The sequence below is a fragment of the Lepidochelys kempii genome, chromosome 26, assembly GCF_965140265.1.
Source record: "Lepidochelys kempii isolate rLepKem1 chromosome 26, rLepKem1.hap2, whole genome shotgun sequence".
Taxonomy (NCBI): Eukaryota; Metazoa; Chordata; order Testudines; family Cheloniidae; genus Lepidochelys; species Lepidochelys kempii.
The window spans coordinates 6,654,668-6,780,602 of record NC_133281.1 but is presented as its reverse complement, the minus strand read 5'-3'; the positions used below and the strand labels follow the sequence as shown (position 1 = coordinate 6,780,602).

The 125,935-nt window shown below is 45.5% G+C and overlaps 2 protein-coding genes across 6 annotated transcripts; one reads left to right on the top strand and one right to left on the bottom strand.

Moving 5' to 3' along the window:
• The first annotated feature begins 10,458 nt into the window (after positions 1-10,458).
• On the top strand, positions 10,459-107,737 carry LOXL2 (lysyl oxidase like 2). Of its 5 annotated transcripts, none has more exons than XM_073324952.1 (15): positions 10,459-10,550; positions 12,336-12,403; positions 32,050-32,491; positions 37,600-37,775; positions 63,919-64,130; positions 72,765-72,987; positions 78,446-78,629; positions 86,134-86,285; positions 90,080-90,247; positions 96,148-96,313; positions 96,999-97,242; positions 101,677-101,792; positions 102,652-102,788; positions 104,335-104,419; positions 104,984-105,055. In XM_073324952.1, the coding sequence occupies exons 3-14, from the start codon at positions 32,131-32,133 to the stop codon at positions 104,386-104,388; spliced, it is 2,193 nt and encodes a 730-aa protein (XP_073181053.1). In that variant the 5' UTR covers positions 10,459-10,550; positions 12,336-12,403; positions 32,050-32,130; the 3' UTR covers positions 104,389-104,419; positions 104,984-105,055. The 5 variants fall into 5 exon arrangements, with proteins under 5 accessions (XP_073181053.1, XP_073181048.1, XP_073181052.1 ...); XM_073324947.1 differs by lacking the exon at positions 104,335-104,419 and adding an exon at positions 105,643-107,737 and having other exon boundaries at positions 10,461-10,550; positions 104,984-105,095; XM_073324951.1 differs by lacking the exons at positions 10,459-10,550; positions 12,336-12,403; positions 104,335-104,419 and adding exons at positions 20,005-20,427; positions 21,399-21,481; positions 105,643-107,737 and having other exon boundaries at positions 104,984-105,095.
• Positions 107,652-122,700, bottom strand: R3HCC1 (R3H domain and coiled-coil containing 1). Its single transcript, XM_073324751.1, has 9 exons — positions 122,693-122,700; positions 122,496-122,641; positions 121,392-121,521; positions 119,332-119,469; positions 115,346-116,573; positions 114,227-114,399; positions 112,300-112,370; positions 111,032-111,127; positions 107,652-108,391 (listed from the first exon to the last, which is right to left on the bottom strand). Exons 1-9 carry the CDS (start codon positions 122,698-122,700, stop codon positions 108,249-108,251), a joined length of 2,133 nt encoding a protein of 710 aa, XP_073180852.1. The 3' UTR covers positions 107,652-108,248.
• Between the last annotated feature and the right edge of the window lie 3,235 nt (positions 122,701-125,935).

Genomic DNA, 125,935 nt, shown 5'->3' with positions numbered 1-125,935 from the left:
TGAAGAGATTCCCCAATCAGTGAGCAGGAAAAGATATTGGGGATGGATCTGTCTTGTGCCTGAATCAGGGCCATTGTTCAATCTTGTAAACACGGCTTGCTGTATGATAGAAATTTTCCAAGTATATCAAATATCTTTCCTCAGAGGCCTGTTATGTGGCATAATTAATGTCAGTAGAGCTCTTAAAGCTCCCCATAACTTAGAGCTGAAGAGATGCAAAGTATTTTACAGTGCAGGTCTGACTAGGACATCACTATGTAGCTGACTGCTACAGCGTGTGCCGCATTTAAAACACTGGTTACTCCAGAAAAGCAGCAGCTTGGCAGGCATACTAAGCATAATGTTTCAATCAGTTTTTAGAACATAGATCAGAACTACAGCAAAGGGCTTACCAAAGACCATGCTGACCTGATGCTATCTGAATATTCTTCTAAATTTTCAGAGCTACTTAGTGTGTGCTGACCTAAAGCACGCTGCTACTTTGGAAAAGGAAAATGGTTGCAATGAGTGGGAGGACTGGCTGTTTCTGTATGTTATGGGCCCGAGCCTGTAAACTTTTACAAGTGTAGTTATGCTTTCTCCAGTGGGAGAACACTTCCAGAATTGGGACTCAAGTTTTAGAACCAATCACTGTAAGTGTTGAGGAGATCTTACCTTCTAAAGTGAATACAATTTCAAGAACAGGTTTGCTTTAAATGTAAAAAACGCAGCTTGCCAGTAGCATTTTAACCTTTTGTTTCCAGGTTTAAAAACAGTCTTTTAGCTGTACATCTTCCAAGGAGTTGAAAGGAGATGGGGGAGTGATTTAAGGAGAAGTTAGGCTAAATCCTCCTGCAAAAATCCTTCAGGCACTTACATTCACAAAAACAAACTTTCTCGTATCTCCAGCTCAAGGAATTGTGCCTTTTTGTATATTGTAGATAATCTACGTAGCACTGACACGGTATCTGACTGAGCACTTCATATTTATTAATTTTATTATCACAACTCCCATGAGGCAGGGAGGAATTATCCCCATTTCACAAATGGAAATCTGAAACACCGAGACGAATGATTTACCTGTGGTCTGGAGCAGAGACTGGAACCCATATTTCCTGAGTCCTAGCCCAGATCTTAGCTTGATGACCATCCTGTATATTCCCCTCGGGCCAAATTAAGCCTCCTGCTGTATAGCATCAGGGTGTAGGAGGGTTCCAGGTAATTCAAGTGCCCACACAGAGGCAGAAGTTGCCTGTCTTTCTAAAAGATGTACTCTTGTTCAACCACAAGATATGGGCTTGATGGGCTTGTGTTTGGAGGTGGTCAGACTAGATTGTAATGGTCTCTTCTGTCCTCAATCTATTAATTTGACTCATGGTTTGCAATTCCTCACAAATTCCTGCCAGAGACAAGCTCAAGCACAGATTAAGAAAGCTTGGACCATTCTGTTCCTGGGGTTTTGTGCTCGACTTGTCAGTGTGACCCTGATTTTACTTTAAAATCCATGCTTGAACATGCAAGTCTGGTTTTACCAATATTGGTTGCAGAGGGTTATGCTGTAGCCATGCCTATGATTGTACAGATCTAGCTTTATTTTGATTGCTGGAAAAGTTAGTTTGGATGATTGCCACTTCGAAATGGAATTGTAATGAAGGTTTAAACTGAACCTTTGGTGAGTAAGAACAAATAGCTTTTAAAAAATGGAGTAGCACATCACATAAAACTGAAGGAAAACACACCACCTGAAGGAGAAATGTGCTTGGTATTGTGGTAATTTTCTGATGGCTAGCTAAATGAATACGTAAGATGATATACTTCCACAGCAGCAAGTGGCTTAATCACTTGTTTTTGATGTCTGGAATGCTGGTACAAACTTGTTGCACTCATTGACCTGATAATTGTTATCAGGACGATTACCCAAATGATTGTCAGAGCTTGTACTTCCTGCCGAGAACCGAGTGAGCACAAAAGCATGCTTAGGTAAAGGGCTCCCTCCGGATGTGGGTTGAGGTTAGTGGTGAAGTGGGGAGGAAGTTTGCACAGTGGCCATGCAGAGTCTGACTGGCACGGGGAATGCCAAGGATCATTTACTGAAAGATATGGAGTGTCTCAAACTCAGCATGCAAAAATATGAAACTGAAGGGGTGACTTTCACTTCTAAAAACAACAAAAAGTTGGAAGGGAGAGTTTCAGGGTCTAAGTATGTTTCCCTTTAAACGGTGCTTTTAGTGAGGATTTAACAATCAGGTTTTTATCCCCAGCGCTTATTTTCACAAATAATTCTCCAGTGGGATTGAGGTCCTGTTCCGCTAGATGCTTTTTACACTCTCTCTCTCTCTCTCTCTCTCCCCTTCAAAGACAGGTGGTGCCCTAAAGCTCCATAAGCTTTGAAAATAAGCGATAAACAGCTTTCCCAAGGTCCCACAATTCATCAGGGGAGCAGGGAATGGAACATGACTTTATGGACTCTGCAGTAGAACTGGTTCTCAGCCAGGGGTCCAGGGTCCCCGGGGGGGCCACAAGTGGGTTTCAGGGGTTTTACCAAGCAGGGCTGACATTCAACTTGCTGGAGCCCCAGGTAGAAAGCTGAAGCCCCATTGCCTGGAGTTCCAAGCTCTGCCAGCCGGGGCTGAAGCCAAAGTTTGAGTAACTTAGCTTCACAGGACCCTTTGTGGCGTGGGACTTGGAGCAACTGCCCTGCTTGCTGCCCCCTAACCTTGGCCCTGGCTTTTATAGGCAGAAAAACCGTTGTGGCGCAGAGGGGCTGTGGAGTTTGCATAGCATGCGGGGGGCTCAAAAAAGAAAAAGGTTAAGAACTCCTGCACTAGAATGCGTTGTGTGTCAGCTTCAAAAGAGTGATTCAGTAGTTCAAGCTGTGACAAGAATTGGTTGCGCTATTTTAGCGCCTTGACTGGTGTCATGGTAATGCCCACAGGCCCCAATGGGGGATCAGGCCTGTATTGTTCTGGGTGCTGTCCCAACAAGTTACACCAGTTGTGGATAATGAACCCTAGAGGGATGGATGGGGGTAGGATAAAGGAAATGGTGAATAGCTCATAAGGCTCCCGAGGAAAGCAGTGTGTTGAATTTGACCATTCCAGATGGTTTTCAAAAACTGCTGGGGGGCAGGGGTCTTGTGTGGAACTGATGGGATGAATAGGGAAGGTGGGAGGAACGGGGAGATGAAAATGAGTGAAGGGTAGGGATTGGGTATAGCAAATTAAAGGAGGGGGAAAGGCAAAGGCTTAAACCCGAGATCAGAAAGATGAAAGCCAGTGGCAGTAATTTAAAAAAAAAAATTTTAAAAATCAAGGGAATTTCAGCTGGTGAGGGTGAGTCTCTGGCACCCAGAATGGGTGGACCTGCCTTTCTCCCCTTGAGTCTTGTCCCCAAAGGTGCCAGCGGTGTAGTGACTCTGAGATGCCAGTGGTTCGGGTCTCCTGCATCTTGTGGGAAAGGAAAGTAAGGACGACATAGCAAATGATTGTTCCTTACCCCCACAGTGGAAGCACAGCCCCTAAAAGGATTGGTTTCAATGAAAGCTGCCGAGCTGGGGTTAATTGAAAATTTAAAGAGCACATGGCGAAACACTGAAGATCGATCAGGCCTCTGGGCTAAAATCTTAGACAAACTTCCTCATTAATGTAAATTGTATTGTGCTTAAGAGCTTATTTCGCATCTAAAAGCTCCCTGGATTCAGCTGTTGAGGCTTGATTAAGATGAGCAAGCACTGAGCTGCTACAAATTGTGTTGAACTCCAGGGGAAATGGACGTGCTTGGCACCTTTGAAAATCAGACTGACATCCTACCTGATTCAGGAATCCTGGAGGGCTAAAAGGAATCTTGTTAGGTACTCACCTGTCCCTCTGTGTGCTGTCAGTACACAAGAGGGATCGGTTTGCAATGTAGCACCAGTCTTTGACAGTCACTAACATATCCATAAATGGGGATAGGAAGGTGTATTTCAAGGATCAATAAACTATAGATTCCTCAAATTTGCTCCTAGATTCCTGCTCTCTTGGGCAGGCTTCTGTTATGTTATGGTTTAAATATCCTTAGTGCTTCATTAATAAAGTCTAGTTATACTTAAAAGAACTTGCGGGGGAGGGGGTCTAGTGCTTTAAATCAGAAAGCTTAGCAATACATCGAGACATTCACAGTGATACATTTAGGAGCAGGAGACTCGAAGCGAACCAGGAGTAGATTGAACTCCATGCAATGGTGGTTTTGTGGGCAACAAAAGGCCTACTTCTTTTCAGCAAGCAGGGAGTTAACCCCTTTGCACAGACCTCACACAGCTGCACAAGATACAGTGAAGAAGCAGGGCTGGGGCTGATGGTCCAATCAGAGGACTGCAGTTTTAGTAAGGAGAAGGACTGCTTGAGAAGGGAGCCCCATATTGAGGGCCACACCAGGCTGTATCCCAAGCTCAGGATCTTTGTGCTATGTGGTTGGTCTGAAATACTCCAGGTCTCAAGAATAAGCCCTTTAGGAAGGAGTCCTGCTGAGGGAGACTTCAGTTGCTGCTTTTTCTGTTTGTTTGTTTTTTGCTGTGGAGCGATCGGATCTGCCCTGTGTGCTGACACTGCCTACTGGAGTTCCACGAGGAGTGGAATACCAGTGTAATTCCGTGTACAGGGTAGCTAATGGTGTTGTGGGGTTTTTTTTGTTTAGTTTCGTTTTTTTTGCAGTGAGGTGCACAGTACAGAAGAAAATCTAGAGCCCAACATCTAGAGCTGATTTCCCAGCAGCCTAGAAATGGAAGTTGTGCGTGAGCTTTTCCATAAAGAATAATGAGCGAGCAGGGGCAGAGGGAAGGGAATCCTGCAGTTTCCTGGGCTCTGCAGTAAAAATGTTAAGTATCTCTTTCAGCCTGTTTATTTGGAAAGAGAATTATACCCAGATTTGAGGCCTCTGACTTATGTCGCTCTTGAGAGGCGTGGAGCTGGGATGCTTACACAAGCAAGCTTAGTTCTTAGGGGACTTTTTAAAGATAAACAGTGTAGAGTCCATGCCTAGTTCTGTGGGGAAATGTGAGGATATTTCTTTAATTTGTGTGCAGGGTGGGTGCTATCCATACGGTCTCTACCTCCAAAGACCAGACAATCTAAGGGCCTATCTGCGAGGGGAAATTACTCCAGAATAAGGCAGGGTGTGAATCTAAAGCGCAAGAGCTATTCTGGAATAACTCCACGTGTCGAGTTCCAAAAGAAGCACATCCAGGTGGGGAGCTGTTGCAGAATAACAATTCCAGTCAATTTCCCCATGTACACAATTCCTAAGGACCCAATCCCAAAGTGAGTTCTCCACTTGTGGCCCCTAGAAACCAAGGGTCTCTCTGCAGCACAGTGGGATGTCTGTATGGAGCTCACTGCAGGATTGGCTTAAACAGCCAAAACCCAGGCAAAGGCCTCAGTCCTTCAACGGGATCTGTGCTGGTGCGTTTTTGTACCTGTGCCGAGTCTCCTGCAGTTCTGACTGTGCAAGGATGGAGAAATGGGTGCAGAGTAAAAAGCCAGGTGACTAAAAGGTAATGGTCAGTGAGGATCTTGCTAGGGCCATGGTTTTTCTTTGCAATTTTTAGCATTTACTGTGCAAAATCCCTGAAGTGCATTAATTCCCCTTTTTATATTAATATTGTAAGTGTGAGTGTGACATTGGTGAGACCATTCTTTTTGTATCTTTTCTATAATTTAGCAGCATTCAGTTTAGCACAAGCCAGTCCCGCAAGTCCCTCTTTCTAATCGCTTCATATGAACTCATTGCATGTTCTTTGTACAGCGTAGGCGGCAGATGGGTGGCTTTCGTCAACTGTTATAAATGACCTCCCCAAAAAGATTTTGGGGCGTGGGTCCAGATTGCCGAAACTGCTCATCATCGCTCCCAGTGGGGGCCGGAACTGCGGAACGGCTCAGCTAAGCCCCAAAATATGTGGGCAGGTTTACAAAAGAGCTTGGGGTTCTTGAAAATCTGGCTGTAAATCTCAATGGGAGCAGCTAAGTCCTGAGCACTCTGGCTCTTATTCAAGTGCCTAAATGGGGAGCTGAGCACTGGCAAATCCAGTCCTGAGTGACTTTGAAAATCTGGCCATGTGATCCTGATCTAATACTTTTATCCGTATAAACTGGATCATCATCCTTTACTAGTTCTCTTTTTTTCAGCTATAAGTAATTGTTGTGACCCAACTCAAGAGAGAAGGAGAAAAGCAACTTGTTTTTGCAGATTGTGTAGATTCAAAAGGTCAGGCAATCAAAAGAAAAAGGAAAACATGCTAATCTCTCCCTTCCCCCAGTGCCCTGAAAAATCTGTATTGCTACTTCGAGACTAGCCCTGAGCAACAATACCTGAGTGAAATGCAACACCTTTAAGAAACTTAGCTATGTCAGTTTTCACTTTAGTCCTAACCCTGTGATCAGACCGTGTGGGGACAAAGGCAGTGTTGATCTATTTGTGTGTGTTTATACGGTAACAAGGTTTGCTTTCTTTTTCCTACCTCCCCCATTCACCCTTTCCTTTCCCCAGGCCCATTAAGGTTGGTAAGGCATGTGGGAAGAACGTAAAGAAGAGGCTAGGGCATTGCTCTTTGACCTTTGCCGGTGACCTGGCTGGGCAGGTGAGTGACACCTAAGCCTTTAGCTTCACGGCCACTTAAATGTATCGCTCATCTCTTCCTTTTGGTCCTGTGTTGGAGAAACATGTGCAAAACAAACAAAAGGTGCAGCCGTTTTCTTAAATATGTCTCCTTAATGGGCGAAGTGGTTGGAAGACAAAGGTGGATCCCATTTGAAACATACCTGTGGAGCAGGGAAACGTTCAGCTTTTAAAACAACACCATTCATTTTACCCAGATTGAAGGGTTGGGGCCTTCAGAACGTGGAAACAAAAGAGCCTTCCTAATTATGCAGGTTTCCCCAGCACTTAGTGAAGGGGACGGACAATAGCTTTAACCAGCTTGAAGATAAACTTGATCTGGGGCACCCTGTTCTTTCTTGCTTCATTGTTCCTACCATTGTTGCTAGTAAATAATGCATGAAGCTCAGTAAAGGCTGGCGTGTACCCAGCAGTGACTTGCTATATTCCTCCCACCAGGGAACAGTCTTGGGTGCACAGCGGTATTCTGCCCCTGTTCTTCAGAGCTTTGTTTTTCTGATCCCCTCCCTCAATTTGGAGAGCAACAGATGCTTTCCCCCATAGTTGTCCCAGTCAGTGCAACATTCCCCACCCCAGCCCCTGGTGGCATCTGTAAGTTGCTGAGGGCACGGACATTGGCTTAAATTTTCAAAAGTGACTCATGATGTGGGGTGTTCTGAGTTTTAGGTGACCAGGGTAAGACACCTTGAAAGTCCTGATTTTCAGGGCACTTCTCTACAAACCAGGCCCCTTTCGGGCATTCCACATTTAGCCACCCAAACCCCCCCCCCCCCATTTTCTTTCCATTACAAATAAGTCAACCAATAAGTGAAACACAAAGTTCCATTGTTAATACTCTTGGAGTGGAGGGAGAAATTGGCAATTACTGACATGTTAAAAGTGAATCATCTTTCACCTAATTTCAATACTGTCTTACTGTGGATGTGGTGAAACCAGGACAGTTCAGTGTCATTCTATCTCCCTGTTCTTTGGCTGTTGCGAAGAGAGATGGAATATTTAGCCATCGGCTGCAGTAGTGTTAACACAATTTCCATTACCTGAAAGAGTAAGGATCGATTACACCCAGCTCGGCCGCTCCCACTCTGATGCGTATGACCAGATTTTCAGAAGAGCCATGCACTCGAGGTGCTGAGCCCTTTTGAAAATATGTCCGTTTATTTAAGTGCTTAAATGTGAGCTAAAACCTTCTGAATATCTGGACCCAAGTGTGGGTGCTGAGCATTTTGGAAAGTCTTGTGAACAGAGTGACAGCCTTCAGGGGAAGGATGGTCCAGTTGTTAGGGCAATAGCCTAGGACTTTGGAGACCCAAGTTCACTTCTCTCTCACACCATAGATTTCTTGTGTAACCTTGGGCAAGTCACTTTGCCTCAATTCCCCATCTGTAAAATGGGGATAGTAACGCTGCTCTACCCCACTGGGGTCTTGTCAGTATAAATACATTACAGCTTGTGAAATCCTCAGGTACTAGAGTGATAGAGGCCAGATAAGTATCATACATAGAACTTTTTAAAAACAATTTGCATCCTATAAAGTGGTTTGGCTCCCGTTTTTGATTGTTCCCCCTGCCCCGAACCCCAAATGCACACATGGTCTTCTCAAAACAAGGAGTGCGTCTGTGGACAGGTGATCCTCACAGAGGCTGTCATTCAGCTTTGAAGAACCATCCCAAGGTTTGGGATCCCCAGAGGGTTTGCACATGTTGAGAAGATGCTTTATCCAGATTTGGACACGTCCATGCTTGTTGCTGCTTTTCCGATGTAGCGTCTTGGTCAGCCCCTAGCTGACCAAGATAAATGCTGAGTGAAAAAGACAAACTGGCGATGGGGAGAAAACGCAGGAGTTGATCAGTGTTGAGGGATCAAATAGATGTCAGTCTTGGGTATCTCTGGAAGTTATCTGCTCTTGTTCTTCACTTGCTTACTGTTTAGATTTTACCTTTCGTGTTTGTTGTTTTGTATTGCTGTAGCATCTTGCTGTGGGCCATGACCCCATTGTACTAAGTGCCATAGAAAAACAGACTATTCCCTCCTAACTACCAAGTATCTTAATATCACAGGCAGTCCAGATGGATGTTTGTTAGGGATCTCGAAAGCTCTGAGTGCTCTGTGGGGTGGACTGCACCTGTTGGCCCCCAATTCCCTGCTAGAATTAGCCTGCAAGGTGGAGTATGATCTGAGCCTACAGAAAATAAATTCCATCTTTCTAGGGGCCTGACCCTATGAGGGGCTGAACACCCTCCATTCACTGGCCTTGTCTACAGGAGCTGTTTCTTCTCCAGAGTTCTCTGCAGTTGCTAACACTGATACAGCTCTGCCGGAGAGAATATTAATGTAAACATGGTGTCAAGGCATTTTTTACCATCGTGTCCTCTAAGTTTGCTCAGAGCAAGTCTTGGTGACGTGGTAATAAACTCTCACAGCCATTGATACTTTGCCTACATTAGCGCTCCCACCAGTGGAGCTGAGCTGGTGTGACCCCAGTAGGAAATTTGAGGGGCAGAGGAGGCAGGTGTAGGCAGCCCTGGTGAGCTCAATGCAAATTAAGGCTGCTCAGCTCCCCCCCCCCCCGACTTCAATAGGATTTGAGGATGCTCAGCATCTGGCAGGACTGGTCCAAAAGCCCGTCTCCCCGCAATGCTCCCCTACACCTTTGTTTCCCACCGTTATCCCTCAGCCCATTTTCACAGCAGCACGAGCTCCCTACAATCTGCTGATGCCATTTGCGAGGAGCATCTTTCAATCCTTTACCAGGCCTTGAACTAGTTGTTACAAGTTCAGCCTCTTGCATAAGAGCACAATTAGCAGAGACTCTCCTAGTTTAGGTGCGATCTGTGCTTGTCACAATGAATCCACACCAAATTCCTCAGCACGCAGGTTTCCATAACTTTTTTTTGGGGTGAGGGGAGAATTTGTGTGTCCCAGAACTCCTACATTTATGCTCATCCCATGGTGATGGCATTACCCATGCAGTCTGGAATAGAGCCTCTTGTTGTTTCTGAGCCAAATTCAGCAGAGACATAAGGAGTACTGTAAGTTACACATTGGGTGTAAGTAGCAAGGCAATGTAACTTACACCAGTTTGGCCTCCTGTAGATGTCACCCTAATTGAGCAACGTACACACTGAGGGGAGCAAAGAAAGGTTGTGGCAGAACAAGAAACGGACAGGAAGTGTAAGAAAAATCTGCCACCATCACTTTAGTTCATGCTGCATTATCCCCAATGCTCCTGCATTCAAATTTAACCTTGATGTAACTGTCTACAGCTGTAAATTGCACCCATAAAACACTGAGTTTGCAAACTGAGGTGCAGGTTGCACAAGTTTGCCCCTTGCATCTATTTTTGACCAATTTACACCCAAAGGGCCTGATTCTCCTCCCTCATCAATTCTCATGCTGGTGTAATCGCATTGCCTACAGTGGAATGACCTCTGATTCTCACTGGGGTAGGACAATCAACCCCCAAAAGCAGCTTTAGTCAGTGTTTAAGTCCCTACTGAATTTGGCCCAGTGGGTGGAAGAAAACGTTTAATTTTTGCTGTGTTGTGTTGAAATGTAAAGCTCCACATACCAAAGGATATTATTTATATAAGGAGAACTGTTTCCACCTAGTGGTAATTTGTCTCTTTGCACCACTATAAGGTCTCCATGGAAGGGGTGCTAAATTCCCAGTAGCACTCCCAGGGCCTGTTTGCTAACAAATGACTTTCCAGTCTTCTATCATATTTTCCTAATTGCCGAAGTGATCATTCGGTATGGATCAAAGCTTAATTTCCAGAAGCCAGTTTCTAATTGTTTTTTGTTTTTTTTGTATTCTAATAGTACCTAGAGGGCCCGGTCCAGAATATTTTACAATCCAGGAGCCTGATTCTGTGGGTGCAGATGGTCTTAAGTGCCTTATAGCATTGTGCCCTAAATAGATGGTACATTTCCCATATATAAGGAGTATTAACAGTGTCATACCTATTGTGGTCCTATCAATTGACAACTACCAGTGTTGCTAGTCCTGGTGAGCCTTGCAAGATTAGGTGTTCTTCCTAAAGGCCCAGCTCCTGGAGTCACATGATTCTCAGCTTTCATTTAAAAAAAGTAAACTTCTAGCCTCTGTGGCTGCAGAGAAAATCTTGAAAACATGACCCTAAAGACTCAAAAACCAGACAGGAAACAAAAAACCTTCAAAATGTATTATATTTTAAATCTTATTTTAAAAGCCAATCTCATTATTTTTTGGAACTTAACTTGTGATTTTTTTTTTTTAAACATTAAAGGTTGACAGTACTATATGGCATTGTTGGTTTTCATTTCCTCTACAGCCACATTATACTCTCAATATCATGTTGTTTTTTAAAAATACATCTGCTGAATCTGTATCCAGCATGTAGGCCCCTCTCTGACATCAGTGATAAGAAAATTTCTCTTCCACGAGCGTTGCCTTGTCTCTGGAAGGCGCGAGAATAAAAAGTCTCCTTTAATGCCTACACTGAGCTCATTTCCTTGATTAAAGGCCATGATACTCCAGAGGCTGTGCCTTTCAAAGGAGTTCCTGTTTTCATCAGTGTACAGTGGGTTTTCATAATGCCCATGGGAGAGTTCTTTCTCTGAGCATACCAAGGGAATTTGGAGGGCGGGGGCAGGCTGGGCTCAGACACATACCAAGGTACTCCAGGAGTGATAAGAGGTTAGGAGCCTTGCAGCTGTTGCCTTCAAATCTGTTTCGGAATATCAACAGTTTTATTGTGTTTTGCTTTTATTAGTGGTGCTTGTGCGCCCTCTGCATTATGTTTATTGCCATATTTCCCATGGCATGTGGTTTTAGTTTATAGCGGATTGCTTTCTGCAATTGATTCATTTCCCTGTCTGGAGGAATATTACAAATATTGCCATTGGAAGACCCAGTGGCACTCGGAGTTGTGTGCAACTCTTAAACTTTTTTTTATTTAATTTTTTTAAACTAAAGTTCATGGTTTGGCAGAACTTTTGTGGTCTTCAGAAATGTTTATTTCCCTGAAATCTAGCCTTTTGTTTTCCAGTGGAAATTTAATTTTAAAACAAATTTCTCTCTAACCACTAGAGGCCTGTGCTATGCAAGCAATAAAGGGTATTGTTTGGAGGTAATTCTTCCAGGCTCTTAGGATCACAAAAAGAACATGGCTTTAAAAAACAAAATTATTATTAAGGGTAGCAGCAAGGGGACTCAACTGAGATGAGAGCCGCCGTTGCATAAGGTGCTGTACAAAACATAGTAGGAGGGTCCCTGCTTTGAAGAGCTTATGATCTAAACAGACAAGACAGGCAGACAGTGCAAAAGGAAATATTTTCCCCATTTTACAGATGGGAAATGAAGGTACACAGACAGTCTGTGGCAGAGCTGGGAATTGAATCTAAATTTCCTGAATGCAGTACCATAACCATAAGATATTCCTTGCTCTCCAGCACAGCACCAGTCTAGGACATGTATTTTGCTAACGCCACTTTGAAGAAGAACCTGAAAAATGATGAGTGTTTTCTTCCCTAAATCTAGAAATCATCACTTTTTTGGAGCAGGTTCAAGGTTTTGTAAACGGAATTCTTCCATTCCTAAAAGAAATGCTTCCAACTAAACTAGGAGCTCCTGGGGAGCTTTACACCATATTAGATGAGACACCAGTTTTGCACTAAACCTCATGTTACATTTAATAACCTTAATTTGTCAAATTATTGTTTTACAGATGAATGATGTTGGTTGAGAAATGACAATCCTACGTCAGAAACAGTTTCAAGTTCTCCATGTTGCAAGGTGAGATGGACTCTCTCTTTTTGCTTGCTGTTCCCCTTTTCGAAGAGGTCTGGGTACAGTCCTGCAATCGGGGAATGGGTGGGATTTTCTGGATGCACAACACATGCAGGACTGGGCCTTGGTTGCAGCCAAAAGGCCAAATCCTGCCACCTGTCCTTGGTCCTCAGTAGGAGATGAGGATGCTCCGCGCCTTGAATGGCTGAGCCTGAATTTCCAGCAAACTCCTCCCGCATACAAAATCTCACCGTTCTTCCATTTTTGGGAGCAGACTTTGGTTTACATAACTCATCCCTACCCCTTATTTATCTTCTGAAAGATGGTTCAGACAAAAGCAACCAGGTGTCAGTGGTTTGCAGGAAAGATGTTGCATTAAGCCTTTTCATTGGGAGATTCCTTGGGAAGATTGGCTTTCAACAGCTGACTATCTGAGTCAGTCCTCCAAAGATGGCACGGGTCTATGAATTGCTCTTAGGGGCTGAGTATATAAAAAAAGGTCCTGGCCTTTTGGTCTCTGATGCTTCAGTCCTTCCTGACCTGGAGAAACAGGAAGTTCAGACTCCAGTTGGGAAAGATCAGTGTTATCTGATCTCTTATTTCCTTTAACATCTGTGGCATGGAAGATGTATAAACCCACTTTGTCCTAAACTGGCTTCTCCCTTATTCGAGTGAAGCACTGTCTGTGACTGACCAGGAGCAGCTGTCTCATGTAAGATTAGTAATCTGGGGTCCGAACTGGTTCTTTCTGAGATGTCCCCAATACAGAAATATATCAGTGGCCAGGATTAGGCAAGTTCCCAGAATTCTGCCTTTCGATGTGATGTATATTCAGGTTTTGTTCTTGCTGTAGTGTTAATCAAGTATATTGCCTTTTTCAATGTCAGAGACGATTTAAGCTAAGGGGGTGGGTAGGAGGCAACATTGTCCGGTGGATAGGACACTAGACTGTGAGTCAGGAACTCTGGGTTCTACTCCTGGCTTTGCTCCTGGGCTGCTGGGTGACGTTGGGCAAGTCACTTTGCCTCTTTGTGCCTCAGTTTCCCCTCCCGCTCTTTGTCTTGCCTGTCTAGAGAGACTTTGCATAGATTCTGTTCTTCAGAGTGGGAAGTTTCACTTATGATGTATTTGTACGGAGCCGAGCACAATGGAGCTTGCCCCTCAGCTGCATTTTCTAAGAGCTGCTGTAATACAAACGAAGTGTTTGGCCATTGAGGCCCTAAAATTAACTGTGGTGACATTTATAATATATATATATATATATATTAAATAAAACCAACCCTATCTAGTTAGATTGGGGGTTGGTTTTACTCTTTCTGTTGCTCAGCTGGAGAATCAGAGTTGTGCTTTAATTAAAAACTCTGCACAGCAGCTACAACTTCTAATCCTCTGGGATCTTTCTACGCTAGGTGAAAGAGTTGTATCTGAACGCTCTAGCATTGTCAGTGTTGTTTGTTGTGAAAGAACAAACAGTCCACTAGAAAACCATTCCCCTTGCTGTGTAGAAAAGATCCATCCTACTCTGTAGTGTTTTTAATTCTAAAGTGCCTCACTGTCTGTTTGCAGACAGCACTGTTGAAATGCAGCCACTTCTGGGGTGGAGGGTAATGTTGCACAATATTGGGTGGAAGGGAAGATTTGGTCAGGGAGATCGGCTCAAAGCCACCACTACCTTCTTCTGTTAAAGTCCTATTGAATTTTATTGGCATTGGGGTGAAATAAATCACCATGTCTTAAATAGGATTTGCTTTGTGCATAGACCTTTTAGTGGCTCGCTTCACAGAGGTGAATTGCTCCTTCTAACAATAAGGACCAATAAAAATGTAAGAGGATTCTATATTAAAAAAAAAAAAAAAAGCTTAATCAATTTTATTAGAGAATGACATCCTGTCTCTAGTTTTCTTAAAGCAGGCTATGAATTCTAAAGCAGGGATATAGTTCTCAAATTTAAATTGTACTGGCATTCTCTGTAAGGGCCAACTCTCATGAAAAGCGCCACGGCATCTTTAATGCTCCTACAGAGCGGGTAGCTCCTTCTGTTCTTAAGGTATTATCCAAGCAATCTGTGCACAAAGTAACCTTCACAGAGCTCAGCTTATCTGCTTTGTGAATATGAGGGGCCGAGGCGACCTAGGTGAGATTTGAACCTGTGGCTCCAGGGAGTCTAGATAATGAAAACACAAGGTTTAGACTACTAAATCATCCCTCCTGGTGTTGAGAATGAATTGAAGTTTGGAGAGGAATGATCAAGGGACCGGCTATCCAAGATAAGAGAACCAATGGTGTGTAGCTAATTTCTGCAAGCAGAGACCATGACTGCTGATGCAAATCTGGTATTTGCTTGTCCACATGGTAAGTTTTGTGTAACAGTTTTGTGTAACAGGGTGCAGTTGTGTTTTGTGTTTGCAGTTGCTTTGTCCCATCTTTAAAAAACTGAGCTTCAAGTGTGTATGCTCTACTATTGCATGGATTGGTTCTTGGCCCTACGCTATTTGACATTTTTATCAATGACCTGGAAGAAAACAAAAAAACGTTACTGCCAAGGTTTGCAGATGACACATAGATTGACAGAGTGGTAAATAATGAAGAGGACGGGTCACTGATACAGAGCGATTTGGATTGCTGGTAAAATGGGTGCAAGCAAACAAGATGTGTTTGAATATCTCCAAATGTCAAGTCATGCATCCAGGAATAAAGAATGCAGGCCATACTTACAAGAAGGGGGACTCTCTCCTCGGAAGCAGTGACTCTGAAAAAACCTTGGGGGTCAAGGTGGACTATCAGTTGAACACGAGCTCCCAGTGTCATGCTATTGCCAAAAGGCAAAAGCAATCCTTGGGAATAACGAGTAGAAATAGGGGGGTTATTTTACCTTTTGTATTTGGCACTGGTGCAATCACTGCTGGAATAATGTGTCCAGTTCTGGTGTCCTCTCCAATTTAGCAACATCTTCCTTGAATTGTGGAGTCAGAGAAGAGCTATGAGAATGATTAAAGGATTAGAAAACCTGCCCTGCAGTGATAGATGCAAGGAGCCCAATCTATTTAGTTTAACAAAGAGAAGATTAAGGGGCGACTTGATCACATTGTGTAAGTACCTGCATGGGGAACAAAACTTGGTTAATAAGCTCTTTGATTTAGCAGACAAAGGTATAACAAGATCCAATGGCTGGAAGTTGAAGTGAGACAAATTCAGGAAATAGGGCACAAATTTTTAACAGTGAGGGTAATTAACAATTGGAACAATTTTCCAGGGGTTGTGGTGAACCAACCTTCCCGGTGGTGGTAGGTTAGAATAAAAGACCGCTACATCTGCTTTAGAGCAACCCCAAAGTTTCAGTCTCATTTTGTTTGACCTTCACTTACCTAACCACTTCTTTAGGCAACAGTTGGCCGAGATGGGATACAAGCGCATAAGGGATGTTAATCCTTGTGCTTCAGGACACAGGCCAACCACTAAGTGATAGGGCTAAGGGAGAAACTTCCCCTATGGACAGTTTACTCTGTAAACATCCGTTAGGTGGCAACTTACCCCTTTCTCTGAAGCAGCAGGTAGGGATCACTTTGGAGAAAGGATATAGGTTTCGATGGCCCATAGGACTGGCAAAGCCAGTGTTCCAAAGAGTTTTGCGGGACCTTGGTTTAGTCACTATAAACAGCCTTCTCTCTGTGATGACTGTTTATGTTGAAAACAAATTCTGAACAGCATTTCTTTCCTGCAATTGATTGCATTTTGTGAGAGAGTACTTGTGGCACCTCAGAGACTAACCAATTTATATTGGTTAGTCTCTGAGGTGCCACAAGTACTCCTTTTCTTTTTGCGAATACAGACTAACACAGCTGCTACTCTGAAACTTGTGAGAGAGTGACTTTCATGTTTGTGAGTTGTCTCAGTCTTGGGCCTTAACCAGAGACAAAAATTAAAGGGGGAACGCCCAACAAGTTAGCACACGTTCAGCATTTTGCCGGTAGGTGTGGTACTGAGCTCTAGCTGAGCAACTCCTTTTAGATAAAAGACAAGAACTTTCCTCAGCAGGATGCTTATATGGCATTTGTCTCCTATATCCTCCCCTGACCTCTTTTGCACTTGGGCATGCTGCAAACATTCCTACTGTGGACAGTCAGATTTCTGTGTGCCTAAACTGGCAGACGCTCACACATTCCATTCTCTGACCAATTTAGCTTCAGTTTCCTGACAGCATGAAGTAGATTTGCCATTTGGAGCTTATGTTGAGACACATTTTTGCTTCGCTGGTCCCATCTTAGTGAGCTGAGCCCCCACTTTGAGCTTTAGACCACGAGGTGGCACTCTAATCACTGGTGACTCTGAAATGCTGGTTTATATTATCACTGTTTTTTCATTTCTTGACTACCAGTTCCCAGTGCTGAAGGGAAGAAAATGATCAAGGTGGAAATTGGTAGTATCAAGGGTCCACGGGAGCATAGCTATTCAGCTGTCTTGCTGACATGCCCCTGATTCATGCTGTTTTACTTTCCTCCTTAAACTCTTCTTAACTCTATCCTGTCAGGCCAGAGGTTTAACTCTAACTCGGTTATGTTGTTGGTGTGGGTTTAACTCGCTGCATGCTCACCTTCTGCATTGCACCAAGAAGGGAGAGGCTTTTCTTTTAAAGTGTTACAGGTTTTTTTAATAAAGCGCAAATTACATATGAAAGATGTTCCCTCATGCAGCACATAACCCCGTATGATGCTGCCGGGTGATCAGTTCAGTGATCTGTGATTATTCAAAAAGAAAGCACTTCCTGCATCATCAACCTTGGGTTTCATCAGAGGTCTCCCATCCAAATGCTAACCAGGCCCACCCCTACTTAGCTGAAATCTAATGTGATAACAGCATAAGGCGTCCATAACAACATTTGCTGCTTGATTGCAGGTGAAGCGGTAAAGTTTTGGTATAATGGTAATAGAATTTAGAATGAGTGGTGGACAGAGCAGCAACTAGCTGGGAAGAGAAATAAGAGAATGGGAGACGAGTGGTTGAGATCAAAGTACTGATCAAGGTGAAGACAAATGTCCATTGCACTGAGAAGAACAAGGTCAGCTTGGAGAAGTCTCCATCCACGAGTGGCTGGTGCAGTTTATTAGGAATCTGGTTGTATTCTTCCTAATTATGTAGTAGTTTGGTACTAACTGCTGGCTCGTACTGCTCATTCCTTAAAGCTCTGTTCTTTCTCACCGCAGCTGAGCCAATTTTGCACTTAGCCCATGGAGTTCCTTAAACATCAACATTAAGTGTGAGCAAGAAACCCCCACCGGGTGTGGGGGGGGGGTGGGGAAAGCATTATGAAACACTTTTTTTTTTTAATAGAATATGTGCAGCTGTATGAGAATACAGGGCTTCCTGGCCCAAGCTATAACCAAGTTACCACCATCTGAGGGCTGCTCTGGTATCCGGGGTGTGAAATGAATTGGTGCTGACACTCCAGTCGGGTCCATGTCATAAAACTACCAACTAGGTGACTGGCACTGTTGTTGTTCGTTGCGTTGGGTATTGCATTAGCACCCAGAACCCAAAGTCATAAACCAGGGCTCCATTGTGCTAGACCTGTACCAACACAGAGCAAAATGATGGTCCCCAATTTAAATAATTGCCTCCCTTGTTGCTTACTTAATAGAGAGGCCAAGGATTGAATGGGTCGCAGAGACCGAATCCAGCTATTACCCCTACTGGTGTGAGTGTGAGGCACATTGCCCCCTTGGTATGGGGAAAACTTCCTTATTGTTATCCATGCTGTATCTCTTTGGTGGATAAGGAATCTGCCTGTAGTGATGGGCATTATATCAAGATCTAAGCTGACACAGTTTTGCTTTTAAGGAGGCAGCAGTTAATATTAAAATCACTCCAACAGAGAGATTCGTGGTGGAAATGAGCAATATGTTGTCTCTGCTTTATGATTGCGCTAAACAACATTCAGATGCTTGCTCCAGGGTAAGAGACCTAATGAGAGACTGATGGTGCTTCACAGGTTGACCTGAGTCCCAGATAGCTGGAATGGATAGTTTAGTAATACTTCTCCCGAAGATGAATCGGGAACAGACAACTGATGGTTGCAATCACAAGGCCACTGTGAAAGGAATAATGGCCATATCTGGTGTAAATAAATGATGTTTTAGAAATGAATGGGGCTCTGCTAATTGACAAGAAGCAGAGAAATAGCAGAAATCCTATGCAAGAGTGTGTTCTCTCACACTGATAGGCTGACTGCTGGAAATGTAATCAGAGGTTTGGGTTAAGCGTTTTAACTTTTCAGAATAAGTGAATGAATTTGGAAATGAATATAGAACGGGGGGGGGGGATCAAACCCTGAAGAATGTGCTGAAGGAGCAATCCTGGGCTGGCGGGGGCTGTGCATGTGGAGTGGGGGTGGAATGGATCGCCAGCAGGTCTTTTAATACTTTAGGGTCTGATCCAAAACTACTGAAGTATCTGGAAAGTCTCCCACAGACTTAATGGGTCGTTTGCTCAGGCTCTTAGTTCTCGACTTCTAGTTCTTTTCTGAAGGTCACCCTTTGCAAGTCCTACCTATACCCATTTAGACTGAGGAGTCGGTAATCCAGCGCCTATTGACTTTCAGTGGGATTTGGGTTCTTAAACACCCCTAGTTTCCTTTGAAAATCCCTGTATCAGAAAACAGGTTTTCTGTTCCATGGGATATACTGCAATATCAAAATTTTTGTTCCAGCTGAAGACATAATGGTGAAATTTCCCATGGAATGCAAATTCCAGAAGTGTTTGTTTGAGATGAGGTTGAAAGGGTACCATATAAAATATTAAAATGTTCTATTATACAAGTCAAAATGAAATCAATTGAAACAAAGTTGAAATGAAACATTTTAACATTATCGACAGAAAATGTTTTAACTTCCTTCCATCAGAAACTTAGATTAAATCAACGCATTCCCACAAAATGTTTTGATTTCAATGAAACTGCATTGATGGAAAACTGTTCCATTGCAATTTTTTGACCAGCTCTACCCAATATTATTCTTCAAAGGCTCCAACTGAGAACTGTTCAGATGAGAACTGAATTTAAACCTCTCCAGGGCTCAGGGATCTTGGTTTAGCCTGGCCTATTAGAGAGAGAGAGCGCGAATGGTGAAATGTACATTTTTAACACCCCCTGCCCCAACTCTCAGGTGTATTTGGGTTCAGTGGCTGAGGATCTCTCTGAATTCCATCTTTTTAGTGCTCCTGTACCTTCAGGGGTCAGTTTTTTGATGGAGGGGAAATACAGCTTTAACGAGAGCTGGCTAATCCCCCAGGCTTCAGACTTTCTGGAGTAACTGATGATGCAGATCCAGAGGAGAGAGATACATAGTCCGTGAGTAATGCCTCAGGTTTGACTATCCTTGCTGTGAAAAACAGCACAGAGCTGGAGGTGCTAGAGAGGGATGAACATAATGCCAAACGGGTTAAAGTGAGATGAGACCTACACAAAAAAACAGCCTTGGAGGAGGAATGCTGCAAGACTAAAGCCCTAGAAAGGGAGGTAATTATAACGGATGCTTTGCTGTGTCTTACTATGTGTTTGTACAGCACCCAGCACAACGGGACCCTGAACCCCATTGGAGTCTCTGGGCACTACAGCCATATAGATATTAAATAATAATACACAGTAAAGTGATCCTGAATGGTCTGTTCTTTAGTGGCCTCCTGGAAAGCAGCTCACATTCCCTGTTCACCTCCTTAGCTGCAAATCATTTCAGTGCAGCGCTCAAGGAATGCCACAGCTCTCAGATTACAGCAAAAGCCCATGATATCACCCATCAGCCTAGCTGGTGTGTCTGAGCTTGGAGGGGGTGGGCCCTGGGAGGGGTTTGCTTGGATAACTCCAGTGAAATTTGCCAGGAAGAAGCAGGACCAGGATTTCTGCAGCACATTTCCCTGGCTGCAGAGTATTTCCTAAAGGAAAGGGGACCCTCAAACTGAGCTCTCTCTGCTCAGAAGAGGCACTTCAGTGCAAAGAGAGCAGAAGGAACTGAGCTCATCCCCCACCAAAGCATCTCCAGGTAAGTGCAGTCCTGCTGCATTGCAATCCAAAGAGTGGCCTTACTATTACAGAAGTAATGCCAGAGTGATTTGTGTGGGTAACTCTTTTTGATGTTGTTTGACAGCCAACTTAAACCAACCACCTAGCCTGTGTCGGGGCTGAAAGTCAACCTCACTACTCTTTGAACTTCTTTTATTTCTCCAACTTCAGTTGGTTATTTAGCATCTACATCTCAAAAGGAGGGTGAGGGTGGGGAGAGAACCAGTAAAACAGATCGTCTTGTATTCCTTTGGAAACTTGTTCTTAAAAAAAAAAAAAAATTCTGCAGATTTTCTCTGTCACTTGGTAAAGATGTTTGTGGTCAGGTAAAACTTTCTCCCCTGTTCGCTTACAGGAATGAGTTGGGACTGAACTAATGAAGTGGAAAAGCCGTGTTACTAAATGCCTGCAAGTTGAGACAGCGTAGATTCTGTAACACTTAGCCTGTACCTGAGTGAGTCTAGGAAGCTACAGTCCATGCAATAACCTCTGCGTAAATGTCACCCATTTAAGACTTCAGAAGCAGTTTAATGCCTCTCCAAAGGAAATGTTGAAAAACAAATGTTCCCCATCCAGGAATGGTGTGAAACAGAGATCTATTTTCATAAGAGGACGTTTCTTTCTGTTGTGCTAAGATTCAGTTGAATCTGAGCTGACACTCTGTTCTTTGAAGCGTGGTCCTTGCACTGAACAATTCTTTCTTTAGAGTGACCATATTATCCCGAGCTCACACAGCTGTCCCAGTAGGATTTAGGATGACTTTCAATTTGTGAGTATCATGAGAGAGAATTGTGGAGTGTTGCCTAGAGGTGACACCAGATGCGCAGTTAAATACAAGCGAACAAAGCTTCAGCATTGAAACTTGTGAAACCTCTTTCTGGAATGAATGCTGCTCTTATTTGGAGCCTGTGCTGAGGATGTTAGAGAAGCAAACTACTCTTCTTTTTTCAGACTAGCGGCTACTACTTAGCTGAAAACAACAGGTGTTACTGTCTGCAGCGCCGGAGGAGAACCTGAGATCAAATAGTTTAGAGGTGAGCTTAAAGCAATACTTGCCTCAGTTATCTGGGAGTATAGGGAGAAAACCAATTCGCATCCCAGAGGAATCGGTTCATAAAGGTAACGTTGTGCTGTTTTCAGACAGCTGCTTGATGGAGACTGGAAATAATTTGCTTTTGGCTTTCCACTCATCGGTTTAATTGCACCCACGTTATACCACCCACATAGTGTCTCCTTAGGTGGAGGTTACAGTGCTGTTACAAATCAGACAACGCAAATATTGGCATGAGCTATTGTAACAGTAGAAAATCTAACCAGAAACCACATCTTTCTGGATAGTATGCTTGCTGGTTGTTGCTGCATGATAACAGATCTCATCTGGGCTCGCTCAGTGTTACGTGAGCTTAGACAACACGTGAGAAAAGGGCGTTCTTTTTTAACATTCGCTGTAATGTTTGAGACAGTCAAGTGGAGATAAGCGAGTAACAGGATGACCCTTTAAGATCACATATGATACGGAGAGATCTAACATAGAGTCTTTCCATCTCTGGCACTTCTTGACTACTGGCAAATAAAGAGTACATCTGAAGGAGGTCTGCAGCCCCGTGCTATGGTCTTGGTCAAATCTGACAAGCTAAGCAGAGGCTATCCAGGTTAGTGCTACCGAGGAAATCCAGCTGCTGCCAAAAGTTGCCCTATGTGGCATTCCATCCCTGAGACAATCACCCTCCCGCCCACCACTCATGTTGTTAAATGATCTGTGCTTGCTGCTGTAGGTGCTGTCTTTTGCATGATGAAATAAAACTGATCTCTAGGGCTCGTGTGGCCTGGAATTCTCCTAAATTCTCCTTCCAGTTTCATGTGTAATCCAATTATTAATTCTTATCCTAAACTTTTTTGCATGGTGTTGCCATACACTGTTAAACAGCTGCCATGTTCCACCCTAGAAATGGCTTCTCTTCAGTAGTAGGTGGCATGATTGCACAGCTCATCCGTCAGTTTGTTTGTAAAGCACTTCAGGATGAAAGGTGTGACTGTATAGAAGTGTGAAATGCTCTAGGAATGGGGTGTGTGCCTAGATACGGTGTATACTGTGAGTGTGTCTAAATATACGTCGTGGGTGAAATTGATGCATAGTATAAGCCTCTTGAAGTCAATAAAGTTCCACCAATAATTCATTTGATCCAGTGTTTGAGGATGTACATAGATATTTATAAATATACAGTCTGCAAATAGTCAATGGCAAAATAAATATGGAAAGTAGATATATAAAAAATTAAGAATCAGACCAAGTCCCAGACAGAAAACTCTAGTGAATTTTGGAGAGACCGTATACATCATCCCTGTGCATGTGATATCCAGAATATTTTATATCTTTGTTCAGTGCTATAAGGTATTAGCTGGCTGTTGTGTTTCTTCCCTGTGGTTATGCTTATTAAGTGGTGAAACCTCCAGACTCGGATCTTCAGAAGAGAGTTAGGTCCAACTCCCATTGACTTTCAGTGGGACTTTGCCTCCCAACTCCCTTGGACTTGATGGAAAACCCCAGCCCTCATGCCCATTACTATTAAGGGATGTTCCATCAAGGGGTGGACTAAGTCCAAAAGTGACACGGGCTAGATATCCACATAATGGAAAACCAGAAAGATCATAGAATCATAGAATATCAGGGTTGGAAGGGACCCCAGAAGGTCATCTAGTCCAACCCCCTGCTCGAAGCAGGACCAATTCCCAGTTAAATCATCCCAGCCAGGGCTTTGTCAAGCCTGACCTTAAAAACCTCTAAGGAAGGAGATTCTACCACCTCCCTAGGTAACGCGTTCCAGTGTTTCACCACCCTCTTAGTGAAAAAGTTTTTCCTAATATCCAATCTAAACCTCCCCCACTGCAACTTGAGACCATTACTCCTCGTTCTGTCATCTGCTACCATTGAGAACAGTCTAGAGCCATCCTCTTTGGAACCCCCTTTCAGGTAGTTGAAAGCAGCTATCAAATCCCCCCTCATTCTTCTCTTCTGCAGGCTAAACAATCCCAGCTCCCTCAGCCTCTCCTCATAACTCATGTGTTCCAGTCCCCTAATCATTTTTGTTGCCCTTCGCTGGACTCTCTCCAATTTATCCACATCCTTCTTGAAGTGTGGGGCCCAAAACTGGACACAGTACTCCAGATGAGGCCTCACCAATGTCGAATAGAGGGGAACGATCACGTCCCTCGATCTGCTCGCTATGCCCCTACTTATACATCCCAAAATGCCATTGGCCTTCTTGGCAACAAGGGCACACTGCTGACTCATATCCAGCTTCTCGTCCACTGTCACCCCTAGGTCCTTTTCCGCAGAACTGCTGCCTAGCCATTCGGTCCCTAGTCTGTAGCTGTGCATTGGGTTCTTCCGTCCTAAGTGCAGGACCCTGCACTTATCCTTATTGAACCTCATCAGATTTCTTTTGGCCCAATCCTCCAATTTGTCTAGGTCCTTCTGTATCCTATCCCTCCCCTCCAGCGTATCTACCACTCCTCCCAGTTTAGTATCATCCGCAAATTTGCTGAGAGTGCAATCCACACCATCCTCCAGATCATTTATGAAGATATTGAACAAAAACCGGCCCCAGGACCGACCCTTGGGATACTCCACTTGATACCGTGGAGATATGTGCATCTCTAAATACCAGGGTCACCATTCCAGTTCTGCAACTGCATGTGGTGTTGATGGTTCAGGTATTTTAGACTGAATCAGCATTATGCGGGGATTTTCCTTTTTTTTTAAATGGCATTTAATATTTGCTAGCATTCCACAAAATCATTGTGTATCCAGAGCGTGTGTGCATGCATGCATGCACACGTTCTATTGCGATGAATCCAAGCATGTCAGCTGTAGATTTCGTTGCACTACCCAGTTGAAGCCTCTTAATCATAAGGAGCAAATCGCATGCCATTAAAGAATGGAGTGCTGGACTGGGACTCGGGAGACCTGGGCTTTATTCCCAGCTGGCCTGCTGGGTGACTACGGACAAGTCGCTTTCCCATGCTGTGCCTCGGTTTTCCTATCTGTAAAATGGAGACAATGATACTGAACTCCTTTTTAATGCACTTTGAGATCGACTGATGAAAACAGCGATGCCAGGCAGTATTATTCATAAACTAAAAACATATGTTTTGTGGTTCAAGTTGCTGCTGCTTCTGTTAAAATGAATAAGGGGTCTGAGCAGATTAATTGTCCTAAAGTTTAAGAAACCATAGGATATTTCTGGAACTTACAATAAATAACTAGAATTACATTGAGTTCAAAAGTTTAGTTCTGCTTAATCATTTCTGATGTGAATTAGAAGGGTAGGGTGTAAGTGTCCTATCTGTCGCTGGACTTTTTCATACTGATACATTACAGTCCATTGAGTCACCAAGACCTATAGGATAGCCAAGAATCAGTATTGGCCAGGAGTCTGAGAAAGTCAGTCATGCTGGAACACGGAGGCTGTCGCTCTCCATTCGCCTCTGTCCTTCGTTGCCAAACAGATTTGGAGAGGGGAGAAAAGTGAAGCTCTGTTGCCAAAATAAAACACACATTAGAAAGTGCAGCTGTTGGGGTGGGGAGGGGGCTTGACATGTGTCCCTCTGTCCCCAGAACAAAAATTCTTTCTACTTAGCCGTAAAGGGGAATTAAAACAAACAAACAAAAAATGTAAGGGCTAAAACTGAGAGTGAACGTAAGTGATTTCAGTGCAGTGAGAGAGAGAGAAAGGAGAGAGCTTTAATGCTAACTGATGCCATGGTGCTAAGACTCACATTCTTGTTATCTTTCCACACTTCCATCCCACCCTTCACGCCAGATACATGACAGGAAACAGAAAATCTTCAGGGATGATTAGGGAATTGAAAATTAATTCGTGAAGCTAATAGCTACAGTGGTATTGTCAAAACCAGCCTGAGCAACTACAGTTCCCAGCAATGCTTCTGTTCCCATACAATTTCTGAGTGAGTTTGAGATCCTGTGCTTCTCACCCCTCCTAGCCCCTTCTTTGGGCTTTTCAGTTACGTGAGATTGGTAACACAAACACTGTGATAGCCATGGATATTTGAAGGGCATGCTGGAACAGTGTGGATTCATGGACCTGTAGAATTTCCCTGGGTGGTACAAAGGGATTCGGTCACTTGACTTCCTTCAATGCTGAGTTGTGTGGCTGGACCTATGGCTCGTTAAAAATGTAGTCCACGTTTTTTGTCACCAGAGTTTCTCTTTGCAGATCTTGTGTAAAGCAAATGAGGGAAAATCCCAGGCTTCTTTGTTGTGAAAAGTTCTGTGTTGTAAATACATTTATCCCTCCAGCTTCTCTCTTCTGGCAGAGTACTGTGCTCTCTGTCTTGTTTCTGTGGGTTCCCCCTCACCACCCCGTTGTACATATTTCATTAAGTCAGTGGGTTTTTTTCGTTACCTAACATATGAATGTGCAGCTGACGCCAGAAAGCTTTTCGTAATTATCTGCCTATCCTATGTTCTTTGCCGAGCTAGATCCTGAGACAAGTCAGATGATGCTTGTGCTGTAGAATAGCACGATGTCTGTTTGTTACCTCGTCCCTGAGAAACCTTAATGAAGTACAAGTGTCCCTCTATGCCCAAGACTCATCCGTTCTTCAAAGTGAAATGGGTGGTGGTAGAATTAAATCCTCTTTGCTTTCGCGGATGTTACCAGTTGGGCCTATTCAGTTTGCAGCAGTCTGCTGAGATCCTGGGTTTGCTAAAGCAGCTATCCGCTTGCTACTGGCGGTCCACTGTGTTCTGTTTTTAATGATCGTTCAGGCAGAACTGAAGCAAATGGGGAAAACCCCAATGCTGCTTGCTAACATCTGTTGGCTTTTTTTCATATGACCGGTTGCATTCATTTTAGGTGATGACTAGCTGAATATATTATATCACTATGGACTGAAAGGTTTGCAGACTAGACTGGGCTTGCGGCATCCGACAAACAGGGCCCGTAATGACCTTACACTTTTACTGTCACAGGCCCGGTCTTGCATTTTTTGAATCTTGTGGGAGCTTTTACGTTGATTTCAGTGGGCCCTGGATTGGATGCCATATGAGAGCACTTTGATCTCAACCATGATCTTTTTTTTTTTTAAACCAAGCTGTAACTATCGATCAAAACGGAGTCCAATCTAAGAGGATCCAGTGTCGGGTAAATTGCAGGCACGTTGCATTGTGAGTCTGCATGTGAAATAGTTGCATGCTTCAAGCAGGAGTTGCCTATGGAAAAATTCCAAACTACAGCACTTGGCTCTTCACCTGCAGTATGTGAAGAGCTAGGAAACTTTCTCCCATTTAAAGAGCTTGCTTTATCTGAAGCTATATGTACAGCCTATCAGGGTGGCATGCAATCTCTTCGGAAATGCTGCTTTTGAAAGCCCCTATACATTGTTCACCCTATGTGATATCGCGAATTAACATTGCTATAAGGGTGATCTCTGCCAGAGTACTTACTCCTGCATTAAGTATCGGGGGTAGCCGTGTTCGTCTGTATCCACAAAAACAACAAGGAGTCGGGTGGCACCTTAAAGACGAACAGATTTATTTGGGCATAAGCTTTCGTGGGTAAAAAACCCACTTCTTCAGATGCATGGAGTGAAAATTACAGATGCAGACATTACTGTACTGACACATGAAGAGAAGGGCGTTACCTCACAAGTGGAGAGCCAGTGTTGACAGGGCCAATTTGAACAGGTCGATGTAGTCCACTCCCAATAATGGTTGAGGAGGTGTCAATTCCAGGAGATGCAAAGCTGCTTTTGTCGTGAGCCAGCCACTCCCAGTCCCAGTTTCTCTTTGAAGTGTGTTTCTGAAGGTTTTTTCATTGAAGGATGGCGACTTTTAAATCTGTTATAGAATGTCCAGGAAGATTGAAGTGTTCTCCTACTGGCTTTTGTATGTTACCGTTCCTGATGTCTGATTTGCGTTCATTTATTCTTTTACGTAGAGACTGTCTGGTTTGGCCAATGTACGTGCCAGAGGGGCATTGCTGGCACATGATGGCATATAGCACATTGGTAGATGTGCAGGTGAATAAGTTCCTGATGGTGTGGCTGATGTGGTTGGGTCCTCTGGTGGTGTCGCGAGAGTAGATAAGGGGACAAAGTAGGCAACAAGGTTTGTTCGACGGCTTGGTTCCTGGGTTAGTGTTTCTGTGGTGTGGTGTATAGTTGCTGGTGAGTATCTATCTGTCATAAGCAAGCTATACCTCTAAGCAATTGACTCTTCTTGAAAAGCTGATGATGCTCCATGGTATGTGCTCTGTGTTGCCTCAGGTAGGGCAAGGATTGTGGGTCATTAAACTTCCATCTACTGTACACATTTCCATTTGCCCATTGCACAGTAGTTTTTATAAGGAGAGAGAGAGAGAGGGTAGGGATGCTGAGATCTCAGAAGGGAGTATTAAAGAGCTCTGTTGAAGTCACCAATCTTTTTATCGGCAGCTGCTTGAAGGTACAATTGCACAATGTTGCACATTCTGGAACCCTTGGGCTGTTCATCAGTGTAGTACTTTCTTCTCCTTTCAGCACACTGAATTTGCAAATCAGGTTCTCCAGACCAGCAAGATGCTGCTTTTCTTCTTGTGGCTTTCCCATAGTCGCACCAGCACCTACGAAATTATTAAAATAGGTCTAAAGTGAGGCCTTAAAGTAATCACACAGGTCTCTGATGTGTAATGGACTTTATTTCAGGTCACATTGATAACTGACGTGAGCATTGAGCTCGGCCAAGTTACTCCTCTAGCTGAAGTGGTAGGGGCCTGTGCTGAGGGTCTCTGGTTCAATCCCTGCTGGTGACCTTGATGGCTGTCTGTCTCTCTGCATGTTGTGGCACCTTAAAAGGGTTCTTGGGGCCTGATCTTGAAAGTCTAGACGTAGTGTTTCCTCTCATGAGTTGTCCCATTGACTTCAGTGGGATTTCTCAAGTGCATAATGGTTTCAATGAGTGGTCCCAGTGCAGGCTGGGAATGATTTGAGGGTCAACACAGGCTTATGTGCTGCTGGACCCCCTCCTGCTCCCATTCAAGTGATGTTGATTTCCATAAACAGCAGGGTTGAGCCCTCCATATCTCTGACTTAAACCCCCCACTAGCTTTAGCGGATCAGGTCCTGTGTGTGGAAGTGTCCTTACTGAGATGATAAACCGCACCATTTATAGATAAAATTATCTTTCGACTGTTGTATTCTATTCTGGTAACATTCCTCTCTTTACTATAGGATGTATTAATGTGCTTGAGGAATGTGTTCTGTAGGGAGTTGGGGCATTGAATATAGAACACACAGTGTACAGTTTAATGTGGTACCTTCTCGGGCCGGTGAATGGCAGCTATTTCCTAATCCCTATTGTGAAATAGCCCAGTCAGTAGCAATCAGAATGTCTATTATTCCTTCTCTTTGAATGTACACACTATTGCATGCAAGCCAAATGGAGCATTCCTGGCACCCTTAGTACAAAGGGACTCAAATTTGCTTTAAGGTGGCTATTGAAATCCATTGATGGTTTGTTTGTGTTTTTTTTAAACTCCAGATGGAAATGTGGTGTTTGTACAGCGAGGAGAATCTGATATTTCTGGTCATGTTTGAGTTGCTCCATTGTCTGTGGGATGCCACAACTTTGAAAAAGGGATTCTTGATGAGCTCTGTAGGGTTTATATTCGGACTTTGTGGAGGCAAATAGTATATTTGCTTCACCCGCTGAATTCTCTGAAGAAATTACAGCCCGACATGATTGTGAAGAAAAGGAGCTGCATGTTTCCTCAGAGCCCTGTGCATCCATCTGTCCCTTTCTATGACGGATAAAACCCCAGTCCTGATTCAGCCCTTACCAGTATCTTGCAGAATCAAAGCTTAAGTAATGAGTTAATGTAGAGACAGAGGATAGTCTTCTGGTTTAAAGCTCAGGACAGGAAGTCCAGAGATCTGGATTCTTTTCCAGGCTCTTCAACTGACTTGTTGGGCACATTAATGTTCTGTGCTTCAGTTTCCCCTGAATGGGGAGACCTACCGACCTCACGTGGGGGTAAGGCTTAAATCATGAATGTGTTTTGAGCTCTTCAGAGGGAGATCAGAGTGCTTGAGAGAGTGATTTGCCAAAGTACAAAGGTATTGAACAGTGCTGGCACAAATGGAGCATCTTACGAACACAGATGCTTAAAATGCTCAGTTCCCACTGAGATTCAGGGGAGTCCCAATCCCTGTGATGACTTTGCAAATCTCAGCCACAGCCTTGGCTGCAAGTGAGCCTTTTGCTGTAAATATTTACCTCACTAGGGTTTTTTGGGGTTATTTTTTTTTATGGCTTCGGAAGATGCAGCCATATGTCTGTGCACTGTGCTCTTAACCTACCTAATTCGGGTGGTTGCCATTTGTTCCTTTAAATGTTCTTGTCCTGGACCCATCCCTGAACTAGCCGACTGCCTATGTCAACTTTAGGCATTAAGATTTGCCTTATTGGATCACGTCAGCATGTGGGCTCTGATAGCTTTTTATACCAGATGTTTTGACACGAGCCAAGAACAAAAACCAAACTCATAACTCACATGGCCATCCAGTGCTGTCCCAACGTAACTCTGCTGGAATCACTGGATATGCGCCGGGAGTGTTTTATGCAGCATCTGGTCCCCATGAGCCTTTTGCATATGCAAAAAAGGCACATTAAGTTCAGTCATAATGCATATTTCACTCTACTTCCATTGGCAAACCCCCTTAATGAATTGTCAGAAGAAAAGAGAAGTCATGTGATTGAGGTGTTGTCCTGGGACTCAGGAATCTGGGTTCTACTCCCAGCTCTGCCATAGACACCACATGTGACTGTGGGCAAGTCACTTTTCTTTCTGTGGCTCAGTTCCTGATCTGTGAAATGGGGATAATGCTTCCTGACCTCATGGGGTGTTGTGAGGTGTATAGTTACCACAATGATGAGTCCCATACAAGAGCCTAGAAATCAATCTTAGTCCAGTGAAGTTCATGGGAATCCATGATGTTAACAAGCTCAAGATTTGGCCCAAACCCAGAACTTTGTAGCACTCTGTCCCCCTAGTTTCCCCAAACCAGTTTTGTTTGAACCATGGTTAACAACCTCACTGTGCCAGTCAAGGATAGGGATGTTTCAAATGCACCCACCTTTGTTACTTGCACTTGGTTCAGAGAGAGATACTTTTCATCCAGAGGTCTCAGAGCACTTTACGAAAGGAGAGTCTGTATCATCATCCCTGGAAGTGACTTGCCTGAGATCACTTTGCAGTGTGGTGGCAGAACTGGGAATTAGGATCCAAGTTTCCTGGCTTCCAGTCCAATAGACCACACAGCCTCCATCAGCAGCTTGGAAGGCTACTTTATCCAGGTTTCCCTGTGCCCATGTCTCTTTGTCACCTTTTGGGGTAGCACAGACCTAGCACATACTGACCAATCTTCCATTCTAGACATCTGTATTGATGACTCTCCTTCCCTGTGTTTTGGCTGCTGCCGGGGAACGATACTGCTTTGGGGAGTTGGGGATCTTTTTCCCACTGCTCTCTGGCATTGCTTCATTTGGAAACTATTCAGCCTCTAACCTCCACGTGTACTCCCGGACTGCTCCACGTGCTGGTTGCATGAATGACAATGTGGAATATCTGAGGGCTGGGGCAGGAAATGAGCTGACATTCAGTTCAGCACTACTTCTGGCTCAAGTTTCTTAACCAGAAAATAACTCCTCCTTCCGACCCGTCTCTCACTATAAACATGAAGAAGTAGTTTAACCACTGCACTTCTATCTAGTTGACTTATGGCTGGAGTTCAGCTATAACATTACCAAGAGGCCAGAGAATGTCAGACAAATCTACATGAAAAATTATTCCTGTGCATGACCACAAACAATAATTCCATATAGATGAAGCCAGACGTGCAGTAATGGAAATATGCCGTATGTCATAATATTGGGAATCACAAAAACTCAAACTGCAGTGTAAATCTCTCCATTCTTGACCACATTACTTTATTTAGTTTCCTCTCTGTTTTTCCACCATTTAAAGGATGGATTTGGCTTTTTTTTTTAAAATTTATTTATTTAAGTGGGGGAGGGATAGCTCAGTGGTTTGAGCATTGCCCTGCTAAACCCAGGGTTATGAGTTCAATCCTTGAGGGGGCCATTTGGGATCTGGGGCAAAAATTGGGGATTGGCCCTGCTTTGAGCAGGGGGTTGGACTAGATGATCTCCTGAGGTCCCTTCCAACCCTGGTATTCTATGAATTGTACATTTGCTGAGATGGCCACAGAATTAAAATGGCAAAACCCTTGTTCAATCAGACTGTTGAATAGGTTAGTCTGCTTTGGTCATTTTAAATGCAATTCCATAAAAAATTGTTTTCAGATTAGAGCTGGCTGGAGAATAACAGTACTTTGTCACACACCATGTTGCGGTTTTAACGTTTGTCTCCGTTGCCCTGTGGAACAAACCCAAGACCTTTGATTTCAAAAACTTTCGCTAAAACACCAGGAGGGGCAACTTGGACGTATCCTTCCATTGGTCAGGTCTCTTCTGTAGAGAAAAATAAGTCCCCATTGTTATCATGTTTTACCTCTGACACAGACTTTTCTTTCATTTCAGCCAACCCACGCAGCATCCTACCCGCACTGAACAGCAGTTGCTGAAGAGAGGCACTGGCTCTGAGAACCGCAGGGGCTGAAAATGGGAAGATGCCTGAGTTTCAACTGTAACCACTGTTTCATCGTGCTGTTCTTTGTCAGCTCTCTGAGCCATTTGGGCCTTGCCCAGTATGAGCACTGGCCCTATTTAGGCTACCCTGAGCAACCCCCTCCGCAATACCACGCCCCCCAGCAGCCGGCCAACGTCCCCAAGATTCAGCTGCGGCTCAGCGGGCAGAAGCGGAAGCACAATGAGGGGCGGGTGGAAGTGTTCTACAATGGGGAGTGGGGCACGGTGTGTGACGACGACTTCTCCATGCACGCCGCTCACGTGGTGTGCAGGGAGCTGGGCTACGTGGAGGCTGTGTCCTGGGTGTCGAGCTCCAAGTATGGAAAGGGAGAAGGTAAAGTCGCCCGGTCTCTGCGGCCCACCTTGTGTTTATGTTCACCCTACTTTCCTTGGCCTTCTGTGCGTGCCCACGCTGTGGTGGGGTTTCCGGTGGCAAATGATTGAAACAAAATGAAAGGGCTTGTCTACGTGAACGCTTTGTTCATGGCAAACTGGGGTGTACATCTGCCCCGCGCGAGCCTGTTGCGCACTCCAGTACTAGGGTGGATCCTGCTGCTGTGAACTAACAGTTCTCTAGCATGCTTTAATCCGCTCCTGTTTCAAAGCAGAATATATCCAAGCACACTACAGCGTTTTTAGTGCGTGGTAGCAGGGTCCACCTGGATGCTTGGAGCATGGCAGGCTACCATGGGGTTGATTTACATCCCAGCTAGCCACGAGTTAAGTGTCAGTGGAGACAGGCCTGAGTTGAGTTTAGAGCTATTGAGAGGGGCCAGATTGAGCAACGTGGAGATGTAAAGCCCTTGATGTGTCAATGCAACAGACTGAGGATGTGGCTCAGCCCTGGCCTAAAGGAGGCCACCTCTCGGAGAAGAGGAAATGACTCAGACCCCGTTCCCAGGCTACCACCGCTGGTGTTAATGGAACTGAGATTTAGGGTACCCAGACATTTCAGATTGGGAGAGGCTGGGTGGGAGTCTTGTGGTTAAAGCATGAGACTGGAATGCAAGAGATGTGGGTTTGATTTCGGGTGCTGTCACAGACCCCCTTCTGGGACCTTTCAAGGTAGCTTCTGATGGTAGGGGGCAGGGCTTAGCAGGCCTGGAGCTAACTTCTGGTTTATAGCTTATGTTCCCAAAAGCTCATGCTTCAGGGTTTTAGCCAGCCACCTACAGGGGTCAGGAAGGGATATTTCCCCCCGAGTCTATTCAGGGGTGGTGATTGTCGTTGATCTCCTTTCTCTGTAGTATCATGGATGGCCATGGCTGGAGATGGGACTCTGGACAGGGTGGGCCAGGACACAGAGCATTCTCTCTCTCTCAGGAGCTTGGCTGGTTTGTTCTTGCTCACCTGCTCAGAGTCTAACTGATTGCCATAGGTGAGGTCAGGAAGGAATTTTCCCCTAGGTCAGTTTGGTAGTGACCGTGTGGGGAGAGGGGTTTGCTTTTCTCTGCGGTGTGTGGGTGCAGGTCACTTGCCAGGGTTATTTGGGCATCTCTCACTTAACCATTTCCCTGCCATTGCTGGGGTCTTAGGCACTGGTGCACCTCGGTTCCTCCTATTCTCTGCCTGTGGCACATCATAGTCTAGTCTCCCGGGGGTCTCAGTTTCTTTGGTCTAATTTCGGTTGTCAGGTTTAGTGTGCGGGAGCTGGGTGGCGTCGGTGGCCTGTGATATTCGGGAGGTCAGATGGCATGATATGTTGGTCTACGACTGTACGACCTTCTTCAAGTCACTTAGTCTGTGTCTCTTGTTTTCCCGTCTGTAGAATGGGGATAATGGTCCTTCCTTCTTCCCACCCTGTGCCTTGAGTCTTCAGATTGTAAGGGACTGTCTGTTACTGGTAGTAAGCGGGTGGCAGACTAAAATTTTGCTGAGGGAAGCAGTTTGTCTTGACAGGTTTCAGAGTAGCAGCCGTGTTAGTCTGTATTCGCAAAAAGAAAAGGAGTACTTGTGGCACCTTAGAGACTAACCAATTTATTTGAGCACAGGCTTCCGTGAGCTACAGCTCACTTCTGAGTGGCTTCTGGACTAGCCTGTGAGATGCCCCAGCCTGCATTTCTAATTACGTAATTAAACACAATTTATATTAATCATTCAGGAAACTAACATACTAGGTCTGGCTGGGGAAGAGTTCTCATCAGGCCGAACCTTACATGGAACTCTGTGTTTATTTTTTCTCCTCCTTGATATTACATACAGATGGCTTGGATGTAAAGTGTACTGTTACAGATGAGACATCAAACCGATCATGCTTCAAATTGGGGCTTCCAAATATGCAGTTAGTTGAGATGTAGGATGGCAAATATTGGTTTGTTATATGTAGGAATTGTTTATTAAAATCATATATGGGGTTTAATAGCTCCATAAACCTCAATAACTCTGTTTAATTGTCTTATCTACCATAAGTAAATGTTTGCCTACTGAATATTTTATAATTGATAGCATGAAACATAGAGCCAGGTTCATGCTAGATGTAACTCCATTCACTCCAGGCAGTTACACTGGGGATGAATTTGGTCCATAGTTTTTTAACACTGTTCTTTAACACTCACACCTATAAAATTACCCATAAAAAGGAAGCAGGGCTTAAAATTGACTTGAGAGAAATTTGAGACCCCAAATGTTGTCCCACATTGTGGATCTTGGCTCCCACGGTCCAGCAGGAGATTTCCAAGGGAGAGGCCGTGACACTTTAAACAAAACATTACCCTCTGATTCACTTAGAGTGAGTGCTCTTTCTCTGTGTGCTGCAGGGAGCCCATGCCATGGAGATGGGATTCACCAGGGCAATTTCTGCATTGCTGTGGGGAGGGTCTGAGCATGACTTGGTCTGGAAGAGAGAAGGAGCATGGTTGATGGATCCAGGATACGGTGAATCAACCAGCCAAATGTAAAATGCACTATGGGCTCAGGATATGTCTACATTGCAGTGTGAGCCTGGGGTTGTTAGAACTCGATTTATCAGATCCTGGGTTTAAGCTTTGGCATGAGCGTTGACATCATTGATAATCCCTGGCTAGGAATTGTTGAAGCCTGGGTTCCAATCTGGGGCTATAGCTTCTACGTGATGTCATGCTGCCCCGAGTCCAACCAACTATATCCCAGACTTCCTAACGCCCACCCAAAATGTAGACACTGTAGCCCTTTGTTTATGATGCGGGGGGGGGAACTTGACTATCCACCAAACTTGACTGTCCAGAGGACAAAGGAAGTCAGCCTGTGGGATGCTTCTGGCAGACTCCTAGAGCACAAGTCTGGTGGGGCTGCATCTACGTTGAAGACGTGGGGCTTAAATCCTGGATCCCAGCTTGACTGAGGCTTGGCCCCCTCCACCTCCACGGGGTCCTGGAACCCTGGGTCAGCACAATTTGTGTGTAGCTTGAGTCTGAGTTCGAACCTTGGGCTTACATGCACTGCAATGAAACACCCACAGCGGCCCTGTGTCGTCTGACTCAGGCTCATGGGGCTATAAAAGTGCTGTGTAGACTTTGGGGTTGGGCTGGAGCCTGAACATCTACCCTGCAATTTTATAGCTCCATAAGTCCAAGTCAGCTGACATGGGTGAGCCACAGGTGTTTGGCTGTGGTGTAATCACACCCTCTGAAGCTATGGCGATGGGGGGATATATAGGAATCTAGTTAGAGAGACAGAGGAGGGAATGCAGCAGTTGCAGAGGCTGCCCTGGTGTTTTCAGTAGCAGCCGCAAAACTGGAAGAGGCGGGGGGGGATTCCTTCCATGTGACCAGCGTGAGAGCTTGCATTGCACCATGGCCATTCATGTAGGCTTGGCACAGGGCCTGGGGAAACAGCTCAGATCCCTTGTATATAACATAGTAGCAATGATGCCGAGGAGGTCCTATACATCTCACTTTTAAAGGTGTCAGAATGGATTGTTACAGCTGGGGGAGGGGGAATCTCTTTCTGATCCCCAAATGTGGAACACCCCTTCTGTGGTCTGTCACTTGGGTTAAGCATGCAGGGCTTGATTTTATTTCAGAGGCCCACAGCTCCCCTTGAAGTCCTAGGGGCTACAAATGCTCAGTGCTTCTGAGGATCAGTCCCTTCAAGACTCCAGGGATGGGCACTATATGCAGCCCAGAGTTGGGACGGTAGATTCCATGTGACGCTGTAAATGCTTTCACCCTCATCAGCTGTTGCAGGGAGAGTGTGGCCCTGGTGTTGAGATGTGGCCTGTGATTTTAGGTGTCCAAGCTGGTGATGCCTTAAAGGGGGCCTGATTTTTCAGAAAGTTGGGGCTCAGCACTGTCTGAGAGTCAAGCCTTGTTAAGGTGTTTCAACCTGGAATTCCAGGCCTCCCAAGTCATTAGGCACCCATTGAAATTTGGGCCAAAACACACATTTTAAAAAATGACACGATTCAACCAAAGCTCGGAGTTCTCTCCAAAAGGAAGTGTAATTGGGATTTGACATATTAGAGAGGATGCAAGAGGCCCTGGATATAGACAGCTGATTCATGGCATGTGCAATTGGAGGCCATGCTCTAATCAACTGAGCCAAGGGGACCAACTGACACCAGACGCTCTGAAGTGGCCGCCGTCAGGGGAAGATAGCTTTTACCACAAGGAAGTTTATGATTAAAGTCACTTTTGCCTGCCTTTCCTTCATGTGCTGCTGCAAATGGCAGAGGGGGTGGTACGCCAGAAAAAAGGATTTTGTTCCACGTTGCGAAACAGGACTATCCGCAGCGGGACACTGTGCCTGGCATCCACTCATTATGGTGGGACTCAGATACAATGTGCAGAAAGCGCAGAACTCTCTGAGCACAGCATCAGTGTGGTGTCATGTGTCTATCTGAAATGACTACGCTACATTGCTTCACGTTTTAAATTCCGCTTCAATACCGAAGGTGGGGAAGATTTTCAAAATTTGACTTGATTTTTGGATTCCCAACATGAGACGCATTTAAAGGAGCTGATTTTCAGAGGGTGGGTGCTCAGCACTGTCAGAAAATCGGGCCCCTGCAAGGTATCTCAGCTTGGGGCCCCCAACTCATTAGTCACTTTGGGAATTCTTGGCTTGTGTATCTTAATGCAGACTTAGTTGCTATTGGACATTGAAGAACAGATCCTCAAATCAGTGTAGCTCCATTAACTTCAATGGAGTGATGCTGATTTACACCATCTCAGGATCTAACCCTAAACACGTACCTTATTCAACTTAACTGTTGTGTTTCTGGTTTATAAATATCTGAGGTGGGTCCTGCACAGGCCTGGATAGACTGAATTAACTTGGCTGTTTTCTCAATTTATTTAAGTAAAGATTTTAGACCTTCCTTTGACAGGAGTTACAGTGGGGAACACGCACTTAGCAGAACTGGTGTGTCAGGCTCATTTTAGATCAATTATTACGGAATCTAGATTTACCATCTCTGCAGTTTGCCCACTGATGTCTCAGGTCTTTCTATTCTTGCCTCCTCAGGCAAAATCTGGATGGACAATGTCCACTGTACGGGCAAAGAGGTGACGCTGGCAGCATGTACCACAAACGGCTGGGGCGTCACAGACTGCAAACACACCGAAGACGTGGGAGTTGTCTGCAGTGAAAAGAGGATCCCTGGCTTCAAGTTTGACAAGTCGTTTCTCAACCAAATAGAGGTAAATGCACGTATAACTTGAAGGAACTGATCCAATGCCCATTGAAAGTCAATGGCAGGCTTCCCATGGTGTTCGGATCAGGTGCTATATCTGCCCAGGTGACGAAATTGTTGGGCTCAACCTGCAGCGTTCAGATCCGTGCTCAAACTTGCCTAGCACACTAGATCATAGAATCATGGAATATCAGGGTTGGAAGGGACCCCAGAAGGTCATCTAGTCCAACCCCCTGCTCAAAGCAGGACCAATTCCCAGTTAAATCATCCCAGCCAGGGCTTTGTCAAGCCTGACCTTAAAAACCTCTAAGGAAGGAGATTCCACCACCTCCCTAGGTAACGCATTCCAGTGCAGATGTTCAGAGCTGGCGTTTCGATTGAAGCCCATGTCACGTACTGGGTGTGAGGAAAGGATCCGATCTGGTATTTAACAGCACTGCATGATGCTTTCGTGAGTTGTCCTACGGATGGCTCTTCTCTTATCTACTTCATCTTAACGTAGACGTGACGATATAAGCTATTGTGTTCCAGCCCCTCCTCTGTGAAATGGGGTAATGATAGTTCCTACCGCCCTTTTTCTGTCTGGTCTATCGAGACCAAAGGCCCCAGAGGCAGAGACTGTCAGCATCTAGCATAATATGGCACTGATCTCATTCGAGACATCTAGCTGCTTCTGCAATATAAATAATCGAGAACAATAACATATAGTACCTTTTCAGAACGAAGAATCACAAGGCTCTTTACAAACTATACACTGTTTACAAGAATCACCTCTATTGGTACTAAAATACAGCTGATTGCAGGGTGAAACATATTTAATGGCAAGCAACAACTCTGCATGAGTCCTACTTCCTGTCTTAAGAATAGTATACAATCCGGCTATAACAGCAAGCAAATATTCCAGGGTGTTTTCTTAGATTATTTTTTTGTCAGCAGTAAAATAAAGACACATGCTGATATTTTTAAACAAACGTTTTTAGAATTTCTGCGTAGTATATGGGAAGGTACAAACCCAGTTATTTTTCCTTGTGGATCACCTTTTACAAAAGTAAAAAATTATTGTACTTTAATAAGCATGGCAATCAAATCAGAAAGACACAACATGTGTGATACAGTGCTTGTAATTAGATTAATTCCTTATTTGTTAAAAACTATGAATTATTGGGTGCCGTTTTCTATAGTCGTGATCTGGCTTCTCTTTGGTTGTCTTATGGGCAAATTTGGGTACGACAGAGTTGTCCACGGACATGAGCAGATTCCAAGAGTTGTGGGTTTGAGTGGATTGACTTATAAGGCACTATTTAAAGAACTATTTATGTGCCACTTGGCTAAAGGATGATGAAAGAGGGGCTGTGATAACTCTGCAGAGTGTCTGAAGGAGTTGAGGATTATTGTTCGGAGTGCTGGGAGGAAATTTAACAAGTGTAGGCAGGACGTCCGGAAAAAGTTCTTAACTGGGAGGTTAGGCTATTCGGCCGTGGAATAGTTTCCCATGGGAAATGCTGAAATCTCTGTTGCTTGAGTCATTTTAAAACTAGATTTGACAGACTCCTTGAGAATAAACTGCCAGGACGAATCCTGTAGTGGAAAGAGGATGAGCTAGGTGAGCAAATAATTCTGTCCATCGTGGATTTCTGAGTGGCTTCAGGTTGCAAACGACTCATGATGACTCAGCACAAAGTTGCTCTCTTTACAGTGTTGTAGTGTTTTAATATGAAATACAGAGATCACCCTTCATCATCATTCGCCAGCAGATCCCATCCAATTACCACAGTTATATCCGAGCCTAAGTATAAGGGGGAATCCATGGTATCTGAGCCACCACAGAGTAGTTTCTGTGGCTAAGTCCTGGCTTGGCTGTGGACACATTTTACAACCTGCAACAATAGTGGATATGTGTTTGGTTTTTTTAATGCACTTTTAAAACAAGATTATTCAAAGGACTGTTGGCTGTTCAATAACTAGCAATAACCTTTTAACATTTGGTTCCTACAGACTGCTCCACTGGAGGATGGTAAATATAATTTGGATGGTGAAGAAATGTAGCACTCCCTGTTTAAGAATGCGTAGGCCATGGCCTAGTGGGTCACCACACACACTAGTTCTGTAGTAATCTCAGATCCTCCCAGCATGTGTGTGGTGTCGATGGGGTGATCTCAGCCGTTAGCAGGAAGAGGGTGCCGTTTGCATTACGGAATCAGTCACCGGAGACGCTGGTCCCGGAGCCGCAAATGTAGCGGTTGTTGTGAGTCTGTGAAGGAGGGGGAAAGCTCTCCAGGATGAAGGGGATGGTGGAAGACTTTCACCTGTGCACTCTTCAAACTGTCTGATGTTCCGAGTCACTGTCTGAGTGAATTTACGGTCCGTGACTCTTATTGCCAGGCTCATGGGTTCAGGCTGCACATTGGGTGGCACTATGTAGTTGCCCCTGTTTGAGCAGACTGTGGGGTTTGAATCCGTGATCTTCACTGCTAAAGCCGGGGCTTCTACTGCTTGAGCTTAAGGACTTTAGCCTCCTAAGATGGCTAATGTGGAAGACTCATAAACCTCTTGTGTGGACCAGCCACTCGAGGAGGACATAGGTCCACATTCTCCTAGTATGAGTGGCAAACGCATTGACATTCACACCTGAGTGGAAAGAAAACCCCAGGCCAGAAATCTTAGCCACCCTCCGCTTTGCAGCAGAACGATAGAGAGGAAATGCATTGGTGGTGGTGTGAAAAAGGAGAAAAATACTGATGGTGGGGGTTTTTTGTTTTTGGGGTTTTTTTCTGGAGCGCTGATTCAGTGGTTAGAGCAGAGGACGGAGAGTTCTGGCTCAGCCACTAACTAGCTGTGGCCTTGGGTAAAGCCATTTAGTATCTGTGTATCTGTTTCCCTACCTGACACGACTCACCTACCTCACGGGGCTGCTGTGTAGCTTCAACTGGGGAATGCGTAAAGAGCTTTGAGACAATCTTGTGAAAGGCATCGCAGCTGTGCAAGGAATTGCTACAGTGGCTTTCTCCCATTTCCCATCACCATCCCCTTAGCAGCTTCCCATAAATGAGTAAGAAGGGAAATGAGGCCTTTCGTATCCTAACAGGGATCTCTCAGTGACCAGGTCAATGGCACCATTGTTTATAGGGGAGTATATACAAAACCCTGGAATATCAGAGATGGCTTTGGCAGATGCTCGCTTCCCCATAGCCACCTGGGAATTATCAGCACAGAGGCTGGAGGAAAACATGCATCAGTCTAGACAGAGGTCATCTCGCTTGGGGATGCTTCCGATATTAATCATAAATTCTAGAGCCCTAGTGCTTAGCTAATGGAAAAGCAGAGCGTTTGACTAATGAGTTAAACACATTGGGTTAACTTAGAGCTGGTTTGTTCCGACTTTTGTTGCTTTTGAGGCTTTAATTCATTTTATACATTCCAAGCAAAGTTTAAGCAGTTTAAATGATGCAGATGTGAGTCACTAGCAAGATCCCACAGGAGTAGGAAAAGGTGTGAAATAAAGTTAAATTCTCCACCGCCTGGCTGATCTCTGAGGCTCTCAGACCAATCACGCTAAAGGACAGTAGCAGCCCTCCTGGGACTAGCAGGGGAGCACTGGTGACTTAAGCATATTGTGTTTGCGAAGAAAGTGGAACTGATCTTTTAGGGGCCTGATCCTTCCAGGCTGAGTACCCTCAATCTGTCTAGTTTCTTATAAGACCCCATTCTGATGTCAGTAAACATTTTTATTACCATTACCAGTTGAGGCAGAGGGGGGAGAGTAAATCACCTGGGCCAAAGACCACACAGGAAATCTGTGGACTGAAAGAATTGAACCTGCATCTCCTTAATCTTGGGACAATGCGGTTACCACAAAATCATTCTTCCTCTTGTGTCAATGGAAAGTTGCCATGTCTACCTTAGTAAAGACTGCAGAATCAGCTTCTTAGTCCAGCTCTATTGCTATGACGCATGCAGCCCTTTCTTTCTATTCGAGGCTTGAACACGGTGGGATAGTTTGGATGACCCTTGTATCTAGCTGCATTTATTTATGACCTAATAATCATGGAATCATAGAATATCAGAGTTGGAAGGGACCTCAGGAGGTCATCTAGTCCAACCCTCTACTCAAAGCAGGACCAACCCCAACTAAATCATCCCAGCCAGGCCGTTGTCAAGCCTGACCTTAAAAACTTCAAAGGAAGGAGATTCCACCACCTCCCGAGGTAAAGCATTCCAGTGTTTCACCACCCTCCTAGTGAAAAAGTGTTTCCTAATATCCAACCTAAACCTCCCCCACTGCAACTTAAGACCATTACTCCTCGTTCTGTCATCTGCCACCACTGAGAATAGCCGAGCTCCATCCTCTTTGGAATCCCCCCTCAGTCTTCTCTTCTACAGACTAAATAACCCCAGTTCCCTCAGCCTCTCCTTGTAAGTCATGTGCCCCAGCCTCCGAATCATTTTTGTTGCCCTCCGCTGGACTCTCTCCAATTTGTCTCATCCCTTCTGTAGTGGGGGGACCAAAATTGGACGCAGTACTCCAGGTGTGGCCTCACCAGTGCCCAATAGAGGGGAATAATCACTTTCCTCGATCTGCTGGCAATGCTCCTACTACTGCAGCCCGATATGCAGTTGGCGTTCTTGGCAACAAGGGCGCACTGCTGACTCGTATCCAGCTTCTCATCCATTGTAATCCCCAGGTCCTTTTCTGCAGAACTGCTGCTGAGCCATTTGGTCCCCAGCCTGTAGCAGCGCATGGGATTCTTCCTTCCTAAGTCCAGGACTCTGCACTTGTCCTTGTTGAACCTCGTCAAATTTCTTTTGGCCCAAACCTCCAATTGGTCTAGGTCACTTGGACCCTCTCTCTACCCTTCAGCGTATCTACCTCTCCCCCCAGTTTAGTGTCATCCGCGAACTTGCTGAGGGTGCAATCCACACCATCTTCCAGATCATTATCTCTAAATCTCAAGGCACTTCACAAAGGAGGGAAATTGGGGCAAACTGAGGTATAGGGAGGTGAAGTGTCACCCAACAGATCAGTTGCAGAGCCTGCAATAGAATGCAAGATCTCCCGAGTCCCAGTTTATTGTCTTATCCGCTCGGCTGCACAGCCTCCCTGCGAAAGTGGTCTGGCTTTCACCCGGAGCTCCAAGCAGAGCTCGGCACCTCTGAAGATCAGGCCTCTCTTATTTAGGTGCCTAAATATGGATTTAGAGTCCTAAGTGTAGGCGCCTGGGCTTGAAAAGTTTGGCCTCTAATTATAGCATGAAAGGGAGATAAAAGCCTGAGTTTTGGCTGGTGCATGCGACGATCTCCTGAAACCTTTCAAAGGCAGGACAGAAAGAAGGGGTTAGTTCTCGAAATCCCTCTCCTTCCCCTGCTAGCATAGATTGATGCTATTGATTGTTGGTGCACACCAGTTGGTGTAGCTCAGTTGAAGTCAGTGGAGTTATGCCATTTTCCACCTGCTGAGAATTTGGTCCAATATTGGTATGTTCCTATCTCCTGCACATCACTTTGCGTGAACGTTGGGGCCTCCTAAATAGGATAAAAACATACTCTTGCTCCTACTGTGCACAACCAAACCCATTTTATCACATCTCTCTGAGAGGTCAGGGCATGCTGGAAGGTCCTCTCTTCTGCTGCTTTATTACAGCAGGATCACAGATCAAGGCGAAGGGTGATCGGCTATGAATTTTAAAATTCCATTCCACAGATATTTTTCAGTAACAGTTAGCTGCTAAATATCTAACCTTCTCCCCCCGGGGCTAATCTTCACTTTATCTTGTTAGCAGCTGGTATGACATAGTTTCAACCCAAAGGTGATGAGATCAGAGGGTCATAAAATCCGAAACAGGGAGGTCAAGATGCCTGTGCGAATGAATGTTGAAAGTCTTTGCTTTTCCATTGCACGTCTGAGAATCTTGCACATCTTGCTCAGATTCACCAAAGGAAACGGTTGTTTTGTACACTCCCACTTTTTCACTTCTAGTGCACCTGACGCAGTCTTCTCCCACTCATCCGCTTTTTCCAGTTGGAAGGATTCTGGTAGCTTGAAATTCTTTATTAAGTAGGAGCATCACGGCCTGGTCTAGGTGAGAAAATTCCACTAGTTTAACTTCAATCACTTTTTAAACCAATGCAAACCTCCCATGTGGATGCCCTTAGTTTAGTTTAGTTTTAAACCAATTCCTAATCAATTTAAGATTAATCAAAATAAACTTGGTTTAAGCCAAAATAAGGGGCTTTAAAACTGCAGCTTTAACAAATCCAGTGCCTCTTTCTCACATAGAAAGGCCTAATTTTTTAACAACTGTGACCTTTCCTAAATGAATGCTTAGGATTCTGAGTTCTAATCTTCTGGGTTCTGAGTGCTAATCCTATGAATTATCAGATGCTGCCACTGCAAAATGTTTTAATCAAAGTTTTGTCTACACCACGCTAAAACACCTGTGGCTAGCCTCTGTCATCTGACTTAGGCTTATAGGTTTGGGCTGCAGGGCTATAAAATTGCAGTGTAGATGTCAGGGCTCAGGCCGGAGTCTGCGCTGTGAGACTCCTTGAGGTGGGAGGGTCCCAGAGCCCTGGCCTCAGCCCAAGCCTGGATATCTACCCTGCAATTTTATAGCCCTGAAGCCCAAGCCTTGCGAGCCCAAGTCAGCTGACGTGGGCCAGCCACAGGTGTTTTTACTGCAGTGTAGGCATGTCCTCAAGGGTTATCGATTCCTGAGTTCTATTACCAGACCTGCCACTGACTCCTTATGTGACCATGGGACAGACTTTTAACCTCTCTGTGTGTTAGGTTTTCCCATCTGTAATATGGGGATCATATGCCACAGCCCCCTTGGGAGATAGGTAAGAAAGATTACTTGTTTGGAAAGTGCCTTGAGATCCTCCTGGGATAAACACTTTAGAACTATGAAGTATTATTAAGATTTAATACAGAAGGCTAGATCATGAGCTGGTGTAAATCAATGTAGCTCCATTTCAGTGGGACTCAGTCAGTGGAGGTATGCAGGCTTACACCAGCTGAGGATTTGACCCAGGTTCCTAAAATCAAACAGACAAAATCTTTACACTCTTCAGAAGCAACATTATATCCCTCTAGCAAAGGTTATTTTTATTGGAAAATGTCCCTCGGGTTCCTAATCTGGAAACACTGCAAGTAAAGCATGTAGGATGAAATTTTCCAGAGATGACTGTAAAAAGCTTGGTCTGTGTGTATGATGATCAGAGAGACTTTTTTTCCATTACAGCTCTTTTCATAGTCTGAGGATTGTGTCTCTCTTCTTCCTTGCTCCTTTCGACCCCATCCTGACATGAAAGAATATACCTGCTCATTGCTGCTTTGAAGCAATAATTCTTCTCGCAGCTGAACAAAGGGAGCCTTCCCCAGAGCTTTTCAGTCACATGCATCAGTGTCCTTAAGTCCCCTTCCTTCAGCAATGTGAGGGTTCTTGTATGATGGAAAAGCTGACGGTTACAGACAGAACCTTGAGGCACAGCTGTTTAAACTGTTACCACTGGTTCATGCTGCGTGGCAAGGAGGTATTATTATAGCCCTTTGCCCGCTTCATCTGATGATCTCAAAGTGCTTTATTAATACAGCTTAATTCATCCTCACAACCCCCCAGGGAGCCCATTATCCCTCTCTTACAAATGGGGAAACCAAGACACGGGAAGGTGAAATCTTTCCTAATGCCACCTAGGAGTCCCTGTTAGAAGTGGGAATGGAACTCAGACGTACTGACTCACTGACCCCTGTCTGAACCACTAGATCCCACTCCTTCCATCACGAGAAATTTCTCTCTCTAACCCTTACAGCACTGAGATTAGTTCTCTGGGAGTGGCACTGAGGAATGGGGGAGGAAACTTTTTTTTCCATTCTCTATAAACCACCTTTCTCACTCTCAGCTCGTCTTCCTGTTCCCCTGGGAGCTCTCGCTCGTCGCTGCCACCCAGTTCCCCACCGCAGCCCATGCCATACCACTTTGGCGCCTTCCCTGATCCTCCCTGGCCATCACGCCTATCCAACCCTCCTCTTCCTCCCTACGGGTTCCCAACAAGAACCAGTAGCAGGGGAAAGCTGGTCACGGGGGTGAGCACAGCCCAGAGATGACCAAGGTTTTTGGCTGAAAACGGGACAGCATTTGCTCTGACCTGCTGTACCTCCATGTTATTTGATGCTTTAGCATTCCTCATAGTGCCCTCAAAGCCTACGTGTCCCATATGTGTCGGACAGCAGGTGTCTATGTCTACACTTAAAACGTAACAGCGGCACAGCTGTGTCACTGTAGCGCTTCAGTGTAGACACTCACTACGGTGACAGGAGGGGTTCTCGTCACTTGAGATAATCCACCTCCTTTAGAGGCGATACCTAGTTTGATGGAACAATTCTTCTGTCGACCTAGCGCTGTCTACACCAGGAGTTTAGACCAGCGTAGCTACATCTCTCCAGGGGTGTGGATTTCACAACCCTGACAGACATAGCTATTATGAAGAGAGTTTTCAGTGTAGACCAGCCCTGAGCGGAGCTCCTTTTGAAGCTGGACATTTCTACTGGGGATTGGGAGAAATTTGTTACTATCTATGGGTAAGAACTCTAATCATCTCAACAAAGCATATACACCCCCTGTCACAGACCCACTGCTGCTGACGTTGTGTCCCCAGTATTGCATTCATGGCTTGGTGAATCCAGGCCCCTCACTGTAAGCCAAGTGGTGAACTCTTGACACCCACTGGTACAGCAGTTGCCTCAGCTGTCCTGTTACTTTCAGTAGGGTTTGTGATCTGGTCCTTTGGGAAGACTCATTGTCAGGCAACAAATGGGTTAAGAGAGAGACAGGCTGAAATGTCACAACCAAGAGTTAGTGATGGAAGATCTGCAATGAATGGCGAGACACCAGGCTAGAAAGAACAGATTTATCTTAGGGCAAATTTTCAACCATTCCAAAAAACCTCTTCATTCCTGCCAGATATTTTCTGTGGTCATGGCATGATTTACCCTTGAGATTTGTTCAAAGGATCATTTCTTGGGGGTGATCCTAAAAATGCACATACCAGAGCAGCCCCATGAATGTGCTGCTGGCTTGTGAGAATTAGCCTGCTGCCTCTTCTCCTTGGCTGTGCAAATACTCGGCTTTCCAGCGTTAGGAAGGGAGTGTTTGCTCAGCTCTACTGGGAAGTTTAAATTACAGTGAGTGAATATTACAGAGGGAAATTTTCTCTCCTGGAAAAAAAAAAAAAGTGCGTAGTCTAAATACCCAGACAGCGTCTCATTGATGTTACGAGAGCAGGGACCTGTGGCTTGGGCTTGTTTGCTAATACCTCTTTGCCTCTGTGAACCTTAAAAAGGAAAGGCAGGTAAATCTTTCACTGCTGAGAGTAGTCCCCTCTCTCCACTTCATCACTCTTACCTGTGTGTAATAGTAAGCAGCATGCCACTAAGGGGTTAAAAAGCAACAGTCTTGGAGTGGAAACATGGCAGGTGTGTGGCTAACCAAATTCTAATAGGGTTTCTGCATGTGAATGGAAAGGGAGCACAGAAGGAGTAGTGTGGAGTGCTTGTCAATGCTGAGCTTAGTGAGTGAAAAGACAGGCAAATTGAATTTGCGAATCTATTTACTGCAGTCTTTACATGTGTACTTACATGGATATGGCTATACGTACATACACATTATAGAATACACATGGCCAAATTCATCCCTGGTGTAACTCCATTGTCTTCAGGGAGGTGGGTTTATTTCATTACGTTGTATCCACGTTTTAGAACTTAATCTGGATTCCATTTTTTAAACTCCAGATAAAGCTTGAAGCTGTGTTCTCTCTGATCCACATTAGTGGCCAGATTTATAGCTTGGAACTAACCATGATTGTGGAGCATATAACCAAGGCTATTTGTAGTGGCATGGCTTCTAGACAGACAATAAGATTGATCGGATGCTTCTAAGGCCCTGCTAGCCGTACCCAGGGTGAGTGCCGGGGGAAAAAGTAAATCAGGTTGTTCTTGGGGGGTCAGTGTATGTCTATGAATACACTTGTGAATTGATCATTGGATTTCCTTGGGAGCATATAAGAAAGGAACAATAAGTGTTATAAATACATACTCTGAGTAGCAATAATAGCTACTCTGGAAAATGTAAGGCATAGCAATTTTAGCTCCTTTCACCCAAGGATCTCCAAGCACTTTATAACCATTTAATTCAACTTTTCAATGCCCCTTTGTCCTAGATGCCCATTTTACAGATGGTGTAAAGAAGCAAGAAAGGCTAAGGACCGGATTTTTCAGTGAATCGCTCAAAAACCACAGTAATGGAGGGGAAGCATTTGGAATAGAACCCAACAGTCCTGACTCCCTGCCCCTAGACACGCTGCCTTGCCCATTCCTCTGCTAATTTACAATGAAAAATGATACTGACCCAGGGTAGAACACGAATGATCTAAACCAAACAATCTCTGCATCATGGGATTGATTTTTCAGTTACACTGAGGCCCCTTGACACCATTCCGGCAGTGTAAAGGTGCCTTCAAAGGTGGAAATGTACTCTGTACCTGCTTTAAGACCCCTTTCCATGCCAGAGTGGGGTAAAATGAGCCTTAATGTAAATGAAAAACATTTGGGACTCGATTCTCAAAGGCTTCACCAGACGTTGGCAGCTGGCATCGAATTCGTTCTGATGTTTGTTGATGTTCTCCACAAAAGCATGAGTGAAGGATATAGGCTTTCTGCCGTAACTTTTCACGGCCTGCTTTTCAAATAGCTTGTCTCGCCACCTTGTGTTGTCTAAATATAGTTTAAACATACTTAGCAATTTTATGGTCTACAGTAACGGGATCCTACTATAATTTTTAAAAGTAGACACATGGTAGGTGGTGTTTTTTTTTAAAGTATCTCAAAAACATCCTTTAAAAAATATTTAATTCTGCCCCTTCACTTAATATAGGATTCACTACTAAGTATACTTAATGGCTGCAGCTTTTAGATATCTGCAAATAAATCTGGGTCTAAATTCCAGCACTAGCTAGACTGTGGGTGGAACTGTCTGTAGGCATGGTTCCTGCCATGGGGAGGAACACAGTTAAGTCCTGCCTATGTTACAGCTTTTAACCATGTTATTCCGGGCTCTGTTGACTTGGTGGTGTTTGTAGTATATAAGCTGCTTCAGACATAACGATTTGGGACTCAGGATGGGATGTGCAAGATTCGGGGGGAACCTATCCTCTTACGATGTTCTGCAACTTTTAAATCTTCCTTACCATCTAGTTCCTTTTGTATAAATGAATGAGGTTTTCCTGTGGGCATGGCAGGCTTTATCTAGTTGGTGGGATTCTAGGCTAGAAAATATGGCCAAGGGCCTGTTCTAATTTCCAGCACTGAAGAGTGATGTTCCATAGAGATGGTGTGCACTTCTGTCCAAAGCTTTCTCATGCACCCATCTCTGCAGTATCTCAGGAACCATAAACAAGAATTAATACTGTGGTCCAATTTGGCTGGCCACTCATAAGCTGCCTTGTCTTCTAAAAGGTCACTTCAGAGGGTGGTTCATTAATCCTCTGAGCCAATGAATGGAGTCATCTTGTTGATGATGAATAGAAGCGGGTGACAGAACTGAATTGGACAGGTAGGCTGGTCTATCCCATCTATTAGGACCGGCTCCAAAGCCTATACAATGAATGAAGAGTTTTCTATTGATTAAATGGGCTCTAGATCAGGCCATTAATGAACACCCCTCGAAAGAATGACTTAATCGTTGGCATAGAGAAGTGCCCTAGCAGTACCAGTTTAGGGTAAGTTTAGACCAAAGTAGCTATTTTATACGTAGAAAGGAAATGTTTATCACTCTTCCCTATCTAGATTATGGCTAGAAGTGGACAAATAACATAAAAAGCTTGTCTCTCTCACCAGCAGAAGCTGGTCCAATAAAAGATATGACCTCCCGCATGTGGGCTCTCTAATATCCAGGGAATGACACTGCTACAACACCACTGCATACAAATAAGATATAGTCCTCTTAAAAGTTACATTGAACTTTAGGAATGGCTAGCCAAGGGGATACTGAGCTTTTTAAAGTACCTCTTGGCCATTGGTTAGAATCCAGAGGTTAGAATCCATTGGTTAGAATCCAGAAGTCACCGTCTAATGGTCTTCAATGACCCATGTGGCATGAGGTTGGTGGCTCTGAGTCTACCTCACGAAAAGCATCACCATGTTTTCCACTCAGCCTCAGCAAAGAGGCCAAAGGTGGAAAGGGTTACAGGGAACATCCTCTTCTCTCGCCCCTGGAGGGTTGTCCTTTCATGGTGAGAGGTGGCTGTGAGCTCCTCAGGGCAGGCAACTCTTCTGTGTTTCTGGGGAGCACCTAGCACACTCTGGGCACCAGTGCAAATAAATTATAAGTAACATGTGGGTGAAGAGAGATGCGTGAAGGAAATTTGGTATTGCTTTTACTCCTGTGTGTCCTTGTTCTGAGCAAAATGGAGGATCTCAGTCTGCCAGGCCAGCTCAAATCATTAGTATTTATTTATTTATTCATTCATATTATGGCTGCACCTTAGAATCCCAGTCATAGGCCAGAACCCCATTGTGCTAAGCACTGTACAAACACAGAACAAAAAGTTAGTCCTTGCTCCAAAGAGCCATGCCATCAACTAACTTGATTCCTACTTGTCAGAACGACAGCAGTACTGGTGAAAGTTGCTGACTTTTCAGTCCTGGAAACTGAAAAGCCCCATTTATCCACAGAGCAGATTAAATCCAGGATACAAGATTTCACAAATACATCTTGCTTTCTGACTTACCCACTCTCAAGTGTTCTTGACGTGAACAGATTTATTTTCTTGTTTGTTATGGCAACTCTGTTTTACTCTTTCTCTGTGTCAGTTTAAATGTTTACTTCTCTCTAAATGCAAACCCGCCCGCAACATAAACCTGTGTCGGGGGGGAGGGGGAAATCTGGGCATTTGTTCTTGCAGCCAAAGCCCAGACAAACATCAATTAAAGTGCAGCCATGTTAAACCAATGGGTTGGTTTAATGCTATAAATTTGCAGTGCTGCTTTCTGCTTGCTCAAGTGGTTCCTTCTGTTTGGGTTGTGGCTGTCACTTTGATGACCTGGGAGGGCGGTGGCTCTGATGGCAGGTTTGGTGGTCCCATGCGGTCTCCTGACAGAAGTTCTGAGTTGGGCAGCTGATAGACCTGAGAAGGCGATATTCTCTGGTTCGGAAAGGGACCGAGGTATAATCTGCTGCAGGTCAGTCTGAGTTTGCAAGTCCATCCAGCAGCAATGGCCTTGTTAGGTTTTCTCATGGGGTACAGTCAACCTCCTTCTATTTTATATTGCCTCCCCTGAAGCAACTTACCACCATTAATGAACTTATCCTCAGAGCACTTCTGCGAGGGAGACAAGTATCCTTCTTCTCTTGGACTGAAGCGACCACTTGTCACAATGAAGAATCTCCATGATACTGCGTACTGCTATTCTCTGTCTCATGTCTGCCAGCTGATCCTCTCCCCTAGCATTTCCCCTTTGTCACCTCCATGCTGGCAACTTACAGTGCAAAGGGTGAGGCTGCTTGTGAAGCCCTTCACTGTGCAGCAAAAGCCTCTGCAATTTGTATTGCATTAGTTCCTAAAAGCTCCCAACATTCACAAAGACCTCATCATGTTAGGTGCTGGGGTCCCTGTCTCGAAGAGCTTATAATCTAAGTAGTGGTCTTCGGGCATTGCTCCCTCAAGGCTCTCATCTTAAGGGAGCTTCCATGTCCTACCTCATCTATATTACCGTGCTTACTTCACATCTGGGACACTGGGATATTCTTAAGTCCATGCTACTCGGCAGAAGTATGTATGGGTGGTTCCATATGTCCAAACCAAGACAGATCTCCTATACATTAGTGCATGGGGAATGGGTGGAGAAATAGTTTGGTTTTAAAAGTCACTTTAAGTATATGGAGTTAGTTGGGTAATGCCTTCGTTGTGATGAGGGAGCCGATAAACTCTTTGTTACCGTTGCTTTAATAAAGGAGAGGAGGACTCTCTGGGGTGCGCGTAGGGCTGTATGGAGACGTTTTTTGATAAAAAGTATAAATAGATGGCCAGTCTGTTGAGTCGCAACCCTCGTGACTTTGTGCTTTGGAAGCAAATACATCTTGGGAAGTGGTTTTTTAGAACTTGACGGTAACTAAAATAAAAAGATGTTTACGTAGCTGTGGGGACAGTGGGATAGGCCAGGCATTTGGAAAAGAAGCATAAATAGAGAAGATGGATGAGGAGGAAGACGGTGGATCAGCAGTAGGTGAATTGTGGCTCTTGCCAACAAGGCTGGAGGACTGGAAAATTCAACCTTTAATTTACTTTCTAAGGTTTTATAAGGAGACAGCATAGCCCAGTGGATAGAGCACTGGGCTGGGTCTCAAAGTGGGTTCTGTTCATGGCATGACCACTGGGCTGCTGGATGATCTTGGGTGAGTCACTTTGCTGCCTTGTGCCTCAGTTTCCCCATCTGTAAAGTGAGGATAATGATAGCTACCTCCTTTTGTAAAGTATTGTGAGATCTACTGATGTACAACATTAGATACAAGCTAGGTATCGCAAGAAGGCGGATGGTGTACCTACTTCTCCTCATGATCCAAAATATAATTAGTGCACATCTAGAATGGAGATGAATTTAAATTCCTACCATCTTATGAGGCTGCATCTTTCCATGTGTGCTGGTTTCACGAGCAGGATTCACACTTACATCTCTCGGGTGGTGATCTCACCAGGAACTTTTGCATTTTGACAGGTGTAAAAGGCCTCATCAGGCCCAGAAATGTATTCCAGTGCTGAGCTCAGCTTATTATTGGCCTGGCTACTCCTGAAGTGGTCATGAGGATGAAGGAAACACATGGCTTGGCCAGTGCTTTGATAATGAGCAGAGCTTTCATTCCCTTTGATTTCCTCATGTAGCTTCCTCCATTTTTAAAACTGCGTTGGAAGGAGCTGGCACCGTAAATGGATCAAACCTACTGCCTGATGTCTGGGTCCAAAAGAAGGATGAAGGGTTTTTCCCCCTGCTAGTCATATCTGTTTAAACAGTTTTGTGAACTAATTTCAGCCAATGGTGTATTTGAGGACTGTTCGCTTTGATTTGCTAGTTGTTACTCATAGTGGTGCGTTTACTTGCAATATATCGTCCAGCCTGATCTCTTTGTGTGCTGTATAGTGTTCTAGACATGGTGTGGTCCCTGGTAAACGAAGGAGACAAAGCTGGAAGTCAAACTGTGTGGAAGTCTGTTTGTCTGTAGTATGCTTTCTTTAATAAATGCCTCCTGCTTAAGGTATGTAATGATATATGGAATCATACTACTAGTATGATTGGTCACCAAGATCACATGGAATTGTTCCTGCTACCTGATTGGATGACTAAAGCTTTCTAAAACAGGAGAACTGTGAGTACAGAATAATCAAAATTCCTGTTAGAGTAGAGACCCTGGGAATGTGTTAATGCAAGTATCCATACAAAGAATAGCTGTTTCCCAAACTTTCATGTGAATATATGCATGTATATTTGTGAATAAATAGGATCATGAACATGGTTGAACCAAATAGCTCCAAGCTACATCCAAACTAGCACTTCCAAGCATTGTTTCTGCAGTTCTCATTTAGCTTTAATGATGGTAACATAATATTAGAATGTACAGAGGCAAAATCCCACAACATGATGAATGGTCAAGGCAGAAATCCCCCTCTGGGCTTAGCTTGACCCTTCGTTTTAGGATAAGTCACCAGTTCAGAACCACTGACTCATAGTTATGTGTTGAAAAGCATTCAGCTTGCTTATCTGTCAATGAGCACAAGCTGCTCAGACTAGATCGTCCTATCAGTTCCTTAGCTGGCTCCCTCATGATGTAGTTGCGTGGGTGTATGTTTAATGTGGCAATTGAGCTTCCCTTCTGAAAAGCCCATCTGTTGTGGTTTGCTGAAGTCCCCTAAGATCCCTTCTCCTCTGGGATCAGTCTTTTTTTTTTTTTTTTTTAACATTGACGGAAAGCCTGAGGAATGTCAAACTGGGACGGTTCAGCTGGGATGGAAAAAACTAGTTGAGCTGGAGTAGATAATGAAGGAAGACAGTCATTGCTCTTCTAAACAGAACGTTGTGAGCCTGCTAGCTAGGAGGGCAAAATGCATTAGCAGCTATTTACAGAGTAATGCTGTGGGCCCTGGGCCTAAGGATTTTAATTGCAAAAAGGATGTAAACTGTCATTTCTTCTGCTTCCTCTGTAAAAACCAAGGGCTGTTCTGTGCTGGGGATCCAAGAGGGCAAGAGGAGCCTTCTCTATCCTCCCATCTTATGTCCCTGTGCATGGTTTAGTCTGATCTCTGTCCTTGTGCTCCTGTAATCTTGCCAGATTGCAGACCCTTGCCTTGACAGCTCCAGCACGTGCACCAGCTAGCAGGGGTGAGCCGACATGCTGGGGAGCAAATGCTGCACCATTAGGCCAATACTGCTGCTGTGTGCCTTGGAGCCCCAGAGCAGCACCAAGCTGTGGGAGTTTCCAAAAAGCCTAAGGGATTGTGGTGCCTAATTCTTTGGGAATTAGGCACTTCACTCTTGGAAAATCGCTGTCTAAAGCCATGATCTCACCCCTTTGTGGCTATAGCAATACTAAAGGGAATAAACAGGCAGATTTTCTGCCACCTCCCTGATTTTGTTTTGTTTTGCTTTGCTTTTTTTAATGAAGTATGAATAGTGGATCCTGAGGGATGGGGACCAGATTCCCAGGACTAAGAAAGCAGATCCATTCTGATCCGTGCATTAATCTACATCCACATGGGTGTTTAAATGACAGAACTATCACAAGGAGCAAGTTGGGGGAGAGGCGATTAGTGGATATAGAAGGATATGTTTGTTTTGCATAATGCAAAACAGATGGCAAATGGTGACAGGAAAAAATTTGAAGGTTGTGTGAGCCTTTTGCAATTGGATCTAAAGCTGTGAGAAAGCATCTGATTCAGACGGGGGAACCAAACCAGGTGAGATTCACGTGAACTTATTTGAAGCTGGGACTCTTTCTTGAAAACTCACAACAAAACTTTTATTTTTACTGTCTTTTGCACACTCTGAGGCTGAGATTTGTGGTTTGGTAACCACCCTTGGCTGCTGGTTACATGGTAGACAATTGTATCCAAGGCTGTAGAGGAGGAGTGAGGAAACTCAATACAGACTTGAGAAAAGTGGAAGGAAGCAGGAGGGAACAAATAGATGGTTCAAACTGTTACAGTTCTTGGAATTGTAGTTTGATTTATGTATTTGCATTCGAGTAGCTCCTCGAGGTCTCAGCCAAGATTAGGTCCTCATGGTGCTAGGCATTATGCAAACACACACACGAGACAGCCCTACTGTGAAGAGTTTACAATTCAATAGACAAGACAGGCAGAAGGTGGAAGAAAGGAGGTATCATTAACCCGTTTCATGGACTGCATGCTGGGTAATGACATGAGAGGACTCCCTGCTTGTAAAACTCAACTGGCTCTTTATTAAGAGAACTATTTACAGAGATGTTGCAGCTAGCATTCTAGCCATGTGCATGCAGACTGACTTTCCGGTGCTTCCTCCAGAGTCTCCACTCCTGCAACCTGTGCTCCAGATTTCCATAGCCCCATTGTGCAGAAGGGGAACTCAGGCACAGACACACAAAGTGATTTTCCTAAGATCTCACGGGTGTCTGTGGCAGAGTTGGGAACAACCTAGCTCTCCTGAGTCCCAATCCAGTGCCTAGCTTTCCTCCTGTTTACATCAGTCTAGTTTGGAGTGGTGTTTTACTTCACTCAAACCCATTCAGCTTTAGTTGAAAGTGAGTTGTTTTTGGCAGAGCCATTGCTTAAAAACCATAGCCAAAGATCTGTAGGGCTTTCTCTTGTACTTAATCCACTTCCTCCTCCTGCCTTGCTTCAGTGGGGTCTTCATACCTTTCTTGGGTAAAACAGCTTAAATCAGGGAAGAGAAAATCTGTTGCCCTGGCCTGAGGATTACTTGTTGCTTGTGTGTTGGCGCTCTCTCTCTCTCTGTCTCTCTCTGTCTGCCAAAACTACATTTGGATAAAACAAGAAGCGCAGTTTGTGGAAAGGTGCCAGACAAGGAAGGAACAGACTCATTCATCTTGGTGAGTGGGGTTAACAATGCAAGAAACAGGATCGTTTCAGAGAGAAAGTAACGCTACAGATATTAATACAACTGCTAGAGCTGGCTACATATAAAATATACGGGTGGGATGTTTAAGAAGCAGAGAGAGGCTGAGGTTTTGGATCCAGGTTGGGATTAGGCTAGTACTTGAATTCCAAGCCAAAGGGGAGCTGAGGTTTGGGATAGACGGGACAGCATCTCATTCTCAACAGCTGTTGGTGTGAATGGGTGGAAGTCATGCAAAACTGGCTGAATAAAAGCTCCAAAGGGGAGGGCTTGTTATGCAAGAGGCATGGTAATTCAATATGTTCCTCAATTCTCTTGTTTTTATCTGTCCTCCACCCCTGCATCAGGAAGATGGCTATTTGTGAGAACCCTTTTACAGTAAGGGAAGTGTTACCTAATCATTACATGTGGGACTGGGTGAGCCAAGGGTTCTGGGTTTTACTCCTTATGCTGTGCTGAGCCCCACAGCTCCAGATGAAGCACGTGGGTCTCCAGCCTGTCTGAGAATAAGGCCTCAGTTTCCCCATCTGTAAACAGGGTAATATCTGATTAATAAAATGCTTTGGAATCTGCAGACTGGGAAGTCTGGTCTTGTAAGAGGGTGGCTTTATTGCTGGTGCACTGGACTGGGTTCAAGTCCCTGGTCTACCACAGACACCCTGTGTGACCTTGGGCAAGTCACGTAATCTCTTTGTGCCTCAGTTTCCCATTGGTAAAGTGTGGATGATGATCATGCTTCTTTTCTCCCATACTTTTTACCTGGTCTGTTTAGATAGTGAGCTCTTTAGGACACTGATTGTCTCTTGCACTGCGTGTGGAGCCCCTAGCACAGTGAGGCTCCATCTCGCCTCTCGGTGCTAATGTCATACACATCATAATAAGGGTGCATGATTGATTTTCAGTGGGATTCAGGTGCTTCATTTCCTTGGGCTCCTTTGGCAATCCCAGTGAGCACCCAGCACAACAGAGCCCCAGGGGGTTGCTATGTGCTACTATAATAGAAAAATAAATACCGTATTGTTCCCATAAATGCACTCTGTGTCGATTGATCTTTCTACATGTGTATGTTAAATACGACAATAGTTGTTTAAACAAGAAATCTGCTCTGGCTATTAAATGTTGTGGTTCCTTCTGAATTTATGAGGGATCTGTTTTCCGCAATAGCCTGGCTGTTCTAGACATTGGTGTTGGAAGGATAAAGCGCGTGTCTGTCTACTCGCATTGTCACTGACTACGCACCAATTCAAGTGCAACCAACAGAACCCTGCAGTGGGGAGAAACCATTGAAATCCATACAGAGTTGCAGGCATGGAGGCGGGGCATCTTACCAGTCCTTTTAAAGAGTTCCCTGAGAAAGCTGTATTTAGTTGTTTCGATTATTCCCCACCTTGTCCCCCCTTTAGTTTTCCAATGATTCTGCCGTTCTTGATTCTGTCTATGGAAGTTCTGCTTGAGTAATTACTTCAGGGTTAGATCCATGGTTAAAGCAATTGAAGGGTTGTATGGTTACAAATAGATATAGAGAGAACAAACGGGGGGAAATAGATGTGGCTTATACTTGGTCTTCAGGCAGATCATGAAATGATGTTTCGCACTGGCCAGTTATAGCCATTTGGAGATTAAAGTATAAAAGGAGGATTTATTTCCTGCTAATTTGATTTTTTTTTTTTCTCCTTGGCTAGGACAAAATACAAATCAGAACAAATGAAGAGTGGCTCTATTTAAGCTGAGTACAAGTCAGTATGGCTGGCTGGCTGGTTTATGTATTTTGGTGCATGAGCCTCTTCTGAGAGAGGGACGTATGACTGGAGCCAGGAACTCCTGAGTTGTTATCCTGTCTCTGACATGGATTTCTTACATGGTCTTGGACAAGTCACTTAAACTCTCAGCACCCCAGTTTCCCCATCTGTGAAATGGGAAGATAGAGGAATAGTGATGTGCCCAAGTGAGACCGTGGCACATCTGGGAATAGAGAACCCCCAGGGTCCTGACTCCTAGTTCCTGGATCTGGCCAGTAGACCACAACCTCCTTACAATCAGTCACTGGTACAGCTGGGATGTGTGCCTCTCACTCCCTAGACCACTTTCCCACTCCCTAGGACATCAGCACTGTCCCGGGAACAGCTGCAGGACTAACTACAAAAGCAGAACTTTGGCCAGTAGATTTTATTTTTTTAAATAACCTTCCTAAGATTGTAATTCCTTCTCTTGGGGTTTTGTTTGGGTAACTTGGGAGAGTCTCCAATGGGAAATTGCTGGCTTCCGTCTTTGCCTGTTGCTCTACTGTTGGAAATCCCTGGTATGCCCCAGTGAGGCACAGGGTGTTTGTAGCCTTTCCGTGTTAGGATGCTCTCAGCCCTTTTTTTGTTGTTGTGTTTTTCTAACGCACATATTTGTCCCTTGAAAAAACACAGTTCACAGAGCGAATGGTTTAGCTCTAAGGGAGTAACTGGCTCATAGTTGCTGGCTAGAGAAAGGATTGTCTTGTGAAGCCATTGGCCTAGACCTCGAGGTCTGGGTTCAGTTCCTTGGCTCTGCCACGGTGTCTCTTGGGCAAGCCACTTGGTCTCTGCCTCAGTTCCCCCTCTACAAGACAGAGTTAATAACATTCCCTTGCTCCCACCTTTTGTCTGACTTCTCTGTTTAGATGTTAAACTCTTCAGGGTTTTCTGCTACTAGGTTTGTTTTCACGACCTAGCACAATAATATTAATCCCTAGATCTTACCCAGCACTTTTCATCAGGAGCTCTTGAAAATGCTTCACGAAGGAGGTCGGTATTGATATCCCTGTTGCAGATGTGGAAGCCTCCTTCTCAGCTGGGGCCTGTAGGCTGCATCATAAAAATAATGAATAGTTATAATGGAGAGGCAGGGTCTAAGTGGGTGCAATATGGGAACAAGGATCCCAGCTTTTTTGTTGTTGGCCAGGATAAGGACTGGCGTATATTCAACATCTGGGATTTGCACCAGGCATCGTTCAGATGAGACTCACGATTGCTGTTGTGGGCCTTCCTCCCAGGACGAAGGGCATTCTAGAAGATGGCACATCTGGGAGACCGTCCTTTGTTGTAAGGGCTTGTCTCCTCCATCCAGTTGAGTGCAGGCTTCTGAGCTGCAGAACATTGCTGAGTTTTGAAAATTCAAGTAAAATGGAAGCGGCTCTAAATTGGAATATGTGGGTGGATTTTTAACCCTGAAGTTTTGATTCAGAAGTTTTTTTTCAGGGGGCGGGAGGGAGGGGAATAGTCAAGTATAATGAATTGAATACACAGTGAGTGATGCTGATGTGCAGTGATGAGCTGCCAAAATCTTAACAGGTTCCCTCCTCACCCCATGAGGGGTCATTGCCACCCCCTGCCTCCCCGAGACTCCTGCCCCATCCAACCCCCCCACGTTCCTTGACGGCCCCACAGAACACCTGCCCCATCCACCCCCCTCCCCTGGCCCCTGACCGCCCCCAGAACCGGATAGGAGGGTCTCATGGGCCACCGTAGTGGGTGCCCACCCCACCCCTAAGAGCCAGAGGCACCTGCCGGAGGGCAAGGTGGGGAGTCCCGGAGGTGCTTACCTGGGGCAGCTCCCAGGAAGCATCCAGCGGGTCCCTCTGGCTCCTAGGGGAGCATAGCTAGAGCATAGCTGGAGCACCCACGGGGAAAATTTGGGAGGGCTGAGAAGCAGGCGGCAGCTTCCCGCTCAGGCCGAGGGTGGTGGAGGTGAGTTGGGGCGGGGAGCAGTTCCCCTGCATCTCCCCCCCACCCCCCCACCCCAGCTCACGTCTGCCTCCCTGGGCCTGAGCGGGAAGCTGCAGCCTGCTTCTCAGCCTGCCTCAGCTTCCTGCGCGAACAGCTGATTCGTGAGAAGCCTGGCGGGGGGGGCGGAGAAGCAGAGCGGAGGTGAACTGGGGCGGGGAGCTGCCAGTGGGTGCTCTGCACCCACCAAATTTTCCCCCTGGGTGCTCCAGGGCTGGAGCACCCATGGAGTCGGTGCCAAAGGTGCCGCTTTTTGGCCGGTTAAATGTAGAAGCCCTTTTAGAACCGGTTCTCCCTCGCAGAACAACTGATTCTAAAAGGGCTTCTACATTTAACAACCGGTTCTAGCGAACCGGCTCCAGCTCAACACTGCTGACGTGGCTATTTGTGGATAACTTGCTAATAGAGCCGTATGGGGTAGATGTGCTCTACAGTCATAAAAACATAAGAGCGGCCAGACTGGGTCAGACCGAAGGTCCATCTAGCCCAGTGTCCTGTCTTCCGACAGTGGCCAGTGCCAGGGCCCCAGAGGGAATGAACAGAACAGGGAATCAGCAAGTGATCCATCCCCTGTCACCCATTCCCAGCTTCTGGCAAACAGTGGCTAGGGACATCATCCCTGGCCATCCTGGCTACTAGCCATTGATGGACCTACTCTCCATGAATTACCTAGTTCTTTTTTGAACCCTGTTTATAGATGGAGAAGTTCCATTAGGCTACCTAGTCCACTTTCCCTGCTGCCAGTGCAGATTGCTCCCACGGCTCTTATGATCTCAAGTGCTTTTCCCAGTACAGTTTTAGGCTCTGATTTTTTCCAAACAAGATCTGAGGGATTTAGACACCTCGCACCAATTGGAATGGGATGCCTCCCTACCCCTTGTGCCTTTTGAAAATCTCCCCCTTAAATAATAACCTGTACTAGATTTTATATAAAACTTTTTGTCCCTAGATATCAAAGCCTGTTACAAAGGGGCATGATGACATTGTATCCCTTATTTTACAGATGGGCTTTTTTTGTAGATATGTCCAAGGTCACTCACTGGGTCAGATGGGACTAGATCATCCCGTCTGGCCTATCCACTGGGCCGTGATGCTGCCTCAATAGAATCATAGAATATCAGGGTTGGAAGGGACCCCAGAAGGTCATCTAGTCCAACCCCCTGCTCAAAGCAGGACCAATTCCCAGTTAAATCATCCCAGCCAGGGCTTTGTCAAGCCTGACCTTAAAAAAATAGCTCAAGCAATGGCGCTTCCTCTGTATTCAACCTTTCTTTGTCCCGACTGCCTCCCCTCCCCACTAATATAATGGTAAATGGTCAAAATCTGATATGGGCAAATCCTCCCCAACCCATTTTGAAATGGGCTCTTGTCTTCATTATGTAGCTAACGTAAATGATTCTGAACACTGGCTTGACATCAGGAGACCATTTCAGGAAGTGCTCCATAAATACACCCTATACTGACTGACTTTAAGGGCTGAGTACTCCCTTGGCAAAGCTCTGGCCGGGCGTTTGCTGCAAGAAACACTCGGCCAAAGGATCTTGGCCGCTCCTCGTGAAATCTCAGTGGGTAAGAAATGAGGTTTCCTCTCTGGAAATGCCTTTCTATCACCTGTATCTACAGGTAAACCTGCTCCTTGGCAATGTATCCATCTTCAAGGTTAAGAGTCGGGAGGCTTTTATAAGATGGACTGCAAAAAGAGAGTCTAGATTTCAAATCCAGCCTTTGGAGACACAACAAAGTTCTAATACTCCCTGCCAGGACGATATGAAGCTGTGCAGTGTTTCAGGAGACTCTACCAGATCCTAACAGGGAGGAGGGGGCCTCATGGTGCAAATGAGTTTTCCAGATTTGTGCTGAAAGAGCCACACAAATATATAGTCTTGCTATCACCTTCTACTTTGCAATAAGGATCCTGTGCTCTTGCATTGAGGTGCACAGGAAAAAGGCCCTAGTGCCCTATGAGCTGGGATTTTCAAAGGGACCTATTTCAGGTACTCTGGCTATTTAAATAGTGTTAGCCCTATTTTAAAGGGGGGTACACTGAGGCAGAGAGAAGATAAGCAATTTGGAGCAGGGACTGTGTTTTGTTCTGTGGTTGTATAGCACCTAGCATAATGGGGTCCTGGTACATGACCTGGGCTCTTTGGTGCTACTGTAATACACTACATAAATAACGAGAGGTGTAGGCCAAATTTTTTAAAAGTGACCCCTGGTTTTGAGTGCCCCCTTTGAGACACAGTACGGTTGAATGTTAAGCGCCCACAACTGCAGTTTAAGTTAATGGGAGCAACAAGAGGTCAACACCTCTGTAAGATCAATGCCTAGGCATTGTCAAGCCAGTGGATCAAAATGAATGGATGCTTGAAAAAATACAGTCTAAGTGAGTTGCCCGAGGTTACTGAGTGAATCAGTAGCAGAGCCCACCAGCAAATGCAGGGATCTGGGCTGAGTCCCCTCCTCTCAACACACTAGGCCAGAGCCTCAGCCAATTGACTTTGGTGAAGTAACATCTGTTTGCAGCAGGTGAGGATCCGGCCCGTGGCCTGTAGTTTAGCAAGTTACACATGGCAACCACATAACCAAATGCGGGCTCCCTGGATTCTTCCTATCCAGGGCAGATGTGCAGCTTCCATTTCTAGGCAATCCAAACGTGACCTTTCCTGCCTCTAGCAACTTGTATTTTTAATTGATCGCAGTGGATCAAAACAGCACGTGTTCCTTTAAAGTGCTGGGCTTTGTTCACGTTTAAGTGTTTAAACTTGGGGAGGGGAGAGGAAGAATTCCACAGCTGTGATGTAACCATTGGGAACCATGTACTTTTTATACTGTTGACAAGAAAAAGGACTTCTTGAAGTTTTATATAAACTTCCATTAGCTTTTTAATTGCTTGCCACAGTGGATTTTCTGAGTTCTGCTGTACAGTATTCCTGCCCTCACGCAGGCTCAAAATGTTAACTCCATGTGGCCGTTGTGACTCATCTCCTGTCCCAAGTGCATTTCATCTAAAGGAGAAATCCAGTTTGAGCAAACAGCGAGTACACGCAAATAACAATGGGAGAGACCCACTTTTAAGATTTCTGCTCTTGGTGGATGAAAGGAGGGAGGAAGGAAAGCCCAGGGGCTTGCATGCTAGCTTGGGACTTGAAAAATCTGGGTTCAATTCCCTGTCTGCCTCAGGACCTCCTGTGTGTGACCCTGGGCAAGTCACTGTGGGTATGTCTACACTGCAATTGAAGATGTGATTGTAACATGTGCTAATGTTAATCTAGTTAACATGGGTAACAGTAGTAGTGTAGACATAGGGGCATGGGCTAGCAACCTGAGTACTAGCCCGTCAGGGACCTTGGGTACTTGTGGTACCTGGGGTCCATAGTGAGGAAAGTGATGCACAAATACATTGCTGTGATTATATGAATTTCAGGCCCAGCTCACTTTTTATGCTTCTGAGGGCAGATCCTCAGCTGGTGTAAATCCGCCTAGCTCAGGCCCACGCATGTGAGTTAAGGCACAAAGCAAGTCACACCTAAAATGCAAAGACATTAGCTACCTTTTTTCCCCATTACCGCATGCGAAATGCTGCAACACAGTATGGAACGACGCAGCTGTTGCTGGCAAGCACAGAGTGGGCGGGGGAACCATTGCAGTTGGATCTTCAATTGTGCAGACGTTTGTAAAGTTTCCCCTGGTGCTCAGTGGAGAGGACATTTTTAAGCAAGCTGGAAAAACTGAAAATAAAAATATGGCTCTGCTATGGCCAAGGGTGGTGATGTTAAATGAAGTAGACTAAAATAAAAATATTATTTAAACAACAAAAATCTCATGTGAAGGATCTTTTTAGAAACTCCAGAAATGTCCTATTTGTAAAGGTCCATCCGGCCATAATACTTTTTGCATCATATATATATATATATATATATATATGATGTTTTTTGTCCGGGCACATTAAGGTCCTGTACATAGGTAGGTAAAGTATCATCGCTTTTGTAAGCTGGAGAAACAGACACTGAAAGATTAAATGACTTTCCCAGGGTTGCCCAGAAGGTCAGTGGGGGAGTTGGGAACAGGACCTTCTGGACTCCTTGTGCTGACTTTGCATAAGCCGCTTTGTCTTCCCTGGGTCAGTTTATTCAGCTGGAAAACAAGTCAGGTGGAGAACCCAGGTGCCCTGACTTCCAGTTCCCTGAGCTAACCATTCGAACCTGTTGCCTTGCTACAATGCATCCCTAAAATACCCTTTTTACCCTTAGAACATGAACATCCAGGTGGAGGACATAAGGATCCGAGCCATTCTTGCTACCTACCGCAGGCGTGTACCTGTTACAGAGGGTTACGTGGAGGTGAAAGATGGAGGGAACTGGAAGCAGATCTGTGACAAACACTGGACCGCGAAGAATTCCCGAGTCGTCTGCGGCATGTTTGGATTTCCGGGCGAGAGGAAATACAATGTCAAGGTCTACAAGTAAGAGGGGATCTTTTTATAAGCCTTGGTCGTGTTTCCCGAACGCTCAGGCCTTGTTCAAAAATGCAAATTTCAAATTACAGCAGAGACCTAGAAGTGGGCAAACCTCGGCTGGTTGCTTCATTCCTGTGGATCAGATTTTACTTCTGTGTAAATATCTTAAATGTAGGGCACTTCCTTTTGTAACCAGGGGTGCGTGAGGCCAGTTTGAGCCCAACCTTTTGGAGGAGATAAAGTGTAGTATCTGTTTAAAGTCAGATAAAAAGATGGGCTTGGTTCACTAAGTCTTTCTATTTCCAACTACTAGATAGTTCTATTCTTTCTTTGTTTCTTCTGGCATGGGCTCTGTGTGTGTGTGTGTGTGTGTGTGTAACATATGTATATGACTGCGGTCTGAGTCCTGCACTTAGATCTTCATGGTGGCCCATCAACCTCAAAGAGAGCCTGAGCAGGCATAGAGGTCCTTTTGCATAGATCCAGTTGTAGGATCATGGCCAGTGCATGCAGCGAGGGCAGTTTTAACTGATTGGAACTGCAGTAAGCCGGGTCCTTGTTTTGTTTCATAACGCAAGATTCCTCATTCACACGACTGCATAGAATTCAGGGTTTCATACCTCGGATAAAATGTTTACCCAGGGTTTACCAAGCTTCTCTGGCATTTGCCTCTCACCTGGGCTCACCCTCCATAGTTCCTGGGTGTCTGGGCTGCCAACTCACTGAATTTAAGGATTGTGAGTCAGTTGCTAGGAGAAACTTCCCAATAATTCTCCCGCTGCTCAGCTCAACTGGAGTTAGCAGCTTTGGGAGCCCTTCAGTAGCCAGGCTGCTGGCTGCCGTCCTGTATTCAGCACGTTAATTAGCCCTGCTGTGAACAGGGTTAGATGACACACTGCTTGAAATGTCGGTAGCCTGTCTATGCTAGGCCTCCCAACATGGCTGCTGCCCGTGGATCGGAAATGAGGTTAGCAATGGTGGCACGTTGGTCAAGTGTCCCTACTGTAAACAGGGCTTTACTGCTACTTCATAGTGCGCTTTCTTGCAATATCCACGGAGGGCATAAAATGAGGGAAGAGAATGGGGGTTATTTAGTCTGCAGAGAGAAGAGCGAGGGGGGATTTGATATCAGCCTTCAACTACCTGAAGGGGGGTTCCAAAGTGGATGGAGCTCGGCTATTCTCAGTGGTGGCAGATGACAGAACAGGGAGCAATGGTCTCAAGTTGCAGTGGGGGAGGTTTAGGTTGGATATTGGGAAACACTATTTCACTAGGAGGGTGGTGAAGCACTGGAATGGGTTATCTCGGGAGGTGGTGGAATCTCCATCCTTAGAGGTTTTTAAGGCCTGGCTTGACAAAGCCCTGGCTGGGATGATTTAGATGGGGTTGGTCCTGCCTTGAGCAGGGGATTGGACTAGATGACCTCCTGAGTTCTCTTCCAGCCCTAATCTCCTATGATTCTATGATCCCTGGGGAAAAGCATGCAGTGTCCTTTTGGCTGCATGCAGAACAAAACCAGCAGGAATTCTGACTGTCCCCTGCGAGCTAACATGCTGCAGATTTGTTTTTGTCTCCAGCTAGTAACATAAACACATTTTGCTCTTTACAGCTTACAATAAGGCAGCTGCAAAATAGCGTATGCTAAGAAATCATCCAGTTTCTCCCCCCAAGTCTGTGATCTATGGAGCTGGACCAGGGACTAAGCTGGTGGGGGAGGATTTTATTAATAAGAAGCAATAGTTGTCGTTTTTCTGCTTGTTCCTTTAGCTCACAGGAGGGCTGTTTCTCTAGGTTCCTGTTGGAGTTGACTGGCTGCGTTTCATGTTTCTCATTAGTGAGATGAAGATGAAGGGTGGAAAAGGTCCTGGGGTTGGAATACTGTAAAGCGGCAAAGCAACACAAATAAAATGCCCAAACTAGAATTTTTTTTTCGGCGTCTAAGGGATACGAGCAGTGAGGTAGTAATTGCTACCAGGTGGTCTCATGTTTTGTTCTGGACTATTGGAGTAGAGGAACACATGTTTCCATCCATGCCCGTTTTCCTTCCTGAGCTAAAGAGATACCTCCTCTCACAGTCGTTGTTGTGCTCCTGCACTGCACATCAGAATCACATAATCAATTCGCTCTAATAAGACAAAGCAGATCCTTCCTGCTCTGCACTTAGAGGTGTTTCCAAGAAGGATGGTATCATTTTAACGGTTGGAAGCAACTGTACTTCCTAAATGATGGCTTGGTAACTTTCCTTCATCAACATTCCTTCATCCCAACTTTCCTTGGTAACTTTCCTTCATCCCTTGTGCCAGGGAGATTTAGGCTAGATATTGGAAAGCTTTTCCTAACTAAAGGATAGTTAAGCACTGGAACAGGGTTACCTAGGGAGTGTGTGGAATCCCCATCATTGGAGGTTTTTAAGAACGGGTTAGACAAGCACCTGTCAGGGATGGGCTAGGTATACTTAATGCTTCCTCAGCATGGGGGGATGGACTTAGAGCAGGGGTTCTCTAACTTTGTTGCACTGCGATTCCCTTCTGACAACAAAAATTACTACATGACCCCAGGAGGGGGGACCAAAGCCAGAGCCCACCCGAGCCCTGCCAAAACCCAAACCCTCCCGCCCCGGGCCGGGGGCTAAAGTCTGAGCCTCACCACCCCAGGCAGGGGGCCTGTAACCTGAGCCCCACCACCCAGGACTGAAGCCAAAGCCTGACCCTGGGTGGTGGGGCTCAGGGTTTGGCCCTGGGAGGTGAGGCTCGGTCTTTGACTTCAACTTTGGCCCCGGACTCCAGCCAGTCTAACACCAGCCCTGGAGACCCCATTAAAACTGGGTCGCAACCCACTTTGGGGTCCCAACCCACAGTTTGAGAACCGTTGGCCGAGATGACCTCTTGAGGTCCCGTTCAGCCCTACAATTCTATGATTCTGTGTGCATCATGTCCACCAAGATGCCTTTGGTCTCTCTGAGGTGAGGGTCGTGTTTCTAGGTACATGTAGTATCTTTCCATATGTTATCTATTAAGGATGGGGTTATTTACCTTGAAGCCTTGTAAGCTGAATCTTGTGTGCAGGTGCACAGTTATGGATGGGATAAAGTATGCTCTGTCTGTATAGATATATACTGGGTATACGGGTGTGTGTGTGTGGATTAGGATATTCAGATCAGGGATTTTTGCATATTTCTAGTGCATAGAAAAATAAATAATACCGCATCATTAACCCGATTTTACAGATGGGAGAAAAATAAGGCAGAGAGATTGAGCCTAATTTTCAGAGGTGCTGGGTATCACACTTTGAGTTGTGGATACTCTAAATACCAGCCTCTGCGTGACTGTTCTAAAGTCACACAGTAAGTCACTGGCTGAGAACCTGGCGCCTGTTCCCCTGCAGTCTCCCCCTTGTATCTGTTTCAGGCCTATCTACAGGTAAAAGGGAGAACTGGTATATGAACTGTTGACACCCAAATAAAGATATTTGGAAAATGTGTTGAATATTTTCCACAGTGTTGGAACAGCCTGGGGTGTGATTGTGCCAAAGGGAGGAGACGTTTGAATTGTGTTTTGTACTTTTCCTAAGTACAGATCTATCAGACTGACAGTTTTATTGGATTGTCACATCTAAAAGAATTGTTTCCCTTCCCATGGCATGGCGTGTGTGCCCAAAGTTACTGGAACCCTGCATTTAATGCATTAAGACTCCTTATTAGGGCAAAGCTGTATTGAATAGTGGCCTGCCAGGACTAAGTAAAACTCCAAGTGTCCAGCCCCGTGGGCCTTGTAAAATCAGGGCTAGTGTCTTCAGGGGTAGTTTCTGCTTCGATCACTCTAAAGTCCTGCTCAGAAATCCAGGTCATCTGTGATATCCTGCAAATCCAGGGCTCATCCTCCTTTCTGTAGCTCAAGGGTCGGCAACCTGTGGCATGCGTGCCAAAGGCGGCATGCAAGCTGATCTTCAGTGGCATTCTGCTGCCAGCCAGGGTCCCGGCCCCTAGCCCCGCTCAGTCTGCTGCTGGCCTGGATGGATGGAACCCCGGGCTGGCAGCGGGATGAGCAGGGTTGGCAGCCGGGACCCCAGACTGGCAGCAGGCTGAGCGGCTCAGCTCGCTGCCGGGCTGGGGTTCTGTCTGCCGCCCGTGCTGCCGGGCTGGGGTTCTGTCTGCCGGCCCCTGCCAGCCGGAGTCCTGGCTGCCTGCCCCGCTCAGCCTGCTGCTAGTCTGGGGTTCCGTCGGGAGGGCCCCTGTAAATGTAAAATTTATTACTGGCACGCGAAACCTTAAATTAATGAAGACTTGGCACGCCACTTCTCAAAGGTTGCCGACCCCTGCTGTAGCTTATTCTGCCCACCTTTGAGTCCTATTGCATAGTGGTTTGTGGAAGGAAAGATTTCATCCCTCCCTGGTTATGTTGAATGAGCCTCTTTCTCAACTGAGTATCAAGCCCTGTAGAGTTTTTCTCATGTCTCAGGCTTCGCGTGGCATAATTTGTAACTAGCCTTTTCCCGAGACTGAAACCCTTCACACTGTTATCCCGCAGCTGGGTAACCGGATTTCAGATCCGGTTTCTAAACCGGCTTCATAATACTGCAGGTTAGGGATTGCAAACACCCCCTTCTAGACCCACAGTAATCCCCTTTCCTGCTAACTGCAGCTTGGCGGGCTGAGCTAGCAGATATTCGGCTTTGCTTCTGCACCATGGTGGGAGGTGAAATAGTTTGCGGATAGATCCTGCTTGAAAGAAAACAACTTAGCTCATCATCTCTTGCTGCCAAAATTTTATTCCTCAATATAACTTAGCTTCTCCATTTGATGGCACAATTTCTGTTAAACAAACCTCAGTACATTTTCTATGCTTCTGTTGCTCCTTCAAAGCTATTTATTTAAGAGCTTTCATAAATTCATCTCCCAAACCCCTGTTCTGGTGGTGGAAGGGGAACAGTATTAGTTCCATTTTACAGGTGGGCAAATTGAGGGAAGATAGGTTTATGTTCGGATATCCTGAACCTCTGCAACTCTCACTGGACTGAGCAGGAGCTCAGTCCAAGATGGTCAAGAGAGTATAAGAGCTGGGAATAGAACTCGGGAGTTCCTGCCTTTCTGACCTGTATTCACATCAAACCATTCCTTTCTCATCTGTGGTTGAGAGCTGCCCTCAACCTTAAAATCATAAGATCATAAACCTGTGTTTGAATTTATGGGGTAATGCATTGCGCCCCTCTCTGGAGAATAAACCTCTGCTGGTTTTTGCTGGGAAAGAAAGATCCCCAGTAGGCAGAAGGCAACAGATCTGGCAGCTCCTCTACCCTGCTGCGCAAGGCTGGAGAAAGGATACTTGCTAACTTGTGCAGATGCCTGCCCCGGGGAAAGTTAGTCAGGGGAGGAGATTCTGTCTTTCAGCAGAGCCAGAAACCGGTGTCTCAGGCCCACTGAATCCGAGGGGAGAGTATTTGATTGATTTTTTCCTGTTAATCCATCTGAGGACAGGATTAGCTCCCCATAAATTCCCGAGGATGCTCCATGCTTACCTACAGCAGGTGGCCAAAATAATCGGTTCTGTTCATTATTACCATGGAGGAATTTTCCCCAGTGACTTTAGCTGGCTGTAGCCAATGGTTTATGCTCTTCTGCAATGAAAGCCGTTTATGTGGACCCTTGCCCCCTCTCACACCATTCCTAACAAAGCAGGATTGCTCTCAGCTGAATCTTGAGACTTCCCTCATACTTGTGTTGTTTCCATTACAGCTGATAGAGAGACAGTTCAGTGGATGGTGAAGATCAGTTTTTAATGACCCATTAAAACACACTCAGTTGATTATGTCTCTTAAACTCTCAGGACCTGAATCTTTATTCATATCCCTTTGGCTTTGGTAGAGTTACTCCTGATTTATGCCAGTGAAGTTTGGATAGGGTCCTTTCTGTATCATCAGTGCCAGATAGTCTTCAATAGCCTATTGGGTAGCCTAGGGAACTGTAAAGTAAACTTTACTCTACAACCTTTGAAAATCCAGAATCTGTCAAGGGAGGTGAGCTGACAAGAAGCCCAGGGCATTTCCTGGGTATTAATAACCAGTTTACCAAGAGCTATTAATGTAAATACCTCAAGAAATTCCTTGGGAATGAGATCATTATTTGCTATAAGACATCCCTTCATATGCTATTATAAGGCAGACCCACGTCCTTTGCCTGCTTGCAAAATTAATGTAACTCTTTGCACGTGTGTGGCAGGTCAAGGGTTTCCCGTGCACATGCTTATAATGCTTGCATTTTTCTAATACACCAACAAAAAAAACTGAGGCCAGAACAGCCGGCCCTCATGAGTACAAATGTCTCAATGTAGGGCCAGATTCTGATCGACATTATACTGTCCGGAGTAACGTCAATGAAGTCAATGTTCACTGAAGTCAGTTTTATTCTCGATTTTTACCGTGGTATGACTGACTACAGAATCTGGCCCCTTGTTTGCATTCCAAAGTGATCAGTTATTAACTTTGGTGTCACTTCTGCTGGGATTTTTAGATGCCTAAGGGAGTTAGGCACCCAACTCTCGCTGCCTTTCAATCCCAAGCTTCAGTCTAAAGTGGAACTGGATGTTCCTGTTATGGAAAGGCTGGCCCAAACCTATCAGCTGTGTTTCCTTATCTCCCCTGATCGGCCTGCTGTGCGTGTTTGTTTCTAAACAGGATGTTGATTTTGTTACTTTTGTGCTCTAGCTGGTGACTCCCTTTTAAACTTGTGCCAGGGAGACTTAGTTGGGGGTGGAGATGGATGGTGGAATAGAGCTGTTTGAAAGGTTTTTTATTTTAATTTTTGTAATTTCAATGAAATTTCGAAGTTTTGCTATCACCCCTGCCTCCGAAAACCAAACAAGGCTTGACTGATTTTGTCCTGGGTTTCTATCAGTTTGACTTTTAAATTAATTGTCTATCAGTTTTGGGGCTAAATTTAGTGGTGGGGAAAGATTTTATTTTTGGTTTGACCGCCTTGGAGGCCTTTATGTACAAGACTGACATGTTTCCCCTGCACGGCTCCGTGATGATCCGGAAGGATCTGGCTCTAGGAACGTGACCGCTCCGTATCAAGGAGCCATTGCAGCCTAGACACCTCTGCTGAGACTGACAACAAGGATGAGCAATTTGAACCAACTGCTGAATGGTGGATTGTCCTTTTGGACAGCTGCCCACTGGGAAATGGACTGAGATCCTATTTCACGTGGCTCCTCTGAGTGGTCATCAGATGGGAACAGCTTTCAGTCGCTTCCGATCTAGGCTGGATTAACACCAACAACCTAGCGAGCAGAAAAGACTCTCTCTACCAGCTCCCTGAACTGTTCAGAAGCCCTCACCCCATTTTGGCTTTCTTTTATCAATGCTACAATTAATCAAAATCTTAGCTTCGTTTCTTAGCGCTTTATCCACCTTAATTGCACTCTCCTAGCTACCTTTCAGATCACTGTCACTCCTTTGCTACTCACTCTGGAATAGTGCCACATGTGGGCTCTTGTAAAGACACTTCAAGATTACAGTTGTGTTTTGGCTCCTTTGGATTTTGATTAACTTAATTTGCAGAATCTCCCCTCTGGTGGTGGTAGATGTCATTCATTCCAACCAACCAACCAACCATTTTAGCTCAGTTGCAGCCATAAGACAGCCTTGTGTTTTTGGTCAGGAGGAAGTTGAACAGTTTTTTGTCTTTTTTTGTTTTGTTTTTTTTCCCCCATGGGCTTATCTCTTCTCCACTCCCCAGTCGCTGGAGTCATTCCTGATGAGCGATCCAATTTGGGAGCAAGATGTGGAATCTCCTGCCAATCTCCTTTTCTGTAAACGTGTCATAAGGAGAGTCGCTTTCACTCTCGGAAGTTCTCCTTAGGCTCGAGGCTGTTAACGCTGCAGCTCCGAGAAGCGTTGGAGAGCCCTTGCTTTATCTCCAGTTTGCCATCTTCCACCCAGCTAATTTACCGGGATAATAGCTATGTCAAGGGCCACATTTTCACAGGGCCTGCAACAATGCACCAGCTTTGTTTGCACTGCACCAGTTTGCATATGCCAAAAAAAAAAAAAAAATCCCTGCATTTTGTGCAAAGTGTCGATTTATGCATGTGTAGTGTGTGATGCAAGTAGAATTGCACAAGTGTGTCTGCGTCCCTTTGGGTGACTGATCCAGAGAGAGGATAGTCTCCTGCTGCTGTTCCCAGCTCATGGACTTAGTCCTTTCACTCAAGTGGCAGAGGTCTGAACTTCAGACCTGAGATCAGTCCTTGGTGACAAACTAAGCAAAGGGTCATTACACAAGCAAGTGGATCTGTAGTTAGTCAATCTTAACTTCAGTAAACGAATTCTTTTTAAATGTAGCTAAACCAGTGCAACTTCTGAGTGTAAATAAAGCCTGTATCACCCTGCTCTCAGCTTCCCTGTCTGGCTTCGGGAAGCAGATGCAACATGGGAAAGATAGGAAAATTTCTGTACTAATCCATTTTGCTTGAGATTTAGCAGTAGTCTTCAATTAATCCAGGGTTCTTTTAAAGTTCCAGTTGTAATACTTGTCTCAACAACTTCTTGTGACAGGGAGTTCCACAGGCTGGCTGTGCAGAGAATGATTTCCTTTGAGTGGTTTTGAATGATTTCACTAGCTGTCTGATTTCCTTTTTCTTTCAGGATGTTTGCCAGCAAGAGGAAGCAAAATTACTGGGCTTACTCCATGGACTGCACTGGCAACGAAGCTCACATCTCCAGCTGCAAACTGGGCAACCATCTCAGCGTGGATGCCGAGAAGAATATCACCTGTGAAAACGGGATGCCTGCCGTGGTGAGCTGCATCCCTGGGCGTGCCTTTGCTCCCAGCAGCAACAGTGGCTTCCGAAAAGCCTTCAGGCAGGAGGTAAGGAGACCGCTCCAGCCATCCCACTGGAAAGAGCGTTGATTTTACGGGTTTGTGTTCAATTGCATAAATACGATCAACTATCGGACATGTGGAGATTTCAAAGATCAAACTAATTTCATCCAGCTCCAATAACACACATTATTCTGAATGAATGCAGTGTAGTTTACCATTGGAAACATTTTTATCCTTACACAAGACAGGCCCCAATCCTGTAAAGACTCACCCTTGGGCATAGCTTTATCTACTGAGTGGTCCATCCACTTAGTGGAGCTGTTCACAGTGGGTAAAGCTGAAGCATATGAGTACATCTTTGCAGGATCAGGGTTGCACTGTGTTAGGACAAAAATGTTTGTGTGTGACTGTCGATTATTCTGCATTCATTCAGAATAATTTGTGGTGGTGTTAGAGCTGGATGAAATTCGTTTGAGTTTTGAAATCTCCATGAAAAATTTCATCCGTTTCAAATTTCAGCCAAAAATTAAAACAATAAAAAGTGGGGGGAAGAGTTTTGACAACTTTGTCCTTGTTCTTCAACCAACTATAGCACTGTAAGAATGTGTTTGAATTCCTATGCGATTTTGACCAGGAAAAAAAAATTAGTTTTTTGCGGGAGATGTAATTTATTTCCTGTGGTTTAACATTTCTAATAATAATTTATTTATTGGTTATCATTTGAGTTATAATAGTGTTTTGAGACCCCCTCCCCACATCAGGACTGCATTGTGCTAGGTGCTGTACATACACATAATAAGAGAGAACTCCTGCTTCGGGGAGCTGACAATTGAAAGCTCCAGTCTGTAAATTGTTCTGCATAGGTACTCCTCTATTGATTTCAGCCTGGCTCCTCATGGAGCTAGTTGCAAGATCAAAATAGACCAGACAGACAAAGGGTGGGAGAAGACTGGGAACTGAGGCGCAGTGAGACTAATAAGCGTATGTCTACATTGCAATAACTCTGTGTGATCGCAGCTTGTGTAGCTATATCCACGCTAGCTTTAATCTAGCTAGATCAGAACGATGAACTGTGAGAGCACAGGTTCCAACGCAGGCTGTATGAGCCCACCTAGAATCCTGGGTAAATATTTGAACCGCTAGCTCATTATGCCTCCACAAGCTGCGCTCAAACCCTGGGATTGCAGTGCAGGCGTGTCTAAGCCATTTCCCCGATGGCATCAGTGGCAGATGTAGAAATGGAACCCAAACCCGCTGAGTCCCACTCCCAGTGCCTTAAAAACTAAACTACCTGCCTTGCGGTTCTTAATTCCCTTCCCCTCCACCAGCAGAGCTCTCTTTACCGTGAGCGTCCCAGCACATAGATTGGGTTGGGCGTCCATCTTCCAACCTCGCTGCTGTTCTAACTCGGGATGATGGTTGGCTCAGGATGTTGTGGGGTTCGTTTCGCGCCGAAGTTGGCAGGGCAACAAGCAAGTAGGAAGAAAATACATATGTCACAGCTTTGTTTTGAGTTGTTCTGTTGAAGCCAGTTGAACAGTTGCCTGGTTGCTGCTGGGCTTGCTGGTTCGCAGTTATTTAGACTCTTCTGGTTAGTGTCTCACTATAGATCTTGTACATAATCCAACATCTTGGCTATTTGGTATCTTCTACTGACAAATACCGTTGAGTGACAGAAGATCCTAGCACAAGTGCTTGTTTGAATTTTAAGGGGATTTAGTGCTGGGGAAATGTGTCAGCTTGGCCTAGTCAATAGATCACTAAAATGGGTGTCAGGAGACATGGATTCAATTCCCATCTCCGCCGCTGACTTACTGTAACCTTTGGCAGGTTACTTCCCCTCTCTGTGCTTCTGTTCCGCTCCCATGCTTCTTCCATCTTGCTTGTTTAGCTCATAAGGTCTTTAAAGAAGGGAATGTCTTGTACTATGTGTCTGTTCGAGGCCTGCAACACTAAGGCCTTGATCTCAGTTGGGCCATTGACTCTTCACATGCCTGGAGTTATTCACGTGTGTGGTCAAGTGTTTACAGGATCTGGGCCTCAGAGGTGAAAGGCTGTGTAAACCATGACTCTTCTTCTGAGCTGTTCAAATCGCCAATTAATTCTTTAAGCATTCTTGTAGGCTCTGGATGTCCTTGAACTGGGCCTGGCCTGGAGGACTGTGTACATCTCCAGTTTTAAACCCTGGAGGTTCTTTGGTCTCAGGCCTCGCTCAGGTCACTGTTCACTTATTTATGGCTGGCTCTCCAAAGCAGTAACTCATTCTCCACCTGCAACGCCAGCCGCTTCTCTCCCTCCTTGGAAGGTAATGGGCAGAGCTGGAAAAGGTTTTAATCCTCCCAGTGCTGAGTTTAAAAATAAAATTTTAAATCTATCCTGGTCTGGATCTGAACCAGCAAGCCAGCCGTAAAAGACTCATTATCCCATTCCCAGTCTCCTGACTGATTCTGCCTCCTGCATTGCGAGCTCATAGGATGGATTGAAAAATGAGCTGTCATTTTCATGAAAGTGTCATCCCTTTTTCTAATCAAAATTTGAAATTTTGATGAAAAATGTTTGGTGGAATTTTAAAAAACCAAAATATTACCACTGGTTCTACAGCAGGTCAAAAAACTAACCAAGGTACTTTCTGTGCCCTCTATTACCCTAGTATCTGAGCGCCTCACAATCTTTAATATGTTCAGCGTCACAAACACCCAACTTGGTTTTCGTTTAAACTTCAGTGAAAAGTGTCATCAGAACTGTGAAAATGGTTCTGGCAGGGTGCCATCACCACAATATCTGTGCACCTCAAACATTAACAGTTCTTTTCAGAACTCCCCTGTGAGTAGGGAAGAATTATTAATAATTCTCATTTTGCAGATGGGGAAACCGAGGCACAGAGCTGAACTGGCTTACCCAAGGTCACACAGGGAGTCTGTGGCAGAGCCAGGAATAATACCCAGATCTCCTGACTCCCAGTCTAGTGCCTTAACCACAAGACCATTCTTCCCTTTCCTTGGCATTTAACTGTATATGGTAATTCTTCAGTAATAGAAGTTCTATGTAATCATGGCTATGGTGTGATGTCTGTATGCTGACATGCAGTTACAGATTCAAAGCCAAAGGTATTTGACTGACGTTGTGCTGTCTTGCGCAGCTTTAACTGGCTTTTATTCCCCCTTCCGCCCCCCCCCCCCCGGTCAGGATTGCAGACATGTCTTTTGCACTGCATGCTATAATTATACTGGGTGTTACCTTCTGTTGAGTTAAATATTTCTGTGCCCTTAAACCTCAGCAACATAACTGGTTACTGAGATGCTCACCAGACAGTGGTAGAATACCTCCTGGGCTACTGCATGGAACCGATGGTCTGTTTTCATAAGATTGCAGGGACTTGAAGCAAATGTATTCTTGGGGAATTGTGATATTTTTCTCCTTCCGTAAGTGTGAGGCAGGTGCGCTACTGTGGGTTTCTATATTATCATATACTTTAAAATACAGCTCTTCAACTGGGGAATCTCAAAGTACTTTGGAGACTGAATCAATTGAGCCTCGCAACATCCCTGTGAAGTACTGTAGGAAGAGTTTTATAACCTTTTTCTGACCATGAGATTCTTGCATTAATCGTAGTCTGTTTTACACAAGTGACATTTATTAAAGAAACCATTACATCTTCAGACAAACAGGCTTCTACTTAGCTTGAGCTCCAGCTCTGTCTCACCTGATTTCCAGGGATCCCACCCTGTCTGAAACAGCAGAGACCTCTAGTGACTGAATAACATACGGCAAGTAAACATGTAATTACAACTATCTCAAAAGGCACCTTCAGCTTTCTTGTGTGTGATTTAAAAGAAAAAACCATTCTTTTCGGTCGAGATCCTTGGGCAAAACTCCTATCAGCCTCATTGTGGGCAAGATCAGGGCTTATAAGGATTGAAGGATAGACCCAGCCCAGTTCTAAGGTATAATCAGCTGGGATCAGTGTTCTGGGACAGCATGTTACCATGCAACTTGTGAAAAGGCTGCATTTATTCCACTGTTAATAGTTACTTAATCTGTAGCTTTCTGGAAGGGACAATTTCCTCCGCCTTATGGGAAAGCATGGACACAGTGTACTTGGATGATGCAATGGTATTTGGTTTGTTTAACATATTTTTTACAGCTCTTATGAAAGCTGATGTTCACGCTGGGATTTGGGGCCCCAGGTTCTTATCCAAATCGGCTCACTGGACCAAATCCTCCGCTGGTGTAAATTGCTGAAGCTTCATTGACTTCAGTGAAGCAGCACCAGTTTATTGTCTCTTAGTACTGAGTATATCTGAGGAATGTGTTTTTCATTTCATTCTGACTCTCCTTGTGTCTGTCTGCAGCATGCAGGCCAAATCCTGCCTTGATTGGCACAGGAGGGGCCGCTCCCGATGCACCCACTGCCACAGGAATCCTGGCTGCCAGGCCAGGATTCCACAGGCAGGCCCATGCACTGTCTGACTGACATTCTTTGCCGTCCTTCTGGGGAAGGCAGCCATGCCGCCAGGGCTGTCCTGGGGCCGCCAGGGCTGTCCTGGGGCCGCCAGGACAAAGCTGAATCTTAAGTTAAAGATGATGTCATGCGATGAAACTTCCAGGAATACATCCAAACCAAAATTGCCAACCCTACTTCTGGGCAACTGCAACGTGCTCATGCACACGCTGCTGTGGGTGACTAGCAGGCTAGCCGGCTGGGGGAATAGACGCTGGTCCCAACCCTCCGACTCCACCCTCTTGGGGACGTGGTGTGAGGGTTGATCTGTGAGCCACCAGGCCTGTTCCTGTATGTTATAACAGCATCCTGTCTCCCAACTGTTTGTGCCTAGGGTGGTTTGTGCCTATGCCCTCTTTGCTCCCAAACCCATGCACCAGAACAGCAGAGAATAAGATTCTAGCACATCTTCTACTCTACTGTGTTCCCCATCCCTTTGCATGAACTAGGACTATGGAAGGGGAGACCCACATGTGTGCATCGTGAACCGTAGCCATTTCTTGGGACCAGCCCTTTCCTGAGGCATGAAAATATACATTTAAGGGGACTTCTCTCCTCCCTTTCTCTCCCACCATCTCCCTCTTGGAGTAAGTGTAACCGCACAGGGTCTCCTTAAGCCTGGCCGTCCTGGACAGCTGCCTGCTATAGACTGTCCATCTGGAATGGTACCGTTTTTTAGAGGAACTGTAGTGGGACACCAGAGAGAAGCCCTGTTGCAGCGGTTCTGTTATTAGGGGGTCATTCGGCTAGTGCTCTGTATTTTCAGAAGTGACCAGTGATTCCATGTGTCTCAGCTTTTGTGTATGTTGTATGAAAATCAGGTCCCGTTAAGGTTCTCATGTTGGTCATTTCTGGAAGTCTGGGCCCATGCAGTCAAGTTTATAAGCAAGTTGGTAAACAGCATGGCTATAACAAGGCCAAAAGTTTGAATTCTAAATAATTGCTACTTGTGGCAGTTTCGTTCATAAAGAGTGACGTTGCACCTGGGTTTTTGTATTACAGCAGCCGTTGGTCAGGCTGAAAGGCGGGGCCAAGATTGGAGAAGGCAGAGTGGAAGTGCTGAAGAATGGGGGATGGGGAACTGTTTGCGACGATCAATGGAACCTGATTTCAGCCAGTGTGGTCTGCCGAGAGCTGGGTTTCGGGAGCGCCCAGGAGGCTATAACAGGCGCAAGGCTCGGGCAAGGTAATGAGAACGTATCAGACCGTCAGCTTTGACTGCCATCAGAGAACTCCCAAGGGATGTGAAATTAGATGAACAGGAAAGAGAAATTCAGCTAAGTCTTTTGAACTTCAGTAATGTTATGGGCCAGATCCTGAGACCCACAATTCCCATTGAAATCATTAGTATGGGGTTGTTGGAAGTCACTGAGTTGCAGGAAGAGCTGGTCAGAAACTGGAATTTTCATTCTGCAGGAAATAATAATAAAAAAATGTTTTAAATTCCTTCTGAACCAGAACAAAAAGCTGAAACTTCCCACAGAATGAAAATTCATTTAAAAAAAAAAAAAGAAAAAAAAGATTTGGTCAAATAATTGTATTTTGATAAGGTAGAAACATTGTGATGGGATCCGAGTTACCCAGGAAATAATTTTCTGTAGTATCTGGCTACATACATACTCTTGCCCATATGCTCAGGGTTTAGCTGATGGCCATATTTGGGGTCGGGAAGGAATTTTCCTCCAGGGCAGATTGGAAGAGGCCCAGGAGGTTTTTCGCCTTCCTCTGTAGCATGGGGCACGGGTCACTTGCTGGAGGATTCTCTGCTCCTTGAAGTCTTTAAACTACAATTTGAGGACTTCAATAGCACAGATATAGGTGTGAGGTTTTTTGTAGGAGTGGTGGGTAGAAATTCTGTGGCCTGCGTTGTGCAGGAGGTCAGACTAGATGATCATAACGGTCCCTTCTGACCTAAATATCTATGAAAAACAAATTTTTCTTTTGACTTTTTGAACTTTTAATATAATATATACATATTTGTTATATATCTACATATGTCAAATTATTTCATACCATATAAATTGTATTTGTTACCGTTATATAGTATGTATTATAGTTAAGATTTTAATATAATAGCCAAAAGGAAATTTTCTTATTGAAATGAAATGAGAAAAATCAGCATCTATACATTCCCGTAAAATGTTTTGATTTGACAAAACTGACTTTTTGCTGGAAAACCATTCCATGACAAACTTTTCTACCAGCGCTTGTTCCAAGGGCTCAGGAGTCCAGCTGGTTGAATTGGGGAGCGGAATTGCAACTTTTCCCACGTCGCTATTTCAGTGGTAGCTGACATTTTGACTCTTAAAAGTCGTGTTTCAGAAATGTCATTCAGAGTGTCTTTGGATTTGGCCAAGGGTATGGAACAAAATGGTTGAGGACAGACCTTTTGTTGGCTTCGTAGATTCATAAATATTTAGAGATCTGCACAAACATCAAATCCACCCTTACTAGCACAAGTTTGTTCTCTGAGACCCTAGCCACACCACTTTTGAAATAACAGTGGCTACAACTGTGTTCAAACGTGGAGGCGTTCTTTTCTTGCCTTCTCTGTCTCCTTTCCTTATCTGTTTCCTACTAACTTTAAAAAGACATAGGCATGGGAAGCAATTGAAGTTTGATAAGGCTTGCATGTGGGAGAGGTCAGCAGTGATGTATCTTTATATCCAGTTGTGTGAGAAATGAGCCAAATTGATCTGTATGGCCATGGCTGTTTTCATAGATTTAAAGGCCAGAAGGAACCACTATGATCAACTCATCTGACCTCCTACATCATGCACACCAGGGGATATGTCTCAGTAACTTCCTGCACTGGAGGAAAATTATTCTTCCCTGCTATTTAAGTGAGACTATTGAGCCCAATAACTTGTGGTTGAACTAGATAGAGCACATCATTTAGAAAGAGACCCAGTCTTCATTTAACGACTTCTAGTGAGGATGGATTTACCCATTCCCTTGGACAGCTGTTGCAGCCGTTACTTACTCTGGTTGTTAAGAGTTAAAGAATGAAAAATATCTCCTAGAAACTCACAAGGATAAATATCCTGATGCCATTCACTACTAGAGCTTGGCTCCAGCTGCAAAATATGGGTCTGGATCCTAGTTTCAAACACCTTAAAACTCAGATCTGGAGTCTTGGTTCAGTCTGTTGTAACCAGATATGCCAAACCTGCGAGAAAAAAGCAGAAATTGGGCTTGTTTTTGGCTTAATTGGCTTGCGAGTTGCTTGTTGGCTAGTTTTTGGCTTGTTGCTTGTTTGGCTTGTAGCTTGTTGCATGTTGTAGCTTGTTGCTTCTTTTTTTTTTGGTCAGCTCCCAGCAAGGGGGGGCAAGCAGGGGCAAGGGTGGGGGGGAGAGAGAGAGAGTCAGTTGTGCACAGTGGGCCCACCACAGTCCCAGATGGCACGCTGGGGGATCTAGTCACACAGAGTGTTGGGGTTCTTAGGAATTGGCTTGTTTTGGCCTTGTTTTGAAATGGGGTTAGCCTGATTTTCGGCTTATTGTGGAAGTCGGGGTGCTTATTTACCGTGTGAAAATTGGCAACCCTATAGGAGCTATTTGTACAGTCTGGAACCAGATCTGGGTTTGGATTTCCTGCATGTGGGGATGATTGAGATCCCAGGCTTTAGTGACCTCAAAATCCAGAGAAGTATCTCCCAGGCCTGCCTTTATAGTCCCTAGCCCTTGCTCTCCTATGGCTAGCGTCAAATCTAAAGAAATCTACCAGCAAACAAAAGTCACGCTGTAAAACCAAATGAATAATTGAAACTCCTCCAGACTTTTGGTTTGGTGAAGGAAAAGGAAAATTAATTACACGTATGAGAAATGGCCGGAATGTGAAAAGCTTGAAATGTGCCCTTACTGAACAAATTGCCAAGGAGCCGGGTGAAAGGACACAGAGTGTTGCTGATGTGTATTTGACTGTGGGTATAAGGAAGCATTATCTTCATGCATAAAATGCAGCATAGTAGGGGAGAATGTCCTACTCTGTCATACTACACTCACTGAACCTGGAAACTTTTAGCAGTGGCTGTTCATTCCCAGTGAAATTCTTTCCTTTTATTTTAAACACTGAGCACACTGCGTCCCCAGGCTCAATTTACCTTGGCCAAAATTTCTCTCTCGGATCAATAAATCTTGATGAGTCTTCTCTCCAGAAAGTCATCTCTGCTTATTGCAGGAGGATAAGAGCCTGATGTGACTGCATTTCATATGGTGTAACGGGATAGCTCTTAATCCCATATGCCATACAGAGGTGTGACCCCAGCATGGGGAAACGACCCCGAGTAGCTTAGGTCTAGCTAACTTGAGTAACAGCAATGAAGCCGCGGCAGCATGGGCTGTGCAAACCCATCTGGAATCCTGGCTCTTTGCTCGGACGACTGGCCCGTGCTGCAATTGTTACTCCAGCGAGCTAGATCAAAGCTCGCTCAGGTACGTCTACACATGCTGCAGCCACACCTCTGATTGCAGTGTAAACATGCCCTGTGACATACGGGAGGTCAGACTAGATGATCTGGTGGTCCCTTCTGGCCTTAAACTCGATGAATTCTCAACCTCACTAAACAAGCCAAACGTAGCCCCATTTTACAGATGGGGGAACTAGGAGACCAATTAAATAACTCTCCCAGGGTGTCTGTTGAAGAGCTGGGAATCGAACCTCAATCTCCTGAGTCCCAGGCCAGTGCCTTAATTACATGTCCATCAAACCGTTCTAACTCTGAGTGCTCCCCATCCCCAAAAGCCTAGGAGAAAACATGTATCTATAGTACCCAGAAAAGTATTGTATATAGTAGAATGGTATATGGGCGTCCAATCCTGTACCTCTTGCTCACACAAGTAGTTCCTTCAAACTTAATGGGACCGCTTGCATGAATCAGATTTATAGGATCACCTCCTATGCAACTATACAAAGTCACTTCTTTACCCAGAAGAAATGTAGCCCTATTTTTCCGTTTTATCAGCAACTTTCAGCACAGACTGTCCTGCAACACGGAAACGTTCCAGTGCAAGGGGGTTGGTCTTTGACATGCAGAGTCAGCAAAGAGACTTAACAGAGAAGGACAAAACTTGCAGGGGTGAGGTGAATCAAAGAGCTAGGTCCCTGTTCCTTTTCCCCACCTCTTTTCTCTCTCTCCGATGATTGTTTTTCCTGTATGTATTTATTTATTTAAGATTTTTCTATGGGGACAGAAACTTAGGACCCAATCCATCCGGCAATCCTGGGCAAGGTCTAAACCATCCAGGTTCCCTGATATGTGTGAGAGAGGGCCAAATTATTGCGTCCGTGTCAAACCCATCTGGAATCCCACCCTCTCCAGTGGTCGAGCACAAGAAGGATTTTAATATGAGAGAGAAACCAGAACAGGCAGAGACATGTTCTCTTTGGCTTCCATTGTTAGTCTCCTTTTTGTGTAAAGCCTTCCATCGGCTTCTGCAGAAGCCGGGGCCGGACTATTGGCTTCTGTGAGAGCTGTAGGCAGGCTAGGAACGTAGGGTCACAGAATTTTCGGAGCTCAAGATAGAAGTGCCTTTTGGATTATCTCGTCTGTATGGTGGTCTAGTGCTTCATGCAGTCTAGCTGATATAACATTAAGTGCATTCCCTTCCCTGGACCTCATACTAACTACACCCTGTGGGAAGGGGTTTGGAAGTGCAGCACGCACAAACGATGTCCTTATACCATCTGACGTATGTGAAACGTCTCATTCCAATAAAAATATTACAAGGGGAGGTGGGGGGGGGAGGGCTTGCAGTTTCCATTATAATTAGGATCTTACTGGAGAGCTCTGTTTTCTGTGTGTTCTGCTCAGTGCACGTGTTAATTCCAGAGTCCCACCTGGAGGTATTGCAACATGCACCGAAAAAGGGTTTTTCTGTTGGACAAAATGCGCGCACACACGCCCCCCCCCCTTCGCTTCTTCCAATCTACAGTGTTGGTCAAAGGCTTCAGAAACCTTGGGGACATGGGAGTTGGCTTGAGTGGGGAGCAATGAATGGTGGGAAAAATTCAGTCAAATGGGGGATCTTACTGAGAGCTGTGTGAAATATTTGCATTAAGCCCCTCCAGTCCGAAACTCTCCACAGACTCCAGAATGGGTGCGATTGTTGGCAAGATCAAACTGTGCCACCTTCTTGAGCTATTTGACAGAGGGCAGAACACTTGTGTCAATTTCACCTTCTGCAGATGTGGATTACAAGGATTTTAATGAGATAAAGAAGTAACAACCGGCACAAACACATTTCCCCATTTACTTCCATTGTTGTTTTCCTTTTTAAACAAATATAATCCTCTGCCCTCTTGAAACAGCAAAATACAGAGTTATGAGCATCGGGGAAGAGAACTATCGGGATGTCAAGTCAGGTGATTTAATTGGGCCTTTCCATCTTTTGTCCCTGTGATTGCTCTGAGGAGAAGAGAGGAGCAGCGAATAGAAAAATGCTTCTGGATTCTGCTGCTGAACCCCTTTTTTCTGGTCTCTGTCATGACTCAGCAGAAGTCTGAACTGGTGGCAAGTCCTCCAGGTGGATGGGTGAACCACAGAGATTTATGCACATCTGAGCCAAAGGTGTTCCCACCTCTTCTTTCTGTCTAGCAGTTAAATTTAGTAGAAGGGTGGGTGTAGGAGCTTTCCAAGAAAGCATCCCCACCACTGTTGGTAAACTAGTTACCCACCTCTGCGTTCCTTAGTCAGCCCTTTCCTTTGAGGGTCAGCTTAAAAGGAACAGCTATGGAGATGGGTAAGCTTATTCTTTAATGAGGCCCAAACAAGGATGGTTTTGTGGTTAAGGCATTGGCCCGTGACTCAGAAGATCTGTAGTTCCCAGCTTCCTGCCACAGACTCTCTGGGTGACCTTGGGCAAGTCCTTTAATTGCTCTGTTTCTCAATTCTCAAGCTGTAGGATGAGGATGATGGTCATGCCTTTGTCTGGTCCTTGAAGATTACAAATTCTTCAGGGCAGGGACTTCTTCTTACTGGTTATATGCAGAGCTTAATGGGGCCCTGATTTGAGTTGGGTCCTTCGGGTACTACTGTAATAAAACCAGCAACGGGGAATAAGAAATCAACTGTGGCGGTCGACAGTGGTGACACAAGCATCGCCATTCTCCCCCTCGTTTGCCCACTTGCTATTACGTGCTCACAGGACATCTTCGGTTTTTCCAAGGTCATGCTTACAAGTGGACCAGCCTGGTGCCTATTGCTGTGTGCTATAAGTATATTTTTAAAAAAGTGATGACTTTTGGAGTGCTTGCCATTTCCGACATCTGCTCCTCTTAACATCCACCTCAAAGGATAAGGGCTGACTAAAGAGGTGGGGGAAAGTAACTTATGTTTAGTAACAGTGGGTGGACTCCTTCTTCTTTCTTGGAAACCTCGTCTGTGGGTAATGCCTTCCCCCACTAGCGCCCTCCAGCTAAAGCTGACTGCTAGCCAGTAAAGAGCATCTGGAACACCTTTGGGTCAGATGTGCATAGCCGTCTGTGGGCTACACTGAAATGATTCATCTGTAGAACATGCCACCTGCCAGTTTGGCTTCTGCTGAGTTGAGAGAGAGGATGACTCCATAGTAAAGTTCAGAAGATTTGTCTTTTCTCTCTCTCCTCATAGACAATCACAGGAATTAGAGATCTGTCAAGAGACCAGGTTGAGACCTAATATGTGGGGCAGATTATCCCACATCATCTTCTGCGGAGTTCTGACACCTGTTGGCAATGACTATCAGACAGGGGATACCGAACTGCAGGGATCTCAGGTCTGATCCAGTATGACAAGTCTTAGGAGTGGGAAAAGACCTACTGGATTATCTGATGCCTTCCACCAAGAGCAGGGGAAAGCCTCTATCCCTGACCAGCTATTGAACCCAGGTCCTGGATATGAGAGTAACCAACATGTAACCACGAGGGAGTATTGTGTGTTCATCCTTTTCTGCTGTCTCTTGCTCAAGAATGATGTGGCATTACTTGGTGCAAGATGCAGCTCTGTGCAGTCATTTGTCATGCTAGGAACCACACTGTTTCAAGTGTCATTGGATCAACTATTGATTACCTGTGGGTATTTTAGTATTCTCTGCAGGTCAAGTAGAAGAGAAATTTGAACATACACCTATCCTCAGGCCTAGACAATACAGTGACTCCTGCTATAAAATGCCTAGAGAGTTTTCAAATGATAACAATCGAAGACCACACCTTCTTACAATCCTTGTTAATGTCGGTGCTCTTGGAATCTTGGACTGCACACCTGTATTTGAGATTACTTGTTTGGCTGGAGTTTTATAAGGATCTGCATACTTTGTTTTCTTGCCCTGGCACATGTATATATGTCCCCATTTAAAATGTCAGGGCTTGATCGACTACAGGTTCCTGTCCGATAAAACCAGCCAAAAAACTGGGTCATTTTGAAAATTTTCTCCAGCTGAAGTGTGTAAATTACAGATGAGTGGAAACTTGGCTTTTCCTTTATTTCTGGCACATTTGAAAATCTTAGACTGCTGGAAATAATTTCTTAACATTAAAAACAAGCAGCAAGATGACATTAGCAGAAATCAACTGAAGTCCTTTCGGGCTGGTGTGTTGAATGCTGGATTTCATTGTTGATCATCTGCAATAATATAAACTTTTGCTGATTTCAGCTTCCCTCTCCTTGGGGGGCTGGCGGGGAAATGACCACCCTGTATTTCTTTCTCTTAAAGGAATGGGTCCCATTCACCTAAATGAAATAGACTGTACAGGGTTTGAAAAATCCATCACAGACTGCAAGTTCAACACAGAGTCACTCAGTTGTAACCATGAAGAAGATGCTGCTGTAAGGTGCAACGTTCCAGCCATGGGTTTCCAGAATCAGGTGAGAAGTCAAATTATGTGGATGTAACAAGAATACAATGTGGTGTGTGTGTGTGTCTCTGTCTGTCTGTCTGTCTCTCTCTCTCTCTCTCTCTCTCTTCCCCCCACCCCCTCCTTATATGGCCTTCTTCACTATAGTACCCGAGTACCTATTATGATCTCAAAGTGTTTGTGGGAATAGTCACCCAAAGGAAGTGGTGGAAGCCCCATCACTTGAGACATAAAACTAGGCCAGACAAAAAAACTATGAAATGCACAGTTGGGCATAACCCTGTGTTGACAATGAGAAGGACACGGGGTAATGATTTCAAAAGTGCCTAAGTCCCATTTTCAATAGTGACTTAGGGCCAGATTTTAAAGGTATTTAGGCACCTAACGATGCATCTAGGTACAAAGTAGCCTATCCAGCTTTGCAACAGATTTAAGTCAAGCATAGCTAAAATTATTATTGCTTAAATATTAGCCCCATCTCCCTTGACTTCTGCTAGCACAACACACATGACCCTCAGTTAAGCTGTTGATGGGAAAGGAGTTTTTAAAGACTCTAACCTGGGCTACCCACTGTCATTTAGTCTAGTGATTTGTGGAGGCGGGATAGATCTTTAATGTTCCAATCAGCGTGCACAGGATGTAATCCACCTTTTATGTCCCCCTATCTTTGTTCAAGGCCTACGTCCTAAAACAACGGTCGTGTCAAACTAGGCTGGAGGCTAGGAGAGGAAATGTAGAATAAGTTTTGCTGAGAAATACTAACACATGGCATGGATGTCTCAAAGGAAAACAAAAAGCGTCCTGTGACTTTAACGAGCTGCCATGTGTCAGAGATTACGCAGTTAAGATTGAAGCCATTTCCTCAAGATGATAACTGTATTTAACGTTTCTGAAAGACAAAATACTGGAACTACTTGTGACTTTGAAGCTGCAATCAAACAGCTTTCGGAAGAGGGACCAAATGGTTTTCCGGGGGCTGTGTTTTTTTCCAGTCCCGAAAAATATCCTGGGGAAATAACTGGTTCTGGCAATTGTGCTTTCTAAAGAAAATCCTGCAACGGACGTGCTGTGTCTCAGAGTGAGCCTTGTGTGTCTCATTCTGGCATTGCACCTGCTCAGGAGGAACGTTCTGCTGCTTTGTGTCGGTGTCAAATGAGCCAAGGGTGAAATTAACCTCTCAGCAATGGGCCCAGCGCGAGGTTTGTGGGCCACTTAAGTCCCACTTTAACCTTCGAAATAGGGCTTAAGTGGTGCCTGTGTTGGCTCTCTGCGTAGTGGGGCATCTCACCCCCCACGTGAGCAAGTGAGATTTTTCTCAAGGAAGACCAAAAGGGAGCTAGAGCAGCGAACAGTCACACTGATTTCACAGGGCAGACATCCAGGGTTGAGGTTTTGCATCTGGGTCGACCTTGCGCTAACTACCTTTAAACTCCATCAGGATATGAGGATGTTCCATACTGAAAGGAAGGATGGTTGATTGGCTAATGTCCTTAATTAGGGTTGCATTCTCAGCTGTAATATAACTGTCCTGGGTGACCCTGCACAGGTCACCTAGAGCCAGATTTTTAAAGCAGCCTCTAATTTTGTGTGTCTCTGGGTTTTTTTGATTGCCCAACTTTATACACCTGGGGCCTGATTTCCCTTGATGGAAGCTGCTGGTGCTCGGTACCGCTAAAAATCAGAGACTGTGTCTAAAGCTGAGCAGCCAAAGACTGAGGGACATAGAGATCATTTCCGATACATGGGCATACATACCATCTCCCTGTCTTCGTTTCCCCATCTATAAAAGGAGGATAAGAACGCACCTCTCCCTCAGGGGGAGGCACTCAGATACCATGGTGATGGGCAGCACAGAAATGCCTCAGGCATAAACCACCAGTTGCATTTACAATCAAAGTGCTGTCACACACGGGTTGTGTTCCCCTTCCTTCTCCCACTGCACAGCAGTGACACTGTTGTGTGGGTTTGTCCTGGGACCCCCAACTCTCATTAGAAGTTAAGATGTGTGTGGGACTAGGTTACTTCTGCTTACTAATCCAGTGTGCTGTGGATTATTTTCTGTTCTACAAAGGAAAAAGCCAAGACTGGGAGGGTATGAATCGGGGCTTGGTCCATCTGGAAGTAGCATGTGGGCTCTTGCAGAGGTTCATACTAACCACTGGTACTCTGCCACAGCCCTTCAAACACTGACTCGGGATCTCTCTTGCCAGTAAGAACAAAGATCGTGTCAGAATCATTTGGCTAAACTCTTGTTCCATGAATTTTGACATCTGTATTATGTTAGACCAGAGAGCAAAATATGTTTTGAGCAGCAGAACAATAATTCCCCAAATGCTGTGCTTCCTAACTTCTGCTGGGCTGCCCCTTGGTGATATTAAAGTCCTACGCTTAATGCCATTGAGTATTCCCTGTGGGTGAAACTCATCCCTGTGCAGAGTCTGCACAAAGCCCATGCTGTACTCAAGCCCTATCCTGAAGATTTCATCAGCATAGAAGTGGTGCATAGGTTTTGGGCATGTCCTTTATTTCTTATTTGTATGATAGCAGTGCCTATTATATTGTGCTAGCCACGAGAGAATCACATAGGAAGAGACTGTTTCTGCCCTGAAGAGCTTACTGTCTAAATGGACGAGAGAATGGGTGGGAAGGGAAACGCAAATAATAATAAGGTCATGGAAAGATGTGTGAAGATTTGCCAAGCTGAGTTTATTAATGGTTCCATATTGATAAGTTAGAGGGCCTGCTAGGGTTTAGAAGACAGGGAGGGGTCTGGTGTTCTGCGTTGTATTCTCAGCAGTGCTTCTGACTTGCAGTGTGACCTTGGCCAATCGCTTCCGTTCTCCATGCCTCAGTTTCTCCATCTCTAAAAAGGGGATAATGAGACTGCCTTCCACCTTTTCGGAAAGGGCTTTGAGATCCAGGCCTGCAAAATGCTCTAAAAGTGCAAGGAGCTGTCTTATTTATAATTATTTTGTGACCTCTCTGCTCAGTGCTTAATAAATATTAATAATTCCAGCATGTCCTGCAGTTTGTGTAGGCCCCTGCTTAGCATGATGAGACCTTATTTATTATTTCCATTATAGCAGTGCCTAAAGTCCCCAGACTTAGTCCCCATTGTGCTAGGTGCTGTATAAACACCTAGTGAGAGACTGGCTCTGCTAAGAGGCGCTTACTGTCCAATCTAATACCACAAGACAGTAGTAACTGTTAACTTGAGTTTGAAAGGGATAGAAAACTTCCTGTTTCAGGGCTAGAACTGACCTTAGAGAAAACTTTCCCTGGGGAGCCTGTTACCCTAAAACTGTCTACTACCCAGTGTCTTGCACCTACTTCAGTCGGGAGCAGCCACTGTCAGAGTACTGGACTAGATGGGTCTGATCCAAACGGGTAAAGCCTGTGTCCCTAAGGGCTGGAGAAGGACATATTATCATCCCCACTTTACAGCTGCAGAACTGAATTGACTTGCCCAAGGTCACACGCGGAGTCGGTGGCAGAACCAGGAATTGAACCTGATCTCCTGAGTCCCAGTCCAGTGCCTTAACCCTAGGATCACAGCGAGGCTAGAAGGATCTGAATTTTCCCTCCCCAGCTGCTGTAGCTTCATTGCAAACAATTCCACATGCCACCAGCTGGGATGGTCCTTTTATAAATCACTCACTCAGATGCGAGCGGAGAATGTGTTTTGCTGCCCACATCTGCGAGCCTGTGTCTGTTCAGATGTGGAACTAGGTCATTGGGAAATTCCTGGCAGACGCTTTCAGAGAACTGAAGAGGCTATTTCTCTCTTCCCTTGATAATCTGCAGCTGCGTCTGAGCGGCGGCCGTAACCCCTACGAGGGCCGGGTCGAAGTCCTCGTGCAGCGCAATGGCACTCTGAAGTGGGGGACTGTCTGCAGCCAGAACTGGAGCACCGTGGAAGCCATGGTGGTGTGTCGCCAGCTCGGCCTCGGCTTCGCCAGCCACGCCTTTCAGGTACGTCGCCTCTCTGTGGCGTGGGCTCTGGGCAGAGAGGAGCGAGGGGACCTTTTGCCCCCAGCCCTGTGTTGATCCACAGAGCAGGTACCGCACAGGCAGCCTCTGGGCACGCTGCCCTGCCGGCGTACCTCAACCCTGGGCGAGCAGGAGCACCCGTGAGGTGCGTGACAGTTCAGTCTGCAGGGCTCAATCTATCCTTGGCCTCCCTGCTGAGCCTGCCAGCAGTGATGGAGGGAAGGGGGTTAACCGCCAGGCTGTGGGGAGCCTCCCTGTTCCACACACAACCCCCGAGCGTCAATCACATGGTAATGGTTTTGCTCGCCAGTGCAGAGATTCCCTGGAGCCATCCAGCCCCTTAGCTCCCAGCAGTGTGTCCCATGGGCCTGCCACGTACGCCCTTCAGCCGACGAGACAGGACTATACTTCCAGCAGCACGAAGGCTTCCGGGGGGGTGCAGTGGTTGGGAGCAGCCCAAGGGAGTTTGTTTAAATCCCAAGGGGAACTCTTTGATCTCGATGACCCCTTTACTCTGGGCTGACACCAGTTATGCTCTGCAAGTAGGTTCCTACCTCTCTCTCTCACTGTCCGAAACAAATGCACAAGCTCCTTGAATGCCCTCTGCAGGAATGCCCACAGCCTCCATCCCACGGTGAGTCCAGAATGATCTGGTCTAGCCTTGGGTGCAGCATGCACTACAAAGTACATCATGGCTGATAGGTATAGGACAGGGCTGCCACCATAGTGGGCACCAGAGCAGCCATATCACTTGCCCTAGGGCAGAAATGGCAGGGCTGCCAAGGAAAACAAACCTTTTGGAAACTTGCATCTCAGGGCTGCAGTTCCTAACTCCTTTTCTGCTGGTTTCTGTGGCACATCTGGGGCAATGTTGTGACAACTTCCATCGTAAGGGACGCCCCCCCCCACAGCACTTTGGCTGACAGAGACTATCTATAGGATTGTTTTCTCTGCCCTGCACTTCTAGGCTAGAATGTGGCAGCAGCTTAGCAGGACACAGGAACGTTGCAGAACAGCTTAAGACAGGGAGCAGAGAGTTACCAAACGATCCAAACGAAATGGCAGTAGGAGACTAGGGAGGCAGAATGCAATCCCTATAAAGGAAGCCAGCCAGGCAGGACAGCTAGTGAATGGGGCAGCAACGGAGGCCTGTCCCAAGAAAGACCCTTGTCCAGAGCTGAGGCAAACATGTCAAGCTTTTCAGGGAAGGGGACTGTCTCGCTGTGGTATGCGATGTGCCTAGCACAATCTTGCTTCACCCTAATAACACAGTACAAAATAATGCCAGCTGCCTTCCTGGGCTTGTTTAATGTGGGTAAAGAGTGAGGCCTTCAAATAACTAATAGCTCCTGAATCCTGCCGGGGACTGGGTAGCTCGCTCTGAAGATAGGCGAGACTCTAGGCAAAACCTGAGTGCCGCTCTGTGGTAGGTGAGTTATTGTCTCTGTGTAATAAACGACTCCATCTGGGATCTCCATGGAGAATGTTAAATATTAGGCCCAGTGAACATGGCAGACTCTAGACAGCATTATCATAGAGCAACCAACAGGGCTAGAGATGGAGCATATAGGTCCTTGGAAGACCATTGAGATTAAACAGCTGTCATCTAAGCGGGAGGCGCAGACAACCCACCTTCCGGCAGAGAGGGTTCCAGGGCCCCGGGCAATCCAAACGTTGTAATTCCTATACAAAAGCTTTTGAGGGAGCCGGCCAAAGCTGCACAATGCTCCTATGTTAATGTAGCCAGAGACCCTCCAAAGAAGCTTCTTCCCCACCAGGCTCCAGCCTCCCCTTACCTGGCAGCAGTTCTACTGGATCGGGAGGCCTTAACTGCACTCCCTTAGGATCCAGTTCCTCCTTCAGGGGCTTGCCCATGCAGCCACTTCTTCCCCGGTGTCTTCAGGAATCCACTTGATAGGCCGACTACCCTCTCCCATCCCATTTCTCCAGCCAGCCAGCCTGCCCCTTTGTGCTTTGAGGGGAAGGCTGAGTTGCTGTTCCCCACCTTTGGTATGTTGAGGCTGCCCAGGTTATTCCACCAGCACAACTTTGGGGTGAGTGGCCTAGTGGAGATGCCACTAACCTCGTGGCCTTTGGGCTCTTCTAGTTCGTCATGCCCTAAACTAGTGACCTGTAGGCTGCCTCCAGGCAATGATTTCCCACCGCTGTAGGCCTTCAGGTTGATGGTGACCCTCCCTCCACCATGTCCTAGCACTGGTCAGAAGGGCCTAATTCTTCAGGGATTGGGGTGGGGGCATAGTGCTGTCATTTCTCTCATGCAGGGCTTTGAATTCACAGCTAGTTTAGCAATCCACCTTCACAAGCCGCTGCTTTGGCTCTTTGAGTTTATTTTCTTGTGCAGCTGCCAAGCTAGCGTACAAGAGCCCAGGGCGGCTGCATCCATCGAACACCGCCCTTCCCAGTCTCCCGGCTCTATTGACGCGGCACCAATAGGCTGTCTTGAAACGAGATATTTTCCTTTAGCAGGGGCCGCGGGTATTTAGAATAGAAAAGACCCTTATGTGGGACCAGGGTGCATTATACACATGAACATAAAGCAACACTGTGGGGAACAGGGGTTAGCTGTGTGTGCAGAGGGCATTGCTAACAGGGTTAATGAGACAGTGTGTTGCAACAGCAGCCATGGTACAGACCATTCCTTCTCTACCTGAAATGCATTCCCAGCTTTGACACTTTCACATAGATCAGCATAAGGTGATTTTTTTACTTCACCCCTTGCAGCTGCAACCAATGTTGGGTTCTTAGCCAGGAGGAAGAAGTCTTGGGACTACTAGACAGGGCAAGGGACAGTGGGGAATAATCCTGCATTGGTCCACCAGGGAAACTGTCTATATTTACAATTAATTTGGAATTTGGAGTTCATGTGGATACAATTAATCCACTATACTCAGTTCCCCCTTTAGCTGCAGATCTCCAAGCAGTCCCCACACGGAATTACAGTAGAAAGATCAGGGCCCCACAGTGCTGTACATACCCCTAGTAAGAGACAGTCCCCGGCCCTGAAGAACTTACAGTTTTAATAGGAAAGACGGGTAAAAGCAGGGGAAGAGGGAATGTTATCTCCATTTTACAGGAGGGGAGCTAAGACAGAGAGAGAGACAGATTGTCCAAGGTCAAACAGGAAGTTGATGGCAGAGCCAGAAACTGAATCTAGATCTTTTGAGATCCAGATGAGGGGCTATAGGTGTTAGACCATCCTGTCTCTTAAACCACTAAGTCTCGTAACGGCCCTGTGAGGTTGTTAAATATAACAATCTCGGTTTTACATAAGCTGAGCACAGAAAGGCTAAGTGGCTTGCCTGTAGTTGCACAGAGGCAGAGCTGGGAATAGGTGGAGGGCTGAGATCTTCCGAGCTGTTCAGGGGATTTAATAACACATCTTCCATTAATTTTAAATCCTGTGAACCGCTTTGAAAATCTCAGCTCAGGACTCCTGGGTCCTAGATTCCAGCTCTAACCAGTAGAGATACTCCTGTTCTTGTCTAGCTCTCAGCAGACAGTACTTCACAATTTCTGGGTACAGCATGTTACCCTTTCAGACTATGCCACTGAACCATTTGCTACCCTTGGGGAGTTGAGGACTTGAGGACCTGGCCCTAAAATCATGTCAGAGGCCTTTAACGCGTTTGTTTCCGATAGGAAAACGTTTGCTTCAAAACATTCCTTCCTGTTTATCTTCTGGGTTTTCCTATTTTCTGGCTGACACCATCTCTGCCTTGCACCAGGCCAGTCTGGCTGTTAATTCTCTATCTCTGGTGTTAGTCATGCAACAGCATTCTGGTCTCATGCTGGAGCATCCTGCTGGCCCTCCCTGATGCACAGATGTTGCAAGGCAGACATGATTTATTTGCCAGGCACCCATCCTAACGTGGCAGTGTATCTGCCCATCCCAACAGCCCGAGAGGATGAATTCATAAACTGGCTGGGTGGAGATGTGGATGTAGAGTTGGACTACAGCAAAGTGGAATTTAAACATATCCAAAAACAAGGAGAGATATTTTTAACCATGTTTAACCGTGACCCATGCTCAGCACAAAGGACGCTCATGATTCCTGGGTTCTACTCCCAGCTCTGGGAGGGAAGTGTTGTCTCCTGCCTTAGAGCAGGGGACTGGGAGTCAGATCCCCCGATTTCTATTCTCTGCAACTCAGTGGCAAGTCATTTAACCTCACTTAAATTGTGCCTCCATTTCCCTGTCTATACAGTGCAGATAATACCTCGCAGGCAGTTGTGAAGATTAACTAGTTAAAAGTCTATACAGTGCTTTTTGTAGATCCAAAGGGCTTAGTATTATCATAAGATAGACATCTGATTGTCTCGGATACCCCCGCGGCTTCAGTACAGCCACAAAAGGCAGGATGTGCCATTTTCTAAAATATCTATTGGCAACAATTCCAGCTCATTTTATATAGATTGCTAAACTTTGCTCTATCTAAATTGCACGGCTTGAAGCCCAAGGGAGTTAGTTAAGGATGGTGTGGTACAACACCCATGTCACGAGGGCTGACTGCATACCTATGTGTACAAATATATACACTTGCTACAGAGTTCAGTTGACTTAAGACAGTACAAAATCCCAGCAGCAAGTCAAACAATGAAATCATGTACCCTTGTCAGGGCAACTCGCTGATAACCTGTTAATGAAGATCCCAATCTCTGACCGGGTAGAAAAGCCCAAGCAGGCCTCCTAATATAGGAATCAACGTGATAATACATTTACAGATAAAGCTATGGCACCAGAATGTCTGTGAATATTGTTATATATATTTTGCTACTATTTCCTCCTTTTTAAAATGGGCCGGGGGGACTTTTTTTTTTTTTTTTTTAAGTTTTCCTCCTGCTAAATGGACACACATTCTCTTTTCACTCCATGTACAGTAACTTATGTTTTTGTTGCTTGTTGCTTCCTGCCTCCCTGCACAGCAGCGGCTGGTCACACACTCTGGGGAGCCTGGTACCCGTATGAAAAAGGGATTCCCATCCAGCTCATTAAACTGGAAGTGGCTCCTGGCTAATTTAATGTGGAGACAGGCTGATGAATTGCAAAACTCATCTTGTGCAAACATTAGCCCAGCTCCAGGATCTCTGCATGCCAGGTGGCCCATGACTGAGGTTAGCACAGAAGCCAGGCCTTCCCGCATGGTAGCCCAGAACACTAACCACTTACTTACAATTTGCTCCAAAGGGTAGTGGGATCTCCTTAGCCTTTGAAGGCTGGGGCAAGGGTTTTCAAACGTGACTGGTGATTCTGGCTGCCCAACTTGTGAGCTCTTAAAGGGGCGGGCGGGGGGCTGAGTTTTTACACAGTGCTGAGCACCCACCCTCTGAAAATCAAGGCCTCTTTAAGGTGGTTCAAGTTTAGCAGACAAAATCACCTGGGCCCTTTTGGAAATCTTGACCCAGGATTCAAACCTGGGTCTCCCCTATGGTGCTGCAAATCATTAATAACTGGCTTACCTGGTTTTTGAAGTGAATAAATGTGCCCCAAAGTGATAGATGTGAGAGCTCTGTCTCTCTTCAGAATAAGCATTTCCTAACTTGATGGCCTCTAAATGATTTGCTTTGAGGGGAGCATTACCTCTCCAGAAATATGAAAAGGGCTCGTTCCAAATACAGATGCAAATGTTCATGCATTCACAAAGAACCCTGATGCTGTCTCCCGTGCTATAGTTTGCCTCGTACTCACTTGCCCCTCACTCCAGTGGGAGTTATGGGATTTGGATGGATCTAACTTGCATATCAAAGTACACCGGTGGGGTCTGTCCTTCCAGCAGTGACCTGTGCTTGGACATTCTCCCAAAGAGGAGCACCTGCCACTGGAATCAAATGACCCATTTCTCTCTCTCTCTCTCTCTCCCTAGGAAACTTGGTACTGGCACGGAGATGTCAGTGCCAATGACGTCATTTTGAGTGGCGTGAAGTGTTCCGGGACGGAGATGTCCCTGGCGCACTGCCGGCACGACGGGGCCCAGGTGTCGTGCCCCAGAGGTGGCGGCCGCTTTGCCGCAGGAGTTTCCTGCTCAGAAAGTGAGTTACTTGGTTTTCCTCTTCCAATCGTCAAGACACCTAGAAAAGTGATACTGATCATGGAGATTTCCCTTCCAAAGGGCTTTTCTTGGGATGCTGGGAGGAAAGAGGGAGGCTCCTACCAATCATTGGGCCATCTTTCTATTTTAACACACTGGCAAATGTTAGGATCCACTGACTGTCTGAATAATACAGAGTTAAATGTCCAAAAAGCAGCAGTAGGGACGTAGCTTTTTATTTGATGTTCAGTTCATTGATTTTCTTTCTTCCTCTCGTGCGCCTTCTTCAGTCTCTACTTTCATTCCGTCTTCGGCTCCTCTGTAACTGCTTTCTCCAGCATCTTCTCCAGCCCTTGGCTTTCCACCTCATATTGGGAACAGCCTCCTGTTTCCCACGTGCTCTGCCTCTCCTCCTCCAAACTCAGGTATTTGCCACTGCTTCCTGCACTGACCTTCTCACCAGCAACATCTCTGCACTTTCTCAAGCCTGAGCCAACTGCCATGTGTATTGCAGTTTGTTGAAAACCTTGGTTTCAAACAGCGCGGATTGTGGTCCTGTCCTGCCCCCTCTAGGACTGTGCAGCGGGGCAGCTATGCCAATGGCTACAATTGGGATATGATTTGAGTGGCAAACCGTCGCTTTGGTGTGGATAGGTCTAAAGACATTTTCCTTTCCCCACGACCAGCTGCCCCGGATCTGGTGCTCAATGCCGAAGTGGTGGAGCAAACCTCCTACCTGGAGGACCGCCCGATGTTCTTGCTGCAGTGTGCGCTTGAGGAGAACTGTCTGGCCACCTCGGCTGCCAACACGTCCGTGTCCACTGGTTACAGGAGGCTCCTGCGCTTCTCCTCCCAGATCCACAACAACGGGCAGGCTGACTTCCGCCCGAAGAATGGCCGCCACGCCTGGATTTGGCACGACTGTCACAGGTGAGTGCTTAGGTCCCTCTGCATTTGTTGCGAATCAAAATGCAAGCACCAAAGACACAGTCCACTCTGCTGCCCTCTATTGGCCATGAGAGATGAGGTGGCTCCATTTCCTCATGGACATGGGCACATCCACATCTCAAAGCCACCATCCCAAATAGCACTAACTGGCCTCTTCTAGATGTTTGAGCCATTATCATTGTGCTGCACACCACAGCCACTCAGGCTTCATGGAGACATCTGGGATAGAACTCGGGTCCTTCTGCTTCAAAAGCACAGGCCCGGAGCACTGGAGTAAAGGAGAAGCTCCTTAAGAGTATATGGCCTGTGACACACACTTAAGCAGTTATGATTCCAACCAATAGCAAACGCATACACACAGTTTATTACAATATAAAATCACTGATGAAGCCAGGTAGCACAACTGATTGGAATCTCATTGTCGCTTGCTTTACTGAGAAATCAAAATTCACTGAAGGACACCAGAAGTAGCCTACGCTGAGCTGTTCCTGGGTAAAATTCCTTACCTCCCCATGGATGATGCAAAGGGGTTTGTAATACAGAAACATCGATGGTTCCATAACCCTCAAACAAGAGCTCACCACCTGATTGCCCTAAGCTAAGGGACAGGTGCCAAGAATTGTAGGAATGGAAGAGACCTTGGGAGGTCATCTAGTCCAGTCTCCTGCAGGACTAAGTATTATCTAGACCATGCCTGACGGGTGCTTGTCTAACCTGCTCTTAAAAATCTCCAATGATGGAGATTCCACAACCTCCCTAGGCAATTTATTCTAGTGCTTAATCCCCCTGACAGGAAGATTTTCCTCATGCCCATCCTAAACCTCCCTTGCTGCAATTTAAGGCCATTGCTTCTTGTCCTGTCCTCCAAGGTTAATGAGAACCATTTTTCTTCCTTCTCCTTTAACAACCTTTTACATACTTGAAAACTGTTATCGTGTCGCCCCCTCAGTCTTCCCTTTTCTAGACAAAACAAACCCAGTTTTTTCAATCTTCCCTCATAAGTCATGTTTCCTAGACTTTTAATCGTTTTTGTTGCTCTTCTCTGGACTTTTTCCAATTTGTCCACATCTTTCCTGAAATGTGGCACCCAGAACTGGACACAATACTCCAGTTGGGGCTGTACCAGCGTGGAGTAGAGCGGAAGAATTACTTCTCATGTCTTGCTTACAACGCTCCTGCTAATACTTCTCAGAATGATGCTTGCTCTTTTTTGCAAGTGTCACACTGTTGACTCATGATCCACTATAACCCCCAGATCCCTTTCTGCAGTGATCCTTCCTAGGCAGCCATTTCCCATTTTGTATGTGTGCAATTGATTGTTCCTTCCTAAGTGGAGTACTTTGCATTTTTCCTTATTGAATTTCATCCTATTTACTTCAGATTATATCTCCAGTTTGTCCAAATTGTTTTGAATTTTAATCCTATCCTCCAAAGCACTTGCAAGGCCTCTCAGCTTGGTGTCGTCCACAAACTGTATACGTGTACTCTGTATGCCATGTTTTAAATCACTGATGAAGATATTGAACAGAACCAGACCCTGGACTGATCCCATTGGGACCCCACTTCATATACCCGTCCAGCTTGACTGTGAACCACTGATAACTACTCTTTGGGAATGATTTTCCAACCAGTTTTGCACCCACCTTATATTAGCTCCATCTAAGTTGCATTTCCTTAGTTTGTTTGAGAAGGTCATGCGAGACCGTATCAAAAGCCTTACTAAAGTCAAGATATACCATCTCTATCACTTCCTCCCACCCCCACCTCCATCCATTTGTTACCCTGTCAAAGAAAGCTATCGAGTTGGTGTGACACAATTTGTTCTTGACCAATCCATGCTAACTATTACTTATCACCTCATTATCTTCTAGGTGTTTGCAAATTGATTGTTTGATTATTTGCTCCATTATCTTTCCGGGTACAGAAGTGAAGCTGACTGGTCTTGTAATTCCCCAGGCTGTCCTTATTACCCATTTTATAGATTGGTACTCTGTTTGCCCTTTTCCAGTCCTCTGGAATCTCACTTGTCTTCCACGACTCTTTAAAGATAATCGCTCATATCTCCTCAGTCAGGCTCCCAGAAACCTCCGCTCCCATTTCCCTTCCTTTTTCCCTTTGACCAGCTGGAGCCCTTCCTCCTGTATCTCCTTCCCATTTGACTCCCGCAATCAGCCAACCTGCTTTTAATGAACCAAGGTCCATCTTCTGGGCAGACTTTCATTCGAGTCAGGACATCTCCACCATGCTCCAGCGAGGTTGGAGGGGGTAGGGCCAGCTCCACAACTGCACAAAACAGATGGAAAATAAACAGGAGATCTTGCCTGGCAGATGGAAAGGGAAACCAACTTGAGATTTACCAATAGAGAGAAGAAACCTGCATCCCCTTTGTCGTTGCTTTCAGCACCCTACTGGGGGACAGGTTTCCACTGTCTGCCAAACAGTGAGTGAGCATTTATAGGGAGGGATCAGTAGAGAGGCTTCGGCAACGCAGTACCTTCCACAGGGACTATTCTATCCAGCTGACCCTCTTCACCAGCTTCCAGATTCTTTGTGGTCCTCTGTACTGCTTGCCGGCTCCGTTCCTCTCTGAGCCTTCAGTAGTTGGCTCTTGCTCAAGGTGGCTACATTGTGAAAGAGTCCCTCTTATTACATAGAGACTCATACAATACCATGGCCCAACAGCATCCAAGCACTGAGACTGGCTGTTCAAAAGGAGCAAAGGTCTGTCTTTTGGAAAACATCTTAAATGAAGTGAGGAGAGGCTCGGGAAGAGGCTACAGGCCCTCTGTGTGCTTGAAACTGGATTGTTTACATGGAGGAACATGAACTATATTCCTCTTGCATCTCTCCAGTCTGTAAATACTGGAATATAAGCACCAGTTGGAATGATGCAAACACATATTTTAGGAACTGAGTCAGACCCTAGGTTCTAAATGTTTTTGCAGCGGAGGCAGCCAAAATAGACGACTTCAAAATCAGCAGCTTGGCTACCACAGAATGCTCCTCTTTTTTCCAGTCGTCTCAGGCCGGGACTGGAAGCCCCTGTTCAGCAGGCGTGTGATACAGGAGCAGGACAAAAATGGAGAAAAGCCACTTAATGCCCAGGTGAAGGGAGACTTAAGAACATCCGGCAGCGATTTCAGTGAAAGCAATTTTGGATGAAGAAAAATCCTCTTTTCCTATAGGGAAAAAATGCTTTTCGTTGGTCTGGAAGCACATTTTAGTTAAATGAACACATCTGTAGTTTGATGTTGCAAACATCTGACCGACAGTATTCGGGAGCACCATTTACTGAGAAGCCCTGATTTATTTTTACAGGCAGAAGGCTAGTTCTGCTTTCTGTTCAAGTCGAGCCACTTTTTAAAAGCTCTTCAGCAATGTATTTTGGATTAGGCTCTGTGCAATTGGCCCAATCCCGCAATCGGCTCGGTGCGGATGAACTCTTGGGGCCCATCCCGAGTGCTCCTAAAATCCATGAGGCTTGGCACGGGTCTGCTCGCAGGGATCAGATGGCAGGATTTGGGGCCTGTTTTGTTCACGTGCTTATCACCATGGTATCTGAGAGCCTTTGGTGGTAACCATGCTGGCAACAACCATGTTCCAGCCACTTCGCTCTACCACTGGTTCCAAGGAGCGGGGGACAAATTCTGATCTGAGTTATGTCAGTGTAACTAAGCCCTGACTGAGCAAAGCCCATGCTTAACTTTAAGCATGTCTTTAAGTCCATCCGTATTCAGCAAAGCACTTATGCACAAGTCCCACTGACTTCAGTTGGACTTAAAGACATGATTGAAGTTAAGCAACTTTGTTGAATCAGTGGCTTGATGCACAATATTGCTCCCTCACACACACACATTTATCCACACTGTTGGAACCACCCTGACTACAATGCCATTGTGTAGAGCAGGAACCTGTCTGACAGCAGGGCAGACAGGATCAAGCTGACTCTGTTAGTACCCGGTTAAAATTATGAAGTGGGCTGTGTGTATGAACCCAGCCATCCTGTTTGAGGCAGAGTGAAAGGAGCTCAAAACTAAATTTACCTGATTCTGCTGTTAATTTCTGGCCAGTAACTTAATGTTCTGTGCCCTTTGAACTAAGGTGGCTAAGGTTTCCATCTCTCTGAGATGCGTATGTGGCCCCAGTCGCTCTTGGTTTCCCGCTCTCTAATGCATGAGGTATGGCAGCATTCATCCATTTTAAAGGGGAACTGAGGCACACAAACTAAGTGATTTGCCCACGGTCCTACAAGATGTTTGTGGCAGAGCAAGGAATTAAACCCAGCTTTCCGAAGTTGTGGGTTAACGCCCTAACCACTGGATCATCCTTCCTCTCTAGGGGTTACGCTATGCTTTTAAGATGGCAGTAAGTTAACAGCTATCCTAACTAAAGACTATATTTCTTTGTCTCTTACAGACATTATCACAGCATGGAGGTTTTCACACACTACGACCTGTTGAACCTCAATGGTACCAAGGTGGCCGAAGGACACAAAGCCAGTTTCTGTTTGGAAGACACTGAATGTGAAGCAGGTACTCTTGCTATATCCACATAGTGTGGGAAGTTTGTGTAGGGAATTTATTGGTGTTCTCAGAATCCAAAGACCCAGCCATGTCCCTTAGCAGGGAGGATGGCAAACTTGCTCATCCAAGAGCTGTGATTGTTCTTGAGGCAAAGGAGGTCAATGCTTCCTAGTCTTTAAACCACGAAAAGAGTCGAAATCTATTGGTGCTTACAAAAGGTTCCTGGTGCCATTACATGAAGAATAACGAGCTTCAAACGTGCTCAGCTCATTGGGTGCAGGGCTGTTTGGAGTCAGAAATGTAAGGCCAGATTTTCCAATGACACAAGTATTTCCTAGCCACAGATCTGGGTGATTAGGTAGGAAAAAGGTGTGCATGATATCATCTTGTTCTCTGCCCCTGCAGACTGTTATAGCTGCAACATTTTGGATGAGACCTAAAGTCTCTTGAGGGAGTTGAAGGAACCACTGGTACTTTCTACATGAGAAGTGCTAACCTGCTGTCACGGATAAATTCCAACTCATGTATTTACATTCTGTTTTCCTAAAACTCCCCCTCTAATTTCAAAAGGACACAGAATTATTTACTTCCTCTCATGTAGCATTGTGGCCTTCTGTCACAAACACTGCTGCATTCCACCCCAGAAGTGGCTGCATTTCAGGGGGCTTCCTATCCATTGAGTTCATAAATGCTGCTTTGGGATGGACGCACTATCCTAAGATACGATATTCACCTCAGGAGCACTGTGTATACGCTCTTCTGTTCACAGAGGAACTGCCTGTCTCATAGTGATGTTAAGAGAATACCCACCACACCAGCTGCGATTGTTCTGACATGCACTCTGTGTCCACACCTCTTTCCTCTGTAGATGTGCAGAAACAGTACGAATGTGCTAATTTTGGGGAACAAGGAATCACAGTGGGATGCTGGGATGTCTATCGTCATGATATTGACTGCCAATGGGTTGACATTACTGATATCCCACCAGGAGATTACCTCTTCCAGGTATGTGGGGACTGGAATGTGGGCAGTGGAGGTGGTCACTTGTCTACTGGTATCTAGCAGCAAACTGGTTACATTTCTATCAATCTTAAGTGATTTTAAAAATAAGCTCAAGGTAGCATGGCCAGTTACAATAGACAGATCATGAGAAGAGGTGTAGGTTAGATACTAGAAAAAAAACTATTTCACTAGGAAGGTGGTGAAGCACTGGAATGGGAGGTGGTAGAATCTCCATCCTTAGATGTTTTTAAGGCCCGGCTTGACAAAGCCCTGGCTAGGATGATTTAGTTGGGATTGGTCCTGCTTTGAGCAGGGGGTTGGACTAGATGACCTCCTGAGGTCTCTTCCAACCCTAATCCTCTATGATCTGCACCATATTTTGAATACCGTACAATTGTTCCAGCCTTCCTTCAGAAATGCTCTCAAGTCATTTTCGGACAAAAATTTAGGTGACTGGTGATAAAGTGTTTTACAAACCCCCGTGTAAAGAGCATTGTCTGTAATTTAAGGAGTGAAAAGAATTCTGATCATTCTCATGCACTCCTTTCAACTCCTTTCAACATTGCAGCATGGGAATCCACTAGTGCTACTTCAGTCAGTTTCACGTTAATGCTACTTTCATTGCCCAAGTGAACTGAAATTCAAACCAACTATGGAAAGGGTAAAAAATCTAAAACCTTTCATGTACACAGAGAGCAGAGAGAAAGCTTTTTAAATAAACTAGTTTGGTCTTGACAGCTGTCCTATTAAATACAATCAAGCCTCCCCTTTTCCTGTAAGCTTTGAGGCAGGTCCAGTGTCTTCAGTTGGGACTGAGAAGCACCTAGCTCTTTGGGCACTGCGAGCATGCAAATAATATTGCAATCAAATGTGAAAAATCCTCTTCCATGCGAAACTGTTTCATTGTGTCTAAGGAAATCTCTTGTGATGTAGCAAAGAGTTTTAAAGGACTTACTAATACAGCTGGTCAGAAAATAAACTGAAAAATAGTTTGAAAAAAATGCAGGCTTTTAAAAATATTCTGACCAGCTCTTCTTCTTAATTATTTGTATTACCGTAGACCTTGGAGCCCTAGTCCTGTGCCAGGCGCTGTATGGGGTGGATTTGATTTAAATCACCACTCAGAAAGACTTGATTTAGTCATGGCTTTCTACGTAAAAGTGCATTCTTGTTGGTTGTTATAATCTTAATACATATTCTTCACAACTCAGAGATAGATGTAGGCTTCATATTTAGAAGGTACACACTATACATTTTTAAATAGTGATTTATTTTGAAAGTTTTCAGATTAGTTTTACAGCTCTATCAGAAAATGAAATGTTTAATTGGTTATTTCATTTACCAAAGGTAATTGAAGCAGATATTTATGAAGTCATTGGGCGGTAAACTATCATTAGTCTTAGGAGGAGACCATCACCAGACAGACACTTTAAATTGTTTTATTTAACTAAAACAACAACGTTAAGTATTCTGTATTTTTTTCTTCAACAGCAAACATATATTTTAACAAAACAACCCTATGTCCCTCACTTCTCACATTTATCTCCAGACTTCTTCTCCTTGTCCAGATCTATTCCACCCCCAACAATCTTCTATTCCTTGAACTTTTTGAACCTTTGCACTTTTAGAGAGAGGTAAGGGATTGACTCTGTGTACACAAATTTGCAGAGGGACAATAGAGTTGAGGTCTGTTATTTCTCACCTCTCTATGTATTTATTTATTTAAAAACATTTTTGCTGTTAACAAGTATGTTGTCTCTAGAGCCACAAATCCACAGTCTGAGAACTGCAAGACTGAGCATTGAGTCCCATTGGGTAGATTAGAAAGATTAACCTAAATAATCTATACGGGAACCCCATGAAATTGGGTCCCTAATCCATGAGCGATTGTAATGTTTAAGAAAAGTTTTGTAAATGAGTTCCATGAATATATTGTCTCATACTATCAAGTAAGAATGTAAAATTCCTATTCCATACTGAGATATCTTTGAGCTATAACGTATCTTAATTAAAGCTACCTTTAGATTGGTTTTTTTCTTCAAAAAGCATTTTATCAAAAAAAAATCTGTTTCTTTTAAAGTCATTGTATAGCACCAGCATGGATAAAAATCAAACACCAAAGAAAGAGACCATCTTCTTTGCCATTTACATTTCACTGAACATCTTTCATTGGTTCTATGATGTTTACCTTTTCCCAGATCGTCATTAACCCAAACTACGAAGTGGCAGAATCGGATTATTCAAACAACGTGATGAAGTGCAAGAGCCGGTATGATGGACAGCGCATCTGGATGTACAACTGCCATCTAGGTAAGCAGGAGCACGGGGGAAGCTAAGCTGAGCTGTTCAAACAATAGCTGTTGCTATGGCATGCAGCGGGAGCTACAGGTTAGAGCCAGCTGCTGGGAGTCAAATTGTGTGTTCTGCTTCTGCCACTAACTTGCTCTGTTGTATGGGGCAGGTCACTTACCAGCAGTTCCTGTTTTTGCGCAGGTGCAAAAGATGATATTGGTCGATCTCGGAAGGAAATTGTGGGATGTTGGGTGAGGTGTACAGCCAAGTGTTAGTTTTATTCTTCCCCTCACTCCTTCAGTAGTGTATGAACTGAAGCTGAGCTATATGCTTGTCAAATGTTAATAGAATTAAATAGCCAAAAGGTAAGCAATGGCCCTTGATCCAAGTTCAGAACTCCCCGTGGTGTGGAGGAAAACTCACCTTGTGGCAGCTTAGAAACAGAGGCGTAATTTACTCAATTTACCTGGTTTGTTGTGCATCTGCCTTTGGTGTCAGAGGCATAATTTACACAGTCTCAAGTGATACCTTGCTGACGGTACCTGGTTCTCTCTGCCTCTCTCAGGTGACTCCTTAGGCCAAGAAATGGAAGAGAAGTTTGATCACTTCAGCGGACTCACAAATAACCAGGTGTCCACGCGGTAGAGCAGCCGGCCTCCCACCCATTATTTAAGGAAGCAGGGATGCCTGTTTGCAACTTCCCTAACCACTGCACAGGAAAAGAAACCAAGTAAACAACCATGGACTTCAAATTAGCATCGTAAGTTATTCTCAGCGACACCCTCCATACCCATTTCAGGTGCTCAGCACACTAGGAAACAGAATTCGCTTTGTAACTTCACTCCTAATATTAAGATGATTTGGAACCAGACTTTAATTCCACTAGGCCCCCATGTCCTCGCAGCTAGGGCTTCACATCCATCCAGGCTAACCTGTTCACTGGAGACTCCCTCCCACCTTGTTCATCTGCACAGTTCCAGGCTGCAGTGAGCAGATTGCAGAGGTGGCGGTGGTTTCCTTTGGGTGAGGACAACCTACATGTGTCCCTACCATTGACAGTGTTTCAACATACTTCCCTCTCAGCTGCCTTGCTCCTGTCTTAGCATCTTTATGCTTTGAGCCGAGTCTGAACGGACATTGCTTTTCTAAAGGTACTTAAATCCAACTCCTCCTCAGTCCTGCCATGAAAATACCCAATTTAGCACATAGCTAAGAAAAACTGGAGCACCTTCCTGACACCAGGAAGCTGCCAAGTGTAATTTAATACTGTAACATAAGCTTGTTCATTTCAAATGCTCCACTCACAGTTTGATCTTTAAAAGGCACATCTAAAGCAGGGCTAGTACGCACTGTGTTCTCTACAGTACTTACCAGAACTCCACACAGCTACAAGTGAATTATGCAATCTAGACCTGGAAAAGTTCCATTATTTAGCACACATCCTTGTGTTGGGAGACTAAACAGCATTTCTGCTGCACACTAAGCTGTTCATCCAAATGATTTTATGTACATCTATTTCCTTCCAACACCTTTTAAGATAGATATTACATCTGAGCCTTTTCTTTAAAGGGTGAATATAGTTAATCATTGTATCATCAATATACTTTTACAAAGATAACTTATTGGCCTTTACTGTCAGGGATCTGGATCTTTGCGTTATGTCAGACCACCTGTGTAAGCAATTTTTTAAAAGAGATTTTACACGTCGGTAAATGCATAATGGTGCTAAGTGTGTTCCTCTGTTTGTTTGAGGACACATGTTGCTACATGTCTTCAGACACACACCTACTTGAATAAAAATCTCCTTTGCCCAGAAAAGAGTTTTATATGCCATTTTTGTGTATGTTCATTGAGTGACCTGGAAATTTAGTTCTTTCACCCCTCTGCCATGTGGCTGGGGCAAGGGACTGGGAGCCAGGATACCTGGGTTCTACTCCCACTCGCTTGCTCTGAGTCAGCAAACCAACTAAAGGGACTTCAACAAACCTGAGCTCTAGTCACTTCTTAAGTTACAGCAAAGGCTGGTATTGCATCAGCTGAGTGCAAATTGGAAAATCACTTAGTTATACTAACATTACTGGACTGAAATGTTTTATCTTATTACGCACCTAAAGTGTGATTGAAGTTGGATGTGTCCCTTTAACCTCATTTTTGCTCTCTCTAACCTACCTCACAGGGGTGTTGTGAGGTGTAAGGAATGCCTGCCAAGCCCTTTGCTAATGTCTATCAGAGGATCTTCAAGTATGTATCTAATAAATACTAAGTTATTCCTCTCTGCCTAGAGAGAGGCATCTGGCTAAAGTTTTGCACCTACAGTAATCTGGAAAGCTCCATTTTGTTCTGAGGAGGAGAGACTTTAGTAAAGGCCTGAGCCTGAAGAATGTTCAAAAGCCTGAGCTCCTGCAGTGGGAGTCTTGCAGCATTCTCTCAGGATCAGGGGATGTCAAGTTCTGGCTTCCCCCCCAAATCAGTGGATAAGAACACTCCTTGAAATACTGCACCATCACAACCCTGAGCATGCTTGTTACATACTGTGTATCCAGAAAAACTGATGCTGCCACATGCATTTGCTGCTTATCAGTTTTGTGGTATAACTTTATTTTAACAAACGTCAGCTTTACAACTTCAGTAAACATTAAACAGCTATTGACTCCTGCAAATGTGTTGCTCTGTGTTTCTTGCTTCCAATCAAGGCCCAAAGTATTCCCTTCTTCCCTCCCACAACGTTCAATCTAGGGCAGCTCTTATGAGAGGCTTTATACATTTTAAAAGAATTTAGTGCTTAGATCTAGGAGGCTTTGCTGTTGTAGCTATCACAGCCCATGAGTGGAGATTACCAATCACCCCAAAGTGGCAATGAGCTGCTTTGGCAGGGTGTTGATAAACACCTGCTGGGGACTAAGATAAAATGCTCTCCCTAGTAAAGAGCTAGTTTACAGTGGCCTCTGTACCCTGGATTAGTGAGAAATAATTTGAAAAACTAGGTGGCCCATTTCCCAGAATGCAACAAGGGAGTTCAATATTAACAACAGTAAACTTGTTCCCTTCCTTCATTTAAAGGGGGAAAAAAACCCAACTCCACAGTGTGTCCTAATGGCAACTCACTGTTCCGCATGCAGTTTGCTATCCCACCCATGCTCCTTTGAAGCTTGTCTTCAGCCCAGGGTCAGTTTACTCTTCCAAGTTCCCAGGATGTAGCACGTCACCACCTGAGACTCTCTGCTTTCTGTGCTGCAACCCCAGAGCCCTTGTCACCAGCCTTCTAGCCACTGCAGTGTCAGTCTGGGGTCTCTCTTTAGCCAGCTGAAGGAGCTCTAAATAAAACAGATGAGAAATCAAACAAAATGGAGGAGAGGGGGAAGTCCCCCTAATTAAATTCTCTTAGTTTAGGAACACACTCTCGTAGCTAAACTACATAACTGGGAGTCAGCTCTTCCACAGAGTCACCGTGCAATTACAGGCAAGTCATTTCACCACTGTCTCAACCATCCTACCTCACACCAGGGGACTTTACTGACCTGCCTCAATGGGATGCTGAGGGGCCAAATTTATTGTCTGTAATACACATAGATTCAAAGACAAAAGGCAAAGTGTTATATTCAAATAGCTTAACCTGGTCCCTCACTGCAGTGGTAGAGAGCCTTCAGTGATTAAAATTCACCAACTGCTTCAGAACCACTCCTGGCAAAATTTAGCAATTCAGATACCAAGAAAAACTGACATCAGTTGAGACACTCACTCTGAAAGCCTAGTGCTAACCCCTCGGAAAGCAGACTGCTTCAACTCCTAAACATTTTGAAATGATTGTGTAGATTTTAAAAGGCTTTTCTGAAGAGCCCATTTGCCCAAGGTTATTGGCAATTGCTGCTGTTAACCACCAGCTGGCTTGTTAAAGCTTCAAAATGATTACTTTTTTTTTTTTTTTAAAAAGAAAAGCCAACATTTTACCAAGTCCAAACCCACAGGCTCAATAAGCGTTCGTTTAATATACAGTGGATTTGATACCAGTAGAGTCGTTTAACTGTTTGCAAACTTGAAATCATCCAGTGAGCAATATGGCTTGGCCTGGGTTATTAAAAGATTGTTCAAACAAAAAAACTGGAGGCAGCCCAACGGCAGCAAAAAAAACAAGAGGGACAGTGGCTCAATTTATCCATTCCACAGCTTGGAAAATAAATCACCAGTATTCCTGACAAGGTTCTAAAGGGGACACTGTCAGCTAGTTTAGGTTTTGGTAAAAACGGGGTTTTTTTTAATTAAATACAATTTTGTTCAGGTTCAAACATTCCTCCGCAACCCTGATATCACACCCCTAGCCTAGCGCACAAGAATCAGGATGTGAACTAGACCAGTCCCTTCACCATACAAGCTGAACAAAAGTGGGAAAAGCTAATTGGATTTGTTGAAAAATTCAGTTTCAATAATCTAGCCATGCTAGTAACTCAGGAAGTGGTAAAAAAATGACAGTGTCCTTTTAATTAATACTGAAATTTATTTTGACTGCAATATACTGGACAAACACGGTAATTATATGTACAGTGAAATCTTTATATTGCGCCAAGATGCATGACATTTCACTTTTACTGCAGCAAGCATAACTGATTACAGTATGATTTTAAAGTAATCAAATGAACTGAATGTTACTAACTCTGAATGGCTAAGCTTAAACAATTTTATCTGAATCTGCTACTGAATAATAAAAATTATGCCAACCACAAAGTACTAACTGCTATTGGTTTCATTTTCTGTGATATTTAATTGTTTGAACTAATTAGCGTAGGGGGAAAATGTACCATGAGTCTCTATTAACATCAATTAATATACACCCCAGATCCCCAACATCAATGGTGGAAACAGATCTCATTCTTGACTGCTATTTATGCTTTATACAACTGAAGCAAGTGGCATCGAAAAGGAGCCCTACATTCACCAGAGTCCGTGCTTCAGTGCTGAGGCCCCACTGAAAGCAATGGAGTTTAAGCATGTGCTTAAAAGCAACCAGTCAGTCAATCCCGTCTGTACTGTCAGAGTGCAACACAGGCTCTCTTACCACCAATCTAATTCTACCCCCAAAACTTTTGGTACCTCTCCCTGAAGTCAGTGGGAACTGTGACTGTACCAGAGCGCGGAACTGGCTCCTGTGTTACTGTACACAATGCCTCCTGGTGGGACTTGCTGCTTTTCAAAAGGATATTTACTAATAATGCATTCAGCAGCAGGCTGCATTTAGCAGAGGACAGGTGGAATAATGTAGAAGTTACGGTATTTAACAGGCTACGGACAAGATTTTTAAGCTTGGGTGTCCATAGGGTCTGATTTTCGAGGGTGGGGATATCCCTGCAGCTCTCTCTGATATTAGAGCTGTCTGTGAAAAGCAACTTTGCAAATCAGGTCAGTTATTTAGGTGCCTAACTGTGGGCACCCAACTATAAAAATTTTGGCCTATGCTAAAAAATAAAGATCTGTGATCTTCCTCTGCATGCTTTGTTCTCCTGTTACAAACACACAAGACAACTACTTGATCACGCCACTCCTTAAGGCAGCAGATGGTTTTGAGGTGTGCCACAAAAGTCAGAAAAGTGACTTGCAACAAGACTGAGTTGGTGTGTTAATACTCTTATTCCACCTCTGATGTGCTCCCCTTCACAGTCACTTTTCTAATCTACAGACCCAGCTGGATTCTTTCTGCCTCAGGCATCATAACTCAAAATCTTCCATGAGCAGAATTAAGGTGACAATTGATGCATGAGGCAGAAAAGAATTCAGCTCACCCTCCTACACCACAACAGTGCCAATAAAGCCACAAGAGTAAACACCTGTTCTTAAAGCAGTAAAGGTCTTTACTGTGGGTTTATTTTTAAATCCAGTATAATTAATAAGTTAGCCACAGTAACCACCCCTAGCAGCAGAAGATATGCAAAACAAGGAGCAAACGCAAATCAAAGGTTTCTTACTTGGTCGCTGAAGTGCCTTGGTTTTAGACTGTCTTGTCCCATGGATCAAAGATCGGATCTTTAGAGAAGGATAACTCTGTCCCAAGGCCTGAGATGCTTCAAAGAATAAAGATCGCTATGGTCAACAAGCTGAATTTTTGTAACTATAAACAAAGTTCAGTGAACACACCACCACTGAAGCCAATGGAATGACACCATTTTATCTCAGCTGATGATCTGGCCTTAGATTTTTAGCGGAATTTATTCAATTCACTCATGTTGAATCCCGTAGGCCTTGGGCCTGCAAGATTCCCACTGAAATTTGTAACTGCTTTGTTCAGGACAGATCAGGGATGATAGGATCAGGCCCCACATATAGAATGAAGGCTTTCTGCATATACGCACAGCCAGACATGAACTGCTCTAAGGAACATTATGAGCTGGGGGTCAGTTTGCCATAAGGTCAGGTGTTTTGACCTAGATGTCACAAGCCGTTAATCATGTCCCCTTTGTTGTAGGCTTGCTAGAATTTTGTTCATTTTTGAGAATAAACCCAGTTGGCAGAACGGATTCATTTCTAAAATGCAAAATGATTCACACACTAATTCCTTATACAGGGAGTCCCAGCAGCCTGGTTATTACCCAAGCCAATTAAAAACCTGCAAAGCAGAGTTTCCGCAGAACATGTACTTCATAGAAGAGAACATCAACAATGCAGAATTAATTCTAGGTTCTTGTGTCAGAAGTTGAACCTGTGGTTTAAAGAAGTTTAAAGTTGGGGGAGGTGGCAGGGCAGGGAACTGGCATCAATGTTTTGCAGCTGCTTAGATTCAGAACTGGAATGACTTGGCATGCACTGTCAGCGGTATCTCCCATGACCGTGACAGAAGGTTGCTTCATTCAGGAACCAGGACGCCTAACAGCTGTGGGAGAGACTTTCACTTCCATAGGGTGTGCAAGGGTGATGAGAAGTTAGAGAACTCTCCACGCCCACATAGGGAAATGGATTTCTTTTCAACTGCCAGTGAGAATGTGCGATTTGGGATGAAATTGGATTTAATCCTAAATACGATTTCCTTACCAATACCACGCTGTGGACCTGGCTCTTCCACATTTCACCTTACCAGAAGGAATGGGGCATCTTCTTTTTAGTAACAGAAACCCAATGACCCCCACTGGAATTCAGCTTACAGGGCAAGTGGAATTTTAAGGTTCCGCAACTCTTTACCGTGCAACATTGGTGAAGTCCCACCAACGCCATAGGTTACTAAAGAATCAAGTCACGTTACCTGCTGCCAGACTGGAAAAGATACCCAGGGCATGAGTGTCATCGACCCACTGAATTTTGAAACCACTCTTGCTACAAAGAAAAAGGAGAGCAACACCATAAACAATCTGGCAAATAGCGTCAGTTAGTAATATCAGTACTTAGGGGTGCTTTTCATCCCTAGATACCCAGTGCTTTACAAAGCATTATCCCCTTTTTGTAGGTGTGGGAAGACAGAAGTAGAGGGGCGAAGTGGAACTTATTCAAGGCCCCACAGTGACTTAATAGAAGAGGCGGGCACAGAATCCACATATCCTGAACCCCACTCAAGTGCCCCCCCCCACCAAGGGCTTGTTGCCCCCAGTGATTACACATTTCTTTAAAAGAAACACATGGTTTAATTCCAATCCCAGATTTGGGATGTGTCATGGAAAGAGCTAAGCGTTATGTATCATTCAGACAAATTGATTCCTCCAATGTCAACAGGAATGCGGGTGCAAGAAGTGCAAGCGTCAGAAAGGGGTACCAAAAAAAAAGGGGGGAGAGAGAGAGAGAGTTTTTAAGCGCATGAAAGCCAACCAACCAAAACATTCAAAGACTCCCCAGCAGCACTGGAAACTCCAATGCCATTGCTTTATGCTAGGGGCATGAGAACTGGAAAACTATCAGTTTCGTTTTAATGATAGCCTTCAGCCCGGTCCCCCATCAGAGCTAAGTGCATAAAGTAAATGCCGAGGACAGACTGTAAAAAGTAGCTTGTGTCTTTCGGAGTTAACGTTACTATTAAGCTACAGGGTCTCCTGCAGAAACTTACCACCACACCATTATGTACATTAAGCAGGTGGTAGGGAAGAGCATGAATGCGTATCCATCTGCAGATGCAATAATCAAACATTTTTGCAGAGTGGACGCTGGTCACAGCTCCACTGTTAAGGGGATGAATTTTGTTCTGACACGACAATCAATGCACTCCTTAAGGAGCTTTCATTGGATTACTGCCTCCGTGCTACACATTTACACGATCAATCTTACCTCTGAAAGAGCAAAGTAAGGACCCAATCCTTACTGCATTTTCAGCAGCGACCCCAAGGACTGAATATACTTTAGGAGTTGAACTCTAATCAACAGGTGTAATTTTACGCAGGAACTCTGATACTACAGTGATGAGGGCCGTTTAAGGAAAGATAGTCCGGTGGTTAGCACGCTAGCCTAGAACTTGGGAGAGCTAGGATCAGTTCCCTGCTCTGCCACAGACTTCCTCTGTGACCTTGGGCAAGACACTTAGCCTCTGAAAGGTGCGGAACTGGAGTGTTGTGAGGATAACAACATTAAAGATTGTGAAAAACAGAGCTTTACGGATGAAAGGCCGATATAATATTATTATTATAATATCAGCACCTACCTAACAAGCAGTCCCACTGAAATCCATATGATACTCACATGACTAAAGTCATGCACCTTTGTACGTGTTTGCCGGATTAGGGCCTAAAGAATCACGATTTCTATTTTTATAGAGAAATCGAGGATAATACAAATAAACCACCTCGCTCTCATATAGCGCCTTCCATCACTACATCTCAAAAAGGTTAACAAAAGGAGGTCAGTAACATTATCCCCATTTTATAGATGGGAAAACTGAGGCACAGAGCAGCAAAGTGACTTGCCCCAGGTCACCCAGCAGGCCAGTGGCAGAGCCAGGAATAGACCCCAGGTCTTCCGAGTCCCAGTTTGGTGCTCCAGCCACTAAAAACAATGCAAAGACAGAACTGAAATGCAATGAAACTTCGTCAGATTCTTGCACTGGCCCTTGAAACAATTTATATCGTGTATGCAAGGCTGCACGCATCCTGCTCACTTCACTCAGGCACTTGGCACCACTGATGTCAAGCGGAATGTCTTTAAGCTCGGACGGCAAGCAGGAACTGCCCTGTTCTGAGGTAGGTACTTACTGGAACTCTGAAAATGCTTCCATCAGATGCTCCGTTTTCAGGGATGGCAGGAAATCGTAGATCTCTGTAACATGTCCAAAATCTCCCTCATTGATCTGTGCATCCCCATAGCTGGAATAATCGAACTGGATCTTCTCGACGCTAATGTCCTTTACAGTCAAGTAAGTTGCAATCTGGGAGGAGAAGAGTGTTAGATGTCAAGGTGCATTTCTAATATTGCAGGAGAAGCCAATGAGCAAGGACATTTAGGGGTCTTCAAAAATGCAATGTTCTATCAAGCACAAAGTATGCCTGTACATTTTACATATACAGGGGCTAGGGTGCAAGCCTGGGATGAGACCTGGGTTCAATTCCCTGCTCTGCCACACCCTTCCAGTGTGACCTTGGGCAGGTCACTTAGTATCTCAGTTCCCCACCTGTACAATGGGGATAATAGCACTGCCCTGCCTCACAGGATAAATGCTCTAAAGATCATGAGATGCTCCGATACTACAGGAATGGGAGCCATGTAAGATACTTAGGACTGATCCCACCGGAAAATGGCATAACCAGTTTAGCCACCAGCTTTCCCCTACACGCTGCTCCAACCAACATGCCTGCACCCTGCTCTGGAAAGACCCCTATAGGGATGAGAGGGGAATTCAGCTCCCATCGCCCATTCAGTCTTTGGCCTGTGCTGTTCAACAGACCCAGTTAGCAGCAGAAGGGCTTTAAGATGGAGACCCCTGGCTGCTAGGAAATGGATTGAGACCCACCTGTGTGTACCACACAGCCCACTGCCTGAGCCATCCACTCCCCAGTCATTTCACAGTCACACAGTCTAGAGAATACTTAACCCTACCTCGAGGGCAGGGGACTGGACTAGAAGACCTCTCGAGGTCCTTTCCAGTCCTACGATTCTATACTTTTAAGTGGTTCAATAAAAGCAAGCAGGAGCCATAACCAGACGTCTGCCAGAGCCATGACAAAGAGGTGTCTCAAGGGCTCCTCCTCTCCCTTTTAGAGGAAGACGACAGAGCCTCTTAAAATCACTGCCACATCTCTAATCCACAGCCCATCCACTGGTCATTACTGTCACAAATCCAGTCTCTACGGTAACATTCCCATCAAAACCTTTACCTCTTGCAAGAGTTCAGCGCCACAGTCCTCCTCTACGCTGCTCTCCTCTTGCTCATTCACTGCAGGGTTTTCCATGCCTCTATCCTCTGCAGACAATTCCAGCCCACACCGCAGTCTGCCCACCAGCACTGTACAATCCTCATCCCCATCTTCTGGTAGTGATATCTTTTGGGCACGATCCAGTACAGAGGTATCCATGCGGTGCTTATCCTGGTCAGCCAGTATAGATGGTTTTTTACCATACTCCATTCCAGGGGCATCCATACCTCTTTGATTCTGGTTTTCTGGGAGACTTAGGTTCTGGCTACGCTCCAATATGATGGTGTCTGTACAGCCCTCATCCTGGTTTTCAAGTACTGAAAAGTTCTTGCTTTGTTCCAATAAGGAGGCATCCACAGACTCCTTATTCTGGTCTTCTGGCAGGGACAGGTTTTTGCTACACTCTGATAGAGTGGCATTCGTAGAGCCTTTATCCTGGTTTTCCAGGGCCAGTACGTTTTCGCTACACTCCGATACAGTGGCATCCATGGTGTCTTGATCTTGATCTTCTCCTTGGTGCCGGTTTTTGCTACACTCCAATACAATGGCATCTGTACTGCCGTTATCCTGGTCTTCACGTTGAGATAGGGTTTTGCTACACTCCAATGCACGGGCATCTGAACAGTCTTTATCCTGGCCTTCCAATACAGATAGGTTCCTGGCACACTCCCACACAGGGACATCTGAACAGTCCACTGGACACGTGTTACTTTTATCACCACGGATTTCACACACAATATGTTCTTCATATGCCTCTTTAGGGCCCTGGACTTCAGGAATTTCCTTGCTTGGGACTGGATCAAGATTACTTGCTACCCTGCTGGAATTTGTAGTGGCCTCAAAGTTACCCAACTCCTCTGGGGTCCCATCGGTTGCACTTTCAATGCAGCTCCCTGCCTCTTGCACCACATCACCATCTGGCTCAGCTCCAGCTCCAGCCAGGTTTTCGTTTCTCAACTCCTCCAGTTTTTCGCGCATCACCCTGGGGACATACAAAGCTTTATCCGGCTTCCTCCGGGGCTGCCGCCTAGTCCTGCCGATTCCTCTGTTGACTTGAGAGCCATCGGCAGGTACCTCCGCATGGCGCGGCCCCGCGGCTCTGCCTCCCCTACTTCTGGGCTGGAGAGGGCGGTGGGATCTCGCTGTGGTGCTGCAGGAACTGTTCTGATCACCAGGCTCCTCGGGCAACCTAGTGCCAAAACAGCAGGGAAATACATGATGTGCTGGGACACTTCATGCTGTAGTCAAACTTCAGCAGGAGCAGCTTCCCCTCCTTCCTATTACAAGTCAGCACTATTGACAAGATCAAAAGTACAACCATACACACCGTCACCAACGTAGTGCATGCACGTGTCCTTCACAGCAAACTGCGGCCCACAGATCACTTGCTGGTGATCTGTGCAGAGCTGGCTAAGTTACTAGGGCACTGGCTTCACACCCTCCGCTCCAGCTGCTTCCACAAGGGACTAGGCTCTTCACTGCAAGGGAGCCTGGAGGCCTGTAAAAGCAGCTGCCATTTTAGCACGCTGTGCTACAGAGGAGGAGGAGGAAACCGAGAGGAGCATCGAGGGAAGATGGAGAGAAAGGAAAGCAGCTACTGGGCAGTATGTCCAGGGCACATCAGGAGAAAAGGACCAAGTGTTAAGCTGCATACACAGGAAGGAGGGAACCAAGCACGTGCATTAGCACATGACAAGGGGACCAGGCGGCAGCGAAGCCTGAGGAGCAACAAATGAGAAGGGGAGACAAGAAGCTATTAATTCAGAAAACCGGCTATGCCAGGGGTGGGCAAACTTTTTGGCCCGAAGGCCACATCTGGGTATGGAAATTGTATGGTGGGCCACGAACACTCACAAAATTGGGGGTTGGGGTGCGGGCTCCGGCTGGTGGGGCAGGAGGGTGCTCCAGGCTGGGACCGAAGGGTTCGGAGGGCGGGCTGGGGATCAGGGCTGGGGCGGGAGCTGGGGCACAGGAGGGGGTCAGGGGTGCAGGCTCTGGGTGGCGCTTACCTCCAGCAGCTCCTGGAAGCAGTGGCATGTCCCCCCTTCTGCTCCTACGCGGAGGCACAAGCAGGTGCCACCCCTGCAGCTCCCCTTGGCCGCGGCTGCTGGCCAATGGGAGCTGCGGGGGCAGCGCTTGGGGCAGATGCAGTGTGTGGAGCCCCTGGCTGCCCATCTACGTAGGACCCAGAGGGGGGACATGCTGCTGCTTCCAGGAGCCCCGGCACATGCAGTGCGGGGAAAGCCCCAGACCCCACTCCCCGGCAGGAGCTCAAGGGCTGGATTAAGACACCTGCAAGGGCCAGATGTGGCCCCCGGGCCATAGTTTGCCCACCCCTGGGCTATGCTCTGCATTCATCCCTCGATGCGCCACCCAACTGATCATCAAAACAAAGTGAGGGACAGAGTAAACCGTCGGGCTCTAATTCCTGATGGAAAAAAAAATTCTACACCTCCTCCTATTCACTTGGGACAATATAACAACAGCGGCTTCAGACACCCACCCTGCAAAAGCAAGCACAAGTTCCCAGTATTTTGCCTTGCATCATCTATCCTTTTGACAGGTGGATTAAAGGGGCAGCCCATCCACTTACATTTGGCCCAACATTTAATTTCTGACAAATCCCCAAGACTAACAGGAATTTTTCTACAATTTTTTTAAAAAGGGGTCAATGAAAACAATTGTTTTTAACAACAAACATTCATCTCCTGCAGAGCCTGCGGCCCAGACATTGCAGCGCTAAGAAGCTTCGCTCCTCGGTCTAGAATTCCACCTGTCCACCTAAAAGGGACATCACAGCCACTCCGGCCTGAATCCAGGCTGATCGCCAGGCTAACACTGAAAGAGACATAGTCAACTCTCTTTTGACTCAGAATTTTTAAAAAGAGCTTCTACCGAATCTCAGTCCGACAGATGTGTTGAAATGCCCCATACTGTTGTTTTAGGTTGTAATAGGAACTTCTGTTTTTAAACACATACAAATGTCCCTCTGGAGGTTTTGCAACCCAAACATTGCAGCAGTGAGTATCTGAAAACAAAAATGACTGTGCACAAAAGTGAAAGTAATTCTGCTGATTCTTCACAGAGAGAAATGCCAGGGGAGAAAAAACAACGTGACCAAACAGCGTAAGTTACTGACAAACTTATCTGTTTTTTTAATTCTCGCATTTTAATCTTAAAGTGCACATAACAAATAGATGTTTAATACGTACGACTTTTAAGCGGACAACGTCCCTTTAGCTGGGGCACCATAAGGTTAAGTAACTTGTCCAAGATCGCACAGGGAAATGACAGAACAGGAACGGAATTCAAAGAGTTTTGACACCCGGCTTTAACCACTAGCGCACACTCCCTTCCAGTTCGGGGTATAGAACCCAGCACTCCCCATTCCCTGCCTCAGATCTGGGTCTAGATCCCAGGAGTCCTGACTCCCTACTCTAACCACTAGACAACACTCCCTTACAGATCTCGATATAGAACCCAGGCCTCCCGATTCCCTGTCCTGTGCTCCAACTAGACCGAACTCCCTCGCCTTACGCATCTAAATAGAATTCACTGCATTACAAAAGTAGGGTAAAGCTGTTAGCTTTTTGCCTGGATTCAGTACAACTAGGCAGTTTGGTGATTGTCATAGCATCACTTTGACGAGTATTGCTTGAACCCCAAGGGGTGAAATTACCCACAGTTGTAAATTCAGGCCTATTGCGTGAATTGAGGAGGGATAGTTTTGTTGTTCAGCTATGTGACCGGCAGTCAGAACTCTTGGGTTCTATTCATAACTGACTCGCCGTGTGACCCTTGCAAGTCACTTAACCACTCACGGCCTTTTTCCGTATCTGCAGAAGAGAATAGGGATCAAGCCATCCTCACGGGGTGCAGTGAGACCCAGCACCATGAGATGGAAGGCACAGTAAGGGAGAAGTACTGCTGTACCTACAGCACCTTACCTTATGACTGAGTGACATATAACAGTCCTTCTCTTCCATCCTTCCCCAACGGAAAAGCTGCTTAACAAATCGACATTGTCCACAGTCCTGTGGATCAGGTACCTGAGGCGGCTGGACAAGGGGGGGAACAAGAGAACTCTGGAAAAGGAAAACAGGGCATCATCAGCTTGAAATGGGCGGGGAAGGAGAAGCAGAAGCAGACACTGCAAGTCCCCATTAGTGACCCCAAATCACTCCTGGGGATCTTAACTCCATTCCCCGTGGCCAGCGAGCCACATCCCAAAAGCCAATTGGCCTCCTAGCTGGGAGCAACAGCAGAGGGGCTAGAGAGCGAACAGTCTGTGGTGCCTGACATACCCTCGCACCCCTCCAGGGCACGACTGGGTTGGGTCAGCTTGCTCTGCTGTCCCTGTCATGATGTAACTTGCCAACACTGGCAAATTTAGCCTCGCAACACCCCTGCCAGGGAGCGCAGTGTTATTACCCTGCATTGCAGGTGGGGAACAGAGACCCAGAGAGATGAAGAGACTTGCCCAAGGTTACACAGGACAGAGTCTGGAACCGAACCAGGTTTCCCCAGTTCCAGGCCAGTGCTTTCACCAAAAGATTATCCTTCTGCCTTTATCTGTTCTATGGATAAACAAGAGGGCATCAAGGTTGAGACCTTTCAATCCGGCACCTTTCACGGTGTTAAATTCACAGGGAAACCCTTTATTATATGTATCTTCAGAAATTATGAGGTCAAAAAAAAAAGATATTCTGTTTCACATTGCATGGTATTTATACACACACCAAAATCACATCTAGTTTCACGCCCAGTGAAATAGACTATAGACTGGACTTTAATATCTTCCTCAGTCTAAAATACTGTACTAAGCATCCATTTCAAACAACTAGAGTACAAGCAAGTCTACCTGGAACACGTCTCTCTCTCCCATCTAGCCCCTACTCTCTGACACAAACTCATCTGAATCTTATTATCTGTGCACAAGCAGACAGGCAAAACATACTTCTGGAGTGCAGCCAAGCCAAGGGGTTTGTGTTCATCATGCCCCATAGTTGTTTTCTGCTGGGACAGAGAACACTGTGCACAGGAAGGCCTTAGCAGGGAGGGGCTGACGAAGAACAGTTTGATCTTAAACTATTGGTAATAACCCACCAAGCGGGGACATCAAGTGAGCGAGGCTGGGAACTGGCTGTTGTAGAAGTTGCTAGCATCCAGCATAATTCTGGAAGAATAATAGTTAGAGATGGGCCCAGGGCAAAAACCCTGCACTTTGAGAAAGTGCAGATCCAGGCTCAAACTTTGTAACTGATCCCTCTTGCTTTAATGGCCATAAACCATAACCCAGTTCTGAATGGTCTAGGACAGTGGTTCTCAGCCTTTCCAGACTACTGTACCCCTTTCAGGAGTCTGATTTGTCTTGTGTACCCCAAGTTTCACCTCACTTGCTTATAAAAATCAGACATAAAAATACAAATGTGTCCCAGCACACTATTAGTGAAATATTGCTGACTTTCTCATTTTTACCATATAATTATAAAATAAATCAATTGGAATATAAATATTGTACTTACATTTCAGTACACAGCATACAGAGCAGTATAAACAAGTCACTGTCTGTATGAAATTTTAGTTTGTACTGACTTCGCTACGGCTTTTTATATAGCCTGTAGTAAAACTAGGCAAATATCCATATGAGCTGATGTACCGCCTGGAAGAGCTCTGCTTTCCCCCAGGGGTACGCATACCCCTGGTTGAGAATCACTGGTCTAGGACATGGGATCTGGCTCCAAATGTTGCGGCTCAGCCCCCCCATCTCTAATAAAATCTTTCGTCCTGTAGGGCCCATCTGAAGTTACAGACATACAGCAGCAAAGAAATGCAGCCACCTCTGGATGGAGTGCACAGCCACCCAACACCACAAAGCATCCTGCATGACAGTGGGCAAAGGGGACCATAAACATCTTATTATTCACATGGGATAAAAAGGGCCCAGGTTTTGTGGCCCTTATCTGAAAGCTCCTGCAATGTAAACGGCACAACATAAGCCACCTACTTCTCATGCTGGTTTTGGAGCAGAAAATGGTCCAGTTCTTCGGAGACCTTGCAGACGAAGTCATTCTCATTAGGGGAGAGGAAGACACCATCCAAGCAACGCAGCGCCAGGGTGACAGTGGGGAGGTGGCCTGATGGAGGGTGGGACGCAGAGGGAGAGGGTGACAAAAGGCAGCAGGGGAGGGGAGAGGGGCACTCATAAATGCTTTAGCTCCTTGGTACTACTGAGGTCTACAGTGGTTCTGCGCTTTGGAGTAGGCTGCATAGCAGAGCCCGCGCCCACACCCTCCACCCAAAGTCCTATTGCATCCTGTACTGACATCAGCAAGGCCCAAAGGCAATTCCCCGCCCTCCCGGGATCCACCATGGCCCCCACCCGCAGCAATCCCCCAGCCTCTCCAGCATCCACCACCCCAGCCCCAACAAGACCCACAGCAACACCCCCCACACACCTCTCCAGCATCCACCCCCAGCAACCCACCCCCCCGCGCAAGCATCCACCCCCAGCGGGACCCCCAGCACCCCGCCCCCCCAGCATCCACCCCCAGCGACCTGCCCCCTAGCATCCCCCCGCCCCCAGCGAGACCCCCAGCGACCCGCCCCCGCCCCCCAAGCATCCCTCCGCCCCCAGCGAGACCCCCAGCGACCCGCCCCCGCCCCCCAAGCATCCCCCCGCCCCCAGCGGGACCCCCAGCGACCCGCCCCCGCCCCCCAAGCATCCCCCCGCCCCCAGCGGGACCCCCAGCGACCCGCCCCCGCCCCCCAAGCATCCCCCCGCCCCCAGCGGGACCCCCAGCGACCCGCCCCCGCCCCCCAAGCATCCCCCCGCCCCCAGCGGGACCCCCAGCGACCCGCCCCCACAGCATCCCCCCGCCCCCAGCGGGACCCCCAGCGACCCGCCCCCGCCCCCCAAGCATCCCCCCGCCCCCAGCGGGACCCCCAGCGACCCGCACTGGGGGCGCAGGGCCAGCGACCCAGGCCCGGCCCCCCTCCGCTCCCCGGGCCCGCCGCCGGGTGCTCGGAAGGCCGAGGCGCAGCCGCCGCCGGGCCGGAGGAAGCGGGGGGCCGGGGCCGGCCTGCGGGGCGCGCCGGGGCCCGCACTCACCGGCAGGCCGGGGACCAGCGGCAGCGGCACCGCGCGGCGTCCGAGCCCCGCTCCTCGGCCGCGGCTCCGCCTCCGCCGGCGCCGCCCCGCGGCCTCCCCGCAGAAAGCCGGGCGTGGGCGGGGACTGACCGGCGCCGCCCCCCCGCCTGCCGCCGGCGTGCACGCTGTTTGCGTGAAGGGTTATTTATGGGGATGGCCGGGGCATCTGTGCCTGGCCCGGGCCCCCGTGCTCGGCGCTGTACACGCCGAAGAAAGCGCTGACAGGCTGTGAGGCAAACACAAGGGCCGCAGCTCCACCCCTGGAGTGTGGACACTCAGGACAGCGACAGACAGGGAAGGGGTTGCTGGAGTGAATTCATCCCCACAAGAGGCGGAAGCTAGGTCCACGGACGCTTTCTTCCATCCATCTTGCTGCGTCTACAGGTAGGTTAGGGTGACCGGGTGTCCCCATTTTATAGGGACAGTCCCGCTATTTGGGGCTTTGTCTTATATAGGCACCTATTGCCCTCCTGATTTTTCACACTTGCTATCTGGGCACTGCTGGTGAATTGCTTATAGCACTGACATAGCTTAAGTCCCCAACCCCGCAAAGACTTAAGAACACAACTTCAGACACATGAATAATCTCAATGCACTTAATACGATGACACACGTGCCTAAAATTACTTACATGCACAACTGAGCCTTAATTTGTTCCAGTACTTTATAGGGGTTTAGGTTATCCTACAGTCAGGGGCCCAGATGCTCTCTATCACAGTTGTTAACACCAATATTTTGGTACATTACTCCAGTTCCAAGTGCTGCAGTCTCCCCAAAGCTTAGATCTTAACACCACTTCTCAAAATATGATTGGTCAAGTCAGGTCATTACAGGCTTGGTCCAGCGACCTCTGCTCACATAACTCATCCTTACTCACACAACTAAAAACTAGTTGGGCTGGGTAATTTCTGCCTTACCCCGGAACAATGTTTGATGCAGAGTTAGCTGCTTCTTATGCAGTCATTCTAATCCAGCAGGTATTTCTACTTAGGGATTCATTAAAGCCTTTTCTTAATGAAAGCTGGGCAAGACACTGGCAGGGCTGTATTACATTTACCAGGCTTGATTCTCTTCCTTTCACTCCAGTGTAAATCAGGAGTTACTAAAGAAGGCAATGGAGTTATACCAGTCTAAGAATCAGATTCGGTATGCGTCAGTAATTCTCCGTTAGACCTCACAAAACAAGGTAGAAACCCACTAGTTCTACTTCTATATAACAATGATCACAAACAAATTTATAATTAATACATGTTATTTGATGGCTCCTCCCTCATCTATCACAGCAGGTGAAGGGGCAAAGTACAAAACCAAAAAGCAATAATTCATGAGAAATAAAATCACAGAGATCAATCGTATGCAATCATTGTGCTATGCTAAAGGCTCATGAAGGCTTTTTTAAAGCATCTGCTACTTCAGCAGATGCTAGACCCAGGGCAGTATTTTCTCCTGGTCCCTCTCTAGTTCTCATCTGTGCTGGGCACTTCCTACTGTGATACTTTAAGGCCACGATCCTCTGAAATATTTAGGCACCTAACTCCCGTTGAAATCATTAAATTCTTTGAAGTAAATTGTAAAGTGCCTAAATATCTTTGAGGATCTTAGTTTACTGGAAGAGGAGTTTGTTTTTTGTTGGGGGGGGGGGGTGTCACCCTGTCTCTGTGGGAAGTGATCCCGTCTGGATATTCCCAATCCATCCCTGCCCAAGATAATTTTATTCATGGCTCATAAGGAGGCTTAACAATCACATTATACAGCACTTTACAACTTCAAAGAACTGAACTCATTAACTAGTTAAACTTGGTTACCCAAGAGTAAAAACTGGTCATCTAGGAGAGGTTAGGACTTTCACTAAAGGCACAAGACACTACTTAAAGTGGGGTGGGGAACCACAAGGGGCTGCAGACCCAGCCTCCCTCCCCCCAAATCAAACTGGATCTGGATTATTGAGGGGCACACTTAAAGCACTGTTTTACCAAAACTGCTGCTCCCAGATTATAATAGACCCCCACTCTTTTCAGGCTACTAACTAAAGGTCAAACAAAATCGTGTTCCTGCAGTCAGGCTAGGAGCTCTAGCCCTTGAATTATAACAAATTTTATTCTCTATTCTTGTCTTTTAAACAACTCATAACCCCACCTGCCGGGCAACTTACTGACTCCACAATCACTGGAGAAACTCATTGAGCTGTTTCTCCTTCTTTCTCTGATTAACTGCTCCAGAATCTTCTCTCATTCCAGAATTTCCTCCCTTTCTCTTAAAGGGCCACCATAGTCACTCTGCCTTGAATCCTGGGAACTCACTTGGGCAGACCTCCCAACCATTGCTTTCAGGGACACGATCAGCAAAGCATGGCTCTGAATTTCAATTTGTTCAGAGTAAAGCATTTACAAAACATAAAGATGAATAAAATTGTTCCCACTGCTGCAGCTGTTTTAAATTCTAATGGAATCCAGTGTCTTTAAAACACACAAATATCCCCCTAGAGAGTTTGCAACTCAAATAGTGCAGTGCCCAGAATGGAAAAAGAAACTCTCTAGATGCAAAAGGGAAACTGACTTCATTGATTTGTTTTGCTCCAGTAAAGGAGAGGAAAGCCAACAGAGAACAGGAATAGTGACAAGTAGACTGGATTTTCTATGGCTCTATTTCTATTTTGATATTTAAACTACTATTCATACCAGAAAGACATTTCTTTGTTTGCAATACATGTTTTTTAAGCAGAGACTCCCTTTAAGAGATTCCAGCACATAGTCCCCCATCCTCAAAGGGTTATGGAAACAATTCTAACCTTGTAGCTCAAGTCTGGCAAGCTGTCTTCCGCCCACAGGCTTCTCCACACCTACTTTGCTTCATGAAGCACATCAGCTGCAATGACCCCATGCACCTGTGTGTGTGCTGTGTGCACTGCTCAGATCTTTAGGCCGCAATCCATGCCTGTGGAGTCTCATTGAAGTTAGTGGGATCCAGGTGCACAGAGCAGCTTGCAGGATTGGGGCATTAGGCTGTAGGGCCTAGATTCTCAAAGGTATTTAGGCACCTAACTCACACTGATTTCAATCCTAAATAGGTTTGAGGATCCAGGCCTTAGTGCTTTGAGGCAGGGACATCTAATCTATGTGGCACAATTTACCTGTAATTTGACTCTCTTTTCTAAACAGCAAATAAATAATAGTTCTGTATTCTGCACTTACATGGCTTCTTCCATCCAAGGATCTTAAGGGGCTTTATAAAGAGGAAGAGGGGTCATCATGAGTCTCCTTTAATAGATGGGGAAACTGAGGCACGGGAGGTGGTTGGTTTGTTTGTTTTTGAACTAAAGTGGTCAAAAGCAGTCTGATTTTGAATGCCTCAATGTTTTGGAAGCCAATTTGAAAAATCCTGGACCTGATTTTCAGACTGAT

Excerpts from the sequence above, each read along its gene's own strand:
- LOXL2 (XM_073324947.1), top strand. The coding sequence starts at position 32,131 with ATGGGAAGATGCCTGAGTTTCAACTGTAACCACTGTTTCATCGTGCTG. Across the intron at positions 101,793-102,651 it reads AGACACTGAATGTGAAGCAG|ATGTGCAGAAACAGTACGAA; the intron begins GTACTCTTGCTA and ends TTTCCTCTGTAG. Across the intron at positions 102,789-104,983 it reads CAGGAGATTACCTCTTCCAG|ATCGTCATTAACCCAAACTA; the intron begins GTATGTGGGGAC and ends ACCTTTTCCCAG.
- R3HCC1 (XM_073324751.1), bottom strand. Across the intron at positions 121,522-122,495 it reads CGCTGGTCCCCGGCCTGCCG|GCCACCTCCCCACTGTCACC; the intron begins GTGAGTGCGGGC and ends ACCCTCCATCAG. Across the intron at positions 112,371-114,226 it reads GAAGCATTTTCAGAGTTCCA|CAAGAGTGGTTTCAAAATTC; the intron begins GTAAGTACCTAC and ends TTTTCTTTGTAG.